Genomic DNA, 142,109 nt, shown 5'->3' with positions numbered 1-142,109 from the left:
ACATTTTTGTTAATTTTTAAAGACTTTTTTTCCCCATCTTTTAAAGGGCAGTTTTAGATTTTCAAGAAAGCTGAAAAGCACAAAATTTCCTGTATACCCCCCATCCCCACACATGCATAGCCTAATCCATTTTCAACCTCACTCACCGGAAAGACACATTTTTTTTTTTAACCGAGGATAAACCTACATTGTAATCGCTCAAAGTCCACAGTTTACGTTAGATCCCCACTCTTTTTTTTTTTTTTTTAAGATTTTATTTGTTTATTTGAGAGAGCAAGAGAGAGAGCCCGAGCAGAGGGAGAGAGGAAGAAGCGGGCTGCCTGTTGAGCAGGGAGACGGACGTGGGGCTTGATCCCAGGAGTCCAAGATCATGACTTCCGCCAAAAGCAGGCACTTTAACCGACTGAGCCGCCCAGGCGCCCAGTTCGAACCCACTCTGGGTGTTGTTGATTCCATGGGTTTGGACAAATGTGTAATGATACACATTCACCAATATCGTATCATGCAACATGGTACTATCCTGTATTTTCACAGCCTTAAAATATTTTTTATTTTTTTAAATTGTGGTAAATTACATATGTGAAATTTACCATCTTAACCATCTTTAAATGTGTAACTCAGCAGTGTTGAATCCGTTTGTTTTGGTAGGCTACCCTCACCACCATCCATCCACCCTTCATCTTGCATACACTGAAACTATCCCCATGAACAGTTAACTTACCTGCCTTCCCTGCCCCTGGCAACTACCTTGGCACTACATTTTATAATAATTACTCTGTGCATTGTGGAGGAATTAGAAAATTTAAAATAGTAAGAGCAAAACAGAGGATTGGCTAGTAACATTTTGATGTATCCCTTACCATGTATTGTTACCCTTTTGTGTATCCATACATGTAACTTTTTACTGTTCCTATTGGCTTGTAGCCAGCTGTCTCCCTTAGTATATCTTCAGTAACTTGACATGATGATATATGTCCTCATTTTTTATATTCACATGGAATTTAAGTAGTCCCCTTTGGATTTTGGTGGAAATCATTGGGGTTTTTTCCCCAGTATGTCCAACGCCAAGGAGCTGGGGACAGAAGATTAAGTAGACGTGTAGACCTCCATGAACAATGCTCTGATGATCTTTCAGTCCTTTCTCCAGGATGAGTTCCTCCATTTCAGTTACTTCGAGGAAGGTTTTCCACATTTTGAGGCTTTCAAGACATATTGCCAACTTGCCCATTTAATGATTCCAGCAGCTGGGGATGGGCATGCCTGTTTTCCATCTCCAGGAGTCCTGGGGATTGTTCCTTAAAAAAAAACAAATAATAATGGATGGATGTGGTTCTAAAAAATCAAGTTGTAGGGAAGGACTTGCAATGAAAAGGTATCAGCCCTCCCACCCTGATGCCGTTCCCAACCCCGCTCTCTGGAGGCAATTGTGTTTAATGGCTTCTGTTTTTAGTTCCTCTGGTGGTTTGCCTCCCACACCGCTCAACAAAGGCTTATATTGCTAGTTCTCACTCATACCCCCACATACACACGTTACACACCATTGACTTCCTGTTGGGGAGAGGAGGCTTCAATTCTGACACCCACATTCCCCTCGGTACCCACTTTTTAAGTCCATGTAACGCCATTTTACTTGCTACATTTAAGCCACTCTGCTGTGGATGGTCTGGATTCTCTTAACTGGCTTTGGGGAGTGTCGATTCACCTCTCTCCAATCCTGGCTTCTCTCAACTGTTTTCTTTTCCTCTTCCCCTTTCTTCCCTCCCCCCCCCTTTTTAAAGATTATTTGGGGGGGGTGGCAAGAGAGAGCAGGGGGAGGGGCAAAGGGACATGGAAAAGCAGACTCCCTGCTGAGCTCAGAGCCTGATGTGGGGCTCAACCCCAGGACCCTGAGATCATGACCTGAGCTGAAATCAAGAGTCAGACACTTAGGGGTGCCTGGGTGGTTCAGTCGTTAAGTGACTACCTTTGGCTCAGGTCATGATCCCAGGGTCCAGGGATCGAGTCCCACATCAGGCTCCCTGCTCAGTGGGAAGCCTGCTTCTCCCTCTCCTACTCCCTCTGCTTGTATTCCATTTCTCGCTGTCTCTCTCTCTCTGTCAAATAAATAAAATATTTAAAAAAAAAAAAAGTGGGACACTTAACTGACGGAACCTCCCAAGCACCTCTCTTTCCTTTCTTTACCTCCATCCCTTCCTCTTTTTCATTCTTTCTCTCCTGGGATCATCATCATTAAGTCTTCCCTACTTTGTCCTAAGTTGATTATAAAAGTTCAAAACTCAATTAAGTGCTTATATGGCTACTTTAGTGTTGTGGATTGCAGAGCCCAGTACTATGTCAATGACATTTCCCACTTTGGAGACCTGATCACATAGAGGAGAATAGTGCCAAGGCTACATGGAAATCCTTTTTTTAACGTTCTACCAAATTATTCAATCATGCATCACTTTACTTTGATTCATATTCAAATCCTATCATTTTGGGGGGTATTCCCTCCCCGCCCCGGGATTGTGTGAATTACCCCTTTTCCTTTGTTCCTAGTGAGAGAATCCTATGCTTTCATACCTTCCAACTTACTCATTCCATCTATTATTTTGATGTGTTCTTCACTTTAGAGGCTGCTGAATTTTGATGTGGATTTGCTACTTTCTAATGCTCTTGCATCCTGGGCGTCCTTCTGCTGCTCTCAGGTTTAGTTCTCTCTTTTCTTACTTAGTTCAAGTTTTACCCTGATTTTTCTGGAGTGCATCCTTAAAGAGTTTTCTCAGAAAAGGAGGTTCTCTCCTTTTCTGTCTCTACAAAGGATTTTGTTTTGCTTCTGTACTTGGCTGACAAGTTACCATAGTACAGTTGTTGTTTTGTTTTGTTTTTATGTTGAAATGGATGCTTAGTAAGAACTTTGGAATTGTCCTGTTTTATTCTAGCATCAGTTCTTGCTTATAATTTCCACATCTGGTCTGATGGCTGGAGCTTTGGTGGTATCCTCCTCGCCACCAGCTTTTGAGGATCTCTCCTTCATTTCCAGGCTGCATCTGACTGCTCAGATCCTTGCACTTGGAGGACTTGAGTGTGTCTTCAGTTCTCAGAAAATTTCTGTCTGTCTGTCTCTCTTTTAAAATAACTTTCCATTCTGGGGCATCTGGCTGACTTGGTGACTGGAACGTGTGACTCTTGATCTTGGGACTGTAGGTCCAAGCCCCATGTTGGGTGTAGAGGTTATTTAAAAATAAAACTCTTAAAAAAAAGTAATTTCTCATTTTTTTCCTCTTCCCCCACCTACCCTACCCAATCCCCAGGGGACTTGTATTATAATTTACTTTCAGAAGTTTTTCGTGTGTCCTACTTGTTCTTTCTGTTCACCCTTAATTCCCAAGAGGGAATTTTCTTCTCCCTCACCTAATCCTCTATTTTATAGCCTTTTGTTATGCTAAGGGGGGTGCCTGTGGTGGTTTCTCCACCATTTGGGACCTTCTCCCATATCTCTGCCCTACCAAGCCCTCAGTGCCTACCAGTGCCACCCCCTCATGATGGCTGCAGCCCCCCTCCCTCTGGTGTCCATCCTGGTATAGCTTGGTGTTTTGTGAGGACATTAGGGAAAAGTTAATATGATGATTTTAAAACTGGAGAACTATGGGCAATTTCAGGAATAAGAAATAATTATGCTTTTACTCAGGATAAAATCAGTTGTAGGACGAGATCCCCCATGGGCAGTATATTAAGCTAGGATTGTATTGAGCTGTTGTAACAGAGAATCCACTTAGGATGGCTTTGGACAGAGTTTATCACTCTCAGAAATAAGTCCATGTTGTAAGTGGTGGTTGGGTTGGTGGTTGGATCAATGACTCAGTGATGTCAGGTCCATCATCTCTTCATTTCTCTCTCTCCCTCTCTCTCTTTTAAGATTTTATTTATTAGAGAGAGAGCATGAGCAGGGGGAGGGGAAGAGGGACAAGCAGACTCCCTGCTTAGGGGAGCCCCATCTGGGACTCTGAGATCATGACTAGAGCCAAAGGCAGGATCTGAACCAACTGAGCCACCTAGGCGACCCCCTTCCTTTCTCTTTGCCACTCCTTCATGGTTACAGGATGGCTGCCATCACTCTTGCCATCGTGTCTGCATTCAAAACAGGAAGAAGTGACAGTGCTCCACTGCTGTGTCCTGTTCATTTTTAGTGGGGAAGCAGAGCTTTTCCAGATGACCCTGTAGCACACTTCTGCTTTTGTCTCATGGCCTGGGACTAGGTCCCATGGGTACTCCAAATTTCAGGGGACACTGGGACCATATTGGCTTTCCGCCTTCTGTAGCAAAGAAGGTAGTGGTGGAGAGTGGAAGAGAGCCAGGTAACAGAGTCCACTGTAAGAAGCGAGGCAGGGCAAGACAGTGAGCAAAAGCAGTTGGGTCCAATTGTATCAAGGTTGCACTCCATGTTTTTTTTTTTTTTTAAGATTTTATTTATTTATTTGACACACACACAGATCACAAGTATGCAGAGAGGCACACAGAGAGAGAGGGGGAAGCAGGCTCCCCGCTGAGCAGAGAGCCCAATGCGGGACTCGATCCCAGGACCCTGGGATCATGACCTGAGCCGAAGGCAGAGACCCAACACACTGAGCCACCCAGGCGCCCTGCATCCATCTTAACAGGCATTTACAGAGTGTGGGCAGCCCCCTGCCATTTGAAAGTTCTCGTTGTGCCACTTGGCTTTTACAAAAGACCCACAGTAACACCTGTTTTTGCTAACCGAAAGGAAATCCAAAGCCTATTTTTGCATTTATGAAAAAAGGTGAAAAAAAAAATAGCATTCAGCATCGGTCTTGCAGCAAGCCCTTAGGGAGGCATCGAGAGCGACCCCGCCACCCGCCTTCCCAGGAACTACACTCAGCATCTCAGCGTCCAGCTGCCATAGCCTTGAACTCCGTCTGGGGGCATCTGTGCTTTCTCTCGATTCGTTTTGTGCTTCTGTCGGCAAGATGTGTCCTCAGATACCAGAAACACTGAAGGGAGGTTATTTTTTTGGATCTGGGAATGGCACATTTTTTTCGTGTAAATTCATGCTTCTTCCCTTTACCTCATTTCAGCTTATGAAAGGCTTCTCAGGACTGCTGTGGTTTTGGATGGCAAGGGAAGCCTGTGCTCGCTTTGTCTCAGGACTGTGCTAGGGCGGGGATGTTGCTGAGTCCCAGTGGGAACAAGGGAAAGTGAGGTGTACCTGGAGCATAGAGTTTATCAGGCAGGGCAGGGTAGGAGAGGGACAGAATGAAGGGCATCGGATGGCTGGGAGTAGAGGAATGGAGATAGCTTTAAAGGACCTTGAAGAGCTAAATTGTTGAGTCAGAGTGGGATTTTCCAGAACAGGGATTTTGAGGTTTTATTCTCTGCACCAGGGTTTCTTAACAGACTTCAGATCATCTGGAGGGCTACTTAAAACACAGACTGCGGGACCTCCCTCCCAGAATTTCTGACTCAATAGGTCTGAGCTAGTACTGGAGAACGTACATTTCTAAGAAGTTTCAAAGTGACGCTGATGCTGTAAATCGGGGGACTTACCCTTTGGCGTGTTGTACTAAGGCTGTGACGATGATAGTAATCTCATTTTCTCACCCCTCCCCCCAAAATAGGTATAATAACACCTAGGTTTTTTAAAGGAATGTGTGACTCAATAAACTATATTTTCTGTATCTTTGATGCTCCTGCATCCCCAGGCTCACTAACCTGGCAGATCCCGCCCCTCCCAGGGCCAGCTAGTTTCTAAAAATAGCAAACAACTAGCCTGCAAGCACATCTTTGAAATGCAGACCAACCAATCTTAGATCCTAAATCCTACCTCCACCCATCCACCCATCCTCCCTCCACCTTGTATCAGGCTCCTGCAGTCTGGACACTGTTCTCTGCCTTAAATCACCCAGGGCCAGGTAATGGACACCTAGAGACCACCTTGATAGCCCAGAGCCCCCCCAAATTATTCAAACTACCCAGTCCTAAAGCTGCTCAGTTGGCTCCCCTTTACCTCCCTTATTCCTTCCTATAAAAACTACTATCAGGGCTGTTACTCACACTTTGCCTTTGCTGTCTTTGCCCCCTGCAAGTGCACGCCCCCTGCCCCTGCCCCCCATTGTAGGAATCCGCAAGCATACATTTCTTTAGGGCTGTCAATTTCATGTCTTACCATATTCGATTGAAACAAATCCTGGATACATTTTAACACAGTGACAAAATGCTTGTAAAGCACTTAGCAGAACACACCCTAGGCATTAGGCAAAAGGGAGTTGGGAGGCATTTGGGGAAGAAAGCCTGAGGACAGCGTGAAGCATGCATGGGAGGGTGAGGACAGGAAGATGCAGACGTCACTCAATTGGGAGGATCAGTGGTAGTTCAGGGCTGAGCCCAGTGGGGCTCACCTGGAACTGTCCAAACAGAAAGGGAGCAACGGCCTGAAAAGAAGAGGATTCCGCAGCTCTGGGGGGTGTGGCCAGTTGGTGACCTCATGACTGAAATGGTTTGTAAGGAGACTCTCTCTGCCTGAACAGCAGCTCACTCCTTCACTCAGGGACTCCTGTAATGACAGCTGGGAAGTCCTGATTGCTTTAGCTCTCGGTCCAACTAAATGTCTTTCTGTGATGAGGCCAGAAGTCCTAGGTGGCATATCAGGAGAGATTTTTCCCTTCTGCTTCTCATTTCCTAACGCATATGCGGCATGTGGTGTCCTGCAAAATATAGTTTTGTTTTGTATACAGTTGGGAAAGAACGGACTAGCTCACATTAAAACATTTTATTTACTGCAGGACTTCTCAGAACCTTTAAAATTTTAATGAGACTCCAGTAAAGGAGAACATAGTATTTGGTATTTCCTTAACTTAGCTGTTGTCCACAGGACCTTTTTCTTCAGTGCCTTAGGAGTCTTTTTTTCCATGGAGCACATTTTGGGAAGTGCCACTGGGACCGTCCAAGCTCATGACAATGCTGATGACATTCAAGATTTTTTTGTAGGTGGTGTTGATTGTTCTCCTGAAGCTCATTACTAGAACAATGCACAATTTTTAGACCAGTTTGCCAGAGCTCTGTTTTGCTTTAGTCTGTTGATGTAAAAAATAAAAAAGACATGACTTGTACCCAGATGTCACCTACACAGTGCTTGTCATCCTGTGGAATGACTCATCCCCTGAAAATGGTAGATAGTGTTCATTGTCTTGATAATGGACGATGCTCTGCCTTTCATTTACAAAGATGAGGCCAAAAATACCAGGCTTCCTAAAAACAGCATCACCTGCTAGCACCCCCCCTCCTTTCCCTGAAGATTACCTTCCATTGGTCAGTCTGTAAGGCTCTGTTGAAACACCTTGGGAGTGAAGGAAGGAAGTCTCAGAGGAGTGGAAAATTGGGCTGACTTCCTTGTTCCTTTCGAACTCAGTACTGATGAGTCTTTCCCTCAGTAAAACATGTTCTAGAATGTTCTTAAATCCTTTGGATCTTCAAATAAGTTTATGACCCCAAGTTTTTAAGAGCAGACTTGAGCAGAATTTGTCTCTAGCACAAGACGCTTCCCTTCAGAGGACCAGAGCTTGTTGCTTTCTCATCAGCTGGGTAACTATGGTGTTTTTATTGGTTATTTTAGTTTACATGTAGTTGATGTGTGAGTAATTCCTCTAGCTAACTGGATGGTCTGAAACTCAGCTTTCTTCTAAGCAAAAAGTAGGAAAATCTTCAAAGAAAATGTGTCCATATATCTATATCTATATAAAATATATCTATATATATAATATATATCTATATATATAAAATTCATATGTACTTAAACATATATATATGTAATTAATGACATTATGGGATATATTTTATGTTTATAGATATACTGTATATATGTAGTATATGATATGTGAGGGGTGTGTGTGTGTGTGTGTGTATTATTACTATTTTTTTTACCCAGAATATAGAAAATCTGATGGGCATAATTTTTTTCAAAAGATTTTTATTTAATCGAGAGAGAGAGAGACCAAGATAGTGAGAGAGCACGAGCGGGGAAGAGGGAGAAGCAGGCTCCCCGCTGAACAGGGAGCCCGACTTGGGGCTCAATCCCAGGACCCTGGGATCATGAGCCGAGCCAAAGGCAGATGCTTAACTGACTGAGCCACCCAAGCTTGATGGGCTTAATTTTTTGGTTTGTTTTTAGTCTTGTGGGATTGGGGTAATCATTCCTAAAATTTTATGCTTGATACTTAATGCTTAGCTTTTGTTATTTTGTTATATTATCTATTGTTTAATACATAGATTAGCTATTTTCTTACATGTTTGGAGACATTAAGAGAGCTGTGAACCCTCTACACAAATTTAGAAGTAACTCACTGCAGTCATGTTGAAGCCACTTGTGTATTCCTCCCAATCCAGTCTGTCTTCTTTTTTTGGAGATAAGCACTATTTGAAATTTTGTAAATATAACCTTGCTTTCTTTTCATTTTCCTACACCTATTTCATCCCTTACCAGTATGTTGTTTAGTGGTGTTTGGTTTTGAACTTTATGCACGCTGTTTCTCTTGCTTGCTTGCTCACTCTCTCTCAAATAAAATCTTTTTTTCTCAGTCTGTTTCTTGATTCGTCTCTTTAATTTTTATCCCTTTGCTCATTTGTTTCTTAAATTCCGCATATGAGTGAAATCATATGGTATTTGTTTTTCTCTGACTTATTTCACTTAGCATTATGCCCTTTAGTTCCATCCATGTCATTGCCGATGGCCAGATTTCATTCTTTTTTTTAAAAATATTATGTATTTATTTATTTGACAGAGAGAGAGATCACAAGTAGGCAGAGAGGCAGGCAGAGAGAAAAAGGAGGAAGCACGCTCCCTGCCAAGCAGAGAGCCCAATGTGGGACTTGATCCCAGGACCCCGAGATCATGACCTGAGCTGAAGGCAGAAGTTTAACCCACTGAGCCACCCAGGTGCCCCCTCATTCTTTTTTTATGGCTGAGGAATATTCTGTGTATATACCACATCTTCATTATCCATTCATCATCGGATGGACCCTTGGGGTACTGCCATGTCATGGCTGTTGTAAATAATGCTGCCGTCAACATCGGGGTGCATGTATCCCTTTGAATTCATATTCTTGTGTTCTTCAGGTAAATACCCAATCCTGTGATTACGGAACATGATGTAATTCTCTAATTTTCCAAGGAACCGCCATACTGTTTCCACAATGGCTATACCAGGTTGCATTCCCACCAACAGGGCACAAGGGTTCCTTTTTCTCTACATCTTCGCCAACACCTGTTGTTTCTTGTGTTGTTGATTTCAGCCTTTCTGACAGGTGGGAGGTGGCATCCCATCGTGATAGGCATTTCCCTGATGATAAGTGACAAGGAGCATCTTTCCTTGTGTCTCTTGGCCCCCTCTGACTGTCTTTGGAGAAACGTCTGTTCCTGCCTTCTGCCCGTGTTTTAACTGGGTTATTTGGTTTTTGGGTGTTGAGTTTTATGTGTTCTTTATATGTTTTGGATACCAGCTCATTATCAGATAATGTCATTTGCAGATACCTACTCCCATTCCATAGGTTGCCTTTTAGTTTTGTTTTTTTCCTCTGCCTTGCAGAAGCTTTTTATTTTAAGTCCCAGTAGTTTAATTTTACTTTTGTTCCCCTTGCCTCAGGAGACATATTTTGAAAGAAATCGCCACAGCCAATGTCAAGTAAGTTACCGCCCATCCTCTCTTCAAGGATTTTTATGGTTTCAGGTCCTACACACATTGAGGTCTTTAAACCATTTAGAGTTTATTTTTGGGTGTGGTGTAGGAGAGTGGTCCAGGTTCCCTCTTTTACGTGTAGCTGTGTAGTTTTCCCAGCAGGCATTGTTCAAGAGATTTTTTTTTTCCCCATTGGACATTCCTTCCTGCTTTGTCGAAGATTAATCGGCCATATAATTGTGAGTTTATTTCTGGATTCTCTTCCATTGATCTCTGTGTCTGTATTTGTGCTAGTATCATACTGGTTTGGGAGATTAAGGTTGGAAATACAACTTGAAGTCTGGAATTGTGATGCCTCCAGCTTTCCTTTTCTTTTTTGGGTCAGGGGTCTTTTGTGGTTCCATTCAAATTTTAGAATTGTTTGTTCTAGTTCTGTGAAAGGTGCTGTTGGTATTTTACTAGGGATTGCATTATACGTGTTGCTTGCTTTGGGTAGTAGAGACATTTTAACAATACTTATTCTTCCAATCCGTGAACATGGAATGTCTTTCCATTTCTTTGTTATCTTCAGTTTCTTTCCTCAGTGTTTAGAATTTGCAGAGTACAGGTCTTTAACTTCTTGGTTATTAGGTTTATTCCTCGGTTTCTTATTATTTGGGGGGGGCATCTTGTAACTCTATTGGATAGACTTTTTTCTCCCCCATTTTTTTTTTTGTTATTTTACAAAAAAACCACAGAAACAAAAAACTGCTAGGACCATTCTGTAAATGTCTCCTGGCAAATGTGTGGAAGCTTCTCTAGGATCGTGTTTTTTGAATACGGGTTCCAACCCATTAGAGATAATAGAAACAATTTGGTGAGCGTAGTAGAAAATACTAGAGTACATCAGACATAATACGAGTAAATATTCTGTATTGTTCTCTTAAAAGATGTTTCATCTGGGTATTGTGTTTCAATGTCAAATGCACCAGATAATGACGCATTGTTTTCTACAATGCTTTTTAACAATTTATAGTTAGAATAATGCTTTGTAGCGAATTCCCTTACTCCCTGTCTTTACTGTTTGGAATTGTCAGACATTTTTTCAGGCTGGTTGTTGGACAGTGGTATTTCTTTGTAATGTAATTTGTATGTTCCTGGTTACTAATGAGGTTGGCCACATTTTTATATGTTTGTTAATGATTAGAAGTTTCTCATCTCAGAAGTGCTAGTCTTCAGCCTATTTTTCTAGAATTGATTCTTTTTTTTTTTTTTTTGGTTGACTTTTGGAACGTTCTGACATGAATGTTATGATGTGATGTTACGATATGTTCTGATATGAATGTTAATACTTTGGCAGTTATATATATATATATATTTACATATATCTTCCTCCATTTTCTGACTCTCTTTTCATTTTTTTCTCAACTACTGTAACAAAAGTTAATTTTTATGTAAACATTCTTTTCTTTTATGGTTCATCTTTTTTTCCCTCAATGTGTCATTCCATGGTCTGAAATATAAGACATTGCATATATATATATATTTTTAAAGATTTTATTTATTTATTTGACAGAGACAGTGAGACAGGGGACACAAACTGGGGGAGAGGAAGAAGCAGGCCTCCTGCCAAGCAGGGAGCCCGATGCAGGGCTCGATCCCAGGATCCTGGGATCATGACCTGAGCCGAAGGCAGACGCCCAACGACTGAGCCACCCAGGCACCCCCATTGCATATATATTTTCCCACTTAAATTTAATCAGGACTTGAGTTTTATGCATGGTTTGGGGTAGAACTCTCGTTTTCTTTTTCTCTTTCTTTCTTTTTTTTTTTTTTTTTTTTTTTTTGAGAAGGGGTATTCAATTAATCCAGCCCTACATACTGGATAAACACATCTTTTCTGCAATCTGGCATAACACCTCTATCATCTATCATTTTTCGTGTGTGGATCTATTCCTGGACACGCTTCTGTTCTCATGTTCAGTGTGAACACTGATATAATACTGTCTTAATTGCTCTGACTTTAGTAAGTTTCAGTATCTGGTGGTGAAATTCCTCCAGCCTGTTCTTCTTAAGGATGACTGTGGTTTTTCTTATGTCTTTGCATTGCCATATAAGTTTTAGATTGGCCTCATTAAATTAGTTTTTTTTTAAGATTTTATTTATTTATTTATTTGAGAGAGAGCAAGAGAGACCACAGAGGGAGAGGGAGAAGCAGACTGACCGCCGAGCAGAGAGCCTGACATGGGACTCAATCCCAGGACCCCAAGATTGTGACTGGAGCCAAAGGCAGACACTTAACCAACTGAGCCACCCAGGGGCCCCTAAATTAGTTTCTAAAAGTCCTCATTTGGCAGGTGAGAATTCTACCACTGAACCACCAATGCTAAAACTCCTCATTTGGAATTTTCATTCAAGTTCCATTGGTATAAAGAGAACTGGTAACTTCATAAAGTTAATTCTTTCTATCCATAAATACAGTGTATCTATCTCTCATTTTGTCTTTGTTACTGTCTTCTACTAATTTTTTTCTCCATGAGATATTGCCCATCTTTTATTACATTTGTTCTGCCTTTTTTTTTCCTGTGTTAAGTGATTTTTGAAATTAGATCTTCTAAGTATTTGCTGGTTATACTGATTGTGTTATATTGCTCTTATATCCAGCTATCATTCTAAACTTTCATTATTTTTAATAACTTCTATAGATTATGTCAGTTTAGCTTTTTTCTCTTCAGTTTTTAAATCCATTTCACTTACTGAGCTGGCTAGAAAGTGTTAGTAGGCATTTTTTCTTGACTTTGGAGGGAATGTTTTCAACATGTTCCCATGGAAAATAATGTTTTATAGGTACATTTCAAAAAACAAAGGTAACCATTTTCCTTATTTTTCCCTATCTTTCTTGAAGAGGCATTGAGTTTTATTAAATATTTTGTCTGCATTATTTGAGACAGTCATGGTTTATCCTTTAATCTGTCAGTGTGATGAATTACACTTGCAGATATCTAAAATTAAATCACTCTTGGGGCGCCTGGCTGGCTCAGTTGGTGGCGCATGGGACACTTGATCTCGGGGTTTTGAGTTTGAGCCCCACGTTGGGTGCAGAGATTACTTAAAAATAAAGTCTTTAAAAAAAGAAAAACCACTCTTGCATTCCAGCGATTAATCTAATTTGTTCATAATATGCTAATTTTTTGAGGATATTTTTATGATTCTTAATGTATAGAACCGGTCTGTAATTTTCTTTCTGCATCCTTATCTAGTTTTGGTAACAAGTTATACTTCTCTGTTAGCATGAGCTGTGTGTGTTGCATTTTATTTTATTTTATTCTTTTGAAGAGTTTGTACAAGTTTGGAAGGAAACATTTGTTGAAAAGTTTCCTGCTACATATCTTGGTCTTCTTTTTTCCTTGTGGAAAGATATTTAATTACTGCTTCAGTGCTTTTTTTAAAGGGTTATAGGACTAGTCAGACTTCCTATTTATTTTTGAGTCAGTTTGAGCTTGCTTTATTTTTCTAGCTCTTTGGCCATTTTGTTCTGTTTTCAAATAAAGCTGTTCATAACTTTCATTTATTTTTTTAATCTCTGCAGTATTACTGGTTATATTCCACTTTTCTTTCCTATTATTATTTCCTTCTCTCTCCCTTTTTCTGGATAAATCCTATAGAGATTTGCTATTTTGTTAGTCTTTTCAAAGAATTAACTATTAACTTTGTTGATTCTATTTTTTTCTATTTTACTATTTCTTCCTTTGTTATTTTCTTCCTTCTCATTTCTTGAATTTTAAACTGTTTATACTTCTCAAGTATTTTCAGCTTCTCTTCTAAAATAAGCATTTGAGTTTCTATATTTTTTAAAGTATCACTTTGCTCACAAGTTTGATATTTTATTTTACTTAAGATTTTTATTTATTTGTTCGACAGAGAGACACAGGGAGAGAGGGAACAGGAACAGGGGGAGCCGCAGGCAGAGGGGGAAGCAGACTCCCTGCTGAGCAGAGAGCCGGATGCGGGGCTCAGTCCCAGGACCCCGGGATCATGACCTGAGCCGAAGGCAGATGCTTAACCAACTGAGCCACCCAGGCACCCCTCAAGTTTGATATTTTAACTGTTCAATTCTCAATATTTTAAATTTCTAGCCATGTCTTTTTGACCTCTGAGCTATTTAGAATTGTTTTTAAAGTTTCCAAATCTTGTATGTGTGCTTTTTAAAATTTTAACTTTTCAGCTAATTATTGCAACTTAAATTACCTCAGGGTAAGAGACATTGTCCGCTTGGCGTCTCTTCTTTGGTTTTTGTCAAGACGTGCTTGAAAGGCTACTAAGGCGTTAATTTTTGGAAATGAATACTTATGTGCACGAGAAGAATTTCTGTTCTATAGGGATTAGATTCAGTATTCCATGTGTGTCCATCAAATCTGTTAACATGTTTTTCAAATTCTCTGTATCTTTACTTCTTGTGTGTGTGCTTTACCTTTCATTATAAAAGAGAAATGATACATTTCTATTATGGTACATTTTTTAGGGCTTCCCTGAAGTTCTCTATTTTGATTTATACATTTTGTGATTTTAATCGGGTATATCCAAGTGCAGAATTCTTACAGGCTCTTTGTGAGGTAGATTTTCATTATATTGGGTTCCTTTCTCCCTTATGTCTTTTGTTGTTGTTGTTGTTGTTTTGTTTTTTGTTTTTTGTTTTTTTGTGGGTGGGTTTTTTGTGTTTTTTTTTTGCCTCAAAGTCTATTTGGGCTAACAGTAATATGATATTAATTAAAAATAGCCTGGTATACTTTTTTTTTTCTTTTTAATCTTCCTGATTTTTCTCTTGTTAATCCTTTTGCTGGACAGTTTGGGTTGCTTCCAGCTTTTCGTCATTGCAAGTAAAGCTGCTTTTGAACATTCATGAGATGTTGTAGGGGTGTGCATATGAACGTAAATTTTATTTCCTCTAAGGTAGCATTGCTAGGTCGAATGGCAAATGTGTGTTCAAGTTTGTAAGAAACTGCCAAGCTGTTTTCCATAGGGGCTTTACAGTTTTGCATTGCCCTCAGCTCCCAGCCATGTGGGAGAGTTCCAATGGCTTTACAGTCTCTCCAGAACTTAATATGGTGAGGTTTGAGGTGTGGCGGTGGTGGCATTTTTGCCATGTGAATAGCATTACTTCATTTGGATATAAATTCACATTTTCCTAATGGATAATGTTGAGAAGTTTTTTCCGTGCTTATTTGCCACCCATAGATCTTCCTCAATAAAGTTTCTGCTCAGATTTTTTGCCCGTTTTTAAATCGGATTTTTTTTCTTATTGTTCAGTTTGAAAGTTCTTTATATATTCTGGCAATAATCCTTCTCTCATGTGTCTGATCTGCAAATATTTTCTCTTTCTGTAGGATGTCTTTCCAGTTTTTAATACTGTCCTTCCTAGAGCAAAAGCTTTTAGTGTTGATGAATGTTTTTTTTTAAGATTTTGTTTATTTATTTGACAGACAGAGATCACAAGCAGGCAGAGAGGCAGGCAGAGAAGGGGGGGAAGCAGGCTCCCCGCTGAGCAGAGAGCCCAATGTGGGGCTCGATCCCAGGACCCTGAGATCATGACCTGAGCCGAAGGCAGAGGCTTTAACCCACTGAGCCACACAGGTGCCCCCAAATTTATTTTTTCTAAAAATTATTTTAGATCTTCTACTTCCTTTTCAGTTTTGTATCGATTTTATATTCAGCCTGGCTGTAGCTACAAAAAATCCTGATGAAATTTTGATTGGGACTAGATTAATTAATCCATAACTAATTTTTGAATATTGGTATCTTTATTATGTTGCATTTTCCCATCCATGCAGTTTTGTGTTTCCATTTATTTAGAGCTTCTTTGATTTGTCATAAGCATTTGGTAGTTTCCAGCATACACCTTCAGTACATATTTTGATAGATTTGTAGGTATTTTATTTTTTTGTAGCAGTTGTCAATGGCATTTGATTTTTTTTTTTTGGCATTTAATTTTTAATCTCGGGATTCATGTGTTTATTATCAGCATATAGATGTAGATTTAATTTGTGTATGTTTACCTCGTTTCCTGCAACCCTGTTGAACTCATTTGTTAGTTTGAGGTATTTTTTTCCCTGTAGATTTTTTTGGCATTTTCTACATGGACAATAATGTCATCTGTAAATAGGGACATTTAAATTTGTTCCTTTCAGATCTGTTTCCTTTTTGTTTACTTTTCTTGCTTTATTGCACTGACTCAGACTTGTGGCACCGTGTGGGATGAGTGTCAAGGTCAGACACACTTGCCTCAATCTCCGTCTTAAGGAGCAAGGTATCTAACCTTTCCCCATTAGGTAAGATGTCAACTGTAGGATTTTTTTTGGTTTGATTTTGTGTTTTATTTTGTTTTGCAGATGTTATTTAAGTTGAGGAAGTCCCCTTCTATTTCCAGCTTTCTGAGAGTTGCATTGAATTGTATTTTCAAATGCTTTTTTCTGCATCCATTGATATGATCAGGTTTTTCTTTTTCAGTCTGTATGTAATATGATGGATTTTATACTGATTGATTTTCAGATCCCTGGAATAGTATCTCTGGAACAAACCCAACTTGGTAATGGTGAATAATTATTTTTATATATTACTGAATTCTATTTGGTAATGTTATGTTAAGGATTCATATACCTATATTCATGAGGAATATTAGTCTATAGTTATTATTTTTTACTCTTCTTTGTCTGGTTTTGGTATCAAAAGAATATTCCCTTCATAAAATGAACTGGGAAGTGCTCCCTCCTCTTCTGTATTCTGGAAGAGATTGGGTAGAAGTGGTGCTAATTCTTTTTTAAACATTTGGTAGTGTTCTTTTGTGGAGCCTCTGGACCTGAAGATTTTTGGGGGTGGGAGGACTTAATAGTATGAGTTCAATTTTCTACTATTATAGGGCTATTCAGATTCCCTATTCCTGGGGTGCCTGGGTGGCTCAGTTGCTAAGAGTCTGCCTTCAGCTCAGGTCATGATCCCAGGGTTCTGGGATCAAGTCCCATGTTGGGCTCCCTGCTCAGGAAGGATCCTGCTTCTCCCTTTCCCTCTGCCACCCTTGTGCGCACGCTCTCTTTCTCTCTCTCTCTCTCTGTTAAATAAATAAATAAAATCCTTTAAAAAATTGTCTATTCCTTTTTTTTTTTTTTTTTACGTTTATTTGACACAGAGGGAGAAAGAGCACAAGTAGGCAGAGTGGTAGGCAGAGGGAGAGGGAAAAACAGGCTCCCTGCTGAGCAGAGAGCCCAATGCGGGGCTTGATCCCAGGACCCTGGGACCATGACTTGAGCCAAAGGCAGGTGCATAACCAACTGAGCCACCAAGGCACCCCTTAAATTGTCTATTCCTATTGGGTATATTATGGTAGTTTGTGTTTTTTTTAAAGAATTAATTCATTTCATGTAAATTGTTACATTTACATAAATAAGGTTGTTCAAAGACATTTAGACCTTTATAGGGTTCTGTAGTGATATCTCCTGTTTCACTACTATTATTGGTAATTTGTCTTCTCTTTTTCTCTCTTTTTAGTTGTGTTATGGTGTACTTCAGTTGTACTTATTTTTAAAGAACTAGCTCTGTCATTGATTTTTCTCTTTTATTATTTCTTTTTGTTTTAAACATTCATTTCTGCCCTTATCTTCATGCTATCCTTCCTTGTCCTTATTTCAGATTTATTTTGGTCAGCTTTTTATAGGTGTTGCAGTAGGAGCTTAGATTTTAATTTGAGAATGTTTCTTTTTCTAATGTATGGATTTGGTGCTGTCAGTTTCCCTCTTAGCATTGCTTTGGCTATATACAACATTTTGATAAATTGTATTTTCATTTTTATTCAATTCAGTATTTTTTTTATTTATTTCTTTTGAGACTTTCTCTTTGACCCATGGATTATTTAGAAATGTTTTATTTTATATCCAAATATTTGGATTTTTTGGTATTTCCTTCATATCTTTCTATTACTAATTTCTATTTTGATTCTACTGTGGTTAGAGAGTACATTATATATGATTTCAATTATTTCAGATGAATTGAAGTTTGTCTTATGGCCCCAGAGATTGTCTGTCTTGGTATATGTTCCATGAGCCCTGGAAAAGAATGTGTACTCTGTGATGTTGAAAGGAATGTCCTGTAAATGTCAATTCAGTTCTATTGGTTAATGAAATTGTGTGTTCTTACTTATTCTTCCTAATTTTTTGTATCTAGTTAGTCTGTCAGTTGTTAAAAGAGGGGGTTTTGAAGTCTCCAATTATAAATGTGGATTTGTCTCCTTTTAGTTCTGTACATTCTTGCTTCACATATTTGTAGTTTTGTTGTTTAGTTCACCCACATTTAGGATTGCTGAGTTTTCCTGGTGGATTGACCTTTTCTCATTATATTATGCTCCTTTCTGTCTCTGGTCATTTCTCTATATTGAAATCTTCTTCATATGTTCATGTAGCCACTCCTGCTTGTTTCTGACTAGTGTTTACATGGTATATTTTCTACAGTTTTACTTTCAATCTACTTATATAATTGCACTTTAAGTGAGATTCTTGTAGGCAACATATTATTTAAAGGTTTTATTTGTTTTGTTTTGTTTTGTTTTATAAATAAGAGAGAGAGAGCATAAGTGAGGGAGTGGCAGAGGGAGAGGGAGAAGCAGCCTCCCTGGTGAGCAGAGAGCCTGATGTGGGGCTCAATCCCAGGATGCAGGGATCATAACCTGAGTGGAAGGCGGATGCTTAACTGACTGAGCTACCCAGGTGCCCCTAGACAATATATTTTTAATCCACTCTGCCAATCTCTGTCTTTTAATTGACATATTTAGGCCATTTACATTTAACATAAGTCTGGCTATCTTAAGGCTTAAGTCCATCTTATTTTCTATGGTGGTTTTTTTTCCTGTTTTTCATTGTTTTGTTTTCTTTTTCTTTCCTTCTGGGTTAGATTACATTTTGATTTCTCTATGGCATTTTTTAGTGTATCTCCTTATGTAGCTGTTTCAATGGTATTACATATACATAGCTTATCATAGTCTACTGATACCATTATTTTACCAGTTTGAGTGAAATCTAGAAACTTTAATTTCCTTTATGTGCCTTTACCATCTCTCAATTATAAGTGTATTAAATATTTCCTCTACATATATTTAGAGCCACATACACAAATTTTTTAAAGATTTTATTTATTTATTTGACAGACAGATCACAAGTAGGCAGAGAGGCAGGCAGAGAGAGAGAGAGAGGGAATCAGGCTTCCTGCTGAGCAGAGAGCCCAATGCAGGGCTTGATCCGAGGACCTTGGGATCGTGACCTGAGCCAAAGGCAGAGGCTTTAACACACTGAGCCACCCAGGCACCCCCACATACACAATGTTATAAATTTTGCTTCAACCATCAATTTAAATGACTCAAGAGGAGAAAGAAGACTATTTTATTTACTGTTTTTGATCACCAGGGGTTTTTCCCCCCCTTCCTGATACTTCAAGGTTGTTTCTTTTACCATTTCTTTTTTATTGTTTTTTATTTAGAACTTCTTTAGCAATTCTTTAAGGCAAGCCTGCTGATGACACATTTTGTTAGTTTTCCTTTGTCTGAGAATATCTTGGTTTTTTTGATTCCTGTAGGATATTTTCATTGAATATAGGGTTGTAGATTAGCAGTTAGTTCTTTTCTTTCGGTACTTGAAAAATGGTGTGCCACTTCCTTCTGTATTCTCTAATTTCTCATCAGAAATCTGTAATTCAAATGGTTTCCCTTCTATTAGTAAGGTATCATTTTTGTCTTTCTGCTGTCAAATCTTTGCCTTTAGTTTCAGAAATTTGACAATGAGTCTTGGTGAGGACTTCCTTGTGTTTATCCTGTTTGGATTTGTTCAGCATCTTGAATATTATGTCCTTTGCCATATTTGGGGAGTTTTCAGCTGTTATTCTTTTGAGTATTTTTTCAGCCCTACGTTCTTTTCCCTCTTCTGGGACTCTGATGAAATAAATATTTAATCTTCTATTATAGTTCCACAGGTCCCTTATTTTTATTTGTTTGTTTGATCTATTTTTGCTCTGTTGTTTAGACTAGGAAGTGTCTCTTGTGCTTTCTTCCAGTTCACTGATTTTTCCTCTTCTCCCTCCATTCTGAAGTTGAATCTGCCCACCGGGATTTTTCAATTTAGATTATTGCATTTCTCAACTCTAAAATTTTTTTTTGCCTTTTTTAATCTTCTTGTGGTTTTGACACTTTCTGGTTTTTTGTTTGTTTGTTTCAGTCATGTTCGTAAATGCTCATGAAGGCATCTTCACAGTGAATGCTTTAAAGTCTTTGTCATATAATTCAGACATCTCTGTCATTCTGCTTTGGGCATTTATTGATTGTCTTCTTTCAATTTGAGATCTTTCTGATTCTTGATATGATAAGTCATTTTTTACTGAAACTTGAGTATTGTATTATAGCATGAAATTCTCGGTTTTATTTAAACTTTCTCTTTTAGCTGATGTTCTCTGATACCATTTGAGCAGGGGAAGGGAGAATTCTGCTTTGTTACCAGCAGGTGGAAATAGAAGTCCAGGCTCATTGCTTGGCCTTCACTGGCTCCCGCTCCCCCAAGAAGGTGGTGCTGCTCATTACTGCTGGGTGGGAGTGGAAATTCTGGCTCCCCATTGGACCTTCACTGATACCTCCCTGACTGGGAGGGGTGGGAGTGGTTTGTTATGTCTCCCCACTTGGCTTGTATCTATGCTGTGGCAAAGGATGGTTTTGTTACTACTGGATGGTGGTGAAAGTCCTGACTCCCTCCCAAGCCTCCTGTTACACCACCTCCACAGGGAGGGAGAAGGATGCCTTGTCACCACCAGGTGATGGTAGATGCGTGGACCGCTCATGTGGTTTCCACTGTTACGGCCAAACGGTGACAAATTCCCCTGCTCCATATTCAAATGTCTCTGACGCTACACTGGCCAAGAGGAGGTGGGGAGGATCGAGTGCCTTGCCTGGCAAGGGTGAAAGGCTAGGCTCCCTTCCCAGCATTTGGTGATATGGGTGGGGTAGGACAACAGGGTTTTTTGTCATTGTGTTTTTTTGTTTTGTTTTGTTTTGTTTTTTTCCTGTAGCATTTGGCTCAAGTGAGCAATTATTGTCTGTAGACATTTTCTGTCTTGCCAGGTTACCTCTTTCCTGATCCTTTGGCTACAGAGACCTGGCTTTTGTTGGGCTTGTTTTTGCCATCCTCACTGGTGTTTCGGTTCACAGCTTCTAAAGCACCACGTGTGAAATATGTGAGGTGGAAATCCCCACCACTCCACTCCATGCCATTCATCAGATCTGGTGGTTCCTAGCCAGTCTGCCTTGTGCCCACCTTGCAGAGATTTCTTGTTAGTTTTATACATAAGGTCCTAGGGTTTTGTATTTACTTACTGAGGGGGCGTAAGTGAAATGTGTTCACTCCATCCTCCCAGAAGCCGAAGTCCTCACACTCTTCCTTCAGTGTATCATTTGTTCTTCAATATTTCACGCAGATGTCACCGTCTTTGATAATCCTGGTCATTGAAGTTCCCCAGGCTCTCCTTATGTTGTTTCTTCTTTCTCTGTACCTTTAGTGTTGACAGTTTGTTTTCATGGGAATTTGCAGTTTATATGTGAGAGTGTGAGAAGGAGAGAGAGACTCCCAGAGACACAAGAGAACACACCTATGTGAGGGAAGCCATTGACTGAACCTTACCCATGAGATTCTCCAGATGAGAAATTGAGACCGCTTTGCTCCAAAGAAGATTCTCCTTCACCCCGGATGGGATGCCGATAGGGTTGCTAATAGGTTGGGGCCACTTCAGCCTGTGCCAAAGTTCTTTCTCAGAATGTGTTCATCTCCGGGTCAAGCCCCCCACTCTGGTGGGGGTGCCTAACCCTCGGTTGTCCCATCTCCATGGTGACATTTGCATTCGTCACCAGAACTCAGTGTTTTCTTCTTCTTTGCTGTTTATTGATCCCTGCTCAGATTTCTGTTACTTTGACTTGCTTGTCTGGGGGAGTCTATGGGGTGCAGGTTGGAGAACATGCCTAATTCTGTTACTTAAAAAAAGAGTGTTTGGAAAGAAAGAAACGTGTTTGCTGTCTTTCCTCCTGGTTCCAGTCTATAGCAGAAGAGTGTGCAATGGCTCTTGTTTGTTGTTTGCTGGAGGATTTACGGTTGGTTCCCAGTCAATCCCGGGATTGTTCGTATTTTCTCTTATGAGAAATCTCTGTTGTGCATGTCTGTTTCTCTCATCTTGCCATGAACAGAGAGAGTGGAGAGTAAGAAAGAGACTATGTTCCTAATTATTTTTTATTTTTATTTTATTTTTTACTGATATGTTTCTCAATTTTCTCTTTAGGGCAGAAAAGACTGAAGTTCTGAGTGAAGACCTTCTTCAGGTAAGGTCATCACCGGCCCCTCACATATGGACACCAAATATGTCTTCCCATTACGACTTGAGCCATCCCCACCATCCCCACTGTTTCAACTGCTCAGACTGCTCTTGGTGCAGTCTCTACAGACACAACCTTTTCTCCTTTATGGTCTTTAAATACCAGTTTACATAAGAGTTTTCAGGAGAGATGGCAGTCATTTGAGTGCAGGGCTCACCGAGAGCCCCTGAGTCTGCCATTGCCCGGCCCCCTCCGGTTCTCCAGCGTTGGGTGTTGTCTCCCCAGCAATGCTTGTCTCTGCAGAACACAGGCTGGACTCCCCTCCCACAATCATCCAGATCGATGGCCCTACTTCTCCTGACCTTGGCCTCGCGCGGTGACATGCCCTCCCCACCGCCCACCCCCACCACTGCTCTGTCTGCAGGTGGAGAAGCGCCTGGAGCTGGTGAAGCAAGTCTCCCACAGCACGCACAAGAAGCTCACTGCATGTCTCCAGGGTCAGCAAGGGGCCGAGGCCGACAAGCGTTCTGTAAGTGCCTTCCTACCCCCGCCCCGCCGGCAGCCTCATCCCTGCAGGACAGGGGACCCACTCTCGGGGCCTCGTTTGGCGTGGCTGTGTCATCCCTCTGGCCATTTCTGTCTGTGAGTTGACAGGTGTTTCTGTGGTGCGGCAGCCCCTTCCCCCCTCTACCCGCCCTTCAACCCGCCTGAGGCATCCCCCACCATGAGCAGGCACGACACGGTCCCTCTCTCTTTGTATTCCCTGCACTGGGGCAATGAGGCCACACCTGGGAGTCCACCGTTAGGGAAGCTTGAACCCGTGCCTTGTCATAGATTCTGTGTGCCTCCATGGTCCCGTAAGATCTCACGGGAAAAATTACACTGTGGTTTTGGAGGTGACAAGGGAACCTGTGAAGGATTTTCCCTATAACAAAATGGTTACAGAGAGCCTGCCAAGGGAAGGTGTCCTAGCGTCTTTGTGTGTAACCTACATTCATACCACAGGCATTGTGTATTGTGACTCTCTTGAGCAGTCCTTGCCGGAAACAGTCATCACCGCTGGCTCGATTTCCCTTCTGACCTCCTGCCCCGCCCCCAATTCCACCAAAGCTTAAAACGTGTTCTTAGATGTTCCTCTTGGCTTTATGACAAGGGATCTGCAATCTGAGACGTTTTGATCATCCCTGAGTTTAGAGTTGACATGTTTGGTGTCTGATTGTCTCTGACCGGGAGTTACTGTTGACTTCTGCTTCCCAGTCGTCTCTCGGAGTGTGCCTCCCACCCCCCAGCTCTGGTGGTCCCCTTTCTAGGGATGGTCGTGTGATGTGTCCTCATGCTTCACCCCAGTCCCATGCTGTAGTGCAAGACCCTGCTCTGCCTGCCTTGTCCATCATTCTGTGTTCTTCCTGGCCCTTGGTGTCGTTTTGATTTTTTGAGGTTTTTTGGTGTGGTTTTTTTTTTAGTATCCATTTTTAACTTTTTTTTTTTAATTATGTTAGTCACCATACAGTGCATCACTAGTTTTGATGTAGTGTTCCATGATTCATTGTTTGAGTGTAACACCCAGTGCTCCGTGCAATCCTTGCCCTCCTCAACACCCATCACTGGGCCAAACCCTCTTCCCACTTCCCTCCCCTCTGAAACCTTCAGTTTGTTTCCCGGACTCCATAGTCCCTCGTGGTTTGTCTCCCCCTCCGACTCTCCCCCCTTTTATTTTTCCCTTCTTTCTCCTAATGTCCTCCATACTATTCCTTATGCTCCACATATTAGTGAAACCCTATGATAATTGTCTTTCTCTGCTTGACTTCTTTTACTCAGCATAATCCCCTCCAGTTCCAACCATGTCAGAGCAAATGGCGGGCATTCATCCTTTCTGATGGCTGCGTAATATTCCATTGTATGTATGAACCACATCTTCTTTATCCATTCATCTGTTGAAAGAGCTAAGATTCCCTTCGACAGATGAATGGTGTTTTCTTTCTTAATATTCCTAGCAGGCATCTCTTGTATGTGGTAGAAGTGAAACGTTCATGGGTTTGGAAATGTCTATGGAGGTAATTCCTGCGTGTATCAGGAATTTCAGCAAGGGGAACCTGAATGGTCTAAAGGGAGAGTCTGCAAAATTGCTTTGGATGTGAGACCCATTCACTAAACAAATATCTAAGGTAGGACTCCAGGAGATAGAGTGGGGGGGGGGGGGGGAGGGGCCTGCCTCGAGGCCTGGCCGTGACTCACTTCCTTTCATTTGTTCTAAGAAGTACTGTTTTTAAAATAACTGGTCTATTATACAGGATAGTTTAGAATCAGGAGGAGCAACTGAATGTTCTTGAAGAGGGTTGAAACTGGCCTTTGGTTGATTAGTACTAGCATTATTTTTTCCAGGATTGGGTGAAGTTGCCTAGATGTGTCGGGTTTGAGTTGCATTGGGGGTCTTGCAAACTATATCAGTTAGGAGGCATTTGGCTCCCTACATGTTCTAAAAGATAGGATGTTAATAGAAAATTTAAGACCTGGTGAGGCCAACAGGTCAGGGGATCATTGGCATTGAAAACGTAAGTTTGATGGGGGTGGAGGTGCACCCTGTGTCATGCAGGGCCATAAGGGGCACTCAGGACAGAAGGAGGAAAATGTGGGCAAGAGACATGATTGTGCTTCCGCCTGGGAGGAATGGACGAGGCAGGATGAACAGGCTTAGGACTGGCTTGTTTGAATCACGTCAGCAGGCTCTCGTCCCTAGTTGTCTGGTACCTGACCCTAAGGGGGTTAGGGCGGATGGATGGTGGCCTGGAGGATGAGAGCCCCACTAAAGAGGTAGTTGAGATGTAGGCTGTGGATTGGTTGGTTTTCATTTGACAGGCATGCTCATGGGTGAATTGTTGACTGTCTCTAAGCATTAGCTGGCCCTCGAAGAGGTGGTCCCTCCAGGGTCACCAAGACACCAGATGTTAAAACCTCAGAATACAACAAATAGAAGACATAGTTAACATTAATTAATTGTGACTTGAGCAAAAAGGCCCTTACTGTATCATTTCATGAGGTGTCTGAAGTTGCGGGTCCTGAGGTGTAGACATCGGCTTTGGGTCAGTGGTTCTGTAATATTCTGGCTCCTCCCGGTGGCAGTGTGGCTGCTGCAGCTCTGGACATCACGTCTTCACGTAACCGCATCAAAGGCAGAAAGCTTGAGGGTGGGTGGTAAGAGGATGAACTATCTTTGCATGCTTTTGTTTGTTTGTTTTCATCAGGGAGGAAAAAAGTCTTTCCTAGGAGAATTTCTTTTATGTCTCCCTGCCAGGGAGGCTGAGGAAGTGGATATGTGTCAGAGAGAAATGGATTTGCCTTGGCTGGCCATGAGGCACCTTCTGGAATGCATGTGAACGAGCTTCTGTTGGCAGAGAGGCACGCAGTGGCTGTGGTCGGGCCCTGAGCATTGTAGCCACATTAATCTAGGGAACACCATGCGAGCTGGACACCCGTGGGGTTGACCTGGAGGAATTCTGTGCTGGAAGGGTGCTCACATAAGTATAGGTCAGTGATTTCCCCGCACAGACATCATATGTTTGGTTGGGTCAATGATTTCTTGAGCTGGCCAGTCTTTTCGTGTCCTCATAGGGCTGAATATAGGATCCGGCTGAAAAGAAACTCAGCTGTTTAAAATATTGAACAGCCACAGACTGGCGGGAGAAAAATGTCCAAAGCCACAACTCAAATACATTCTTCCAGGCTTTTTTCTAAAGTAACACATCAAGGGATTTAATAGGAGACATGACACTTATTAATTGCCTCGGGTACCGACATATGTACTCAGTTCTTTGAGATTATTAGGTAAGGAGATGTGTCAAGATCTAAGGAACAGGTGAAAAGAATCAGAGATTGAAAGTGAGAAACTTGCAAAAAAAAATGAAGGGGGAAGTAGGAGTGAGGGAAGTAATGAACAAACACTAAATGGGGAGGTTGGGTGTGAAGAGAGGGTCGAGAGGTAAATACACAGAAGAAACTGATGGGGGCCAGCAGGAGGGTGGTGGTGGGGTGGATGACATGGGTGGCAAGGCAGTGGGACAGGGATGAAAGGGACAGCATCGGGAATATAGTCAGTGTATTTAATGGTGCCGTATGTTGACAGATGGTAACTACACTTCTGGGGAGCATAGCGCGCGTGTGTATACAGTTGCTCAGTTACTGTGTTGTACCCCTGAAACTAGCGTGACATTGCGTGTCATCTCTACTAAAGTAAAAAAGGGGGGGGTGGTCAAGATGGTTGTTCTCCAAGGGAATGAGGCCAACTGAAGCAAGCATCTCAGAATGGGCAGCAGGGACTTTAAGAGTGTGCTGGTAGGGGGCGCCTAGGTGACTCCATTGTTAAGCATCTGCCTTCTGCTCAGGTCATGATCCTGGAGTCCAGGAATCGAGCCCCATGTCGGCATGGAGTCTGTTTCTCCCTCTGTTCCTCAGCTATTTCAGGGCGAAGAAGAGGAGCTCACTAGGAATGAAATAGTGAAGGTGTCTTTGAGGAAGTGGCCTTTGAGGGCAGCCAAAGCCAATGGCAGCCAAAGGGGTGCAGCTGCTTCTAGGACAGGGGGCAACGGGTGCAGAATTTTCCGAGATGGGAAGGAGTCCAGGGCATCTTTGAGAGACACGAAGGTGGCCAGTGACTAGAGTATGGACAGCGATAAGGAGAGGGGCCAGAGATGGGACTGTGGGGACCCCATCGTACCTTGGAGGCCATGGGAAGGATTGATACTTTAGGTAAGGTATGAGGTATGAGGTATGAGGTAGATAGATAGAAGGTAAGGTATTAGGTAGATAAGGACTAGGACCTCAGAACAACAGGAGTCAGTGTTTCAGTCAGGAGGGGCATGGTCCGATTTATTAGCAATTCTGTGATAAAGGGATATGTGGGGGCAGAGGCTATGGTGTAGGTAAGGGCCAGACAAATATGGGAGCCACCTAGGCGAGAGGCATTGGGGTCAGGAAGATGGTGAGAAACCGGCGTATGCGGTAGATCCACAATGTAGACCATGCAGGACTTGAGTTGATGCCCGGGTGTTAGGAGTGGAAAGGGTTCAAGGTCTCCGGCTTGAGCAACTCTTGACTCCATAGAATTGGATGAAATCATCTAAGGAGACGAATGGCCCTTACATCAGGATCCCCAGAACCTGCAGCATCGTATGCCCTGAGAGGAGTTGGATCTAGCAAAGAAGGCAGAGCAGTCAGTAGTATAGGAAATCTACCCCCTACTCACTTCTGACTCCCAGACGTCACCTCGTGTTTTTCTCTCTCCACACCCAGACTTTCAGAAGGTCCCACCTGCTCTTTCGCCACACAATTCCCATTGCCTCCAGTATTTGCCACCCTCATCCATGCACGCATCCTCTCCGGCCCGAGCACGGCCAACTCTGGCAGGTCCTCTGCTCCTCCTCAACCCTGTCCCCTTCATAATCCCTTCTCTACATGGAGATCAGATGGGGCACTATCCTGCTGAAATTCCACCAAAGGATTCCCATTGTAGAATCAAATCTCAGCTCCTTACTATGGCCCTTGGACCCTCATGACGCCTGCATCTCTGAGCTCGACTCTTGCTCCCACCCCCATCATCACTGTCCCCACGGCAATGACCTGCCATGGAACGTGGACATGCCCTCAATTTCTTTCTTTTCTGATTCTCAGGATGGCTCCCCTTCCCACCTCATGTTTGTCCCCTCCCTCCCCCAATCACATCACCCCATTTTATTTTCTTTGGCATGCGTATTATTATCTAAAATCCTTATGATCATTCCCCATCACCAATGAGTTCCACGGAGCAGGGATCTTGTCTCTCCATCACGGCTGTATTTTTAATGCCTAGAACAGGGCCTGCCACAGGGTAGGCAAGGCTAAAAATACATTTGTGTCATGAATGGATGGTCCATGGGTATTTTAGGCACAGAACCTGCCGAATGTGTCAGCACGCCACTTTGAATCTTTCCTGTTCTCTACAGAAGCAATTTAGCATGATGATTCTGCATTTAAACTCTGGAAGCTTGACTGCCTAAGATTGAAGCCTGGCTCCCCTGCTTCCTGATTATACCTGACCTTGGGCAAGTCTGTTAGCTCTGGAGGCCCTGGTTTCCTCATTTGGGAAACGGTAATAACAGTAATGAGTTTCTACCCAGTAAGGTTGTTTGAGGGTTCAGCCTAGCACGCTTAGCACAATGCTTAACGTAAGTAAACGTTAAAGAAGTAGAATCTGGTGCCATTATCATGGCCCCATTGTTTGGCTGAAATGACCATCAGGAACTCCTGACCCTGAGCAGCACACCTGGGCTGTGCCTTTGGGGGAGTGAACCCCAGGAGATCTACTTGCCTGGGCTTGGAATTAGAGGAAAGTGGATAGGAGTTTTCAGAATGAAAGGGTACAGGGTGTGTGTGTATGTATGTGTTGGGGAAACAGAGTAAATATTAGGATTGGACTTTTTGTCTCTGAGTCATCCTACAAACTGCTTGTGCCCAAGATATCTTAGAGAGAACAGTCATCTCAGAAAAGTCAGATTGATGACTTTCAAACTCTGGAACATTCTGTCTTCCCTAACCTTAATTCTTCAGGTTCTATCAGTGCTCTAGAATCAGGAGAAAGATTATTTTAATACCTTCTCTTTGATCTGAAAAATTGCTGGCTGGGATGAAGCTTGCTAAGTAACCTCTTGTATCTCCCTGGGCATCGGGTGGCTCTCAGCCTAGATCCTTGTTCGTAGAAGGAGACCAATTTCAGCTGCTTTTGCAGATCATTGCATAGTTTAATCCTTCCTGATACCCTTTACATAAAGAGACTCGTTGTCCTTATCCATGAAGGTGGGGGGAGAAAGCAGATAATACCTCAGTTATAGGCAGTCATGAGGTTCAGTAATGTGCTTGCCATCTACTGAACCCTCAATTTTTCCTTCGTCTCAGAGAATCTCTTTAGAAATAGAACTAATTTGTAGTCTTTCGTGGATTACAGTTCATTAACTTCTCTTCCGCCATCTTTGATTATAGACTGTCACTCTCCCCTTTCTGACATGGAGGTACTGCCTTGATTCATTTCTTCCTTCCTCTTTTTCCTTGGTGGCTTCCTTCTCACTCCTCGATTTCAAAAGCAGCTGTAGAAATAAAAACAAATCATTTATTTCCACCAAGGTTTTTGCCCTGTTAACCCCCTTCACTCCTGCCCTTGGAATACCAGCACACAAATTCACCCTCCACCTCCCTCCTACAGAGGATTCATTCTCCTGAGAGCCACCCATGCCACAAGCCCAGGCCCTGGGTTGGGACAGTTCCACCATTAGTGGAGGACTTGTTCAAATCCATTTTCGCATCTTCATTCTGTGATCTATGCAGCCATTACAAAAAAAAAAAAAAAAAAAAGAAAAGAAAAAGAATGGAACAGCTCTGTGTGTCATGATGGGAAATCACCCAAGAGGTATCTGTATACAAGAAGGAAAGCAAAGTGCAGGGTGGTGGATATAGTACGCTAACATTTGCGGAAGGAGGGGGGGGCGGTATCCGCTAAAAACAGACACATACATACGTATAATTGGCTCCACTTGGAGTCCTTATGGAAGGATATACAAAAGACTGGTCACTGTCATGGTCTCCGGTGAGGGGCACTAGGTGTCCAAGAGTCAAGGATGGGAGGGACACTTGCTGCTGTAAACATTCTAGTGACTGTACGCATGTGTTTCCTGGTCAAAAATTAAACTGTTTAGAGTGTTGGCTCAGAAACTGGCTTTTGTACACAGAGGGCAAGGAGAGACCAAACGAAGAGACAGACCACTCCAGGTTTGGTAGGTGGCAGGTTCAAGAAGCAGGGGAGCTTAGGGGCGCCTGGGTGGCTCAGTTGGTTGAGCAACTGCCTTTGGCTCGGGTCGTGATCCCAGAGTCCCGGGATCGAGTCCCGCATTGGGCTCCCAGCTCCATGGGGAGTCTGCTTCTCCCTCTGACCCTCTCCCCTCTGTTGCTCTCTCTCACTCTCTCTCTCTCTCAAACAAATAAATAAAATCTTAAAAAGAAAAAGAAACATTATATATGAGGTTTGTCTTGGGTGGTCACAAGGCTAGTAGATCCCCACACCCACCTGCCAAATCTTAAGTTTATAAAGAGACTTTACCTGGATTCGGTCACGTGTATATCCAGATGGTCTCAGCAGTACCTTACTTTCCCGGGGCTGTGTCCTCAGGGCAGCTTCTTGCTTGGCCAAGACAGGGGAGGAGGGGGCAACCTCTGCTTGCCTGGGTCCAGCTCACCAGGCAGTCACCGCTCCCATGCTCCCAGTGACCTCCCCCAGCAGGTGGCTGGCTAGCTAGACAGGACAGAGAACAAGAGGGAGAAAGGTTATTCTCCGAGTTAAAAGACCATCAGAACAGGAATACCTCTCACTTTATGATACCGTGTCACTGAATGCAGCCTCCTTGCCACCCGAAAGCCTCTCAGAGTCCTTACTGAGGGTGTTAAGTGAGGACAAGAGTGGAAAATAATACTGATGAGTGGAAAATAATAGAGCCCTGCACTTCAAGCTGCTTTTTCCAGTGGGGGTGGTGAAGAACAGACCCTTGGCTGTCCCCACCATCCTTCTCCAACCCTGGGTAGCCTCGTGGTCCTCAGCGGCTGTTTTTGTCCTCTTGGCCTTGACCCTCCTGCCTTTAGCCACACACGGCGCAGTTTCCTGATTGAGCTGATCTTTGTCTGTGTTCAGAAAAACTCGAGTCATCAACCGGTAGCTACTTTTCCCCCAAAGGTCCCCTTTAGTCTGTTCTAGGCACGGTGTTTCTTACTGTTTCCTTGTCAAATTTTAAAGAAGGATTTTGGATAGCTGAGGTCCTGCCCCAAAGACAGGAGTCATGGGACTCAGGATGCTGGGCACAAACCAAAATGGTCTTTTTGTATGAGCTGACCCGTACCGGGAGAGTTCTCCCCGACATTCGAGGCACAGCATCTTCTCTGGCCTTGTTACTGAGATATTTGAGGAATTTACCTATGGATGACTGTTTCTCTTTAAACCAGGTTTCTCAACCTCAGCACTCTTGATATTTTAGGCTGGGCAATCCTCAATTTGGGGAAACTGTCCTGTGTGTAGTAAAATGTTTACCAGCGTCCCTGGCCCCTCTCCATCAGATGCCAGTGGTGTTTCCCATGCTGTGATAAGTGAAAATATCTCCATACATTGCCGGAGTTCCCAAGAGGGCAGGAACACTCCGGATGAAGAACTAACACCAAGAACTCACGAGCATACATATTCATACCTGCCTAACTCTGTTCGTTTTTAACCACCTTAGACACGTTTTTAAAAATGCGCTGTTAATAAGGTTTCTTAAAAGGCGATGTGGGAGTACCCCCTCTCATACTGTTTACTGCACCTTTAATTAAGTCTGCAGAAACGTGTACGTGATACCTTTGTAGCACAACTAGAAAGTGATGTTTAGATTTGGATGCATTAATACTGAGTTACACAGTCTCGCTTTTACCAAGAAGAATGTCCCATTTTATTTGAAGTGACGAGTGATGAGTTTATCCCCAGAGTGAAAGGATTCTGACTTAACTGGAGGGGACACGTCTAAGCGCAGGGAGGGGATATAATTCAGACTCACTGAAGGACCTTGTCCACACGTGCGTCGTGGGCTCTGTCTACCTGAATTTACCTCAAGCACCACATGAATTTCCAGATCACTCTTGGGGGCTGACCTACCTGCCCGTCTTCCCTGGAGGTACCTCAGAGCCTGTGGATCTCCCAGAGGGGTTCAAAGCAGATTCCCAAGTTCAAGTGGATGGAGCCCCAAAACCTTGATTCCCACTTGATCGCACTGACAGACCATTCAGTCATGTCTGTCTCGGGACTGAGTTATTTTCATCTGATTGTGCTCTTAAGCCCTCCAGTGCTCACCAGATGCCCTGAGAATGAGACCCCAGTGCCTGCCTCTGCCTCTGCATTATGCTCTGCCCTCTCCCTGTCACTCACTGTGCTCCAGCTGCATTGGCTTTCTTGGACACCTCAAGCCGGCCATATTAGTTCTACCTCAGGGCCTTTGCACTTCCAGTATCTACTCCCTGGACCATTCTTCCTCAAATCTTTTTGAGATATGGCTGACTCTCTCCCACTTGGGCTGCATCTTAGATGCCACCCCCTCCGAGAGGTCTTCCCGCACGGGGACTCCAAGCTACCGCCGCAGCCCACTCCCCATTGTCCTGATGTCTGCTGTCCATATTTGAAACGACCCCGTTACCATTTGCATGTTTATCATTTGTTTCCCGGCACGTAGAATGTAAGTTCCATGAGAATAGCGGAAGATCATTGTGTGGGAACCCAAGAGGCTCTGGGCTGCATGTAGTCCGTGCTTTCCGCTGTGTTCCACTGTAGCACTGTGGTTTCGGCTCAGTGAGGAGAGGGCTTGTCGGTGCCTAGCACAGAGGGAGTGGGCCATGCTGCATACTGTGGATTTGCCTATTTGGGTATTTCCTGTAAGTGGAATCATATGACCGGTGCCCTATGTCTGGCTTATTTCGCTTATTTCGCTCAGCGTGATGCTCTCAGGGTTCATCCAGGTCCCACTGTGTGTCAACCCTTCATTCCTTTTATGACCAAATAATACTCCGCCACATGCACATACCCCTCGTAATTGATCCATTCATCAGTCGATGGACACTGGAGCCCTTTGCACCCTTAGGCGGTTGTGAGTAGTGCTGACGGTCTCGGGCATGCACATGTTTTTCTTTGATGATCTCTTTTCAGTTATTTTGGGTGGTATTGAGTAGTCTTACCGGGCCTTATGGTAATTTGGTTTAATTTATTGAAATACTGCCGCACTTCAGCACAGAGCCGCCCCATTTTATGTTTCCACCAGCACGGCACGAAGTTTCCCATTTCGGCATGGGCTCACCATGCTTCCCGGCTCACCGATACTTCTTTTCTTTTCTTTCTTTCTTTCTTTTTTTTTTTTTTTAAGATTTTGTTTATTGAGAGACAGAATGAGAGAGGGAGAGAGGGAGCATGGGAGGAGGTCAGAGGGAGAAGCAGACTCCCCACTGAGCAGGGAGCCCGATGTGGGACTCGATCCTGGGACTCCAGGATCATGACCTGAGCTGAAGGCAGACGCTCAACCGACTGAGCCACCCAGGCACCCCAAGCTGCCTTGTTTATAAAATGGGGCTAAGACACTTCTTCAAAGAGACTGACTTTTGGAAATTAAAGCATTGTTCAAATCTTTAACCTAAGTCTGAAATCATATCTTTTTTTTCTCCTTGCCACTGTCCCACTTTAATTTTTTTTAAAGATTTTATTTATTTATTTGACAGACAGAGATCACAAGTAGGCAGAGAGAGAGAGAGAGAGAGAGGAGGAAGCAGGCTCTCCGCCGAGCAGAGAGCCCGATGTGGGGCTCAATCCCAGGATCCCAGGATCATGACCCGAGCTGAAGGCAGAGGCCTTAACCCATTGAGCCACCCAGTGCCCCCACTTTAAGTGAGTTCCACGCCCAGTGTGCAGCCCAACACGGGGCTTGAACTCATGACCCTGAGATCAAGATCTGAGCTGAGATGAAGTGTCAGACACTTCTACCAACTGAGCCACCCAGGCACCCCTATCCTACTTTATTTTAAAATGCAGCTTGTAGGGGCACCAGGGTGGCTCAGTTTATTAAGCGTCTGCCTTCGGCTCAGGTCATGATCCTGGAGTCCTGGGATGGAGCCCCGCATCAGGCTCCCTGCTCAGCGGGGAGTGGGCTTCTCCCTCTCCATCTGCCCCTGCTTGTGTTCCCTCTCTCACTGTCTCTCTCTCTCTCTCTCTCTCTCTCTCTCTCTCTGTCAAATAAATAAATAAATAAATAAAATGCAACCCATAAACCTTAGGTTGATTTTCCAAATTGGCACATTTAATTCAGTTTTGATTTTCTGAATTTTTACCTCTCTGAGTCTAATGTGTCCTTGTATGCCCTGAATGTTCAGGTTCTAAACTTACCTTAAGGTCCGTTTGTGTCTTAGCTAATACAATATCTAGGCAGGTATTTGACTTTCTGATGTTTTAGTGTTGGCAGGTGGCTGTTGAAATAGTTTTCATTACAACATTGTTTTTTCTTTTTTTCCTTTTCAGAAAAAGTTGCCTTTGACAACGCTGGCTCAGTGTTTGATGGAGGGGTCAGCTATCCTGGGAGATGACACACTTCTCGGGTAGGTGACATCATGCGTGTTTTTACGCCGAATCCAGGTAAGCCCCCGTCCCTGAGAGGGGGGCCAGAACTTCTCGGGGATGCATTGAGGACACCCGAAGACTGGATAGGGCTTGGGTGGGAAGACAAAAAGGTTTGCTGGTGAGAAAAAATCAAAACCCCAGGCTCCAAAGTCATATTGGCTGTGCAGGGAGGCAGCTCTCCTCGGGAGGGGAAGTTAGCATAATAAACACAAAAAACGGGTTGAAGGACAAATGAAATCCCCAGGGCTGCAGCAGAAGCAAATGGGAAACCTCTCCATGTCAGATGTCAAAAATTATAGGATTCCCAGAACAACCCAGGCTGCGTCTGAGCTCACAATAAAAACACACTAAAAATAGAATGGTCGTGAGGGAGGATCAGCGAGACACGATCGGCAGGAGAGGTGGCGAGAACTAAAAATAATGCAGAAATAGGAAAGAACATATGAAGTAATAGATATCAATATGCATGAAAGAGCTATGCTTAAAATGAAGTTTAAAAATTAAGTGAGGACAGCGCCTGGCTTAGCAGCACATGCACTAAAATTGGAACAGTAGACATTAGCATGGCCCCTGAGCGTGGGTGACAGGCCAGTGTGTGAAACGCTCCATATTTTTAAGGAAAAAAAAATTCCTGTTGTAACTGTGTAAGGTGACACGTTAATTAGATGTATCATGGTGCTCATTTCACAGTATGTGCAGATATTGAATCCTCCATTGTACACCTGAAACAAATGCAATGTTATAGCCAGTTACAGACCTCCATTGAAGAGTAAAGACAGGGGCGCCTGGGTGGCTCAGTGGGTTAAGCCTCTGCCTTCCGCTCAGGTCATGATCTCAGGGTCCTGGGATCGAGCCCCGCATCGGGCTCTCTGCTCAGCAGGGAGCCTGCTTCTCCCCCTCTCTCTCTGCCTGGCTCTCTGCCTACTTGTGATCTCTCTGTCAAATAAATAAATAAATAAAATTAAAAAAAATAAAAAATTAAAAAATAAAATAAAATAAAATTTAAAAAAAGAAAAAAAAAAAAAAGAAAAGTAAAGACAAGGGATCCCTGGGTGGCTCAGTCCTTGAAGCGTCTGCCTTCGACTCAGGTCATGATCCCAGGGTCCTGGGATCGAGCCCCACATCAGGCTCTCTGCTCAGTGGGGAGCCTGCTTCCCTTCCTCTCTCTCTGCCTGCCTCTCTGCCTACTTGTCATCTCTGTCAAATACATAAACAAAAATATTTTTAAAAAAAAAGGGGCGCCTGGGTGGCTCAGTGGGTTAAGCCTCTGCCTTCGGCTCAGGTCATGCTCTCAGGGTCCTGGGATCAAGTCCTGCATCGGGCTCTCTGTTCAGCGGGGAGCCTGCTTCTCCCCCTCTCTCTCTGCCTGCCTCTCTGCCTACTTGTGATCTCTCTGTCAAATAAATAAATAAGAAAAATTAAAAAAATAAAAAATTAAAAATTAAAAATAAAAAAAAATTAAAAAATAAAATAAAAAAAAAGAAAAGAAAAGTAAAGACAAGGGATCCCTGGGTGGCTCAGTCCGTGAAGCGTCTGCCTTCAGCTCAGGTCATGATCCCAGGATCTTGGGATGGAGCCCTGCATGGGGCTTTCTGCTCGGCAGTGAGCCTGCTTTGCCCCCTCTCTCTGCCTGCTGCTCCCCCTGCTTGTGCATCCTCTTTCTCTCTCTGACAAAAAAATAAATAAAATCTTTAAAAAAAATTTAAAAAAAAACAAAATAGTTCTTGACCAAAGAATCTAATGATATGGGGGAGAAAAAAAGAATAGAATCAGAAAAAAGCCAAATAGAACTTTTTGAAATGCAAATCATACTTACTGTCATTTAAAGCCATGAGATAAGCTCTTGGCCAGGGTGTGGAGAAAAAGGAGCCTCGTGCCCTGTTGGTGGGAACGCAAGCAGGTGCAGCCACTGTGGGAAACAGTGTGGGGGATTCCTCAGAAAGTTTAAAAATAGAATTAGCCATATGATCCAGCAATTGCATTACTGGGTATTTACTCAAAGAAGACAAAAACAAACAAACAAAAAAGATAAAAAAAAATTCAAAAGTGTGTATGCACTCTTGTGTTTACTGCAGCATTGTTTATTATAGCAAAGATAACGGAAGTCGCCCCAGTGTCCATTTATGGATAAGTGAATGCATAAATAAGGTGTGTGGTGCACTTATGTGTCTGTGTATGTATAAGAGTAATTTATATATAATGGAATAGTATTCAGCCATAAAAAAAGAATGAGATCTTGCCAGTAGTGATGATGGAGGGACCCAGAGGGTATTATGCTAAATGAAATCAATCAGACAGAGAGAGACGAATACCGTATGATTTCACCTAACTGTGGACTCTGAAAAACAAATGAACAAACGAACAAAAAAAGCAGAAACAGGCATGTGAATACAGAGAACAAACTGATGGTGGTCAGAGAGGAGGGGGCAGGGGTGGATTGGGAAAATGAGGGGAAGAGGAGTAGGAGGTTTAGGATTCCAGTTATGAAACAATTCATGGGGATGGAAGGTGCAACATAGGGAATTAAAAAAAAACAAAAACAACTTGAGATGAACTGAAATTATGCACCAATAAAATAAATAATAATAAATAGATAATAAATAAAATAATAAAATAAATAATAATAAAGAATTGGTGAGCTTGCAAACAGATAGGAGGTTGCCACCAAGAATGAGTTGAGTGTTTACAAGAGGTGGGGAGGTGGCATTCGGAAATGGACAGGCATGGATGATAAAACACAGACCTGTGTCTGGGAGCTGTTCCCCAAGAAGAAAATGAGGACAAAGGGAGATTATGGTGGAACATTTCTTTTCTAGATTTGGAAAAAACAAACCAACAAACAAACATAAATCTTTAGATTAAAGAAGCACAAAAGCATTGATTGAGGTCAACAGAAAGAAATCTATTGCACGATAGTAAGACTACAGATTATTAAGAAAAAAAGATAGAGAAATTTAAAATCAAGCAGAAGAAAAGCTCATTGTGTATAAAAGAACAATTCCAGGGGCACTGGGGTGGCTCGGTTGGTTGAGCATACAACTCTTAGTTTTGGCTCAGGTCGTGATCTCAGGATCAGGAGATCGAGCCTTGCACTAGGCTCCGTGCTTAACAGGGAGTCTGCTTGGAATTCTCTCTTCCTCTCCATCTGCCCCTCCTGCTTGCTCGGTCTCTCAAATAAGTCTTTAAAAAGAAAAAGAGCAGTTTAATTGATAGCAGGCTATTTATTCAACTCAAAGAAATGCCAGGCAGTAATGGAGGAGTCCCTTCAAGCATTCAGTGAAAATATAAGAAACCTAGATTCTGTGATGAACTAAACCATTATTCAAGAATAAAGGGAAGAGTGCCTGGGTGGTTCAGTCCATTAAGCATCTGCCTTCAGCTCAGGTCATGAGCTCAGGGTCCAGGGACCGAGCCCCACATTAGATCCCCATACTCTGTAGGGAGACTACTTCTCTCTCTCTCTCTCTGCCTGCCACTTCCCCTGCTTATGCTCTCACTCTCTGTCAAATAAATAATAAATAATCTTTTTAAAAAAAAGTAAAGTAAAAAAAATGATAATAAAGGGAAAATAAAAATACTGCTGGAAAAGATTTAGGAAAAATTACTATGCTCATATTCTCACTAAAAGAACTAGTTAAGGTGTGTGAAACAGCTTACATCCAGAAGGAAGGAATGAAATGCAAGTCACCAGATAGCATAAAAAATTTTGAGTGCCGTGTAGGGGATGAAAATTCTTTCTCTCTACCTTTTTTGAGGTTCCTTGAGTGGGGCCCTTCAAATTAAATTGATGGAAGTAGGTTAGCAGAGGAAAGCATGCACATTTTATTAAGACATGCAGTGCACACACGTGGCGGAACTTGGTGATGAGTAACTCAAAGGCAGGTTGGAACTCAGGCTTAGGTAGCCCTTTTTACAAAAGAACAACAATTTCGAGGGAAGCGATAGGGCAAAGGAGAAGAAATTTGAGTTCCTAGGGTGGCAGATTCTTGGGAGGCAGATATTTGGGGGAGCAAATGGAAGATGAGGCTCATTAGTTAGGTTTATATGTTGGTTCCCGTGATACCTTCTGGCTGATAAGACTCTAGAGTTGTGTCTGGGTGATTGACTTCTGTCCTTCCTGGTAGAGAGGGGAGGAGGACAGCTTTACAACCTGTGTCCTGCTTTTAGGCAAACAGGTGGAGGGCAGAGAGCTCTTCTGTACCTGCTTCTTCTTGATTGCCTGCAGCTCAAAATAATCCTTATGCTTAAGTGGCATTTTGGAGATGGCCTGTTCTGCTATTCTTTGGTGTAAAGAAATATAAATAAGCATTGAATTAAAACATTACCTTGGGGGAGCTTAAAGCAAAGTGAAACAGAATACCGGGAAGTAATAGCATGGACCACCAGGAAGGTGATCAGTGTACCAAAGTCTTTGACTGTTTGAAAGAAGGATAAATAAAGGTGTTGCATTTTTGTGTAAAGTGTGCATGTTAGAAAAGCAAGAGAATAGGAATAGAATGTAGCACTTCGAAATTAGTAGAAGGATGAAAAGGGAAGTAAATAAAATAGAAAAAAGAAATACCCCAGAAGGGACTAAAAGAGCAAAAAGCAAGCAAAGAGAACTCAACGTAAAGGTACAAGGTAAGGGGTCTAGATCTGCAGTCGTGAAAGATGGAATAAAGTCAACGGCTCATAACATAGAGGATCACAGGGGGAGAAACATGCATGCCGTTTCTGAGATTTGCCTACAGCATAGGGATGCAGGAAGGTTGGAGGTGAAGGGCTGAAGGAACCCCAGGTAAAAATTGACACACTGAGCACAAACATCTAATTTTGTTCCCTTCCCAAATCTACTACGATGAAGGGATTTATTTTTTTCTTAAAAGACATGAACCCAGAAAGGCATGAAAAACAGGAGAGAAAACAAGATTTTGTGAGCTCTGAAAGCTGATGGTGGCCTGGTGACTGACTGGACAGGTTTCAGAAAGGGCACTCTGGAGCCAGAAGTAGGATATGCAGACAACCAACGTCGTTTACCTCCTGAAAGGCTTGTAGGCTCAGGCGTGGTGGCCGCAGGGATCTCTAGAGTGGTGAGTGGGTCTTTGAGGGCTGGGAGGTGATCCAAGTTATGAGTGTGTGTGTTGAGAGCTAGCTTAGTACCACTTGGGAGGCTCAAACCCAGCCCTTATCCACAGCTCTGAAAGACCCTCATTTCTTCACCCCCAGCCCCAGCAGAAAAGTCTGGAGCTTTATCCTCTGAAGGGTGTAAAGCAGAGAGTCCAGATGGCGGACACCATGGAAGGGTATCACACATTAAAGTGACTAATGCCTGCTGGATGCTGAGATCTGCATCTCTCTCCCCCCATCCCTGTGGCCCCCAGGTCTTTCCTCTCTAAGCCAGAAGAGCCTTCTCTGGCATATGTGACCAGCCCAACGTGGATGAACCAAAGACATTGGGGGGGACAGTACTTGAGCAAATGGCCCAGCTCAACCATCCTACAGACAAGCTCACAGCCAAAGAGCTTTACTCACATACTCCAAGCTCTTAAATATAGACAGACATCTAAGCTCACCAAACATTTGAAGGAAGTCTAACTTAAAGCCTACATACCAAAACAGTTGGAGAGGAGAAAAATTTAACTCAGGGGGAAATAGATATTGCATGGGAAAGAGAAGAGTTCTGGAAAATGCATCACTTACGTTGTCAATGCTAAGAGAAAATAACATGTCTGTGAACGAAAGCCAGGATGTTTGTCCATTATATCTCAATGAAAAAAGAAAGAACTAAAAAACCAAGGATGTCAATAAAAAAATGCTACGGGAAAGAAATACTCTGAGGTCGAGGACAAGCTCATGGAACTAAAAGGTACATTTTCAGTGGCAGGTTTGGAAGATAAAGTCAAATTCAGAGAAGACAACCATGACATCAAAAATAGAAAAGTTGGAAGATTAAAGAACCAATCCAGGAAGCTGTAAGCCTGAATAACTTATATTATTAAAATATAGTAGTAATAATGGTAATAAAGTCATGCAGAAGAGTTTTCCAGAACTGAAGGACATGAGTTCCTATATTGAAAGGGTCTGTTGAGCTCCTGATACAACTGAGAAAAACTTGAACCTGTGCCCGGGCTCACCACTAGTGAAGACTAGTGAAAAGTACAGAGATTCTACAGCCTTCTGGAGGAAAAAAATGGCCACAATAGAAAGGCTCAGAAATCTGAATGCTTCCAGATTGCCAAACATAACACTGGAAATGAGGAGATTACTGTGGAATGCCTTCAAATTCCGAAGAAATATCATGCTTAGCTTAGAATTCTACATCCTGCCTAGCTGTCAACCGATGTGAGGGTGAGAGGAATGTCAGGACACGCGAGGTCTCAAAAATTGGTGTCCTGCCCACTCGCAGGCAGCTAAACCAAGGTGTGCTCTACAATGAAGTAACCAAGAAAGAGGTAGACACAGGATATGGGAAATAAGATCTATCTGGCACAGGACAGAGGGAGAGAAAAATCCCAGGAAATGGGGAAGGAAGTGTGCAGGAAGACAGCTGTGCCAAGGGATCGAAGGGAAAGTCAATTCAGGTTGACATGGGACCCAGAGAGATGAATTCAAGATGGAACTCAGTCACATCAAGTGTGGTTCAGCATCTTAGACAAAATCGTGGTGGGCAATTTGGGGTTCAGTCAGGTCTATAGAAAAACTTAACAAGCAAACCAAAGCAAGGCCATTATTAACTCTACAGAGAGGACGAATGTTTGGGAAAGACCAGTGATCACAATATCCGACCCGCCGAACTCTGAATGGCACACGGGGTCAAAATGTAGTGCAAATACCAAAGATCTACCAATACACATAAGTATGGGGAGGACAGATACAAGGATTGCCAAATTCTCATTTTCCAGAGTTGACAGTCCATAGCCAATGCCTAAAAAAAAAAAAAAAAAAAAAAAAAAAAAAAAAAAAATTGACAAGTAGCATCAGGAGCATGGAGGTAAGTAATAGACAAATCAGATAAAAGACACCATTTAATAAAGAGCAAAGAGAAGCAAGCCCATGACCTGGAAGCCGAAATTTGCAGCAGATGGGAAAAAGAATTTGAATCCCCTCTACATCCACACCCATATTTTTAGGTGTATATATGTGTATATAAATGTAAATATATTTTAAGTATAGATAGATACATGGATGGAACTCCTACAAATAAATTCCAATAAAAAGATCCTGGTACCAAAACAATCAATGAATGTGAATAGCACATCCTACAAGAGGGATCGTGAAATGACCCGAAACACGAAAAGGCACTCAGTCTCACCAGTAGCCAAGAAATGCAGATTAAAACCAGGATGAGGTCATAATTGGCATCCACCAGTTTGGCAGAACTCAAATGCCTTACCAGTACCAAGACTTGGCAGAGTGTAGAGCGTTGGGAACTCTTATTTGCACTGGTGAGGGCAAAGTTATCATTATTCCTTCGGAGAGCAAGTAGCTAGTGAGGTTAAGGGGGTGCGTATCTCCTCTCCTTTGCACAGAAAAATTTTTATCTACAAACGGACCATACACACCTATACAATAGCCCTGGACGTGATGGGTCTGTTGATTAAGGGAAAGCTTAATAAGTGGCGGGATGGGATTCCATGCACCAGAATGATTTAATTCTGCATGTATAAGACATGTAAGACATATGTACAAGACACATAAGCCCCAAAGATGATGCATGAACAAAGCAAGCCTGGGGCACCTGGGTGGCTCAGTGGGTTAAAGCCTCTGCCTTCAGCTGAGGTCATGATCCCAGGGTCCTGGGATCGAGCCCCGCATCGGGCTGTCTGCTCAGCAGGGAGCCTGCTTCCCTTCCTCTCTCTCTGCCTGCCTTTCCTCCTACTTATGATCTCTCTCTCTGTCAAATAAATAAATAAAATCTTAAAAAAAAAAAAAAAAGGCAAGCCAGAGGATAGGTTAAGTGTAAAACGATTGATAGGAACTTGTTTGGGTCAGGCTTCAGTATTCTGTATTGTATGTGAATGCTTGTATATTTCATAGAAGCATAAACATAAGAACAGGAAAGATACATACTAACTTTAGAATCAGTGACCTCTTCTACTTTTATTGATTTGCAAAAACTTTCTCATGCATTTCAGTTAGCCTGGTACCACGCAGAAGGACTGCCTGCGTACCCGTACACCCACTTGGGGAGTTAACATCTTTGAGATAATGTATCTTCTCACCTAGGAATATGACATAGCTTTCTACTCATCCAGGTCTTCCATTATTTGCTTATTACAAATCCACTTTTGTAATGGTTTTTCCATTCCAATTTTCCAACAGGGTACTTGTTCGTTCTGTACAAGGTCAGTTGTCAGGCTTAGAAGAAGGAGTTCTCTTTGTAGAAGAGCCTCCTGAAATTGAGTTTTTGAGGATAAGTTGAAAGATGTTGGTCTACACAAAGATGAACTTGAAATGGATAAAAGACCTCAACGTGAGGCAGGAATCCATCAGAATCCTAGAGGAGAACATAGGCAGTAACCTCTTTAACCTGAGCCACAGCAACTTCTTTCAAGGTATGTCTCCAAAGGCAAAGGAAACAAAAGCGAAAATGAACTTCTGGGACTTCAGCAAGATCAAAAGCTTCTGCACCGCAAAGGAAACAGTCAACAAAACAAAGAGGCACCCCACGGAATGGGAGAAGATATTCACAAATGACACTACAGACAAAGGGCTGATATCCAGGATCTATAAAGAACTCCTCAAACTCAACACACACAAAACAGATAATCATGTCAAAAAATGGGCAGAAGACATGAGCAGACACTTCTCCAATGAAGACATACAAATGGCTATCAAACACATGAAAAAATGTTCATCATCACTAGCCATCAGGGAGATTCAAATCAAAATCACATTGAGATGCCACCTTACACCAGTTAGAATGGCCAAAATTAACAAGACAATAAACAACGTGTGTTGGAGAGGATGTGGAGAAAGGGGAACCCTCTTACACTGTTGGTGGGAATGTAAGTTGGTGCAGACACTTTGGAAAACAGTGTGGAGGTTCCTTAAGAAATTAAAAATAGAACTTCCCTATGACCCTGCAATTGCACTATTTGGGTATTTACCCCAAAGATACAGATGTAGGGAAAAGAAGGGCCATCTGTACCCCAATGTTCATAGCAGCAGTGGCCACAATCACCAAACTGTGGAAAGAACCAGGATACCCCTCAATGGGCGAATGGATAACGAAGATATGGTCCATATATACTATGGAGTATTATGCCTCCATCAGAAAGGACGAATACCCAACTTTTGTATCAACATGGATGGGACTGGAGATTATGCTGAGTGAAATAAGTCAAGCAGAGAGAGTCAATTATCATATGATTTCACTTATTTGTGGAGCATAAGGAATAACACGGAGGACATGGGGAGATGGAGAAGAGAAGGGAGTTGGGGGAAATTGGAGGAGGGAGACGAACCATGAGAGACTGTGGACTCTGAGAAACAATCTGAGGGTTTTGGAGGGGAGAGGGGGTGGAAGATTGGGTGAGCCTGGTGGTGGGTATTAAGGAGAGCACGTATTGCATGGAGCACTGGGTGTGGGGCATAAACAGTGAATTCCGGAACACTGAAAAGAAACTTAAAAAATAAAAATTTAAAAAAATGAAAAATTTTTAAAAATTAGGGAGAAAAAAAGAAAGATGTTGGTCTGTTTGTGTATCAGTTGTAGCTCGTTTTCCAGGGCTCAGGGGGCATAGAAGCATCTGGGGCTTACGGCCGTATACATTCAGCACGTAGGAGTCTGTTCTCCCCACGCCTCTCTTGTATTTCCCTACGTGTTTCCTTTACAGCAGGCACACAGTGGGTTCTTCGCATCCTTTAAAAAATGCATAATTTCAGAAGTCAAACTGAGCGGAACAGGTAGGGCCGCTCGATATGCAGGTGACCTCCTGCTTTGCGCGGTACCGAGCACGGCTTTCCCCTCCCGTTGCAGGAAGATGCTGAAACTCTGCGGAGAGACGGAGGACAAGCTAGCTCAGGAGCTGATCCACTTCGAGCTGCAGGTGGAGAGAGACGTGATCGAGCCCCTGTTTTTGCTGGCCGAGGTAAGCCGCCCTAACGAGGCCGCCCTACCCGGGGACACCGTTCTTCATCAGGAATTATCACTGCCCATCTGCCTGGTCAGGATTCCCCCATATAGCAGCCCCTCCCGCTGCCTGCCAGCTCCCTCTGCCCCCCGACACTCCTCTCTGCTGGCGTCCCGGTGGGGACGGGAGCTTGGCTGGCACCAGATCTCCTTCCCCACGGGGGTCTGCACGCTTTCCCTACCCTGCCCCCCACCCGTCTCCTGTCTTCCGGGAAACGAACAGCAGCCCCTCCTCGGTAGGGCTCCCTGCACCTTATGTGTACGTGGATCCCTTCTCTTTCATTTCATCCGATTTTATTATTTTTTACTTTAGTTCCAGTGTAGTTCACATCCCGCGTCCTGCACGTTGCAGGAGCACAGTACAGTGATTCAGAAGTTCTGTTCCTTACTCCGTGCTCGTCACGATAAGTATGCCCTTTAGCCCTTATGTCTCTGGGCTCTGAAGGGTGCTGGGTAACACTGTGAGGACAAAGACGCCTTGATGTCCGTGTGACGATCTGGCTAGCTTCAGCCAAGTGAAATTGTGCCGAGTAAGAATGGACACGGTTGGGGATTTTATTTGCCTCGAGCCCCTGACTTCTTGTCAGTTGCCTTGGATTGGGCCTCCAAGACCGCCCCAGCCCCGTCCCGTCGAACTACAGGTGCTCTGCGTCTACACGGTTTGCTGGCCACTAGCCGCCTGGGGCTAGCAAGCTCTTGAAATGTGCTTCGTGTCACCGAGGAACTACATTTCACATTTTAATTTTTGTTCATTCGAATTTAAAACGCCGTACCCACAGGGAGCTAGGGGCTAGCATATTGGACGGCATTGCCCTAGACCAGGACTGGTTTTCTTCCTGGACTCCCCCCAGCACCTCCCCATCCCCTCGTGCAATTTCTATGACAGAATGGACGGGCAAATCGTTAACCAAAGTCCTGAAAGTTTTCAAGGAGAAAATCCTGCCTGTGGTGGCTTGACAGAGATCAGCTCTAGACTTCTCAGGTGCCGTCCTGTGCTAGGCCATCGCCCAGCCAAACGCATGCGTGAGAGGCCCTTTGCACCTCGGAAAGGTGGTCTGGGGTCTCGGGCGAAGCCTGAAGCACACCCGGCCTGGGTGCCGAGACTCGCTTGTACCAGCCAGATGTCCAGCTCTGCTTCTGGCCTGTCAGAAACGGTTCCCCTCCCTACGTTACTCTCCCCTGCTCCGAAGACCGTCCTCACGGTGTTCCCTCCTCTAGAAGCCACAGCCTGAGATGGTTTCGGGTTTGCGATGTGTAGCCAGTTTTCCCCTTTAAATTTGCACTTCCTGCCCTTCTTTGGTGGAGCCCCGGCCCCAAATCCCACACGGGGATGTTCCGTGAAGTCATTTTTGGAAATAAAAATATAAAAAGAGCATCCACGCACAGCTAACCCACCGTGGAAGAACTTGTCATAGCCGAGCAGAGCCGTGGCAAGGTTTGATTTGGTATTTATTTTGGAAAAAAAAAAAAGTATTTATTTCTATAAAAATGCATCCTGATTGCATTCCCCCATCGGATCTCGGACCTCCTGAGACTAGTGCCCGTCAGCCTGCTGCTGTCTGTTGTGAATTCGGTCTGTGTGTCAGCTCCTCCTGCTTTTCTCCCCGCATGTGGCCCTTGGGTCGTGGACAGAGCCGGGATGGAGCCCATGTTTGCTGGCCGAGGTGGGAGGCAAGAACAAGGCCAGGCATAAGTGAGCAGGGGAGTGCAGAGCCCCCCAGTGTCAGGACAATGGGAGGCCTGGCAGGGGTCCTGTGAAGAAAGAGCGGCAGTTAGGTCGGGCAAAGGAATTGAGGGTTTCTTCTGGAAATCAGGACTAGGGGGCCGCCAGCCCATGCATGAACTCATGGGGAGCTTCCGTCTGACTCTGTCCTATAACCACAGGTGGAAATCCCGAACATTCAGAAGCAGAGGAAACACTTAGCAAAGCTGGTGCTAGACATGGATTCTTCTCGAACGAGGTACGGAAGGGCTTCTTTGCTTTCCTTTTTTGCCGCTTGGAAGGGACAGCAATTGCATCTGGGGAGTGGGGAAGGGTTTGTGGGGAGAGGCATTTGTCGAGTGTGTTTCCATCCTCCAGGTTTTTCTTTATACCCCTGACATGGCAGGCACTGGAGGGGAGGGTCCTGAGTCAGAGATATGGGGTCTCCACCCTCTTGGGGGGCTGTGGCTCAGTGTGGGAGACAGAGACCCTAGACAAGCCAGAGAACACGTGGTGACTTCAGGCGCCCATAAGTCCTGTAAAGAAAGTAGCACAGTGCAGTTTTGGAAGAGAGTGATGGAGAAAGGGAGGCTACAACATTAGGTGGGCTGAAACAGAGAAGGCTTCTTAGAGATGACGCTTGATCTGCGACCTAAATGACGAGAAGGAGGCAGCCACCCAGAGATCGGGCACAGGACTGTCCATGGCAGCAGGAGCAGCATGTGCAAAGGCCCTGAGGCAGGGTGGGGAGAGATCAGGCTGCCACAGTCCGGGTATAACACCAGGGCAGCATGGCTGGGGTATGAGCCAAGGTGGGGCATGGTAGGAACTGAGATCAAAGAGGCAAGGTGGGTGAGGTTTTGTGTCTAAAGAAGGGGGAAATTTCTGATTCTGGGACCTGCCCACTGTTTCCTGAAGCCAGTGGTGTAGCGCTCTCCTTTCTGTAGACACTCTGAACCTGAGACCGTTTTGAGGGAAGCAGCATTCCAGCTGTGCTGCTCTCCTCCAGCACCGTCTCCCAGAAGCCTCCAGAAAGTACCGTCTCCCAGAAGCCTCCAGAAAGTGCCTCTTCCAGCAGGCGGGTCACCAGAGGCCCTGAGATGCCATTGACTCTGACTGCCATGTGTCCTGATGGTACATATGCAACTTCCTAATTCTCGTAGTGACGTGGGTGCCTACTTGAAGGAAGGCAGATTCCTGAAGGTAGAATACGGAAGGAAGCTTTCGGTTCTACCACAGGCCCTTTGCAGGTCAATTTTAATCCTCTCCTTACCTCTTTTTAATTTTCTTGAGGAAAAGAAACAAAACCAGAAAACAGCGATCTATTCGGACTGAGAGATGTCATATAGACTCCCGAAGCAGGAGTCTGAGGTGAGGTGGTGAGATCCAGGTCACCTGTTTGCAAGACCTGTGAGTTTGATCAAGTCAGTCAGCCTCCCAGAGTCGCAGTTGCCTCACCTGCGCACAGGTAGTGACGCCATCCGTGGGCTGACGTGAGGAGGTTGTTTGGAGTGTCAGTTGAGATCACATTTGTCACAGCGCTTCCCAGGTGCTTTGCCAAAGGAAACTGCTACAATTAACTAGTTGGGATCCGGGAATTCGACATCTGGACCGATACAGAGTGTAAGGCGGTCGTCCAAGACCAGAAATAGAACAGGTTAGAGCAGCAGAGAAACAGAGAATGTCTTTCGTTAATTTAATGTTTCCCAAACTGCAGTCCACACGAACGGTGTTGGACATCTGGACCCACACATCTCGCAAAAAGTCGATTCGCTTCTTCAAAATGAATCTGTCCAAAACGCGTTAGAGCCCTACCATACATTAAAAGGCGCCACCCTTTGCTGTGAATACCAGGTAGACACAGAAGCAAAAAGGACGAAAGCAAACAAAGCCTGTTGCCCACGGAAGGCTGTGACCCTGAAGCTCGTCTCCTTCCATTAAGAAGGAAAAGGAGGAAAAACGTTGTCAAGGTTTTCCCAACCCAGTCTGAGGTTCTCTCCTCAGCGCTCGTGGAGGAAGACGGAGCAGGTTGCGTGGGGAGTATGGATGTGGCATCCCCAGCCACTGTATCCTCCGACCACGTCCAGCGCCTCCCATGACATCAGCGTTCAAGGCCCACATCGGGGGAGTCACACAAGGATTGAAGACATGCTGATTGTCCCACTGTTAAGAGGATGGTGGAGTCCTTGCTCCTGGGTTTGAAGAGCGATTTCCTTCACCGTGGAGACCTGGCTCTTCACTCTGAGGTCTTCCCCCACCTCTGTAAGGGAAACCTAAATTTCCATCTAAGAGCTTCTGGTCAGAAGGCCAGATGCTAGGGTCAGCGCTTGTCATCGTCACCTCTACTTACGTGTTTTTGTTCAGTCTCCTTATGGGAGGTTGAGTGGGCAGCAGTCGCAGTCCATCCAGTCACGTGGTGTGTTTTTAATCATGACACCAAGTGGCGTGTGGATTCTGAAAACCATAGAGAAGCATCGTTAGGAACGCGTCTTCCGTGATTTGAGGAACTGTTCCACATTCTCAGCTTATCATCTCTTGTATGCTGGGGTTTGGTCAGGACATCTCTACCTCCCCCATCCAAATTCTTACGCTTCTAAACTTCAGCCAAGACCCTTGACAACCTTTGTCTTTTCGGAAGCCAACCAACCCAACTTTCTGCCTTTTCCCTAAACCCTCACTCTTCGGCCAACACGAGGACCGCATCCCAAGAGACAGCAGTGAGAGTAAGACCAGATGCTATGCCGTTGGATAGCAAGGATCACCAGCTGCTCTTCTAGAGCAGAGGGTCCTTCCTGTCCTCCCCTCCACCCCACTCTGCTTCCCACCGTGGTCAGTGCATAGGTTCTGTTCTTTGCAGGATCGCCAAAACTTTCATTAGTCCCTTTTTTGTTGTTCCCGAGTTATACTCTCCGGACCTGCACGGTGTATCCCAGATGGAGACACGCTGTTGATCATTGTGCCTGGATCCTTGAGTTCTACAAGAACTTGGGTGGATACTGTCAAACCCAACTCCTTTATCCAGTGTGGAATTGGGTCTGAATCCAAGGTGCGCATTTGCCTCAATTCCAGTAGATCTGGCTTGTCTGTTTGGAAAGCCAATCGTACAAGCCTTACCATCCCCAGAGAAGACCAAAGCTTAGAAGTTGAGTAGAAGGAGGTAGATAAGGAGGCTGGAGGGAGAACTCAAGGAAGCTTTAAAGCTTTATGCTGAGTTAAAGATTGTGAATTGAATTGAATTGAATTGAATGATACACAAATGTCTTTTCTGGGATAGATTTGGTTTAGCAGTGGTTGCAGAAGAAGCTCTGTTCCCTCCCAAAGTCTGCCTCGATTTTTCTGAGTGTGTATCTCAAGATCAGCCCTTCTGGATCTAGGACACTTTATGCTCCTGCTGAGTAGCTGTGGACTAAATTTTGTCCTCCCTCCCCAAATTCACGTGCTGAAGCACTAACCCCCTCGTGTGACTCTATTCGGAGATAGAGCCTTTCAGAGGTAATTAAGGTTCAGTCCCGTCCTAAGGGTAGGGCCTTAATCCAGGTGGGTTGGTGGACCTCTAAGAAGAGGAAGGGAGAGATTTCTTTCTCTTTGCACACTCACTCAGGGGAAAGGCCACGTGAGCACAAGTGAGGAGGCAGCACGAGAGCCTCCACCAGACCCAAACCCTGCCAGAAGCTCAATCTGGGGCTTCCAGCCTCCAGAAGTGCCAGAAAACTTATTTCTGTTGCTTAAGCTGCCCAGTCTGTGGTATATTGTCACGGCAGCCTGCACAGATTAAGACACCTGCCTTCGGGACACCCGGGTGGCTCAGTGGATAAGTGTCTGCCTTCAGCTCAGGTCATGATCCCAGGGTCCTGGGATTGAGCCCCGCATCGGGCTCCTTGCTTGGCGGGAAGCCTGCTTCTCCCTCTCCCACTCCCTCTGCTTGTGTTCCCTCTCTCGCTGTGTCTCTCTCTGTCAAATAAATAAATACAATCCTAAAAAAAAAGACACCTGGCTTCTTTGGAAGCAGGTGGACTAAGATAAATAGGAGAGTTGGGGGACGGATACCAGGCAGCTCACGGAATTAAAGAAGTAGCTCATTAGGAGAGATTTAAGTGCGTGGTGTCACTGGCTTCGAAGCTGTTCCTCACCTCCTACCTCTCCTACATACAGGCATCTTAGAGCCAGTCTTTGTGGTCCCTTGGGCTTCTGTCTCCCCAGCATGAGACCTGTTCCCTTTGTTCCAGTTCTGAAAGTAATGAGGAGAGAGGCCATTTGTCTAGACTTTGCTTAGAAGCCACTTCCTTGGCCCATCAGTTGGTCACGGTGATGAAGGATGGGCGTGGGCTTGGCTTGCATCAGCGACCCTCGCCTGGGCCACTCGCGGTGAGGGTCATGAAACTGGCAGCTTCTCGGGGCGCCTGGATGGCTCAGTCAGTTAAGCGTCCGACTCTTGGTTTCAGCTCAGGTCCTGATCTCATGGGTCGTGAGATCAAGCCCTGCATCAGGCTCTGCGCTCGGTGGGAGTCTCTTTTGCTTGGGTAGTCTTCTAGTCTCTCCCTCTGCTCCTTCCCCTGTTCTCTCTCTCTCTCTCTCTCTCTCTCTCCCAAATAAATAAATAGATCTTTAAAAATTAAAATTTTAAAAAGCCACTCTGGCAGCTCCCTTGGGCCCATATATCAGAGCAGGAGTAGGGCAGGGCCTCACTAACCGGAGGATGCCAATGACGGAGGGAAGCAGACAGGACAGATGAAATAATAAATGTCCCTCTAAAAGAACGTTCCTGTTTGCCTTCCAAAAATTCTTCTTCTCAACTTCCCATTGCCCTGAACTCCTCTTGCCTTTGCCCTCCTGATCAGTTTCCTGATCCCTAAAATTCCATACCTTTATTTCTGGCCCTTTTCTCTCCTCTAGGCTTCATTAAAGCTGGTTTTCTGTCTCCACCTCCTCCCCCTGCCCCACCGACCCTATAGCAGAGGCATCTTTCCCAGCGAATAATGGTGTCACACCAGAGCAGAAGTTTCTTCTTTTTATTTTATTTAAATTCAATTAATTAACATCTAGTGTATTATTAGTTTCAGGGGTAGAGTTCAGTGATTCACCAGATGCATGTAACACCCAGTGCTCATTACATCACGTGCCCCCCTTAATGCCCAGAACTTTCTGCTCTGCAAATTTGAAAGCTCAGACTTCTTGGTCAAGAATCCTTGTTTCTTCTCTTGCTGGAGCAGGAAAGTGCTTGAGTTGATTAACAGAATGGATGTTTGATGAGGCACCGTACCTTGAAATTCATGATGAGGGTCTCTTTTTCCAGCAGATCACTATCCATATACATTTTCCCGTGTTTTCCTTGCTGTTTTATTTTTTTATCTCCACAGTCTGATTATGCACCTTATCACTATTTTGTAATCTCAAAATTGGTTACTTCTCTCTTGCGAATAAATTTATCCGTAAAGGGAGGGGAAGGATCTGTCTTTTTAAGCTACCAAGGTATTATCTAAGGGGTAGAATTTAGGGGAAAAGACAGAGGGAAATAGGAAAGAAAGGTAACTTGGGAAAATGTCTTCATTTTAATAGATACATATTAAAGATATTTGGGTTTAAAGGATTAAGGATAATTAGGATTAAAGGGATTAAGGACAATTGGGTTTAAAAAAAATCAAATCCAGATCTTCAAAGCCATAAAAAAAAAATCAGTGTCTGTGGTCACTGTATTTTTTTTCCACACGTATATTGGTTAGTTGTTTTTTCTTCAGATAGCATGAGCCACATGGTAGTTTAAGCTTTTTTATTTTTATTTTTACTTTTTTTTAGTAGGCTCCACACCCAACAAGGGGCTTGAACTCACGACCCTGAGATTCTGAGATCAGGAGCTGTGTGCTGCACCCGCTGAGCCAGCCCGGCGCCCCTGAGCTTAATCTCATAATCTACCGTATTCATGATCAGCAGTCTCCGTTATAGCCATGGCGTCTCCTACTTTATTTGACCAGAAATCCCCACAACACCTTAATACTTTGAAGTGACTAAGTCCTGGGAGGTTTATTAAATAGATCATGTCTGTTGGGCAAACCAAAAGAACCACCCGGGAAGTTTTACCAGTCCGTTTCTGTTAGTTCAGATTTTCCAACATCTTTGAGTAGAATATTTCCTTTGCGCTGAGGAATGGTTCCCAAGATGTGCACGTCCCTCTCTGGACCTTCCAGCCAGCTTGATATCCCAAAGCCTTTTTTTTTTTTTAAAGATTTTATTTATTTGACAGAGCGAGATCACAAGTAGGCAGAGAGGCAGGCAGAGAGAGGGGGAAGCAGGCTCCCCGCTGAGCAGAGAGCCTGATGCGGGGCTTGAACCCAGGACGCTGAGATCATGACCTGAGCCAAAGGCAGAGGCTTAACCCACTGAGCCACCCAGGCGCCCCCCAAAGCCCTTTTAAGTCATTTTCCCGTGAATGCATTTTTTAAACAAGATTTTATTTATTTATTTCTTTGTTTAAAGCGAGTGCAAACAGGGGTTAGCGGGAGAGGGAGAATCTCAAACAGACTCCCGGCGGAGTGCAGAGCCAGACCTGGGGCTCCATCTCAGGACCCTGAGATCATGACCTGAGCCAAGATCAAGAATCGGCCGCTTAACCAACTGAACCACCCGGGCACCTGCCCCACGCCCACCCCCGTGAATGCATTTCTTAAGTAACACAGACACCTTTATTTTGTTCTTTTATGTTAATAGCAAAGAGGACTGTCATTTCCCTTTCCTGTGTCGGAGTCTTATGCTCTTCTGTTTGTCCCCCAGATAACAAACTCAGAGAAAGAAGAAATCATGTAGAGAAACCACCTAGGGATTCTTGACTCTCAAAATGAGGGTCGCGTTGCACATCGTGCCTCTGGGATGGACGGTCTAAGAGCCGTCTGGCCTGTGGCCTGCGGGGCTGCCGGGTTCGGTCTGTACCCCACCGGCCTGCATGGTCTGTTGCCCAGTTTCATCAGGAGGGTTCATGTGATGGTTTCCAGCCTCTCTTGTCAACGGAGGCGGGCCAGGCCCCCCCCACCAGCGCCCCCTTCCCCTCACTCTCCCTCCCGCCTTCCCCGAGAGTCCGTGTGGCCTGCCCTTTGTCATCCCGCTGTTTTCCTTAGGGCCGTGGAATGGTTGTACCTCTCGTGGCCCAGTTACAAGTAGGCCAATAAAGGGTGGACTAGTTTTTAAGATCCTGACCCACTTGACTTCATGCTCTTACTCCCTGGCCCCTATAAGCCGTTGAGTTCACAGACTCCCGGGCAGCAGGAACCCACAGCTCATCCCTGCGGCAGCTCCCGCGGCCTTGCGTCATCGGAACCGTCGTCCTTCGGGGCCTGCTCTTGGTCATTCCCTGATAATGCCAGGCCCAACAGAAACATCTGTATTTCGCCACGAACCCTTTCCAAGCCACGTCCTCCAACGGCTGCCGCTCTCCACGCCAAGGACAGACGTCGAAGGAGATATAAACGCGGTATCCGAAAGTCGACTGGAAGCTCTTTTGTGCTGACCCGTGGAGATTTTGGCTTTCAGATTCGTTTCGATTCTTCTTGGCTTCTCCTCTCCCCTGGCACGCGTGACTGGCTTCAGCCAAGTCGGCGAGTGTTTCCAGACTCAGAGCCCACGGTGCAGGCTGGGAGCTTCTGGTCTATGTCTTATAGACCGGGCCTTGAACAGAGCACCAGTGATGGTCACTGGGCCTCCGTGTTCGGGAGAAACACTTCAGGGGACGTGGTGCCGGACTGGCCCATGCCTCCCCGCTCGGTGTCTGGCCACAGCTGCCCCCTTCCTCCTGGGCAGTGTTTGCAACCCGCTCTCTTCTCTGCGCCCCCACGGACTTCCCAGGGCTCTCCACCTGTCTCACCCCTCTCCTCTTTTTCTCCTGTTTTCCATCAGGTGGCAGCAGACTTCCAAGTCTTCAGGTCTGTCCAGCGGCTTACAGCCTGCGGGTGCCAAAGCTGATGCCCTCAGGGAAGAAATGGAGGAAGCTGCCAACAGAGTGGAGATTTGCAGGGTACCCCCCCTCCTCCCCCCCAGCTGTCTTTGCACCTCTTTACCGGGACAGACGGGGAACCCTAAGGGAGTCCCTTTTTCCTCACTGGCATTGTATTAAAACCTGAGCGTGAGCTCTGGTTGAGCTGAATGTCTCCAAGCTCACCTGCTGGCATCCCGGGGTGAGCCCTAAGAGTTGAGGCTTCGAGGCAGCCTTGGGTGGGGGAGGGGGGTGGGCAGCAGTGGGTTAGCAACAGCATTCCCGCACGTGGGGCACAGAGGATGTGGCCGTGGTGTCTCTGTGAAGCTTCTGTGAGGCACCTTCGTCCCACAGAATGGGCTCTCGGTTGGATGGAACAGCTGAGAATTTAGACAGTAGACCAGCCTTGACTCGCTATTGATACCAAAGTGTTTCTCTTTACGTTCACCTTGTAATATTTCCTGAGTCACTTGACCCATCTCCTGCCTCCTGGGACATTGTCAGCTGTGAAGCTGAAATGCTGACCAAGGAGATAGTCAGGGAAAAGAGGAGTTCCCTCTTGTTCAGGGAGGAATGCTCGTTCTAAGATACCCATACCCCTGCCCTTGGGAATGTCAGAAGCCCTTTGTTACGTCTGCTCAGACGTTTCCCGTCTTCGCCACAAACACTGTGTGGGGCATAACTCGCAGGGCACACCGCTCATGATACTCTGTGTAGGAACATCTGTGCATCTGTATTACATGCAGGTGTGTCTGTTGTGGTTCAATCCACAGAGCAAGAGTATCTCATGTTTCTGGAAGCGTGCTGTGTACCCACCTGTTGTCTTCATCTCATACGTTCTTGTTTTTTTGTTTTTTAAATATTTTATTTATTTGAGAGAGAGACCATGCGAGCAGGGGGAGAGGCAGAGGGAGACCCAGACCCCCTGCTGAGCAAGGAGCCCAGTGTGGGACTCGATCCCAGGACTCCGGGATCACGACCCAAGCCAAACGCAGATGCTTAACCAACTGAGCCCCCCAGGTGCCCCTAATCTGATAATGGTTTTATAACAAGCGTTGCCACTTTGCATGAAGACGTCTCTGTTCTTTGTGGCTTTTTCTAGTCTCGTCCACTTGCCTTGTATAGCCACGCTGCACAGGGGGCTTCAACCTTGTGTTCGGGTCATGTTCAGGGTCAGATAGGATTGCTCTCTGGAATTAGGAACCCTGACAGGTCGGTAAAGAATTCACGATCTCTCCGCTGACAGTACCACAAACTCAAGCAAAGACTCCGAAATACTCCCCTGGGTCCCAAGAGTCATCGGGAGCTCAGCCGATTTGTCATTTGAACACCCGTGTGAAGGGCAAACAGCCAGCTAGTGGGGTTCGTGAAGTCTAATTCTCGTGCTGCTCTCACTTTGACTCTGTGCTGTGTCTACGCATCTTACCTCGGACTCACGTTCTTGAGTGGAGAGTCCCGTTTCTTACACAATGATGCCGTGAAACAGACAAGAGACAGTGGCGTCAGGGGGATGCTGGACATGAGTCTCCAAGTTCAATACCTTCACTGTCCTGTAGCTCTTTCCGTGTGCTGTCCTTACCAAAAAATACGTTCAGTTCCCTTTCAGAGATTGGAAAATAATACATTTTCCATCACCTGTGAAAAAGCACGAAAATATATCAAGAAGACACACCAATAATTGCCCCCCGCCCCATTCCTGCCCAGCAACCCATCTGTTTCCAGAGGATGGCCAATTTCCCCTTTTCACCACTGTTTATTCAGAATTGTCAGGAACACTGGCTCTCTGATATGTGCTGTCTTATATCTATGTTTCTGTAATTTTAATTTCCCTATTAGTAATAGTCAGTGGATCTTTGTGTCTATCGGATTTCCTGCAGATACGCATAGACATCCCCAGGTTGGCAAATTGCCCGTTTGTATGTGCAATTGGACCAACATTTCTGTTTTTCTTAAATATCAATTTGTATAAGTTCTCTGTGTGTCAGGAGTGGTGAACTTTCTTCTGTCTATTGTGTTGCAGATCATTTTTCCAGTCTGCTATTTGCCCCTTGGCTGTGTTGCTGTCTGTTATTAAAAAGTTGTTTATATGCGTGTATTCCTTGGCACGGGAAAATATCCCAGGCATCTTCTATTTCAAGGTTAAAGCGTTTGGTGTGGTCTGTGTTTTGAGTATTGGACATTTCAGGAGAGGTGCAGTGGTATCTCGTTCTAAATTGCCCTTCGCAAATGACGTAAGATGATGAACATCTTTTCATACGCTTGTGTGCTGTCTGTGTATGTACTTGGTGATATGTCTGTTCAAGCCTTTTGCCCATTTTCAAATCGGGTTGTTATTTGGCATTGCGTCATCGCATCTCTAAGTACTTGGCGGGGTGGTTCCACCTCTATTTCTGTAATTTTATTTCCAGCTTAATCCCACTGTGGTCAGGGAGCCAGCACTGTGTGATTTCAATTCTTTTAGATCTGTCAAAATGTGTCTTATGGCCCATGATGTGATCTTAGTGGACATTCCTCGTGAGCTCGGGAAGAATGTGTATCCTGTTGTTGTTGGATGAAGGAGCCCGTGGATGTCAGCTCTGTCTAGTTAATGGATGGCTGAGTTGAGCTCTGTCCATACTGCTGTTCTGCCTGCTGGATCCGTCCATTTCTGATCGATTGCTGTTGAAGTCTCCAGCTATAATAGTAGATTCCTGTCTTTCTCTTTGTAGTCCTGTCACTTTTGCCTCATGTACTTTGATGCTCTGTTGTTCGGGGCACACACATGAAGGATTGTTCCATCTTGTAGAATGACCCGTTTAGCTTTAATGGTGTCCCTCTTTATCCCTTGATAACTTCTCTCGCTCAGAATGCCGGTCTGGGGGACATGTAGCCACTCCCCCGTTCTTTTGATTCGTGGTAACAGGGTATGTCTTTCTCCATCTTATTTTACTTTTTATCTATACGTATCTTTATATTTAAAGTGGGTTTCTTGGGGCACCTGGGTGGCTCAATGGGTTAAAGCCTCTGCTTTCAGCTCAGGTCATGGTCCCAGGGTCCTGGGATAGAGCCCCGCATCAGGCTCTCTGCTCGGCGGGGAGCCTGCTTCCCTCTCTCTCTGCCTGCCTCTCTGCCTACTCGTGATCTCTGACTGTCAAATAAATAAAATCTTTAAAAATAAATAAATAAAGTGGGTTTCTTGTGATCCACTCTGACAACCTTTGCCTTTTCTTTGTTTTTTATCATTGTTTAAGTGATTATTGAATATAGTTAGATTCATATCTACCCTAATTGTTCCTGTTTTCTGCTGGTTGCCCCTGTTGTTTAGTACTATTTCTGCCTTCAGGTTTTCTGCCTTTGAGGTTTTACTTGAGCGTTTTATATGGTTTTATTTTCACTCCTTTCTCAGCCTATCAATTATACTTTTGTTTAAAACGGTTTTTTAGTGGTTGCCTTAGAGTTTGCAATGTACATTCACAACTAATCCAGATCGGCCTGGAAATAGCTAGATGCTGTTTTGTTTATGGTGCGAGTATGTCTTCGTGACAAAATGTCCCTAGTTCCATCCACCGACTTGTACGGAAGCAGACATAACCACAGGTGTGTTTACATGAATGTATCCATGCATTCCTGTGTGTTTATCTGGATGCATGCATACATGCACATAGATATGAATACAACGTTGCTACCATTCTGAAAAAACTTACCAGTTCAGTTAAGAATAAGAGAAATAAAAGTTTTATCGTAGCTTCACTACCGATTCTCTGATGCTCTTCCTTTCTTTGTGTAGGTCTGAGTTTCTGACCTATATCTTTTTCGTTCTCTCTTAAAGAACTTCTTTTTTTTCCCCCTTAACATTTCTTATAAGATAGTCTACGGGCAACAAATCCTGTAAGTTTCTTCAAGTCCCTTTACAGGGTAATTTTGTAGGGAACAGAATTCTGGGTTGGTGGGGTTTGTTTTTGTTTTTCTTTTGTTGTTCTTCTCAACACTTTTAAATATTTCACTCCACCTTCTGCTGACTTGCACGGTTTCTGAGGCAAGGCTGGAAGTCATTCTTATCTTTGGTCTTCTCCTGGCCAATGCATTTTCATCTCTGGCTTCTTTGACTGTTTCATTATTTTTGCTTTTCTGAAGTTTGAATGTGATATGCCCAGGCGTCATGTTTTTTCCTTCTTTAGCCAAAAGCCCTAATATCCCAAGTCATGATTATCTTGCTAACATTTTTTTCACTTTAACTATAAGGAAATACATCACCAGAATTCATTTTAAACTGCAGAATTTATCCTAAGGGAACAAGCAAGAGATGTATACACACCTGTATAAACAAAGGCTTTTCAAGTGTTGTCATAATGAAAAATTAGAAACACAATATCCAGCAATAGACACACAGTCCATTCATGTATTAAAAATCACTAGAAAGAATAGATGTCTGGGGGGTAATGAGCCACAAAATCATCTGGTCCCACTTTTGTAAACCAAGCAATCGTACAAAACATATGACTGATAAAAATAGATACAGAGTGACCAGCCATCGTGGTTTTTAGAGCTCGTCTCTGTGTGGTGGGATGCGGGTGAAGCTGGTGATTTACGCTGTCTCTTTCTGAGTGTGGATTGGCTACCAAATCAGAAAACAAATGATTGTTGCAGCACATTAAACTCTGGTGATTATTGATTTTTTTTTCTTTATAAAGAAAATTCACCAGTGATTTAGATACATGGAAATTGGAGTTAGTTTCCACTTTTATTTCTGACTTGGAGTGCAGCTTACTTGGGACCCAGATTTTTAACTCAGTAAGACCGTAATCTAATTATACCTTTCAAAAACCCTTTGGTGTTCCTGAGGGCACTCCCAGACAGTCTGTCTGCCTTTTCTAGGATCATCTTTTGGCAAAGCTCAAATGCTGAGTCACTGACGTCGTATTCAGTGTGACATTTAGTCCTTCAGGGCGTCCCTCCCTTTCCTCTGCCTGTCGAGCCATTTTGATCCTCTGGCTCTCTGTGTTTTCCCTGACTTGACACACCTCCCTCACGACTGCTGGTGATGGATGTCCCCTGACCAAAGGTGCTGGGGGGGGGGGGGGCAGATGAAGTTGATTCCTCTAGAACCTTTGCTAGATTCAGCAGCCCCAGAGAGGCTTTCCTTTGCCAGGATGCTCTGGAGGGGGGAGCTGAGGCTTGGAACCCATTTTATTTCACAGGAAAGTTACTGTTGCTAAGTCTGTGTTTCTCCTTCTGTTATATCAGCAGATGGTTACAAAGATCCTACTAGTATGTGAAACATGTTTCAGAGGGTGGAAGACAGACAGGAGATAAGATCCTTGAACTCTCAGTAGCTACTTAACCAAAACTGGAAATTGAGCACTTCACCTAAGAAAGTCAGAGGAGAACTCCAAGTGACACTGTGCCTAGCGCCTAGACTGTTCCCAACGAATGTTAACTCATTTGCCCCCCCCTTCTTCATTCTTTGAAACTGGACCAAGTGTAGCATTGACTAATCTGTGCTTGAAGCTCTCTAGAGAACAGATTTCCCGTTTAACTCTATTCCTTGGGTGCAGAAACTTCCACATGGTCTGCCTGTCAAGGATACCGGAAGAGGAAACAGACAGCTGCTCACATCCCAGTGCTCTCACTGGAGATAGTGTAATTGGCAGCTGGACGGGCTGAGGGTTGGTGGGATTGGTGCAGAATGCTTGAGGTTTCCACGCATCAGGCTGTTGGTGAAGCACGAAGTTGCTTGCTTGAATTCCTTCAGCATCTGGATCAGCTTTCTTGGGCTGTTCTCCTATTTTCCTCAACGCACCCAACACAGAGTCTTCTCTCGGCTAAGCATCGCTTGTAAAGATCTCTCCTACCTAAGGCTCCCAGACAGGAAGGACCTTGAGAGCTCACCTGAGTCGTGCAGACAAGGTCACACACATGGCATGCTAAAAATCGTGGTTAGTGACCGAGTCTGCACCCTTCATATCATACGTCGCTATGGGTGTCTCTATGGAACTGAAACCCTTCTCGGAGGAGGAGGACACATCCCAGATTCAGGTGCCGCATAAGGTCGTTGCCCGCTGATCCCAGAGAGCCGGATGGCGAAGGACAGTTAATACCATGAGATTTGCCTGGGGCATTGACTAAATCCCGGTTTTTCCAAATTTCGAATGAGCTGCCCTCCTTTGAACCCGCCTATCTGTCTTCGCCAACTTCCCCCAAATTGGTGCGTTTCCACCTCTTTCCCATATGCTTGTGATCGACCAGTCAGTCTTGGGGGGTGAGGAGAGCAAACCAGGAGAAGAGAGGGCGGGCCATTTTCAGGAGCGGTGACACGGGCTACAGAGATGTATGGAAGTAATTTGCACGTCACTCCCCCACACCAGCTTTCCTGACTCTGGATGTGGTTCATGTGTTACAATCCCTGGGGAGACGCCTGGCAGAGGTGCTCCTTCCACACTTACTCACTCTTTGGAGTCAGGGTTGGGAAACGCAGGAATGCCCATGAGAAAAGTCTTTGCCATGGCAGGAATCCTTAAAAATGAGATTAAACAGTGGCGAAGGCTCTTGCTTCCACAATGTCTACACTCACGCGTTAGCCGGTCAAGTGGTCTCTGTCTTACCTTGGTTGTGCATTTTACCTTCCGCAGGACCAGCTCTCGGCGGACATGTACAGTTTCGTGGCCAAAGAAATCGACTATGCAAACTACTTTCAAACGGTAAGGGTCTAGAAGGATAAGAGTACGTCAGGTTCGGTCACAAGAGTCAGGGTGTGGACAGGAAGGAACGTGCCATGGAACCTAGAGACCCTTGGAGCACGTCGTGCGAAAGAATATGGGTTTTAGCTCTTCTGTCTGTGGTTAAGTCTGGTCTTCTATTTCTCCTTGTACCGATTTCTCTAAAAACCTAAGAATAAAACCGAACCCATCCATGAAGATGATAGCAGCCCCCGTGGTCTGCGGCGGTGGTTCTCAATGAGAGGTGATTTTGTCCCCTACGCCAGTGGCTGCCTGGCCATGTCAGCAGGCACTTGTGGCTGTCACCCCTGGCTGGGGGCGGGGAGGAGGTGAATCTGCGGAGGAGAGGTCCAGAGTGAGGCCAAGCATCCTTCAGCATGGGACAGTCCCCCACAGCAAAGAATGACTCAGTCCCAAATGTCACTCGGGCCAAGGTTACGAAAGCTGGGTCTGTCATAAACAAGGAAACTGGGGAGAAGAAGATAACCCCGCCCCCAGCTCAAAATTGTTTCTCATTTCGATTTTGGCCAAAGACAATGACAAGTAGGTAAACGATGATTAATGTGGCCTGTTCGCCTGTCTCTCATCGACGAAAGCAGATTTAGACCCGAGAGAAACAGGATGAGTCATCCGTACTCGAATGATCTGGTCCAAATAATTAAGACCCTGGCTCTCTACCAGGGTAAGTGCAAGGCAAGTCGAAAACAAAATAAAACAAAATCAGCGATAATTAAAAAAAAAAATTGAGGGGAAAAAATATCAATGAAAAATCCAGTTAAGTTCATGTGCCTTTAAAGCTGGAGGCAAAAATTCAAACTTTAAATGATTGGAGAAGTGATGGGATGATAAGGAAGGGGAGGAGGAGAAATCCTGAAAGTTTTTCAATTGCAAGCACCCTGGGCCGGTAGCAGTCCCCGAACGCTGTGACCAGTGAGTGGTCCAGACTTTCAGAGGCGTTCCTTCGACCCCCCAAAAAGAACCGATAAGCACTCCTTCCAGCCTGGAAAGTTTATTTTAAAATAATAGCACTTTCTCAAGTATATTCCATGGGGTATATTTACAGAGATAATATTTTAGAATTTCTGGAACTTAATGACATTTTTGGCATTCCAAAACTTTCTTGGACTGCCTCCTTGCCATTTATGTACCATTTTTTTTTCAATGTTCTGATTTTTTAAAAAAATCTAATTCTTAACTAGGGTTTAGTTTTTACTTGGAGACAATAGTATCTGCTCTCTGTGCCAACCATTTCTTTTTTTTTAACAATTTTCAATTTTAATTTTTAATTTAATTTTTTTATTACCATATTATTTATTACCATATAATGGTATAATTAGCCCCAGGGTACAGGTCTGTGAATCGCCAGGTTACACACTTCACAGCACTCACCATAGCACATACCCTCCCCAATGTCCATAACCCCACCCGCCTCTCCCTCCCCCCTCCCCCCGGCAACCCTCAGTTTTTGTGAAATGAAGAGTCTCTTTTGGTTTGTCTCCCTCCCGATCCCATCTTGTTTCATTTATTCCTTTCCTACCCTTTTCTACCCCCAAACCCCCCACGTTGCCTCTCAACTTCCTCATATCAGGAAGATCATATGTTAATTATCTTTCTCTCATTGACTTATTTTGCTAAGCTTAATACCCTCTAGTTCCATCCGCATCGTCGCAAACGTGCCAACCATTTCAGTGGAGAGATTCACTCCGCTTTCCCTCAGGTGCACCCAGTTGCAGGGTGAGGGGGGGTCTTAGAACAGAAATGGCAGGACTGTTGCTTACCCGGGTCCATCTGTTCTTGTTAACATTTCAGCAGCTGTGTCATTAGCGGAATGGTCAAAATAGGTAAATTTGAAAGAATTAGGGTTTTGGGGCTACATCACGGAGCCGGAGCCATTGTACATGAGCCCAGGGTCCTTAGGGATTTTGGACCAAGCCACACGGTTTCCAATCAGTCATATACTGAACTCACTTCGCAGAAACCAAGATATATACAGCCTAGCATTCAGCTCTGTCATCTAGGCAAATGGATTTTTTTTTTTAAATATTTATTTATTAGAGAGAGTGTGCATGCTCGGTGGGGGGGGGGGGCAGGGAGGAGGGAAGAGAGACTCCCAAGCAGTATCTGCGCGGAACCCAACATGGAGCTCGATCCCTCGGCCCTGAGATCATAGCCTGAGCCGAGACCAAGAGTCGGATGCTTCACCGACACATTTCTAAATGTGTCCCCATTTATATATCCCTGTTGCCCTCCTCTCGGTTGCCTTTGCTTTGAGGATGGGGTGTGAGGCAAGGTGGGGTCCCGGTGAAGGCAAGCTGTCCGTGTCAAGCACCAGGGCCCTGGGGTGCTCCCCCTCGTCCTCGGTGGCTCTCCTGCCTCCCAAATGTCCCCTTGAGGGGACTCTTTTGCTCCAGAGACTGAGGAGGAGGCAAGCTCGAGCCCTCATTTGGGGTGGCCTGAGAGAGAGCAGGGTGAGGTGAGGAAGAGGGGACACCTTCACGCAGAGCCCTCCACGGGGCATGGCAGCCGCGCTCCCCACCCTCCCACACCGGGTAATGCTTCCCCCATGTCTCCTCAGCTCATCGAAGTGCAGGCCGAGTACCACAGGAAGTCCCTGGCGCTCTTGCAGGCCGTATTGCCTCAGATAAAAGCACAACAGGGTAAGTGCAGACCTATCCCGGAGCCGGGAGGTGGGTGAGGCCGCTTGCCGGCTGGGATGAGTATCCCCGCCATACCCCGGGTCTCCTCCAGCCCCACCGATGAGCCTCTAGAACTTTCCACACTGGTTCTTTGAGCCAGGACACCCACATACACACTGCCCAGCCCCCCAGGGGTAAGTTGGGGGGCGTACGTAGAGGTGTGTGGTTGGTGCGTATCTGTATGAAGCCCTGCAGGTTTGGGCGTGGCTCACTCCCCAGTCGTCTGCCCCGCCCGGGCTCTTCCCTCCTCCCCAGATCACAAGAACGGAGACTCAGCTGGGCCTCTATGTCTTTGGGAGTCCAGCACAAGTGCCCTTCACTGACCGCTGACGGGCCCCTCTCTTGCTTCCCCGCTCAGAAGCCTGGGTGGAGAAGCCCTCCTTCGGGAAGCCTCTAGAGGAGCACCTCACCATCAGCGGCCGGGAGATCGCCTTCCCCATCGAGGCCTGCGTGACAATGCTGCTTGAGTGTGGGATGCAGGAGGAGGTAGGTCTGGGGACAGCTTCACCCATCCCTGAGCGGGTGCCCAGCTCCGGGCCACAGAGCCTGTGGGAATCTCCTTCCGTCCCCTGCCCTCGGCCAACCCAGACACGTCGTGATACAGGACAGCTCCCCGTCCTGCAGCACACACATCGGTCCCGCTCTCTTCCGAGAGCCTTCACTTGTCCGGGGAGGGAGGAGGATTGTGCGAGGCCGATACCACTGGCCCCCGAGAAACTTCCGGCCCCGCTCCAGCCATCCTGCCTTCATATTTAACAGGTTGAGGCCAGGCCGCTGCTCCTCCCTCCCTCTCCCCTCCTGTTCCTCTTTTCTTCTTCTGCCCCATCCTCCTCCTCTTCCTCCTCTTCTTTCTTTGCTCCATGAATTCCCTCATTTTAAAAATAGACCTTTTCACCCTTCTGATCGTGACTCTTCGGGAGATCCTGAAAACAGGATTGATATGGACGTGGGCAAGCCCTTCTTAAGAGCCACACGTAAAGGAGTCTATGGGAAATGGGTGACTTGTTTTATTGGCGTGTAAACCATTTCCTGGGAGATGGAGCTCGCGCTTGGTTTCATCTGTAGGCGCTTTTGAAATCTCTGGTCCATCTTCCTTTGATCCGATCAGCCAATCGAAATTCACTTAGGGTGCGCCATGCATCTACCGCTGAGCAAAGTGTACGAGTGGCTTATGAACTTGCTGGGGGGACACGTGTCTAGCATCTATCCAACACAACCGATTAATTCAGAACAGCTGTAAGTCTTTACATGGGCCCTGGGTCACATGTGACAAACTGAGGTCTGCACCAGAGAGGGAAGCCAGTGATCGTCCAAATGCATGTCGGCCGCCGCCTCTGTGCCAGGCGTGTCCACATGCGGGCTCTTCTCAAGGAATGGGGATAAATGTGTGTTTTTTGGACCACGTTTTAAGCACCGGGCATTCTCATGTCTGTTGCCGGTTACTAGGTAAGGAGATCTTTACAGTCCCTGAGCCAGAGCCTTATGGAGCGAGGTGAACTGGCCCTCCCCTCACCCCATCGCTTTTTAAAATTATGGAAAAACTGCAACACATAAAGATGAAATAATGAGCCTCATCACCTAGATTCTGGACCGTCCTGCTTCCCCTCTGCCTCTGTTCCTGCCCCACAACGCCTGCCTTAGATAATTAGAAGCCAGTCCCAGACACTGGGTCATTTCATCTGTAATACTTCAGTATGTTTCTCTAAAAGATAGGGAATAAATTGTAATTATATATACTATGGAACATAAAAGCATTATGTACAAAACGGAAACATAATGTATTCGTGTCTTCAAATATCTAATCAGCATCAACGGGCTCTTTCTCCCTCTCCCTACACACTCCCCCCACTTTTTGTTTTTCCCTACTTTGTACTAGCTTTTCTCCTTGTAGTAACAGAAATGCTCAGGTTGTCCCTAGCCTGGAAAAAAATAGCTTTTTTCTAACCCAACTACAAACTCATACTTCTTCCCCAGCTCTTGGCTCCCTGGTTCCCCTCTCGCCCCTGCCAGCAGCTCGGGGATCATCAGCACCATCACCCCATCCCTGCCCTCAGGGAGCTTTTGGGGTCCTCCCCCCTCCTCTGGACTCCACTCCCACGTGTGCCACCATTTCTTCAATATGCACCCACAGATTTTCCTCAGACACCCCCAAACTGCACTCCCTAGCTGTTCTAAGAAGCCCCTCCTCTTCCTCTTGGTTTTTATCTGTCACTCAGTGAAATGGCCTTCTCAGTGACACGGTCAAAAATCTACAGGCTATTTGACAGCCCCACTCACTTCTCTTTGGCAGTATCCGTCACCAGGTTGCCACTGCATTTGGTTTCCTCCACGGCAGTGGAGTGGTTCTATGAGAATCCAGCCCACCGCTTTGGTACCTGCTGTCACTTGCTCTCGGTCACAGCAGCTATAGTCATGCACTCGTCCAAACATATTTATGGAGCTTCCTCCCATATACGGACATAGAGAGCTCTGGACATCTACTCAGAATGGAGCTAACCATCTTAGCAGGCCAAACACTCCGTATTCCAGACCAGGAACATTTTCTTCGGAAGAAACGTGGAGATCCGCATGGTGGCCACAAAAGGCCGAAAGCACAAGGACTGTTTTGCAGAATGCCGGGAGCTGAGAAGGCGAAACCAATCAGTAGCTCTTGGGTCATGCCTAACTCACCTGCGGCTTGGGGGGTTCCCTTCTGACTCTGACCTGCATTTGTCTCGTCAGCATACCCCTGTCGTCTTCTCTCTCTCTTCGGAGCTCACTTTTGTGCAAGGGACAGTGGTTCGCTTGGAAGCCGTGACAGGGATTCAGAAGTAACTTTAAGAATGAAACAGGGAAGGGCACCGGGGTGGCTCAGTCATTAAGCGTCTGCCTTCCACTCAGGGCATGATCCGGGGTCCTGGGATCAAGCCCTGCATGGGGCTCCCTGCTTGAGGGGGAGCCTGCTTCTCCCTTTCCCACTCCCCCTGCTTCTGTTCCCTCTCTCGCTGTGTCTCTCTCTCTGCCAAATAAATAAATAAATAATCTTAAAAAAAAAAAAAAAAAAACAAGAATGAAGAATGATGGAGGCATCACTCCCTGACAAACCACCCCTAGTCTGCCCGTCCCCTGAGGACATAGACTTGGTCTCTAAAAGTAGAGCCCCGCGTCTCCCAGGACACACACACGCTCTCACCCTGTAGACCTTTTCACATCCAGCTTCCTACACCTCCATGTCTGACCAGGTGTTGGCCGACTTCTCCAACATCTCTCTGGAACACACCACAAGTTGCAGTGCCCGAGGTTCATTCATCCCACAGATGCTTAGCGAACCAGAATGAGGAGTCACCCCGCCCCAGGCACGGGGGACACCGCAGTGGGTGAAGCCCGGTTCCCGCTCAAAAGTTGCTTCCGTGTAGAGGAGGGGACGTTTAGAGAGCGGGCAGCTGCCGTACTGCGAGGCGGTGATGGGGAAAACGGATCAAGGGGATTTGGGGGGGAGGGAGCGGGGAGGCTGTGTGGGGGTCGGTTTTGCTCGTGTGCCTGCGCGCTGCAGGGCCGGGCACTGACCCTCTGTGCCGTTGCAGGGGCTCTTCCGTGTGGCGCCGTCGGCCTCCAAGCTGAAGAAGCTGAAAGCTGCCCTGGACTGCTGTGTGGTGGACGTGCAGGAGTACTCAGCGGACCCCCACGCGATCGCAGGTGGGCGCCTCGGCCCCTTAGCGACGCCTCGGCCCCTTAGCGACGGGCTCTCCCGTGCTGGAGCAGCTCTTGAGGAAGGGAGCGTGGTCACGTGACCCGCGAGCCAGTGGCTTCCCAGCATGCATCATCTGGGGAGGGCGTGTGGTCACATGACTCTCAAGCCCGTGCATGCGTCAGATGTATGTGGGGAAAGGGGTATGATCGCGTAACGCTAGGGCCAGCAGCTTCCCAGCATGTGTCAGATATATGCCGGGAGGGCGTGTGGTCACATGATCCTCACAAGCCAGCGTACGTGTCAGATGTACCCGGGGCAGGGCACGCAGTCACGTGACCCTCGAGCCAGCAGCTTCCTAACATGTGTCAGATGTATCCGCAGAAGGGCGCATGGTCATGTGACCCTCGAGCCAGCCGTTTCCCGGCATGCGTCCCATGTGTCCAGGGAAGGGTGTGTGGTCATGTGACCCTCGAGCCAGCGGCTTCCCAGCATGCATCAGATGTATCCAGGGAAGGGCGCGTGGTCTCACGACCCTCGAGCCAGCCAGCCAGCGCACGTGTCAGATGTATGCGGGGAAGGGTGCATGGTCACGTGATCCTCGGGCCACCGGCTTCCCAGCTTGCATCAGATGTAATGGGGGGGGGGCAGGGAGGGTGCATGGTCATGCGACCTTCGAGCCAGCACATGTGTCAGATGTATCGAGGGAAGGGTGCATAGTCATGTGATCCTCGAGCCAGCAGCTTCCCGGCATGCATTCCGCATATCGGGGAAGGGCACGCGGTCACGTGACCCTCAAGCCAGCGGCTTCCTAACGTGTCAGGTGCGTTCGCAGAAGGGCGCATGGTCATGTGACCCTTGAGCAGTGCGTTCCCAGCATGCGTCCCGCATATACCGGGAAGGGTGTGCAGTCACGTGACCCTCGAGCCAGCCATTTCCTGGCTTGGATCAGAGGTATCCAGGGAAGGGCGCGTGGTCACGTGACCCTCAAGCCAGCGGCTTCCCAGCATGTATCAGCTGTGTCCGCCTGAGGCTCAGTTTTACGCCTGATTGCTGGGGCCCGGTGAGGAGACATCTTCCCAGTGTGCCGGGAGAAAGTGAGGTGATGGTGGGAAATAGCGGGAAACCAACAGGACTGGCCGTCCAGGCCCCCCTGCCGTGCCAGAGCCTCCAAGCCGTTCACGTGGGAAACCACCATTCGTGGTGTGGGAATCAGGGGAGCCCGTCCCCAGATGGACCCCCCCATGGGTGACGCCGGCGGGTAGGACCCGTCTATGCCAGCGTCAAGTGGCTCAGAGCCCTTATTGTGTCCGTGTGCAGGAGCTTTGAAATCTTACCTCCGAGAGTTGCCGGAACCTCTGATGACCTTTGAACTCTATGATGAGTGGATTCAGGCTTCCAAGTGAGTATGCCTCGTCTTGAAGTGTGTGGTTGGGTGGGGTTTTTTGCAAGGATTTATTGAAATGAGGAAAGTGTGTGACCTCTGATCTTACGGCTCCGCTTCTTGGCATATATGGTGGAGAAATGCTCGTGCTTGTACCCGGAGAAGCGGGTACAAGGATGCCAATGCCAATGTTATTTGGAATAGGAAAAGTCTGGATGTTATTAAAGCTGTATTGGTGGGGGGCCAGGGGCATGAGTAAATAAATCATGGCGTATCTACACTGTGACATACTCTGGAATGCTGGAAAACCCCAGTCAAGCTATTCCTGCTAACACGAAAAGATGGGGAGACTTATTTTTTAGTTAAATAAAACAAGTTAACAAGGACGAATATAATATTCTGGTTTTGTTTTGTTTTTTTAAACACAACACACTGAAAACCACGTGATTGCAGGAGTGCCTCTGTATATGCGTAAGTGCGTAGAAGGTTCTGAAAGGGCTCACACAAGCAGATCATCATGATTCCTTCTGGAGAGAAGCACAGAACACGGGGAGGGTCACAGGGTCTTGACTCTTACTTGTACTCGTTACAAAGATGTTAATCGTGGCCCGTTAATAGCTAATATAAAAACTTGACATCTGGCCCGTGGGCTGCCCTCAGCTGGGTGCCTAAGAAGGGACATGATTTCTAGAGCTCTCTCATTGCAGGTTTTGTCTCAAGGTACAGCCAGCTAAGCCTGTCAGTAGGAATGCTCAAGTACGTATGTGCTTCTGTGGGCCCTGCAACTTACCTCTGGGAAGCTAGGCTCTGTGTGATGTTAGAGAAAGGAAGCTAGCTCCCATCGTGTGGTGGGCGCTGGGTTTTTTTCCCCCAAGGTGGAGTAGAGGCTACGCATCAGGGAAGTCTGGCTGTTTACCTGGCATGATTGATTCTCCTGGTGGAGCGTGGGTGTCAGCTCTGTGACGATATTGACCATGAGCGATGCCTCTGTCCAGTGTTTATTAGAGACTTGTCACTGTTCTAATCTCATTAGGTGCTTTTAACTCATTTAATTGTCACAGGAACGAACGCTTTGAAAGCGGGTTGTGCTGTGTTCCCTAGCTTACAGGTGAGGAAGACAGGTCCTAGAGCAGGTGTGTCACCAGGTTACCTGTCATCTAATAAATGGCAGAATGAGGAGTCGAGTCCAGGGGATCCGGCCTGGAACCCACGTGCCTACCTATGGCACTTCGTGTCTCTCTAGAGCCCCTCAGTGGTCCTAGGGATGAAGAGAAATGAGAGCGTATCTGCTGATGGAAACCGTCCCTTTTATTTCTGGACTGTATACTCGATCTTGATGCTAGAGGAGCCAGAGAAGGGAGAACAGCCCGGGCATCGGGATCTAGCCAAGTCCTGGCAGCATCTGCCCTTTCCCCTCAGATGCCGATTTTAAAGCTTGAGATCAACCAGACCCTCTGCTGAGCCCTTCATACAGAGGCTCCTTTGTACTGCTCATGCTGACTCCATGGGAGGTCGTCCTGTGAGCCCATTTTACAGATGAGGAGAGCGAGGTTGTGGAGAGAGTCGGTAGTTGGCACACGATCATGGGCAGGATGGAGCTGGGTCTTTAATGGCTTCCCTGCACCGAACCCTCCTCATCCAGCCTTTGGTCAGATTGAAGCCACTTCACGAATACAATCTGTTAACCTCTCTGTTTCTAAATGGCTTGTTTGGTTTGCACTTCAGAGTCCTAGGAAAAGTGTATTTTGGAGGATGGTTATCTCTTCTCAAGGCCGAACTGAGGGAAAAGAGAGATTTTTCTCCCCTTGGCCAGGATCTGTGTACGGACCTGTGGGTACACAACGATGACGTGTGTGGGTGCTGGTCACCACCCTGCCTCGGGCCCCAGGTTAAGGGGTCACAGCTGAGCCCTCACCCTACCAGTGTTTTCCTTTTAGTTTTTCTGGAGAAGATTCTTTGAACAGAAAGGCCTTCCTGACCATGTATGCCTTGTCGATTTTCACGAAAAGCATATATAAAACGTAGTCCTATAAGTAATCTCTTTTAATTCCTAGTGGCCTTATTAAAAAATAGATCAAAGTAAAAACGCTTGGAGCAGACCTTTTGTAGAGGGGACAGTCTTTGGTTCATGGAAATCATCCATCTCCGAGTTAGATCTTGAAGGTCAGATTTTCTTATGTGTATATCGAGCTCATGTACTGTACTGATTCAAGGGTATTTTTTGAGCACCTGTGATGTGTCAGATGCCAAGGAACTTTAAATACCATTTATTGAATAGACAACAGGCTGTCCCCCGGTGTGAAAGTGGGTTGAGCTCTCTTGACTGGTATGTCGTATCCTGGTTTCTGTGCTGGAATCTTCTTCCTGACAACACCACGGCCCTGCATTGACCTGAGACCTGTGACACGTACCACGGCAGTTTGCAGGACAAGACAGGGGCCACAGAAAGGGAAATAGGCGTCACTCAGCGCTTGGCTCATAATGGCTCGCTGGTATGGTCATTCGCAACGTTGGCTTCTCATTCTCCGGGTGGTTAGTACGATTGCCAGTGAGATTTCATCGATCCCTGCCCAACCGGCGGCTTTCCTCTTTATTCCCCAGTATTCAGGAGCAAGACAAGAGGCTTCAGGCTCTGTGGAATGCTTGTGAAAAATTGCCCAAGGCCAACCACAACAACATCCGGTAAGTGGACGGATCCTGGAGATCCGGGGTCAGGGTTATTTAAGCCACACACACACGGTTTCCTGGCGAAAGGTCATGGTAACTGCCATGCATGGCATTTTATGGGGCACCGAGCTTGGTTAACGCACATGGTCTCCTTTGAGCCTCAGACGACCCTGCAAGGTTGTTAATTACCATATTGCCAAGGACGGAATGGAAAGTGCTGTGTGACTCTGGAAAGCCATTGGCTAATTCAGTTCAGTTCTCAGATGTGCAAGAAGCAAAGATAAGTGCAAGATATTTTTAAGATATTGTGGGTTTATCTTTTTAAAGTTTTTTTATTTATTCATTTGAGAACGAGCACAGGAGTCGGGGGGAGGCTCAAAGGGAGAGGGAGAAGGAGACTCCCCCCCTGAGCAGGGAGCCCAATGCGGGGCTCGATCCCAGGACCCCGGCAGGCAGATGCCCAACCAACAGAGCCAGCCCGGCTCCCCAATATTGTAGGTTTATTGTAAAGATAAGTGTTCAGGCACAGCTGGGAGAGGCCGAGCAAGCCTGGAGCTGCTTGGCGGAAGTGTCCTTGAGTTCGTCTACAGGGAGGAGGAGCCAGAAGAGAGTACCCTCCCGTTCTCCACTGTTCACCGCCTCTGCCCCACACCTCTCTCTCTCTCTCCCTCACTTTTCTTCCTTCCCCCGCCCCTGGATTTTACTTCCCGCTCCTCTACAGATCTTTTCTGCACCTTCACACTCTCTGCTTCCTCCTCCCTTCGGCTTGCCAGCACCGCTCCTGGCCCTGCCGCCCCCCCTCCGTGCTTCCCTACACGCAGACTCCCAGCTTCAGCCCCTGTTGCCATCTGCCCGAGTATTTCGGCTTCCCCGTTCAAAATTCTAGCAGCCGATGGTATGGCGGGCCCTTGAAAAATTAAACATAGAATTACCATCCGATCCGGCCACGCCACTTCTGGGTATATATAGACCCAGGAGATGGGAAAGCAGGGACTTGATACTTGTACGCTCCTGTGCGTGACAAAGTCATCTGTAATAGCCGAGAGGTGAAAACAGCCCAAATGGCCATCACTGGGCGAGTAAACAAAATATACATATGACGCAATATTCGGCGGGTGAATCTCAAGGACATGGTGCTAAATGAAAGAAGCCAGACCCAGAAGGACAGATACTGTATGATTCCACGTCCGTGTGGTACCTGGAGTTGGCACATTCATGGAGACAGAAGGGGTGGGGGGGTGGACTGGGGGAGGGGAGCACAGGATGGGAGGGGAGTGTTTGATGGGCATAGAGAGTCTGTTCTGGGATCTGAAAAGGCGGTGATGGTTCTTTACAGTGCAAAAGTACTTCGTGCTACTGACTTTAATGCTGCCGCCCCTTAAAAATGATTAAAGTAGTAGTTTTTATGTATATTTTAGAATTTAAAAAAATTCCAAAGAGCGATTTAACATATGGCTTCCTCATTAGTTTCTTGAGCTGTAATTCAGATAGCATTGTGTCCTTTTAAAGTCCGCGATGTGGTGGTCCTATGTGTGTAGGGTTGCACGACTGTCATCACTGACTTTAGATCACTTTCATCACCCCACAAAGGAACGCTGTTCCCGTTAGCAGTCACTCCCCCATCCCGGCCCCTGGCAGACACGAATCTACCTTTTCCATCTCTACAAATTTGTCCCTGCTGAACATTTCACCGGGGTGGACTCCTGCAACATGTGGTCTTTTATGTCTGGCTTATTTCACTTAGGATGATGTCTTCAAGTTTCATCCGTGTGGGAGCATGTGTCAATATCTTGTTTTCTTCCGTGGGTGAATAGTATTCCATTGTATGGCTGGACCACGTTTTATTTATCCTTTCCTCCCTTGTGGACATTTTTGGATGGTCTGCACTTTCTGGCTGGCTTGCATAACACTGCTGTGATGAACATTTGTGTGCAAGTTTGTGTGGGGGCAAATTCCTCTTGGGTAGGTCTCTGGGAGTGAATTGTTGGCTCGTGTGCTGAATCTATGTTTAGCTTTTTTTTCCATTAGCTCTCAGAGCCCCACGGAGGTTACTCCCGGGGGACACCACCCCTAGCATGTAGAGGTCCCTGCTGATGACACCTGGACACTTCATTCCTCATGTCTGCCCCCAGGGAGGGTAGCAGGTGACTGAGGTTTGAAAAGAAGGAGGGACTTCAGTCACTAGACACTGAGTCAGAAGGAAAGATGGGGAATTTCTCTGGTCAGGGTTCACTGATGCAGATGTTGACATGTAGTAGAGTGAGATCGGAGTCTGTCTGTTTTTTAAGCATTCTCACGGCTTGGCACATTACACATCTTAGTTGTAATGCAGGATGTATGCGTCTCGCTGTCAGCAAGATGGGCTGCGTGAGAGAAACTTCTGCCCTCTGCTGGTGAAACGTCGCTGGGGTTGAGCCCGAGTCAAACCTGGCGCTTCTGTCTTCCTTTCAGATACTTGATCAAATTTTTATCCAAGCTATCAGAATATCAAGATGTAAACAAGATGACTCCCAGTAACATGGCAATTGTGTTAGGCCCCAACCTCCTGTGGCCGCAAGCGGAAGGGTGAGTGCACGGGGAGGAACGTGCGTGGGGTAGCGTATGGGCAGGACAGCCAGGGCCCCAGATTAAGGGTCAGCCTCCTTTATTTGTCAAGTCCTATTTCTCTCTTGGCCTGCTCATGTTTTAGGTGCAGGAGAAGACCCAGAATTCTGCAGATCTTTCTCACTGATAGAGCTGCAGGCCTGCAGCGAGGGTCTTCTCTGAGCTAATCTGAGTCCACCGTGGGCCAGGCAAGTTCTTCCCGGGCCTTCTTGACGGTCTGTGAAGAGCACACATCCCAGCAGCTGGCTGCCGGGGACGGAGGGCTGTCTCGAAAGGGAGAACAGAGTTGGAAAGCAGATGAGTCTGGCAGTTGTGAGAATCACACCTCACAATGAAAGCTGCCTGATACTTGGTGATTTTGGTGATTCCGTGTATATTACTCATTTACATATCTCCTTAAGGAGGACTTCTGTGGCGACCCCATTCTGTAGAAGAGAGAGAGAGGTTCAGAAAGGTGAAGTGTCCTTCTGAAGACAAAGCCTACTGTCAGCCCTAGGTCGGCAGGCTTCCGGTCAGGGGCCGTTCCTGGGCTGTGGGGCCAGGCGTGCCTCTCCTCTGCCTCAACTGGTAACCCGGTCCTGCCCCCTCTCTGCTCTGTGCTTGCAGGAACATCACGGAGATGATGACGACAGTTTCACTGCAGATTGTTGGGATCATCGAGCCCATCATCCAGCATGCAGACTGGTTCTTCCCTGGGGGTACGTGGCGGCATCGAGATCCGGGGGTCAGGGAGCCGGGGGAAGAATAAGAGTAGTGCTGGGAGGTGTTTATAATCAAAGGTGTTTATAATTAATCCTCCTGCACACCTGTATGGGTCATGGTGGCTTCTTACCATCTAATTCCTGGCTGAGCAACATTCTGGCCACAGGATGGACACTGCTTGCACTAACCATGTCTGTGGATTTTACTGGTCTAATATCCATACCATGGTGTCTTCAAATCTACGGATCATGAAATGCTGGAGCAGAAAGGAAAGAGAGCTCACCTGCTCTTGTAGATGCCACATAAACCTGAGATGGGTGTGGTGGGAAGGTGAAATGTTAACAGTTCTGGGCCGTGTCCATCAGAGGGAATCAGTGCTGATCTATCATGGAGGAAGATGGATAGTCTTTACTTGGTTTCAGGTGTTTGACCACGAACACTCTTAACTTTTAATGTCCTTAGAGTTCTGTTGATGACACAGCTGGGTGAGGGTGGGAGATCAGGATAAAGAAATAAAGGAGGTAGGAGTGTAAGGCGTAAATCTGTAACTTTGCACATGAGCGGACTCATTTACCATTGCAGGTGCGTAGGTTGTGGCCAGGAGAGAAAGGGATACTTTCGTGTGTCACTTGACAGCCAACAGTCATAGTGACTTTAGTGAAATCTCTAGTTTCCAATTCTTGTTAATGTTTTCTCTTTGGTTTTCCAGGAAGATAATGTCATCACCTATAAATAATATTGCCCCTTATTTAATTTTCTTGTCTTACTGCATTGGCCAGCACTTCTCCGATAGCATTAAATAACAGCTGCGGGAGTGGACCTTGCCCTTTTCCCTGATTTGATTAAGACGGCTCTGCCTTTTTCAGAAAGTGTCCACCTGTTCCTCTTTAACTAAATTGTTTTTTTAATCATAAATAGAAATTGTTTTATTTAATGTTCATCCTATTAATGTGATAGGTGAGCAGTGGTGTTCACCTGCTAATATGATGAATTATATTAGGATGAATTCGTATTAACAGGTGACCTAATCTTGAACCACGGGACACCGTTTTCTATGGGTAAAGTGTAGAGGACAGGCCACGCGTGGTCATCTCTCTCCTGGCTGGGAAGGGCATGACCAATAGATCGCGTACACCCATTCTCTCTTCCCTGCAGAGATAGAGTTCAACATCACGGGGAATTACGGGAGTCCCGTACACGTGAACCACAACGCCAACTACAGCTCAATGCCCTCCCCAGACATGGACCCCGCGGACCGGCGCCAGCCCGAGCAGGCCCGCCGGCCCCTCAGCGTCGCCACGGATAATATGATGCTGGAGTTTTACAAAAAGGATGGGTATGAACCAGTGTCCCTTTGTCAGCGTTGGGGGGCCAGAGGGGGGATTGGTGGGGGGTTAACACCAGCCCGGTGTTAACCAGCCGGGATTAGACTGCACTCTTGAGCAGTGGTATAGGCGATTTGTTGCAATTAAGCTATTGCCTCCTCCTCTGTGTTTGCTCCGGGCTGTTGTGACTGAGTCCCTTGGTTTGCTTCCGTGGCTCTAAGGGCAGAGGTAAGTGCAGCCTTCTGAGCCGATGGCTGTGATCCGTACTGATTACTTTTCATCAGAAGGAAAAAAAAAAAGTTGACCAACAAAGGGTATTTAAAGAAATACATGAACAATTTATTTTCACTCAAAATGTATGAACATGTGTCAGTTGTCAAATCCCACATGGTTTTCACCGACGACGGCTCTGCTCCTTCTTGTTCTTGAGCAACGCTCGGGCGTAAGCTTGTCCTTGAACCATAGCTGAACGTTTGACCTTCAGAACGTGTCAGGTTCAGTCTCTGTGAAACAGAGAGCAGACCTAACCTTGAAGCGACCTGAATGTAAAATTCCTGTAAGTGTTTAAGATTTCTGCTCATCTCCTATGACTGATACCTGCAGTTCCTATGATGTAGTCGCCACAAGACTCATGAAGGCGTTCAACTTAATTTGCGTGGGAACGACCCTCTCGACACTCGTGTTCACGTCCGCTTACATGACGTGTAACTGCGTACCGTGAGTCCCGAAACAAACAAAACGGGCATCATCAGGTTTCGTAACAAGCACAGCTGATTGGTGGGGAGCACCAGCCAGGGCAGCCAAAGTGTGTGCATCGAGAGCACCCCATAAGCTCAGGGAGTCAGCGGCTGCGTCTTGCAGAAGGAACTGGCATTGCACTGTTTGCTCCGGCAAGTCCGTTGTGTAAAGAATTAAAAATCGCTGTTGGGACACAGAATTCAGCAGCTGCTCTTTCAAAACGGACCAGGACCAGAAAGCCCTGAATGGGAATAACAGAGATTCGGACAGCTGCCTTCTGCCTCCCTGACCCGTCTCGAGGCAGCCAGAAAGATCGGCTTGCTTGTAAGGTGTATGGCCTTTGGGCCTCAGAGGGGAGGTTGAAAACCAGGAACTATAGGGGTGCATCTTAACTGTTCACCCCTCTTGGTTTCTGAGTGGAGGTTGGCACTGGAAACCTGGACCTGTGTCCTGGGATGATGGATCCCTGCTTGTCTCCTTAACCTGCGGAGACCCTTGCTGTGTGTGGGTGGGGAGAGGGGCAGGGAGGTGCTCTATGCTGTTGGTTATGCTCCAGCTAATGAGGAAAGAAAAACTAGAAATGCCTAGATGTCGGAGAGAGTAAGGGGGAAATTCCTTCAATCTTTTTTTGAAGATTGATTTATTAGAGACTGGGGGCAGGAGCAGAGGGAGAGAGAATCCTGAAGCAGACTCCCCACGGAGTGCAGAGTCCAAGGGCGGCGGGGCTCGATCCCAGGACCCTCCCTGAGATCATGACCTGAGCTGAAATCAAGAATCAGACGCTTAACCGACTGAGCCACCCCAGCGCTCCCTCCTTAAGTTTTTTAAAAAGCGCATGCTTCGAGTCCGATCTTTGCATGGTGAGAGAGAGAGATCCAGAGAGAGGAGCGTGTATTAGCAAGTCCCTCAGACTGTTTTCAACCTCGGTTTAAGCAACGCTGTTCCTTTGAGAAATATGTCTAGCCGAGAAGATACCCCGGAGGATGAATTCTGATCCCAGCTGGGTTTTGGAGAACTGCTTTGGTCCTAGTGTTTCTGCACCCGAGGTGTGCTGCTCTGTCCTTTTCCTGCCAGACCCTGGATAGAAAAGCAATCTGGATGCCACCTACGGGAGAGTTACCGCTGCGGAATCTTGGGGCCGTCGAGTCTGCTGGCCCCCAGAGTACGCAGGCAGAGGCAAAAAACTTGAATGATGATTTTTTTTAAAAGTGGGCCCCATGCTGGCCATGGAGACCAATGCGGGGCTTGAACTCACAATCCTGAGATCAAGACCTGGGCTGAGATCAAGAGTTGGACGCTTAATGGAGCGCCTGGGTGGCTCAGCTGTTGAGGATTTGCCTTCTGCTCAGGTCATGATCCCAGGGTCCTGGGATCAAGCCCCACATTGGGCTCCTTGCTCAAAGGGAAGCCTGCTTCTCCCTCTGCCACTCCCCCTGCTTGTATTACCTCTCTTGTATCTCTCTCTGCCAAATAAATAAAATCTAAAAAAAAAAAAAAAAGAGTTGGACGCTTAAAAGACTGAGCCACCCAGGTGCCCCTTGAATGATGATTTGTTAAGCAATTGCCTCCTCTCTCCATCACTCAAGAACTTTGTAAATGATTTGCCCATTCCGCACACTGTTCTGATTTAAAGCCAGAACGGCCGCCATCTGCTTGAAGGGCATAGGGGCTGCGCTGTATGAATTACTCTTGTAAGCTAAGTGGATGTAGTTTATGTATATTAAAACTTGCATTGAACGTTAAATGATGTGGAGGGCTTACTAGTACAGGGGCACCCTTGCTCCGTTGTCTGGCGCACTGGCCCAGGTGCTTTAAGGTACAGTGAGTTTGCAGATGATCAGTTCCTAACCAGCTTTCCCAGAAACAGAAACCTACAGTTGGAAGTGTTCTCGGGGGAGAAGACTGGCCATTTGCACCAGCGGAAGGCCCTTGTGCTATTTTAGCAATAGTAAGGGAATTCTCCGCATTTATCTCATTTCGGAGCTCTTAAGATCTGGGAGACACATTGTAAAGTCTTCAGACTACCCTCTTGAAACACTGACAAATTAAAGCCCACTTTACGAAAGCATTTTGGTCAAGTTAAAAAAAAAAAAAAAAGCACATCGTTTTCCTGGCTGATGGCTTTTATACCCTAGATCTCATACAAAGTGGATCACTCCCTGCCCCAGCTCCAGGCTTTGGTCCTGCTGCCTTTGATTAAGGATGACTCAGGAAATGGAGTTTCTTCAGTAAGACCTGGAGGCAGATTTTAGAGCTCACATCCACCTTTCTCATTACTGTGATTGGCAGAATAATGCCTCCCTCCCAAAGCTAGCAGCAGGTCCTAAACCCTGGAACTTATAATTATTACCTTATTTGGGAAAAGAGTCTTTCCAGATGTGATTAAAAGAAGGACCAGGAAGTAAGGGCTCCACTCTGGATTACTGGGGTGGCCCCTAATTGCAATCCCATATATTATAAAATTTAGACGGAGATTTGATATATGCGTGCAGAGAAGGAAAAATGTGAAGATGGAGCGGAGAGATTTAAGGATGTGGATGTGACTGTGTGCCAAGGAACGGAAGCCACCAGAGGCCGGAAGAGGCAAGAAACAGCTTCTCTCCTGGAGCCCCTGGAGCACAGCTCTCCTGCCATCTTGATTTCAGCCCATGGCTACTGATTTTGGCCTTCTGGCCTCCAGAATGGGAAGGGAATAGATTTCCGTCATTTACCAACTTTGTGATGCTTGTTACAGCAGCCGCGGGACCTGATACCTCCCTCCATATGACAGGAGCTTCGTGGTGAAAGCGGCAGCAGGTGCTTGGTCCTTCCCGCCATTGAGGGTCAGAATCTAGCTGCACTCCCTTGGACTACGAGCTGGCCTCAGCAACTGACTGATCTACTGGAATGTGACAGAAGTGACGTGCTAGGACTTTGGAAGCTGGGTCAGACAGAGACTTGTCGATTATGCCTGCGTCTCTTAAACACTCACTCTTAGAACACAGTAACCTCGCTGCGTGGGAGCCCAGGCAGCCCCTCGGAGCAAAGTTAAAGCCCCCAGCCTTCACCCCCAGCTGAGCACCGAGCTGACGGCCAGCGCCCACTGACCAGCTTTGGGAGGGAATGGTCTCAGAGCCTTCCTCGCCAAGCCGAACCTTCTCAGCTAATGCTGTGTTTGGTACACAGCTGTGCTTGCCAGACTCTGCCAAGAGTGTGGACTTGTGACCCAGATAAATAATCTGCTTCGTTTCAAGGGTGGCTCGTTATGCAACAAAAGATAGAGCAAGCTTTTTTAAAAAAAAGGCTGGTGTCCGGTGGCCCCAACCCCATTTGTCGAGGCTGCCTTAATTTGCCTGGCCTGGGATTCAGACACTGGTACTTTTTAAGTGTCCTGGCTGATTCTCATGCATCTCTAGGGTCGGGAAGCACTGAATCACAGAAACATTTTGCCGATCTGAATTTGGCAGTGATACAATTTTTTTTAAAAATTTCAGAACTTTCCTTCTGTGGCCCTCGGGTGTTGTTGTGAGGTACGGGCTGTCCTGACTGTGCCAACACTCTGAACCACAAAGTATTGATTAGGTCACCCCATGCGCCCTTACACTCTGTGTAAGCTCTGACTTGGAAATTTGAGGGTACAGGTTACTATGTATTTTTCGTGCTTGTTAGTATGGGCTTTTTGTTTTGTTTTATAAAATAGCAACATCTATCTCACGGATCCTTTGTCCCAAATAATACATGAAAATAATCTCGCAGATCCTTTCTATTTTTCTGACAACGGCAGAATGCCATCCCTGATCCCATCAAATATTTTTGTGTGTGAGCCCTATTGCCTCCTGAAGGGTTGGACAAGATGTCTGCACTCTCTTGCCCATCGCCCAGGAAGGACCCATAGTCCCTAAGCATTTGTCTGATGCCTCCCATTGCCCGAGTCCCTGGCCGAGTCTCAACAAACTCAGCTGAGATCGTTGAGAGGGCTGCACCTAGAGGGGAGAAGAGAAATGATGTCACTGAGGGACCATCCTTCCTCGTTCACATCTTCCCGATGGCTCTGATCCTCCCTCTTTCTACTCCTCTCTGCCTCCACTCCCTGCCCGCTGCCAGCCGTAGACCGCAGAGACCCTACCGGGACCACCGCTGCCCATCCCATACACACCAGTCTCCCTGCTGCCTGTTTGCCGCCTTCTGGCTCCGGCGCATGCTCTCCACTCTCACCCTGCTGGCTAACATCCGTGCCACCGCGCCAGCTCATCCTAGCCTCTGGAGTCCCAGCAGGATGGCATCTGCCCAAAGAAATCCCAGTGGCCTTGGCTCTTTATAATCAGAAGACCAACGCTCAGTCCTCTTTCAAGTCTCCAAACCTGCCGTGCCTGCCGCCATTTTGTTTGTTGCGCAGCTGTCTGGTCCTCAGAGGAGCCCTACCAGACCCACTTGACTGCAACCCCAAGATCTCTGGGGATGTTTACACCAGAGCCACCAGTCTCCCCTAGAACTCAGTTTGCTGTGTGACGCGTCTTTTGCCTGTGCTGGACACCTGGTCTGCGATGAGTCTTGTCCCACCCATCTGGACCTTCATCTCGATGTCCAGCACTTTGGAACAGGCCCTTTAATTGAGAAGGTTCAGAAGTGATGTGAAAGGTGCTCTGTGCACAACTGGTTGCACTGTTGGTCATGCTGGGTTGGGAGGGGACGGAAACCTGGGGTCTGATGGGCTCGGAAAACTCATGATTCAACACGCAGAAACCAGTGCACATAGTGTATGACTTCTTAGTCTTTAACATGTCGTCACGGTCATAAATCCTCATAAGGTGGCTGTGGCATGCTTCCTTTCCCAGATCTATTAAATCAGAAAGCCCGTGGTCACCTGACAACCAGAACTAGAGGTTCAAAGGCCTGTAATTGCAGATATTAGGGTGCTCTGCAGAGCCTGAAGGGGAGGATGGACAGCACACAGAGACCGTGACCCCGAAAGGCATGTCGCCATGGATAGCTGGTGCAATAATTTTATTTCAGATAGAGCCTGAGGCTGTCCAAAGACGAGCTTACCTAGAAAGTCATCCCGGTTGCTAGTGGGAAATTTGACTCCTCTTGGGTTTGCATTGACCAAATGGACCTTGTTAGAGGTATATTCTCAGCCCAGGGCCCCAGCTCAGCTTCTGTGTCACCAGGATTTATGCGTTTGTGGGTGTTGAGATCAGGTCTGCGAAATGTAGCCAGCCTTTATTCATACTGGGGAGGTGAAGAAGCTTTGTTGTTACGTATTTAAGAAAGGAATTATCTATCCCCAGAGGAACTGGAAATTACTTGATTCTGCCCTCCGGGTGAGTGTAGCCAACGCTAAGTCTTAGGATTTTTAGGTTTCCTGTCCCTCACCATCTGGGGACCCCGCAGACCCCAGCCACTGCTTCCTGGATCCCAAGTTTATTTTAAACATTCCCTGAACTTCTAAGTCTTCAGTGGATGCTTGGGGACCTTCCCAAATTCCCCAGGCTCCTGCTGTCTGATGGCAGATGCATTTCTTTTCTCCTGTCTCCTGGCTGGCCTTTGCCAAATGTAACTGCTTTTTGGAACAGCCATCATAACGTTCCAGATCTCTCTAGACTTGAGTACTTCAAAACACTATATTAGTTAATATCTCTGGCTAGGATTATTCCTGACCAGGATTCAAAGGCAGCATGGCAGATGTCTGTCCTACAGAGGGGAGAAAAGGAAAAATCGCCTGCCTAATGCCTGACGATCCATTCCCTAGAACGGTTCACAGCAAACTTCTGCTCTGGGGTAAATACATTCTTTATGTAGATGCCTGATCTTCCATCTTTCAGATTTGGGCTTCTGTCTTCCCTCCCTCCCTTCTTCCACTAGCGCAGTCCTTTGTCTCTTAATTTGTAAGGTTCTGGATCTTAATGCTTTCCCCATGTGGCCTACCAGGTTACAGACTTTGTAATAAGAGTACGGCTTCATTTCCTGCATCAGGGGAGACGTTTCTAGGTCTGACCTTTCTAGTTCCTTGTCTATGCACCTTGTGGGAGAAAAATCCCTCCCCCCTTATGTGAAAGAGCCCTGTTATGAACATGCAAAGGATGAACTTTGAGATCGGGCTCTCTTCCGAGTTCAATTCTGGCCACTGGACCTTGGGAAGTGACCCTCTGAATGCCTCCATTTCTTTAACTGCAAAACGAGGAACTGATAGCGTTGTTCTGTCTGTTACATAAAATCCTACTTAGGAAGCATTCAGAACAATGCCGTGGGATACCTCAGCTGTTTCGAGTACACGGACTAGGTTTTTGAGTGACATTATCTCATTTTTAAGATCGCGACATGGCTGGGCATGCTTCTCCATGAGGCACTCTGCCCGACCCCTTCCTTTGCCGTCATGCTAAGAACACCACGAATGTCTGTCTGTCCGCCTCCACCCCCTCATGGGCAGTCAGGCTAATTCTGCAAGCACAAAATTCAGCGAAGCCAGCACGGACTGGCCGAGGACGTGGACGGTTTCAGGAGGCTCCTTGGGTTGTGGAAGGCCTTCCGTAGGGCAGAGGGTGGCCGCTGTTTCCGCCTGAACTCCTGCTCCCCGCCGCAAGTTTCATTTCCCAAAGAACCTTTCCGCCAAGATGAGACCCTTCTAGTTTTTCCGTTCTTTCTTGCCCAGATGCCCTGGGCCGGGCGGTGAGACTTAAGGAAAGAAGACGATCTCCTCTTTATTTTTCTGTTTTTTAACACCTAGAGTTCTCCAAGTATGCTTTCTCCTCCTCTGAAACCCACACTGGCCCATCTCTCCAGATTCCTGCAAGACCCAGGAAGCTCTGTTCCTTGTTTGTTCCCCTTACTTGTACCAGAGAACTGTCCCTCTCCCCAGATCTTTGGAGTTTTGTTAGGAAGGGATGTCAGTCTCACGGCAGATCCTGTAAAGCTGGGTGGCGTGACCCAGATGGGGTCTCCCCCAGTGTCTCCATCTCCTGCTGGCCTGATTGGACTGCGCGCTTCTGTCCCCCTCCTGTCAGCTTGTTTTAGGCTTAGGTTCACTGTCTGTCTTCGTCTGTGAGGATTAAAAAAAAAAAAAAAAAAATCTACCCTTGGTGCCTACAAGGACAGAGCATCATTGTCAAGGCTGCCACTTGTTGGCTTCCTAGCAGGTGCTCAGTAATTTTTACGTACTGTTTTACTCGTTCTTTACAACCCTGAGGTTGTACAGAGAACCATCAGAAGAAACCAGGTTTTTGGTAACAATCATCGCTATCACACAGTAATGAGAAAATCTGGGATTCAAACCCCCAAATCCCTCCTTCCAGAGGGCGGCGTGGCTCCCCGGAAGCATTGGGGTGAGCAGAACGGAGGACCAACTCCTCACCATCCAGCTTACCAAGCCTTTATCTTCCGTCCACGAGGGTGCCCTGTGATTCTCTGTTCTCCAGCTTGTCAACCCTGTAAAATGCCATTGGCAAATCTAGACAGACTTCTTACGGGGCACACCCTGTGTTTTCCCCCCTCACCCATCACCATGGACCCTTGAGTGGCCACTTGGCTTCCTCCCCCAGGTGAGGGTCCGAGGGCGTGCTAAATGTACCTTGCCACTCAGTCACTGTAAATTACCTTCACGGCAGTGCTGGAGGTGGGATAGGAGGTATAAGCCTCATTCTGTAGATGGACAGAGAGCTCTGCCGAGTCGGTGGCTTAACTGGGTCTAGAGGCTTGGATGGTTCCAGAACCTGTTCCCCGATACAGTCTGTAAGGAAAGGTACAGAGTGTGTCCTATGATGAGTTCCATACAAATACGAGGTCCCAGCAGACTAGGAGGAGTTCAGCAGGGTGGATTGTGCATCAGTAGGAATTGTCATTGGGTCCAACCCCCCCTCCCCCCGCCCCCGTGCACCTCAGTGATGAGCAGCTCAGAGCTCTGAGTTCCCTGCCCCCCTTGGCTCTTTGACCCTAAAAGACAGGAGTGGGAGACAGGCATCCCAGGACCAAATGCAGGCACTCCTGTCCTGCCTCCCTGCTCCCACCTCCCACAGGACCCAGAAAAAGCCGTAAGAGAGGCTTGCCCTGAGGTCCCCTGTGGGATTCTGGAACATACTCCTGCCTCCTTATTAATTTCCAAACCGTTTGCTCCTTAGAGCTTCTTCCTGGCCTCTGGCTTCTTCCTCTGCCCTGGATTCATCTCTAAAGGGGTCTGAAAACCGATTCCTTTAAATTTTCTTCAGGAGGCAGTGAGCCATGGGAAATCTTTTCCATCCACACTGGCCTCAGTGACTTCTCATGGAGTCCATCGTGTTTGATTAATTGCTCTTCCATTTCATCCCTCTCTTGGTAAATACCGTCAGTTTCTTGATTCTGGCTACTGTTGCTTCTTCCCAGGGAATCTTAGTATAACCTTTGGGTTGTGTTCTCCTGTCTTTGAATAGCTTCTGCTCTGTGGCAGTGTGCCAAGCCGTTTTATAATTTTTGTCTTCGGGTTGGGTTTTATGTAGACATCCAGACCTTTCAATATTCCATTTATTTATACCAACTTTGTTTTCTGAAAGCGAATATGCATTGAGTGTCCCCCCCCCACCCCACCCCGGAGCACTGCCTTTGTGACTGATGCACTCTGTAAAGATTTGCATTGCTTTTCCAAAGGTCTGCGAATGATGCATGTGCACTAGGAAGGGGAGGTGCTGCCTCCCCTCAGAAAGGAATTTCAGGGGGGAGAGTGGAGATTGCATATGGCACAGCAGTCCCTGTGTCAGAGCAGGAGCCTGTGCTCAGCTCTTAGTTCTTGGTAGCTGAGTTTTGCTGCAGATACTTCCCGGGTCTTGCTCAGTCCGTCCCCCATGCCCTAGCTGGTGCCTTCTCTTGGGAAGCCAGATCAGCAGGGAGTCTGGTGTCTGAGCCTGCTGATGCTTGAAGATGCCGTTGGAAGTAGAAGGCACCCCCCAGGAACCCTGATCCTGGAGCCCGTGCCTCCCTGGTGCTTCCCTCCCCACCCCCAAATGGAAAGGTCTTCCTAAGTGAAGGAACATAGGATAAGGAAAATGGGGTGAGATTGACCTTGGCACTTTTCATCCTGATAAATTCAGAAGCTCATAGTTGTGTCCCTTGCAGTCCCTTTTAAATGCAACCGACTTCCCCCCCCTCAACTTTCCCCCCAAGTTTGGCCTGACCCCCAAGAGTGATTCTGGATGTCCTGTAGAAGGTGCTTATTTTTTGGTGGCGAGTCCTCAGATCCACGACAACTTGAGAACGAGTGGGTCTTGGAAAGAGACCCAGCCCCTGGAACTGCCCCCCCCCCCCAATCCCCCAGGTGCCTCTTCAGAGCCATACAAGGGAGGTGAGGAATAGTAACAATGGCAGGACATAAAAAGCGTCAGGAGGCTGTCCCCATCCTAGTGCCTGCTCAGGGTTACTGCCATCTCTCTGCAGGCTGGACCCCATGGCTCGCTTCCTTAAAGGACCCAAATCCTACCCGCTACAGCCAGTCTCCAAATTTGAGCCTTTTTTCTCGGTTTGTTGAATCCCACTGCTGGTCTCTAAGGTAAATGCCCTTCTAGGTGGGCAGAGTTCACAGTGTACAAGCCCTTTGCCTCTGATGGGTGTGGGTCGGAGTAAGCACCCCATCACCCCCATATCCACACCCCACTGTGCCTGTCTGTATGCGGCAGACACAGGTGCTGGGAGGTTTCCCTCCTGCACGAATGTGTCTCCCTTAGTACTAGAAACGCCCAGTCTTGGTTTAGTCAGTGAGGATCTTGACTTCATACCATAGTACCAGTTAGCTTCTAGACCAGAGGAAGGAATGAATAGCCTTTTAAACCACGTAACTGGGAAGCCAGCAGATAGCTAGTTCTACCAACTTTTACTCTCCCTTAGGGCACCGGCTCCCCCCACACCCCTACCCCTACACACACCAGTATCTGCTCTCGGCTTCTCTCTCCGTTCACGTTGGAACAAAGGATAGGATCTTCGCCCCTTCAAACAGAAGAGCCCCTTCAGAGAGGCCAACCGAACTGAATCCGTTTCATGGCACAGCAAAAGCCTCACTCTCAGCCCCTGACCTTGACAAGACAACCTGTGTGTCCAGAGGAAGGCATAGTTTTTTTGACACTAATATCTGTATGTTTCTGTCCCTGCAGCCTTAGGAAAATCCAAAGGTACGGTATCCTCGGGTAGCTACGAGGCCACGTTCAATCTCTGAGAACAAGCCATGCCTTTAGTGAGCTCTGCGAGAGGGTGAATGTGCCGTGTTTGGTTGCTTGGCCGACTTAGTGGAAGTGGGGTCTCCGTGGTTGAAACTGAATCACAGCCCGGAGGGACCGTAGGCACGGTCGGCCCCTCACCTGCCGCATAGACCTGCGGGTGTGGCCTGCGGAGACTGTAGCTCGGCCAGGGTCCTGGGGCTAGTGCAGGAGCCCTGACTCGGGCCTGTGCCCTAGACCCCAAGTGACAAACAGGAGGACGGATGTCTAGATGTTTCCTGCTGGTCAGTGCCACCTTCTAGTGCGATGCTGCCCCTGCCGCTCCCCCCACCCCCATCCCCGCCATGCCCACCTCCATCTCCCACTTGGGGGAGGGAGTGAGTGCCCCAGAGAGGCTGCATTCTGCTCTAGGGCAAGCTTGGATTCCACGCGCAGATCCCGAGGCCAGCTGGCTTTGGCAGAGGGTAGAAGCGCAGCCGCCAGGCGCGCCGGGGCCACCGGTGTGCAGCCGGCCTCCGAGCAGCCTCGGGCGGGGCAGCGCCCCAGCCCGGCCTCGCTTCCCCGGCCCAGGAGGGTGCTAAGGCTGTGCTGCTGTTCTCCTGGCGGACGTGCTTGAATGTGTCCGCTGTGCGGGGGAGGGCGCCTGCTCCGGGGCACGCGTGGGTAAGCGGGTGTCTTTGTGTCCCTCGCCAGCATGGGCGTGAGGGTCATGGACACGTCCTGGGTGGCTCGAAGAGGCTCCTCGGCCGGCAGGAAGGCGTCCTGCGCCCCACCCACCATGCAGCCCCCCGCGCCGCCCGCCGAGCTTGCTGCGCCTCTGCCGTCGCCCCTCCCGGAGCAGCCCCCGGACGGCCCCGCAGCGCCCTCACTGTCGCCATCAGGCTTGGGCCTCCAGCCCGGGGCGGAGCGGACCAGGTAAGCGGGGCCAGGCCAGCCAAGGCGCGCGCGGGGCGGGGGCGGGTTGGCTGCGCCCTCTCCGGGCCTCGTGGATGCTGTCACCTCCCTGTTCCCGAGCCTTTGTGTTTGGCTTTCTGCATCCTGCTGGCACGCAGCGAGTGATTCCCAGCTCTCCCCCACCCCGGTTCGTCAGCTGGAGCCCCGGCTTCCCGAGAATAGCATCCTGCAGCGAGCGTGCGAGGTGGCAGCTCGCAAAAGCCGTGAGAGCGCTAAGTTGCCAACTCCGGTCTCCCCTTCCTTTTCTGCCGTAATGACTTCCCGATTCTGAAACCTGGGGCTGTAGTTATCCTCCCTTTCTCTCCTCTCTACCTTTAGATGCAGAGGAGCTGTTTCCCCATCTGCTTACCCGGGTGCAAATCAGGGAAGGAGTGGAGGTCATGTGGTCACTCGGGCGGGGCCTGGGCACCTGTGCGGTGTGATGCCCGCTTGTGTTTCCATTTGTTCCAGGGCAGAAGTGAGGGAGCTCCTGGCGCTCCTAGTTCAGTGAATGTTTATGGGGGACTGAGTCCTTCCAGAGAGAAAATTCGGGACCTGTGCCCTTAAGGCAGTTCCCGTCCCCGTGTGCAGACTCAGGGCACATGGCCATTCGGGTCCCAGCAGAGAAGGTGTCGTCTGGCCCTTCCTTGACGGGCATCCTGGAAGGGGGAAAGGCGCAGGACTACTTCGCTGGTTGCTTCTGTCTGTTCTGAAACAGCTCTGAGAAGCTGGAAAGCTCTTTCAAATCAAAGGCCACTGTGTGTCTGTAGTGGGGATACAGCATTTCCCCCGGGGCTCCTGCTGAAGACATTTTGGAGGCTTTGGGAAGCTGAACTTTTCGTCCAATCTTTTCTCTTAAGATTGATTTATTTTAGAGAGAGAAAGCACGAGAGGGAGAGAGAGTCTTCAGCAGACTCCGCACTGAGTGTGGAGCCTGAAACAGGGCTCCGGCTCACGACCCTGAGATCACGACCTGAGTCCAAACCAAGAGTCGGACGCTTAATAGCGCCCCATCACCCGATCTTTATCATACACGTCCACACAAATACCAGCTTCCTCCATAAAATGGGGAAATGACAAGAGAAAAATGGGACAGTCAGCGTTGGGGAGTGGGCAGCTGGCAGCGGGTGTGCTTGGGTCGTTGTTGATGGCCCCAGCTCAGGGCTCGAGGACAAGGGCCCTGGCTCTGCACTCGCTGGGCTTCAGGTCCCCTCGAGAGAGGCAGGTGCGGGCGGGCAAGTTCAGCAGACATGTAGAGGACGATCGCTGTGGACCAGGGAGGCTGACGAGGAGGAAGTGAGCAAGTAGGAGAAGTGCCGCAAGGCTTCCCTTCTTGCGCTCTTCTCGGCTTCGTCCTGATTTCCCATCTGAGGGCCGACTCTCAGTGCTCAATGCTGTTTGACCTATAAAAGCTATTTTTAGAAAACGCCCCTCCAAGGTGGATTTCCCCGGTATTTCCAGAATCTCAAAGATGCGTGGTGACCCTGAGAGTCGCTCCTGGGCCGGGAGCACCACCCACGGGTTCCGAGTATTTGAGAGCTCATTGCCTTTGCTCGTACTGTCCTTTTTTGGGGGGGGCACCCAGCTCTGAGATGTTCCCTTGGGTGCCCGTGTTCTTCTACCATTCTTTTTCTCCGCCCACATGGATTCTTCCCAGTACAAATGTGTGTTCCATTGTTTTTGGGTTTTTTGTGGGTTTTTTTTTTTCTGTTTTCTGGACATTCGCAGCCCAGCTGATGTTTCCCTCCAGTTGCTGGATTCCTGTCTGCCCCCCTCCCCAGGGTGGCAGGCCCTCCCCTCCCTCTGGCTTGCTTCCCAGGCCCGCCCCCTCCAGACCTGGCGGCTCTCTCCAGCCAGGCTCAGCCTCTGCCTCCTGCTCCCCTGCGTGGCATTGACTCCGCCCCCGAGCGCCGCTTCCTGCCCCTTTGCACCCCAGCTCGCTGTGTCACGTGTCCCCAGAACTAACCTGTCCTTGAATGTGTCCTTACCACCTCCATCTAGTGCTCCTTAGTAACTGCCCCCCCCACTGGGTCAGCTGCACCCATGCTGGGGGGGTGGGTCAGCGAGGTCAAGTAGGTAAATAGCGGTTTCTGTGGTGGGGGGAGTGCATCAGGTGGGCGGGGAGAGAAGGGCCAGCTGCTTGGTCCCTAGATTCCCCCGGGGCAGAAGACGCTGGTAACCCATGAGAAGCCAGTTTTGTTGCTTGCTTGTTGTGGGTTTTCTTTTTAAGATTTTAACTACCTGTTGCTGGTGGCCGAGGTGGAGGCAAGAGTAGATCGATATTTGGCTGTAATACCTGGTGCCTGGTGACTTTGAGCCTGAAGAAGAAGAAAAGGGCCCCCTCCCCCAGATTGTTTTTCATTAAACAGAGAAAGATGTCGTTCTTCTAGCGCCCTCGGGATGAAATGGCTTCTGTGGCCGGGGGTGGGGCGGTGGATTACCCAGGTGTGGTTTGAAGCTCACCCTGAGAAGGAGAGAGTTTACCTCAGCCTTGAACTTGACGTTGCCTTAACGCCTTCACACGGGGGAAAGCTAGCCACACTTTGGATTTTGCTGTTCGAGCCCTGGTTCCCGCCTCCCGGTCCTGCTGGCCGTAACCCGCTGGGACGGGGTGGCAGATGTCCAGCTCTCTCATATTTGGGGCCTCTAGCTAAATTTAGGGAACAAAGATGCTCTGCCTGTTTCCGTGGGAAAGAGGTAGCTCTTGCGAAGGATTTAGGTCCCGAGCCCCGTGCCTGATCCCCGAGGGCAAGAGGGTCCAGGCGGCTGCTGACAAGGGTGACGGGTGGCTTTCATTCTGCTTCACTAGGGGCTGCCTGGAGCATAAGTAAGTGGGAGAAAGAGCCCTTGGAGGGGCTCAGGGCGGAGGGACCTCCGGAGCTCGATTAGAAACATCTGCCGTGGAAGGGGCATCTCGGGATGGTGGGGAGTGACGAGCTGGCCATTTCTTTGCTGTCCCAGTTCTCTGGCGTGGAGGAGACTCTCTGTGACTATGTGCTCTATCTTTAGGACAATGCCTGGCAGAGAAGGAGCTGTGGAGGGTGAATCCCCTTTGGGACATGGTGACCTGGGGTGTCCCTTTCTCAATTCAGGGGACTCCAGAGACCCTCCTTGCCATGGGCTCTGACTCCCCTAAGCCTGGGGCGGGGGGGGGCTTGGGGGGAGCTGGGACTTGAACTGGCCATATGTGGGAGCACAGTGAGGCGGGGCTGTGTTCACCGTCCCACTTGCTGGGACTGATACCCAGGCTGGGCCCGCTGCTTGGGCTGTGGTATGGAGGTCAGGGAAGTCTGCCCAGAGCCGTGGCCCCACAACACAGAGTAGGGGCGCTCGTGGGCTCCTGGCAGGAGGTAGGAGGTAGGAGCAGAACGCAGGTGCCCAGAGCCCAAGAAGGGACAGTCCCCTCTCCTGGAGCATCCCTGCAGGGCACGGGGCAGACGGAGGGTTGGCCCGGCAGAGCTCGTGGGATTGCGACCCACAGGCTGGCGCTGTGCCTGCCTGAGTCTAGGGGTTTTCTTGTCTCGTGTGTTTCTGTCCCAGCACTGCGAAGACCAAGGAGCTTTCTCCGGGATCCGGGCAGAAAGGAAGTCCAGGCTCCAGCCAGGGGACACCCGGTGCAGGGACACAGCCAGGGCCACAAGCAGGCCCCAGCCCCAGCCAGCCGCCCCCAGACCAGAGCCCGCACACTCTCCGGAAAGGTACGTCACCGCGACCCTTCGCGCAGGTCTCCAGTTGGGGACAGTTGTCATGATGCCTGGTCACTCCTTTCCCTCGCTTAGCATGGACGTTGAGAGACCGTGTGGCTTCGTGAAGAATCCTTGGGCTGGGCATTAGGCCTCTGGGGAGTTAACCGACTCCGAGGGGGCCCACTTTGTCTTTAGTCCTCATGTCACTCGTTTGAACCGCGGGCTCAGTCGGCTCTGCGGGGGATTGTGTCCCAGAGCCTGAGACGTCTCTGTACGCAGCATTGTCCACAACGACACGTCTTTCACAGATCTTGACGGGCCCTACCACCGCCTCTTAAGATGCTCTCTGGGGTCTTGTGTAGGGGCCCCACGCCCCGAGCTGGGGCCTGGCACGGCTGCCTACCCCTGGGATTGTTTCTAGAAGGTGACTCAGAGCAGGGAATTGGGATTGTCACTACAGGAGTCCCGGCCTTCAGGGTTTCTGGAAGCCTGAGAATCTCTGCCCTGACCTGGGAGCCCCCCAACCCAGAATCTGCCACGGAACCCACCCTGAGGCCCAGTCACTCTCTCTGAAATGACCCTCCCAGAGCTAGAAACATGCTCTGTGGTGACATTTCATCAACGGGGGGCTGCACAGACCGTGCGCTTAAACTTCCTTGTTTTCTCCTTACATTCTTCCTCAGCAAAGTCTCCCAACTTAAAGTGGCACCTTGTTAAACTTGTTCTCGGGTCAGGCCTTTCCAGCTTCCCGGTGTGGCTTTGGCTCCAGGCTTCACGGAATAGGGTGGCCCGCCTTGTGCCCCCAAGCCTCCGCAACAGGTCCCTGCTGGGCTCCCTGGCTCTGGGCTGCGGTGGCGGGTGCCAACCCCTTCCCTATGGTCTTAGTTCCCCGGTCATGCCCTGCACAGCCTATGGGTATGTTGTGAGCCCCTCCCATGTGCAGAGCCCCCTGCTGGGCCCCGAGAGTGCAGAGCAACAGGCAGAAAGGCAGACATGGGTGCGTGGTTCAAGGGAACCGTGGGGAGATGTAGGGACTCCCTCCAGACCCAGGAGCTGGGGCACCACGGTGGCAGTGGGACTTCAGCATCCCAGCGCCCTCGTCCAGCAGCCGCGGGTCACCCTTGTGGTCCAGACACACTTGCCTGTCCATCTTTGTGTGCAAAAGCCTTTACACCTCCCTCCGACCCCGAGAGGTAGGGTGACGCCTAAGCCACCGTGTCCGATGGGGTCAGGCCTCTGGTTCCAGGCCCGTCAACCTGATGCTGCCGGTGGCAGGTCAGAAGGTAAGTAGGGAGTGTGGCCTGGAATGACCCCGGTCCCTCCCCCTGGGGGTGGTCGGCAGCTCCAGGTCCTCGTGTGAGAGGCAAACCTCTCCCACCAGCCGCCCCCTGTGCCTGCTCAGCTGTTTTGTGTTTTTAAGGTCTCTCGGTCTTTTCACACCGTGTTTCCAGTTTTATGTCCTGGCCTAGTCCTGCCGCCACCAAGGAGGGCTAAATGTCCTCTCGAACACGGTGCCGTCCCCTGTTCCTTCCTTCCCTCCTCGGGCTCGTGCAGGAGGCGGCCCGTTGGAGCCTCTGCGCCTGGGGCCCCACTGGCTGCCCTCCCAGTGAGTGAGCGGCCCCCTCCGGGAGCTCCAGGAGCAGGGGCCGGGAGAGGCTGCCCCGTCCTCGGGTTAGATTGCTGAGAAGGGCTGGGAGAACGGGTCATGGTTCTGGAATGCTCTTCCATGCCGATGCTGTGTAAGTGCCACAACGGCGTGGAGAATTGGCGGTCCTTCCTCTCGTGGAGCGGGGGTCTAGACGGGCTGTCAGGGCAGAGGCGGGGTGGTTAAGGTGAGGGAGGGAGCTGAAGCCACGCTGGAGAGACCGTGTCCTTGTCTTGTCCGTGCTGTCCACTGACAGAGCCTGGGGAGCTCGAGCCATCATTAGAATAGACTTTGTTCCACGGGCGGGGGAGCGGAGCTGGGAGAGGAGAGTGCCCGAGGCTTCCTTGAGCACCTAGAAGACAGATTCTTCTGCACTTGGCGCCGTGCATGGCAGCCCTTGCTTAGTCGTCCCATGTTAGCAATCGCTGTCTCTAAACATTGGCCCGTGGATAGGATCATTCTTACCAGTTCATCGTCAGTGAAAGGTGTAAAGTGTTTGCCGTGGTGTAGCACGATCCAGTAAACAGAAGCGGGGAGGGGAAGGCAGAACAAAGAGGGGGAGCGCGCAGTACATCTCTCTGCACAGTCCATGCCCCGCGGGCATGAGTCTCAAAGGAAAACTCGGGGCACGCAGGTACCCAAAATTCAGAGGAAGGACAGGGCAGGTTGGGGGGAACGGAGAAGTCGCTGGGGAACTCGGTTGTCTGTGGCTCTCGCGGGATCCTGGAGCCAGCATGGGCATGGTCAGCCAAAAGTCAGTTTCCTGTCCTGCCACGCTCCAGTGTCGCCAAGTGAGCTCTAGTCGTCCCCCTTGGACCCTGTGTCACCGGCTCCCCCTTCCTCCGTGTACCCTGATACCATGGGGAAGTGAAGAGAGGACACTGGGCAGTCAGCCGCGGCCTGTGCACGGGAAATTTGTTCTCCACCCTGGCGAGGGCTGTGTGGATCATGGCAGCAGTCCAGGGAGGAGGAGGAGAGATTAGTGAACAGATGGGGAGACATGAAAGCTTGGAGTTTGAGGTGAATTTTTAAAAACCGCATCGGTTGCTCGGGTGGCTAGCGCAGGGAGCCTGGGGCGAGGGGGCAGCAGGTGGTGGGAAGGGGCGGTGGCCGCGCTCATAGGCCTTGGGGACAGCCAGCTTCCTTTCATGACCTAGTGTGTATGCCTGTGTTTTCTCTTTCAGTTTCCAAGAAGCTGGCTCCAATTCCACCCAAGGTCCCCTTCGGCCAGCCCGGGGCTGTGACCGAGCAGTCCGCCGGCCAGCCGTCCCCACTCAGCCTGTCCCCTACCCCACCGAGCACCCCTTCACCCTACGGACTGAGTTACCCCCAGGGGTACTCCCTGGCCTCCGGCCAGCTCTCCCCAGCGGCCGCGGCCCCTCCCCTGGCCTCCCCTGCCGGCTTCACGAGCACTGCAGCCAAATCCCGGCCCACCCCCAAGCCCCGACAGAGACCCACCCTGCCGCCCCCTCAGCCTCCCACAGTCAGCCTGCCGGCCCCGAGTCCGCAGTCCACGGAGCACCCCGTGCTGGACGGCATGGCCCCCGGGGAGAGCATGTCGACAGGTAACCAAGCCGCAATACCGCCACAGTTTTCCACGAACCTCGGCGGGGTGTGCCCAGTGGTGGGATCCCTGGTGCCACTGCCCATTAGCACGTCTGTGTGCCCCGAGGTGGCCGTGCTGGTGCCACGTGTGGCTTCTCTGACCGTCTTGGGAGCTCCCCCCACCGCACATGAGGCTGGTGGAGAGCAGCCCTGGGATCCAGACTGTCCTGCAGAAGGGCTTCTAATGGGGGTTTCTCCCAGTGAAATGCCCGCCAGCGCGGGGCTCTGCTTGTGTTCTCCGCCTGGGGGTTGAGCACTGAGTACTTGGAGGTGGTGCTCGGTGCTTCGGGAGAGGCTGGGGGGCTGGGTTATGACCGCAGACCAGCTGGCATCCAAGCAGGGTGAGACATTTGTGCCTCTCCTGGGGTAGAGTTCCGGCGTCTTCAAAGGTACAGACCCTTATCTTGAGAACAGAGGCTAAGAACCAAAGACATTTTCTCCCGTGAATGGAGTAAGCCTTATTAGAAACGTGCGTTTCCAGCAATATTTAGAGAAGGGTCAGTTCCAGGAAAGACACCGGTCCCCCTGGTTCTTTGAGGAGCTTATTAGACAAGCCCACCACTAAATTTAGTCTTAAGTTTAAAAATGAGAGATAGAGCTATTTCCCCCCCCCATCTCCCCAAAAATATAGAAGTGTGAAGCCGCACACACCACACTGAGCGAAAACCGTTCACTGGTGGGAGAAAAAGGACGTTTTTTGCAACTTCTCCCCAGATACTCTGACCACGCGACGGGAGAGAGTTGGGGCTTGCGGGTGGTGACCGCTAAAGCCCGGCTAGCATTTTCCTCATTCAGGGAGGCAGGCAAGGCGTTGGCCTGTGTCCTGGCATGGGAGGGGGCCGCGTGTCCCCAGGCGGCAGAGCCTGGCCATGTCTGTTCAGGGCTGTCCTGAGTAGCAGGTGAGGCAGCACACACGCCCCAGATACGTGCATATAACACATAGATGCTCCCCTACACATACACACACCCACCCTGCACACACATTACATGATTACCGGATTCATACACATGCATACAATCCACACACACACACCAGATCCATGCACGTAATGCGCAGGTGCCCCTACACTTACACACACCTTCCCTGCACACACACAAATACTGGATTCATACACATGCATACAAACCACACACAAACAGGCACCCACAGGTACACATCACTACACACATACCACATCCCTACGCCGCACACGTGCACACACCCACACACACCCATCCACATGCTTCGAAGGGCCGGCCGTGTAGTCCTAGGTCGTCAGTTCCCTGGGATTTCTGACGGGTATCGTACTTCCCCTGTGTTTTTGTCCAAGAGTGAGGATTCCCCCCTCAATCAGATGGAAGGTGAGTGAGCGTGTGGAGTTCGGCTCCTGGCACCCACAACGGGTCTCGTCCGACTGCCGTGCTTAGGATGGGTCCGGAGATCTTCGTATCGTGGGGAGCGGGCAGCCTCTGGTGGTTGGGCTGCTCTGCTTTTGGATGGGACTCATGTTGCACATACAGCTGATGACATCCGCCCTGAGACTTATCAAATATTAAGGAAATTCCTCCTCAGAAGTCCACAACACCTCTCCCTGCTGGTAGTCGGTGGTGGCGAGGCGTGTTTCCCACGTGAGCCCCCGCGGGAGGGGGCACAGGTGACAGCAGGAGCTCACGGTCGCCCCGAGTCACCCCGAGGGGCTGCTCCTGCCCACACACCAGCCCCCCCACTTGTCCAGCCACCCCAGGGAAGGGCTGCCGGGGAGCGTGGATGCGGGAAGCATCGGACACAGGGTGTCACCGGAGAGAAACAGGTGGGAACACCACGGGAGTTGAAACTGGGGGGGCCCGAAGTGAGTGCCCCGCCTTCCTCTGGGCTCTTCCGAAACGGCTGACCTTGAGTGCTAACAGCACTCTGGCCCCCACACCGTGGTGCGTCTGTCGTGTTCTCTGGCAGCAGGCTGTCATTCTGTCCGTCCGCACGGGTCTTGGCCGGTGCAGCATCTGTGACGCTTTGGTGCCCCCCCGACTGTGATACTCAGTGTAGTTGATTGTCATGTTCTTGTTTCATCGTGTTTATTCCTTTCTCCGAATCCTGTCGTTGTGTTCCTGCAGCTGTGTGACATGAGGGCCGCGGTTGTGGATACGTGTGAGGGGGATTTCAGGGTAAGCGGCCCCAGCTCGCCGGGCCCCGGCGCTCGCTCGGCTCTGCATGTGGCTCGGACCTCCCCACCGCATGGCAGCTCCGCTCCGTGCCTCGCCCCGGCCTCGGGGGAGCACTCCGGTCCATGAACTCCTCTGGCTTTTGGGGGATCACTGGCCGCCTTGGCTCCGGCTGGCTTCGCGCTAGGAGATGGGGAGGAAGGCCGCAAGCAGGCTTCGCAGGCTCTCCCCTCCTCTGGCTCTCGGGCACCCGGGTCAGCCCCGCCATCCCTCTCCCTTCGGCCTAGTACCACAGGGCTCCCAGGGCTGTTCTTCCTGTGGCGTGTCTGTCCTCGGATTGCCCGCCACAGGCTTTGGAGCTAGGTGCCTCACTCGCTGCATACGCCTTGGCTTAGAGAAGTGTCCCCAGGAGGGTCCCGCCTGGCCCAGAGGACACGGCCTCCACTGCGGGGTCGGGAGCGGGCTCCCTGCGGCCGTGAGGTCGTCCTGGCCGACCCCCACTTTCCGAAGTGGGCTCGAACTTGTCTTCCTCGGGTCTGACACAGCGGGCAAGTCCTGAAGAATCCACAGTGGCAGGATTCAGGCCTCTGAGTTTATGTCCCCCAGGGCCTGGCGCCGGCTGCCTCTTTTCTCAGTATCGGGGGAGCGTTTATACTGGGTTATGCCTGCCTCTGGCCACAGGGAGCCGATGTGCAAAATTAAAACCAAGGGACAAGCAGGAGAGAAGCCGGAGGGAATCAGGTGTTCTTGTCACAGTCTGGGGCGGCCAGAGTAAACCAGGGGAGGACCCCCCTCCCCCAGTTCCTGCCCTCCAGAGCCTCCACAAAAGCTGCTAAACCTTTGGTCCTGTGGAGACGGGGCAGGCACAACACGAGGCGTCCCTTGCCCCTCCACCCACAGCTCTCATTCCAGACGCTTCTGATCCGACAGTGGGGGCTTCTCTCCCTCCATCCCGCTCCTTGGCCACTGAATTGCCTTCCCCGAGGGGTCTGAGGGAACGGCCAGGTTTGCACCTAGTAGGTCCAGGTCAAACCTGTCATCTGCTCTGGGATTCCCGTTTGGGCCACAGGGAAGGTAAACCCGCCCGAGGCCACACTGGCTGCGTGACAGAGATGGGATTTGAAATCTAACAGCAGGAACTAACGCTGCAGGGCAGGTGGCCCCAGCAGAAAGGGCAGGACACAGGCTGCCGTTGCTGTACCCCGAGGCAGGAGGAGCGAATGTCACTGGCAGAGCCGAGCCTGGGAGCGCCAACTCTGTGCTGAAGCAGTGAGATGAAGACAGGAATGACATTTTGGGGGCTGAGGGTTGAGGGGGGGTTGGTGACGGAAGGACCTCTGTCCCACAGCTTCCATGTTTGTATGTCTTCTAGCGCAGTGTCCAAATGTTTGTCCACCTGGTACGGTATGTTTAGGCTTGAACGTTGACTTTACAAAAAAAAGCTTAAGACTGAGAAACCAGCCCACCCACCCCAGGCTGACCCAGGGCTGCCCCTGTTCTAGGAACTCCACCCCCCCCCCATTGTCTGGGTCTCCAGGAGGACAGCAAGGCTAAGTAGGGCCAGAAAGGAGGTAGGCCAAGGAGGGGTGACACCGTCAGGGTCCTTGGTTCTGGGGCCCACCACGCCCCCCCCGGGGGTCCACAGGCTCAGCGCTGCCCCTCCCGCCCCCTCCTCTGTGGCCTTGCCTTAGATCAGCCGGCTGTAAGGAATGGCCTGGTCTTTGCCAACTTGCAGAGGTCTGGAGTCCCAGATGCGGAGCTCTGTTGCCTCGGGCAGTCTCCCTGACCATCTCCGGAATGACCTTTCAGTGCCCGCAATGAGGACATTCTGGGAGGGGAGCAGCTGCCCCGGTGCCGACATGTGTTGTTTATCCCCACGGCCTCCCCCAGTGGTTCAAGGACTTGGAGAACGGGGTGCTTTTCACCGCCTCCTACCCTCCCTCCCTGCGGCCGCCCTGAAAGCAGCCTCCCGACCGGGAATGGAGCCGGAGGGTGTGCGGAGAACGTGGCGCGGGAGCTGTTGCAGCGCTCGTCCTTGAATGTCCCCGGGCGGGATGGAATTGGGGTGCTCTGGTCCTGCGCGCTCACGGGGTGAGCGGGAGCAGAGCAGCCCAACCCCAAGCCGACCCTGCGCCAGGCTGCCTCCGTTAGCCCCAGGACGCGCCGGCCGGTGACCCCGCCACCCCCCTCTCCTGCCGCTCTCAGCCGCCTCTCTCTCTGCTGCCTTGCAGATCTCGTCCACTTTGACATCCCCTCCATCCACGTAGAGCTCGGGCCGCCGCTCCGCCTGAGCCCCCTGGAGCACGCTCGGCGACACTCGGTGACAGAGAAGAGGGACTCGGAGGAGGAGTCTGAGAGCACCGCCCTCTGACCCGCCCCGCCCCGCGCGTACATACCCGGGCCCCGCCCACCACACTCCGCCCCGCCCCGGAGCGTCCCGGGCTCGCGGGGCTGCAGCTGTGCGGCTCGCGGTCCCCTCCGGCTTGCGTGGCCCGTGCGGGTGCAGACCTCCTTCGTTCCCTCGGGGTGGTGACTCTGGCCTTTTGTTTGATCTTTGCCTTTTGACTTTGTGCCTCTTTTGATCCACTTTAGCCTCCACGCCCAGCGGCGCCCCCTCCGCCCAAGGGCTTCGGTGTCAGAAAGGCCCTTTGCGAGTGTGGGCGGGGGGTGGGGGGGGTGGGGGGGTGCGGTGCGCAGGAGGGTCGGCCTGCCGGGCTCCACCCGCGGCTTCCGCCCGGGCTCTGACACTCTGACACCTCGTGCCTCCAGTGAGGGAGGGGGGTTCCCCTCCCCTACAGCGCACGAGGTCTGGATCCTAGAAGGCCCGCTGCCCAAGCTGGGGTGGGGGCGCAGGGGAGGGGGCCAGCCCGTGTAAAAATCTTTCAGGCCGCCCTTACTGCGTGGGCTCTAAAGTCAATGGCTAAAGACAAAACCTGTTTCAATTCCTAACAGTTTGACTTTTTCCGACCCCGGGACTGAGCGCTCCCGTCAGGACCTTCTCCTTTTGTACTAATGAGTTTAAAAAGATCTGGAGGGGGTCTAGACGGTGCACAGTCCCTCCCGCGCCCCACAGCAACCTCTGCTGACAGTAATTCCAGCCCCCAGGCTCCCAGAGGCTGGGGGCCAGAGCCTGCCTCTCCCTCCTGGCGGTCACAGGGACTAGCAATAAATTTGTTTCCCAGAGCACGTGGAGGACAGTAAGGCAGCCTGAGGGGACACGAGGCTGGTGCCACTGGCCCTGCCTTGTGGCGGCCTCGCTCAGCTGTGGGTCATCACGCTCCCCCTCAGGGAGTTTCATCGCGTCTCTGGGAGTCCAGTCACACTTTGGGATTGAGGGAGTGAGAGACAGATTCGGGTCATGCATGCCAAGTCAAACTTTCCAATTTTATCCTTTTAAAATAGATGATATACCTATACAGGATATAATATTTGTATATATGAAATCTATATTTGTTTAATTTGAGCCAAACTAAAGCAATGTATAGGTGTACAATGAGAAATTTAAAGGCTTAGTTATTTTTCCCGACACAGTGTAAGATAACTCTGCCCCGATGGGGGGATTCGCCAACTTTGGATGTTAACAGCTTTGCTCACTTCCTGGCAAGGACGGGTATGTCCCCAATTTGTAACGGAGCCCAGGGGTCGAAAGTTACCTTTAAATACATGTACAAATAGTTGTTGAAAGTAATGTTATTAAAATAGGTTTATTATCCCTGAGCGTGGCCTATCTTCGTGTGTTGATAAGAAGCTTGTTGGGGACACGCGTCCATGCAGGTGCCCCTCAGGAGGACATCGGAGGTCACGGCTGGGCCAGGCTAACTCCTCAGTCTGTCTTCCACATCGCCTGAGCTTTTAAAGCTCCGTGTTCTCACAAATATGTGCCAAATTAATCAGATGATTTCATTTCCATACACTAACCTCAGTGTTGTCAAATCCCAAAAGGAGAGCAAGAGTTGGCCAGCCTGACGTCCAATTAATTCTCCCCACGGAAGGCGGTGACGGGGGCTTATTCTCGCCGTGGGGCAAAGTACATAGGTGGCCTCCACCTCCCCCTGGGACTGCGGGAAGACGTGGCTGTTCCTGAGCTGCTGCCGGGGCACAGCTGACATGGCTTGACTCGGTCAGAAACTAGGCTCCAGCAGGATGGCAGCTCCCCGGGTCGTTGCTGCGATCAGAGCTGGCTTGCAGCTCACACTGGGTACCCGGCAGCGCAACCCTGCAGGGCAGGGACACACCTGCTCAGAGGGGGCACTGGGACGAAGCAGAGCATTCAGATGCCAGGCGGCCCGTCCCTGTGTTCCGTCTTTGGAAAGGCTATTCCTGGAGTCCTGTCCACGACCCAGCGTTCCCGGACTTGGCTTGCCTCGGGCGTGCAGAGCGAGTAACTTGGCCGGAGCAGGCGTGGGCACGCCGTCTTCCCGTGTGACTGCTTTAAAAAGCGGTTTGTACCAAGGTCTGGTTGTCCCCGTTCTTCCATCCAGCAGCCTCACGGCCCGAGGTCGTGTCAGGTGCCGGCCGGAGCAGGCACCCAGCAGGGCCATCCCCGTGCAGGGGTCTCAGCCGAGACCTGCGTGCACACCGCCCTGCCCCGGTGCCTCCCCATCGAGCCCAGCCCTCCAGCTCCCACCAGGCCAGGAGCCCACGCCGTGCCACGCAAAGGATGCTGGCGTCCGGGGTCCCTCCTGGGCCCTCACTGTGCCCTGACTTTCTTGCTCTGTGGGCTCTGCGGCTGCTCTGCAAGGGCCCGCTTGTGTGGGGACATCCCGTCCTCAGGGCTGGCCACCTGCTCCCGGGACAGCAGGGCCGCCCGTGCCAGCCGCACCTCCCGCTTCTCCCTTCGCTCCTCCATCTCCTCAATGTCACCGGCAAACAGGGCTTTCAGCGGCGCGGTCAGCTTGGGCACTGTCGGGAGGTCCCCGAAGCAGACCTGGAAGGCAAGTCCGGATTCAGGACGTGCGTCCGGGGACCGGGCAGCAGTGAGACGGGGGGAGCCCTCTGTGCACAGGGCAGGCGCCAGCTCCCTCCTCGCCCACCTTCGTGGCAGCTGATCATCCTGGAAGACGGGTGAGGCCAGGGGAGAGGGAGGAAGGCCTCTCGAGAAAAGGGCACTGACGCCCGACTCCTGGCTAAGGGGGCAAAACAGAACGGGCCTCCGGAAAGGAGAGGCAGTCCAGACTCTGAAAACCAGCGTCCTCAGAGGCAAACCCCGGCCCCTGCCCTCATTCAGGGGGGCCAGAGGGGCAAGGCTGGCTCCCCCATCGGGAGAGCGGAGCACACGGTCTCCCCAGCAAGTGCTGGGGCACAAGTCACCTGGCTGGGGGAATGGCCGGCCCGAGTCCCCCAGTCACTTCCAGCAGGCCCTGCCAGCCCAGCTGGTGCTGGCCCCGACCAGCGGCAGGGAGGGGGATGGTGGTGGTGGTGCAGACCCCTCTGACCCTTGGCCCCGAGTACCCCGCGGAGGGAGCACAGTCTCTACCCCAGCCCCCCCCCGGCCCGCGCAGCACAGACCTTCATGTGGTCAAAGGCAATCCCCACTTTCTCGTTGAAGTCGGGGCTGAAGAGGGGCACCTTGGCATAGCGCTGGCTGAAGTGGTTCAGCATGGTGAACCCCGCGTTCATCCGCACCCCCACGCCAATCGCCTGGGACGTGGTGCTGCCAACAGAGGGGCCGCGTGAGGCTGACGTCCGAGCACAGGGAAGGCCCCGGCCCCTAGACTGCCCCGTGCACCCTGGGAAGGCCATGTCTCTGGCCGACACAAACTCGTATGGACCAGAGCCTTCACTCACACCCCCTGGTGGAGCCTGGACCCAGCGCTGGCGGACCCCCGCCCGTTGGTGAGGGCAGCGGGGAACAGGCAGGCGGCTCCTCACAGCGGCCGGGGCTGGGGGTATGACACACACTCGTCACAGCAAAGCCCAGATCCACCCGGGCGGTTCCCTGACATGGCTGACTGCTGACGCCCGCGCACCGAGAGTACTCTCAGAAACCCCCATGGCCTCAGCAGGAAGCAGGCCAGCTGGCCTCTTGTCACTGTCACCAGAGATCAGTGTCCCCCAGGGCTGACGCAAGGCTGGTCTGTGCGTCACCCGGGAGGGAACAGAGCAGGTCACTGCGGCTCAGGGCTCTCCCCTACCTGTGTGTCTTTTCCACGGCCTCCTCCTCCAGGCCGTCTTCCAGCGTGGCCTCATGTATCAGGAGGGTGGCGTCCTTCCCTAGGGAGTAACAGGTGTGACCAGTGGAGCAGAGCCCATGCCTGAGACACGCTGCACGAGCTGCCCCGACCCCATGTGCTCGCTGGGACGGCCTCGCAGTCTACTGCCTCTACTTACCCATCTGGACCAGGGCCTCGCAGGGCATGGTGTCCCCGGAGTAGACCACTTTCCAGCCGGACGTGTGGACCAGCGCGCAGCCAAAAGCATGCTTGCAGTGCCGCACCAGGCAGGTCTGAAACTGTAGTAGTGGGCGAGCGGCTGTGCAGCCGAGCCCCCGTCACCACCGCCCCTCCCTGCCCCCGCCGCAGGTGCCCCCTTACTTCAGCCAGCTCGCACGCTTCCAGCAATGAACCCATGAGCCTTTCAACGGCGGGGCTGGAGACCTCCGCTCCTTTCTGAAGGCACTTGGCAGGAATCAGGCTGGGTGGACACAACGGTTCAACAGTGAACATGAAAGAGTTTTTTTAATGTGATTCCAAGTTCAAGCATCTGGCTGCAGAGCTCCAAACTCCTTATCATAAAGAAACACAAACCTGTCACTTAGAGGAAAGAGGAGTCAATTAAAAAGAGCCAAACCAAGCCCTCCAGGCTGTGGCAAGGGACCTGGTGGGTGGGCACTGCCCACTGGGGAGGCAGGGGGAGGCCCGCCCCACAGGCCGGGATAGACCCCGGGCAGGCAGACACACCACCCCGGGATGGGAGGGGCCAGCCCTGTGCCAGGCACTGCTCGGGGACTCGGCCCCAGAGTGTTTCGTGGACAATCTCAGGACCAGAACAGAAGCGCAAAGAGGGCGGAGAAGACCCCCGTATGAAAGCAGGCACCGGCCGCTTGTCCCCCCACCCCCCAGAAAGGTGCCGGCGGGGGTGGGGGCACCGTCGCTCACCTCACGTGCTGCAGCAGCTGCTGGCACTGGTTGTGGTACAGCTGGAGCCAGGCCTTGAGCTGGGTCGGGGCCACCACCAGCAGCGGGGGACAAGGCTTCCCCAGGGACGCCTGAGACAAGGACACCGGAGCCGCTGAGTCCACAGCAAGAACGGCTCCGGGTGACAGGAGGTGTGGCTGCAGACGTGCAAGCCACCAAACTCAAGTGTCAGGAAGATCGAGGGCCACACTCACCAGAGCCCGTTCTCTCTGCAGCAGGATATTGAGCAAGCCCTGCGCGGGGAGGCGGGGGGGGCAAGGGGACACGGCGTGAGCCACGGTCAAAGTCAGCTTTCCGCCCAGCGTCCGGGTTCTGGAGTCGTCCTCCCTCCCTATCGGCCACCATCCCCCAGCGCTGCCATGGGCAATGTGACCAGGGCAGGGACCGGGGACCCAGCTAGCCCGGGGACAGCAGGCCTCCTGTCTCCGGCTGAGGTCCCCTCGGAGCAGGCCAGCCAAGGCCTCGCTGCTGCGGGACAGCGGGGCGCCTGGAGGGACAAGGAGGCTCCCCCAGCTGAGTGACAGCACTAGCGAGAGGAAAAGCTGGTGCCCGGAGCAGCCCCTGCCGTCCGCTGGGGCCCCGTCATCCGCTGTCACTCACCGTGTGGTGATCCGCGTGCAGGTGAGACACGAACACGGCGGCGAGGGTGCCCAGGACCCTGTCCACCTCATCTCCATAGTGACGGCACAGCTGCCCAAACGTGCCCTCACCACAGTCCAGGAGCAGCGACCTGTTAGGGCTGCGGACAAGAGCGACAGTCACGCCGCCAGGCAAGGCTTCGAGGTCTGGAGGGTTTGCATTTCAGCAAGAAGAGCAGGAAGCGGCTCTGCGCTTCCGACGTCTTCCAGAACCCCTCGTGCTCATTCCGAGAAGCTTCCCTAAACTCGAAGTCCTTTTTCCAGCATCCAGACTCATTATACAAAAGCACTGATGAGCCTTGGAACCCTGAAACCCCTGAACGTATGCAGAGTCCCCAGAGCCACACAGACGGTGGCGGCAAAAACCACAGCCCCAAGGATGCACCTCGGATTGTTTAAACGGAACGTGGCGACGCCCCTGTGGGTGCTCCGGGCATTGGGCACTGGGCGTGGACACAGGCTGCTGTGCACCTGCTGCCCTCGTCAAACCCCCAGGGAGGACAGGCTGGGCCTGCCGAGCCGCTTCACCGCATCTCCTCAGCGGCGAGAGAAGTGTGTCCCAGAGCGGGTGTCTCTGCTAGCGGGGCGCACTTCTAAGCGCTGTGTGCGACGAGCGCGTTAGCTGCTCGGTCGCCCTCCACCGCCAGCATCCAAGATGACAAAGCAAAATTTCAGAGCCAGCCTGCACTTCCTGCAGACGTGAACATGGCTGGGGACCCGGGCTGACCTCTCTGGGGGCAAGGACACCAGGAAACCCAAGAGAATCCCTCAAAACCCACCGGCAGTCCAGGGGCTGATCACGAGACCAACGCACACACCCCGCAGCTGTCCCCCCGGCACCGGCAGTCACCAGTTAGGGCACGGCCCAGCCAGTGGTGTAGACACCAACTCATGCTCCGGGTCCGCCCCTGACCAGCTGTGGGAACCAGTAACCTCTTGGGACGTTAGTCTAGCTGTCAAGGAAATGGGTTGATCATGATTTCCTAGGCTTACTGTGAAAATTCAGTGACATCATTTCTTAGCAAGGTGCACGGCCCACGGCAGAGCTGGCTGTTTTTGTCAACAGACAGAACAGGCAATGAAGTCGGGATTCCCAGGAACTATCAAAGGCATTAACACCCACTACTCCCCTTGTGGGCGCTCTGGCCAAGGTGACAAGCGTACACGCTGTCACACGGCTGCATCTTCAAACTGGCCCCGGGCTGGGGGTGTCGGGGGGGGGGGGGGGACGCGTGCGCCCCCCGTGCATGGAGGGCTTCTGGGACAGCAGCAGTACCTTATGTTGACAAGCGTGGCACTGACGTTTCGGATCTTCATCGGGATGGCGGAGCCCGTTCCGAGGAAGACAATTTCTGGATACTGGGTTCTCTTCTCTGTGGAAAACACACGGTAGAAGGGTCCATTACCCAAAGGGACAGCATTCATGAGAGGGGTAGGGCCTACCTCCCAGGAGGGGCCAGAGGTCCCACCTGACAGGGGTCCCTCTGTAGGGACCTCCTTGGAGGCAGGGCCCCGGGCTATTTGGGGGTAAGTGGCCGTCTGCAAGGCACAGCAAATAAACCCCACAGCCTTTCTTCCCAGAGACCTTCTCTAGATCTCTCACAGCACAAAGGGCACTTCTTCAGGCTACAAATCATTTACCTCAAGGGGCTGATGTCTGCCTGGCGTCCAGCCCTTACCAACAGACCTGTTCCTCCTGCAGGTGCCATAACCACCTTGCTGGGAGGAACCCCGGGCTTACAGGGGAGCAAACAGGCTCAGAGGGTCAGCCCTCCAGAGGGGAAGAGGCAGAGCCAGGACCGGAGTCCAGGGAGACCTGATGTGCCCCTTCCACGAGAGGGGAGACTCTATACCAGCCCAGGCTGACTTCCCCGGAGAACATGCCAGGGAGGGAAAGACCATCCAGCTGCATTCACGCTCCCCGCTTTCTAGTCCAGCGTTCTCGGCTTCTAGCACTAGCTGCAAAACCAGCTAATGGACCAGCAGTCCCCAAGCTCCCCCCAACAGCCTTTCCTGATGCGGTGACGAAGGCCCAGCATGGTGAGGGACGTAGCCAGGTCTGCCGCGGCTCCCCATTAGCCAGGCCAGGACCAGATCCCGTGTTGGCGGAGGCCCCGATCCAAAGTTCTTTGCAGGGTCTTGCAGGAGCGCCCAGAACCACAGCCCACGGCGCGTACTTGCCACACAAGGGCGGGGCGCCGTTGCCGAACGCTCGGGTTGAACTGGTCTTGGTGGGGAGGGCAGGCGAGCAGGCGCGGGCACGGGTGTGTTTAGAGAATAAAGCCGCACTGGGTCATGGAACTAGACCTGGTTAGATGGTGCCAGGCTGTGGTTCTCCCGAGTGCTCTGAAAACACCCGCAGGAGGGCAGCGGCCCACAGAGGAAGGCGGCTCCGGGGTCTTCCGCTCGCTCACCTGCTGGGTCTGGGCCGGCCTGCGCGGCCTGGCGGTACTCCTGCACGCTTTCCTGGAAGTTGGGGAGCTCCAGGGCCTCAGCGATGAATTCATCGGGATTGCAGACAATAACAGCATCCCTGCAGGGAGGACAGCATCTCAGTGACCAAAGCAGGCATGTGGCCTCAAGCAGACACCCATGTGGATATCCGGAACCAACTTATGGACACAATCTGCAGAAAGTTCTCCAAATCAAGACGGAAGACGAAGCAAGCCCAGGCCAGTCCTATTCTACCATGCGGAACCCTTCCCAGCAAAGCGGGGGTCTCGGAGCACGTTCTGAACAGCTTTGGCCCCTCAGGACATCTCAGCTCAGAATGTGACGATCCCGGCAATACTGCCATCCAGCGGGGTCCTGACCTCTGCCCGCCAGATGCCACCAGTACCCGCACCCCCTGCCGGACTGTAACAACGACAAATGTCTCCAGACGTGGCCTGATGTCCCCTGGGAGCCCGAGGAAGGGATGGGAGGAGGGTCAAACGGTCCTAGCTGACCAGCCTGGCGAGCAGCGGCTCCCACACGAGCGTGGGCACAGCTCGTCCCAAGAACCATGTGGAATGCAGGCCCTGATCCGGCACCACGGGCTGCAGCCTGGGGCGGTCTCTAGCAAGGCCCTGATGCTCCCAGGGTCCGGGCACACGGAGAGGCCGGCCGCGGATCAGCGGCTCTCCACCCTGACTGGGCACTACGCTCCCCCTCGAGCTCATGCAGCAAGGCCCGACCGGCTCCCCAGAGTAGCACATGAGGCCTGGGACGCGCGCTCCCAGGTAAAGGAGGATCTGGGCACCGTGCCAGGCTTGTCAGTCAAGGTCTGCGAACCACCTGTGCAGACGCGGACAGCAGGCTCCGAAGTCCCAAGCCCGCACCTGGGGGCCCCCATCATGCAACCAGGCGGTCTCTCAGAAACCCCAACTATTCAGCACCCGCCCCTTCTCATCCGGACACAGCACAGTGGGCAGGAAGCTTTGACCTGTTCTAGATGCACACTGGACACATGACCCACAAGGGGATTACTGGCCGGACGGGGGGGGGGCAGGGGCCTCAGGAACGGGTCACACCACGACCCAGCAGTCCCACACCTGAGAATCGCTCTAGGGGACAGAGTTCCACTGAGACACACACGAAGCATTTCCCACTTCGTTAAGACAACAACCGAGAAACGTCTGAAATGAGCAAACATCCCCGCGTGGGGCACCCAGAAAAGCCTCGTTCCTGAAGGCTACGTAACGTGTCATGACTCAGGAAAAGACAGGCCTGTCAGGCCACAGACCCACACGCACGCTTTCCAAAAGATTATTCCCCACATGGTCCGATTCAAAAAACAAAATGTTAACAATCATTATCTCCTGTCTTGGAGAACGGGATCACGGGATCACAGCTGCCTAATCTTCTTCATCAAATGCTTTGTTCTTTGTTGTCAAACAATGGATCCCCCGCACAGTTTTCATTTAGGAAAGAGATTCATCACTGGCCTCCTCTTCCCAACCTCAACCCCAACCAGAGCGGCCTCCGGCAGAGACAACCCTGCTGGGGAACTCCCCCGTCCGCCGTGGCAGGGGCAGAGCTCAACACCTGGGACACACACCGCCGGGCCCTTCCGGAGAAGAGCTGGGCACCCCCGATCTAGACCCTTCCATCGGCTCGGAGTCGCACAGACCTCTGCCACTCCCTCCGCGGACGGAGCTGATACTTGAGGAGACATTCGCCCCGGACTGTGGGCACAGGGAGGGCGGCGTGTTCCTCCTGGAAGACACAGATGTGCTCGGTGGAGAGAAGGAGAAGGCGAGACACCGGGCCAGGGGACCGCGGGGGATACTACCTGGCGCTGGGGGGTGGCGAGCAGGGGGAAGATGGTGGGGTGGATGAGGCTGAGCTGCGTCTGGATCTTGTGGCTGCGGAGATTGTGGACGGAGGGGCAGCTCTCGTTCAGGACCAGGTGCTGGGTGGCGGGCCCAAACCTACGGCAAAGACAGCGTGTTCGCAGCGCCCTTTCCGGGGGACGCCCACCAAAGGGGTGGCAGGGACACCAGGGGCAAAGAAGGTGGAGGGAAGGGGTTGGAGAGTAAGTGCGGGTTCAGAATCACCCGCCGCCCCGCCCCTCTGCTTCCAAGTCTAGGGCCCGGATTCACACGCCCGGGCGTGTGCTGCCAGGAACCCCAGACGAACCCGGAGGCTGAGAGGTCAGGGGCCTCCAGCCAGGCACTGGGAACAAAGTGGAGTAGCAGTACGCAGAGGCGTCCTAAGGCTGCTTAAGACTCGTGCCCTCCAGGGAGGGAGCAAGAGAGGGAGGCGGGCCAGGAGGGGTGAAGAGCCTGGGAGGAGCAGGCGGGAGGCGGAACTCGAACACTCCCACCTGGCGCTGAGCTTGGCCCGATGGGCCCCAAGGGAAAGGCAGGGTGACCTCTTCTCCACTGAACACTGGTACACCTCTGCCTCGCAGGGTCGGGGGGAAGAGGGGAGGAAACGGAATGAGCTGCCGAGTCGTCGACACCCTGCCTTCACCCTGGAAACTGAGGGCGTCACTCTGTACTTTAGGACCCGGCTGCGGAGCGCGAGCGGGCGGACACTGGGCGGGGAGGGCGGAGGCTGGACACCAGCAGCAAGTGCGCGCGCACGGCGCCCCCTAGCGGCGGCTCAGAGCTACTGGCGGCTGCTCCCCAAGCCCGGGGAGGGCAGGGAGCCCTGGCAGGAAGGGGACGGAGGGGAGGACAGGGGGAAATGCGTCCTACCTCTCCATCCACTGCTGGTATCTGGGGTCCTCAAGCACACACTGTGGGGCCATGTGAACCACCAGCGCCACGGGGGCATCGGCATGGCCTTGGTACCTGGGCAGAAGGGAGGACGAGCGCAGTTGGGCTCTGCACAGAGACGCACACTCAGAACCTTCCCAAACTCGGACCATGCGGCCAGGGCAGGCACCGCGTGGCCTGCTCCCAGGGCCTGCAGTGACCCTGGCCTCCACGCTCAGGCCAGGCTGTGCCCGGGCTGCTCCCAGAGTGTCTGAGCCCGCCAGGGTGCCACATTGGGGCTTCTCTAGTCCTCAGGCTCTGGGGCTGCTCCCTGGGCCTTCCCAGCACGAGCTCTGCTTTCGCTTTCACAGGACCTTCCCCCGTGAATTTTGGGCACCCGCAGTCGCACCTGGCCATCTGCCTTCCAGCAGACCCGAGCCACGGGCACAGAGAATTAAAATCGTCTGTAATTCCCCCGTCTAGAGTCGTCACTTACTAACACTGAGCTGTTTCCTTCCAGTTCCCATAAAAAAAAAAAAGCACACGTAGTACTTCCTACCTACCCCTCCTCACATGCACCCGCACAGACCCAGGTGTCTACGGGTCGTGCAGGTAAACCTGGCAGCGTCGCGTCAGCGCACACGCCCCTCAGCTCACAGCCACTCCACGCGGCTTTGCTGCCTGTAACCTGATGGCAACACGAAGCCTGTGCCACCACAGGACCCGGATTCACCCAGCAAGAAAAAAGTCCGTCTCAGGAAGAGCTTCCAACGTGAATTTAAAACATCACGGCTGCCCAAAAAAGATCTGTTGTGATAAGCGGAATAAAGCACTACATGCAAATCATAAATACGAATTAGGAACCGGAGAAACCCAGGGAGAATAAACCCCTGAGAATGGGAGAGAAATGGAGACACCGTCGTGGGGGGCAAAGCTACCCAGGATGGATGCTGAGCCGCCAAGGGGTCCGCCGCCTTGGGCGACAGGAGAGCAAGGCAGAAGAGCAGACCGAGGCTGTGCCCGGACAGAGAGTCCGTCCCTTAACGGGGACCTTTGACCAAGACGGTCTCACAACCTTCAGACCCACCCACACAGGCTCAATACAGGCAAGTGAAGAAAACGTACTTAGGTAAAAATAACCCCAATAACAACTAGGGTATTAATTAGAACTGAAAGTGCTAGAGTGTGTCCTAGACTTAGCACTCTAACTGGCCACTGGTTTTCTAGTCTGCACGTTGTCTCGGGCTTTCGATCTTTTCTAATTTCACTACCAAGGCTGTGCGCACAGAGCCCACCAGGCAGGAGTCTGGAACCCAACTCGTGGGCTTCCGCGTCCGCGGCTCGGTGCCAGGAGCAGCCGTGGGTCAGGCAGACCCCCCGACACCCTGTCGATGCCGGCCGGGCTCCCCCCACCCCCAGAGCCCTCATTACCTCTTGAACGTGGCGTTCTCACAGATGGGTTGGATGAATCCTTTATCCGGACATTCCACCACAACAAAAGCAAGACCAGGATCCGGAGGAGTACAGATCTCTTCGGGCAGAATCTGTGAAATCACCAGGGTCACGGTTCTCTCCCGGGGCAGAGTCGCAGCTCAGCAAACACACCGAATGGCCTTCAAGTCAACGCCTCCCCCCTTACATACTCCCTCCCCGGTCCCCGAACAAGGGCAAAACCAACTCGAGGATCACCACCCATGCCCTCCCCGTGCCCCGCTTCTGTATGCCAGGCAGTGGCTCGCAGAGGGCGTCTCAAACCCTGGGTGGCCACGAAACCAGGCGGGACATCCAAGGTGCCCTCAGGTCCGTGGCCATTGGTCTGGACATCCTTAGACGCCGGAGAAAACATCCTGGCTAAGAACACGGTGGCATTCCCTGGGGCCGGGGCCTAAAGTCCATCCTCAATGGACAATGCCTGGACCTCCAGGACAGGGGACAGCCCCCATCCGTTGGGAGGAGGACCCTCAAATCCTAAGTAGACACTCTGTAGACATGCCCAAATGTAGCCAGCATGGACAAGCAGGACAAGTCCAGGTAAGAGACCCTGTCGTACCTCGCAGCCCAGTGAGAAAATCCGAGCTGCTCTGTTTCCCTCAAATGTGAGGTCTGGACCCGTGTTCCAGGCCCCAGCCGTCACTGCCGAAACATTATGAAAACGGGGCGTCTCACCTCTCTGCCCTCGTAAGTGATGCTCTTCCCGTCCTTGACGGCAGCAATGATGGGAGCGATGGCAGCTGTCCCGCTGAAACAAGGGGCCAGCCGCCCGTGAGACGGGGTGCGGCAGGGACACGGGTGACCCCCCAACCCCCGGCCCCCAGGCCCAACAGCACGCGTCCCCCAACACTCACACTGGCAGGCCCAGCTCCTTGGCTTTGAGCACCAGGAAGTTTCCCTTCTTCACGTGAAGCTGTGACAAAGAAAATATAAATACCATCTCAGCGAGGGGGGCGGGGGGGGGAGGAAGCCCGGCTTCCATCAGCCTCCGTCCAAGCGCACCTCTCTGGTTTCACTCTCAGGCCACCGCACCGTTCCCCAAAATGCAGCCCGGGTACTGCTCCGAGAGGAAGCACGCTACCTTCCATGCTACCTTCCCAAGAAGTCAGCTATTCTGAAATACTTTAGGACTAGAGGCTCAGTGATTTAAAACATGGCGCGTTAGGGCCCCACGTGAACTTGTTAGGGACGTAACAGAATGCGATCCATTTCCAAATCAAACGAAAAGGCTCCTTCGTGTCCCTGGGGACCAATACCTCTGTCCCACCATCCTGCACGCAGTGTGTAGGAGGTAACGGAACACGACCAGCACTCGGTCTGACAGCCCCGACCATGCAATGACGGGGACAGGGTAACAAAAGCACGGGTGGTCTTTCACTGGTGGTTTTCACAACCTGCCACGTGGCGCTGCTTTTACCCTGGAGGAAAGCTGTCATGAAAGATCCCGGATACGCTCTTATTATGTGAGAACCGCAGACAACAATCCTGCCACAAACCTCAGGACCGTCATTCCGTCTTTGAAAATGTGTATTTTTGGGATCTACTTATTTCATATGTAATAACAAAAAAAAAAATCAGAAAGCACATAAAATATCAGTAAGTCTTTGAGTACTAAATTATATTTGATTTTCATTTTCTTCCTTAGATCTTTAAAAGGAAATTACTCTTAAGGCAAAGTCTCCGATTTGGATCCTCAGGCCTTACTAGGGTTCTAGAATTTTCTGGCTTGGCAAACACTATCCTAGAGGAGGGATTGTAGCTCAAGTGTTTGCATATAAGGCACAGATGATGAGCTCCAATGACACCTTTAGATGATGATGTTGGCCGGGCCTGTTGTGACCAAACGTTCCCTCCACGGACCCAAATGGGTTTCAGGATGGAAACCAAGTGCTCTAACGTTTCACAGGGACCTGCAGACCTAAGGCGGGCAAAACCCCTCCCTCCCCGATAAGCTGAGCTCAACCCATGAGAAACTGTTCCCACCCAAGGGTGCGGGGCATGTGGAACACAGAGGAGAAGCAGAACGCAGCCCCCGAGGCCCCGAGCTGGCAGGCAGCCAACTGAGGCTCACGCTCTCCTAATGGGACAGTCTGCGTCTCAGGCCCTCGCGCGCTAGGTCTCTTTTCGCTGACCCCCCAGAGCTCGGACCAGGTCAGCTTTACTGCCTCCAAACCCTCCGCTGAGCAGCAGCACATTGACTAGAAGAGGGACGAGGGCCCACAGGCCGACCCATGAGAGCAGCGCTCAGAAGGCACGGCGAATGACCAAGGAGGGACGAAAGGGTCTTGGGAACAGTGGCCGGGGACAGCCAGGGCTTACAGGGGCACGTGGCCCGGCACCCAGAGCACATGCCAGCCCACCTCTACTGAGGAAGGCGGGAGGGACCTAATACAATTACCGATGACCAGAGAAACCTACTTGGAAAATCATTTTGCTGCCTAAAAACTCAGAAACATACATGGAACAAGCCTATAGACAACTGCCCTTCACTTTCATAAAAACTACCACTGAAATACGGAGACAGACGAGATACTGATCTTGTAGCTAATAGCGATTATTGCTAACCTTCCAGAAGGGTTTTCCCCAGTGGGTGTGATCATCTGGATAAGAACTACAAGTAGATTTGAAAGTCAACATTACTCCTCAAAAAATCATCACTGCCCACAAAATGACAACGTAGAGCCTCGCCGCAGATAATCCTATTTTAGTGCAAAGCCCTGTTAAAACCAGGCCATTGGTCCAATTTTTCAAACACCCTACAGTAACAGAATTTCCATAGAATTGGACCGACTTCAGATCTGCAGACCCAGGGAATGCTAGCCAACACGAAAACGAGTCTGACGCTACTGGTTGAACAGCTATGGTAAAAGGACCGAAAGTAGAACGGAGTTAGAGGAGTGTGAATGAAAGCCCGATGCACCTGAAGGCAAACGAGGCCGCCTCCATTTCTCAAGTGCAAGGCGGCCCACTGTGGGCAAATGTAAACCAGGGGTCTTTGGAGCCGCCGGCTCTGAAATTGCTGGACGGGAGCTAACTGAGGGTCCCCGTCACACGCTCGCTGAAAGCCCACCGGACGGGCACCTGCTTACCTTACAGACGAAAGCTACAACCAAGGAGGGGTCCCTGCCGCTCTTTTTCTGGCCAATACCTGAGGAAAAACAAGTCGGACTGTAACAAGGTAAACAGGAAGATTGACGGGCTTCACAGACCGACGATTGTCTAAAGTCTAATTCGGTGCCAAATTAAAGGGACATGACAGTTCCGTATAAAGGTCAGAGGAAACACTGGTGTTCTTTCCCCAGCAGACCTGTTCTTTTTCCTACTCACACCTGAGGTCGGAGTGAATAGAAAACACAAATCGCCAGTGGGAAAAGCTTTAGCACAGGCTAGTGAAATGCTTTAAAACATGACACACTTTACCCACATAGTCAGGACAGAGAAAAAATAAGTTGTAACGTGCTTTCCAAACAAGCGTACATGAAACACCAGGAGAGCCAACGGGCCTGCAGAGAAAACACGGGTGTGGGCCTTGAGCTGGGCCATCCCAGGGAGGACGGCTCCCGGGGTCAGCCCCTTCCTGGCCAGACAGACAGACACGATCCAGGCAGGAGCAGGAACGAACCAGCCCTGCCTGACATGGGACCGCAGCCCCGCTGAAGGGGTCCCAGTCCTCCCACACATCTAAGCTTGGCATTAAACTCCGTTTCTCAGCAGGCTGTCCTTCTGGAAGAAGAGGGGCTGATGTGCTCACCGACCTGAGTGGTCGGCTCAGCGGTTTTTTGCATTCGTGAACAAGTCTTTTGCATTAAAGAAAAAACACGAAAGCCTCTGTATGAACCGATCTGCCAGGCCCTGCTCTCCTCTGGGGAAACCGAATACGAATTCTGGGGCCCAGCCAGCACTGGGGGTCGGCCCCAGGGCTCCGTACTGCCGCCCTCAAGGCAATCCTCCTCACTGTCCCCACGGGCCAAGTCCCACAGCACGCCGAGGCGGCGGACGTGTCCGATACAGGCCTCATGGGATAACGATGCCAACGAGGGGCATGAAGGGCAGCGATGAAGAAAACCATGCTCTGGACAGGGGCACTGTTCTGTGGAAACAGCGTTACCATCTGGAAGGTGCTGCTCGTTTTCAGCGGATCCGGAATCCGAAGACCGTCCTGGACTGAGTCGCTCTGGGCTCGGGGATGCCTGGCGCCCTCCACACTTCTGCTCACCTGGTAGGCAGGGGAGACAGTCAAACCCCACGCCCCGGGGGTGAGCTCCTGGCCAGAGCCCCACTGTTCCCCCATCAAGGCAGCCTCTGCCCGAGCCACACCTCCCCTCCCTCCCCTCCCCCTTCAACCCCGCCACCACAGGCACCCTGCAGCCTTTGTCTCCTGGCCAGCCCGACTCCCCTGCCCCTGCCCCTCGTTGGGGGGCTCTCATCTGTGTCCCCTCAGCACTTGGCAGGGATCAGACTAGTGTCAAGGAAATGTCCCCAGGGTCCTCTGTTCTCCTCACAACTGGTAAAACCTGGCGTGCCGTGTGACTGGCCAGACTCCCGGATAACACGGACGTGGCAGGGTCTGTGTGTCCCTAAGTCAAAACCACACCATCCGCCCTGGGGCCTGCAAAGGTTCCAGGGACCCTGTGACCCGCTCACAACACTTCTATCAGCATTAGTATTCACAGAAAAGGTTACCAGTGCAAGCCTCTTCAGCATCCCCTCCCCAGAGGAGTACTTACATCTGCAGCAAGTAAGCCCCAAGCAATAAATGTGCACTTCTGGGAACCACTCACTTTCTGACACTGTCTGATTAGGTGACATCCCAAAGTGTAACCACGACCATTACCTAGGAGCTAAACGTGTCTGTCTGTAAGATCCTAAGCTCCCTGAAGGCAGGAACCATGTCTTAATTCCTCAGCTAAATTTCCGAATCCTATTCAGAAACACAAAACTGGGTACACAGAGCCAATCAATATTCCAGCAGTTTCTAGCTTTACCCCATGTTTTCCTGGCCTGGGACCTACATCCCTCCCTCCTGCTGGGAAATGGGACTCACGCACTCACTGTATATGGGAACCTGGAAGACGGTCATGGTCTCATCCTTATATTCCGGTGCCGAGTGGGGCCGCACAGCTGCGCAAGAAAGACCATGGACAGTGACTGCACTGGGGGGAAACGGGCTTTCCAGATCACCGGCCACAAGCAACCGATTGACCCCGGAATACTGCTGGGAATCTACACTGAACCCGGAATCTCTGAATAAACGACCATTTTTTAGGCAAGAAGCACCCATATATTTTCACTCCCAACGCAGCCGCAACAGTCTCACTGAGAACCATCTCTAACCTATATTTGGGGGCATGATGTTGGGGCACAGAGATTACAACAGGCATTATTTTCAAAATTCATCTCACTGATGAAACACTTGGTTTTAAGGTTTAATTTGGTCCAAGCTTTACGGATTCTAGTTTGGGAGATGGGGGTGTACAGAAGAAAGAAATGGCAGATGAGGAGTCACACTCAGGAACATACCCAGGTCTATTCCTTTCAACGGACCAGAAAATATCTTGATAGCTTCTAGGTATTTTTCCTACAAAAGACAAGGGAAGAAGCAGTGACGGTTGTATAAAGGCAGAACAATGTTCAGAAGCTAGTCTGAAAGGTATAAAGAGGTCTAAAATTTAATAAAAGTAAATGCTAACATTCCGTGTGGGCCTCCCATGTAGTGCCCAACATGTAGTAAGTTGACTTGGGGTTTCGTATGTGTGTTTCATGTAATCCTTAGCAACCTTGTGGAACTCACAGCCATCTCACAGATGAGTAGCCTTAGGTAGCTCTAAGAAACTTGTGCAAGGTCGCACACTTAATCCTGCTTTGGACTCTGGTGTCTAACTTGAAAGGCCCCCCCACCAGCTAACTCTGGAGGGCCAAAGACAAATTTGCAGAAACAAATGCCTGTCACTAACATGAAAAAAGGAGGGGCCGGCTCTGAACGCTGAGTCAGGAGGGACTCACCAGTTGTGGAGGTCCAGAAAGCACACACTTGGGGAGGCCGGTTTCCTTTAAGGTAAGAATCATTCCTGGAAGGGGAAAGAGCATCAGCTGTGTCATCACGGTGCCCTGCAGCTGCCACCAGGAGGCCCACTCCTTACTTAACCAGCTCCGTATCTACTTGTCCTCATCACGGGCCCTGGGGAGAAGGGACTCCTGCTGGAGGTGTAGGGGACATCAGATATTCCTCAGAAGCCTCCAGAATGGGCAGGGCTACGACTGGGGCGAGGCAGTGAGGCACCCAGGACGCCCTTAGGTTCTGCAGCCTAGAGCCCTCACTGCCTCGCCCTGCGGGGTCTCAGGTCTGAGAACGGGATGGGCTCAGCAGTGCACTCTTTCCTATCCACGTCACAAAGTTTACGGACTTTGGCAGTGGCACAACCTTGACCTCTCTCGCTGGTGGGCATGAATAATGGAGCAACCCAGAGAGCGGGTATCTGTGTGGGGCTGCTGAGTCTCAGTGGTAAATACGCGTCCTTTAACCATGACCCACTACACCCTCCAGTTCACTGGCCCGTATCTCCAGTCCAGCAACTCAATAAACTGAACAGATGACAATGCTTGGAAGTAGCACTCGCGTTCAAATCTGTCCTTCTGAGTCACAGCTTTCCAAGCGGCGGCTGACAGGGCTAGTAGAGAAAAAAATTCCAGCTCCCCTGAACTTGGAAGATGGAGGGGGGAAAAAAAAGAGCAACAAGAAAGCAGGCTAAGATGCCAGAGACTTCCCTCTGGCCTCTGACCTCAGAAAGAATACACTTACCACACAACCCCCCCACGTTAGACCAGTGCATCCGGGTCAGGAATATATTATCCAAACGAGCCACCTTCAACCTAAGAATGACATGAACGTTTGAACAGGTCAGACCAGGTCGATCAGGGACCCTCTCTTCTGCTTTAAAAACACTCCTGTCTCTCACCCGGGCTTTGAAGGCCCATGAGCATCTCCGCCCCAAAAGAAAATGGTTGACTCACTTGTGCTCCTGCATGAGCCTCTGCACGCCTTCTCCACAGTTGAAGAGGTACCTGCAAGACGAACATCACGCAAGACACTCAGATGGGACTCTGTACGGTTTTTGCCACGGGTTGGGATGTTTTACTGAACACCACAGAAAACGAAAAAAAAAAAAAAAAAAAAAAGCCCCCAAGCCCCATGTGGTGCTACTACTGGACTGCATTTCTGGCGTGAGGACACTGGTGGGGAACCCTCCCGGGCGGAGGCCAGCAGGGGACTGGGTCCTTTCCCCCGTCACCTGACCTGCTCCCCATACGCCAGCCGTGAGGTCCCGGTGTTGGGGCGCACGGCTCAACGTGTGCCAAGTGGGCCTCGGCGCCCCAAGCTGGAGAGAGGGCGCTGGGGCTCCCGGGAACCGCACGGGCGTGGGATGTAAGACCCCGGGGAGCTCCCAGCCCCTCCCCGAGGGTCCACCGTCGGCTGCAGCAGCGGAATCCCGCACGGGTGACGCGTGGGGGACCCCGGCGCGCAGCACGCGGGGCGGGCGCAGCGCACTGACCGGTTGTACTCGGAAAACACGTAGAGCGCCGCGCCCACGTCCCGGCCGCCGGCCGCCACCACCTGCAGGTACACGGTGTTCGGCCCCCCGGGCTCCCACGACGCGCCGCGCTTCTCCCGCGTGCGCAGGTGCCGCAGCGGGTCCTTGGGCGGCCGCTGGCGGCGGGCGGGTCCCTGCGACATGGCGCGCCCGGCCACGGAACGCAGCAGCAGCACCGAGCGGAGAGCCCACATGCACCAGCCTCCTTCCTAACGCTGCCGGTCACCGGGCTCCTCGTGCCCCACGCCCCGCCCCTCCGCCCCGCGTGGCGGGCCCAGCCAATCAGCGCGCCGCGAGCCCAGCTGCCCGCCTACGCGAGGCCGCGCGCCCAATAGCGAGGAGCCTTGCCCCTCGCGGCCTGTCAATTGGCGACGACCATAGAAGAGGCGCTGGCTAGAGTGCCCCGGACGGCCGCGCCCCTTGCTTCCTTCCGGCTTCCAAACGGCGATTCTTTCCGGAAATTCCTCGTCGCCTGGGGCGGGACTTCCGGGAGGGTCGCTTGTAGAGATTTCGAGGTGCGCGGGGGTGCGAGGGTCCGCGCTGGAGCCCTGTCTCCGCCGATCCTGTCCCGCTGGCCGAGTCAGCCCTTGGAGGGCTGGTTTGTTCTTATAGTAGCAAAAATGAAAGGGAAGTAACAGGCTTCAAGCAAAGTAAAATAGATTGAAACGACCTACCGCGGCCCAAGAGATGCTGGCGCGGGGGGAGGGGGGGGCGTCGCTGGGCTGATGTCCCAGGACAAGCCCTTTGCAGAGAAGAGGACTTCGTGTCCCCTCACACAGCTGGTGAGGATCTCTCCCTGAGCCGGAGCTCAGTTAAAGCCTCTCGAGCTCCGAGGAGCAGCCGGAAACGGGGAGGGTGGTTCACCTGCAGGCTCCCCCCGCACGCGGAACTGGCCGTCGGAGGCCCGCGCACAGCGGCAGCCGTGCGTTCTGTGTTCGGAGTCGCCCGCCGGCGAGGGTCAGGAAAATACTGTCGCCTGTAAAGGGCTTAAGCCGAGAAAGGACTGTGGCATTGCCACCCCCACAAGTATTCAAAACAGAAACAACAGGGGTGGCTTCGTTGGTGAAGGGTCTGCCTTGGGCTCGGATCCTGAGCCTGGGGTCCCTGGGATGGAGCCCAACGCAGGCTCCCTGCTCAGAGGGAAGCCGGCTTCTCCCTCTCCTGCTGCTGCTTCCCCCACCCCCCACCCCCGCTCGTGCTCCCTCGCTCGCTCTGTGTCAACTAAATAAAATCTCTAAATAAAGGCAGTACCTGTTCTGCCAAATGGAAAGGCAACCTACAGAATGAGAGAAAAGATTTTCAAACCATGGGTCTGATAAAGGGTTAATATACAAACTCTGTAAGGAACTATGGCTCAGTAGCCCCCCCCCCAAAAAAAATTCCAATTTAAAGATGGGCAAAGGGATGCACATTTTTCTTCTGAGGAAGACCTGCAAATAGCCAACAAGAGCGTGAAAAGGTGAACATCACTAATCAGGAAAATGCAGGTGGAACCCACAAGATACCAGCTCACACCTGTTAGAATGGTTTTCCCAAAAGGATGAAACAAACAAACAAAAAAAAGGTGAAACAAGTGTTGGTGAGGATGTGGAGAAAAGGGAACCTTGTGCATGGTTGGTGGGACTGTAAACTTCTGCAGCCTCTGGGGAAAACTATAGGGAGGTGCCCATAAAAGAATTTAAAAATAGAACCATAGAATCCAGCAATCCCCACTCTGGGTGTATCTCCAAAGGACGTGAATTCACGGTCTCAAAGAGATAGATGCAGTCCATGTTCACTGCAATAAGCAGGACCTGGAAATAACCTGAGTGTCCACTGATGGGGGAATGGATAAACAAAATGTGATATGTGTATATCTCTGTAAATATAAAGACTTGTAACTGTGTATAATATACATAGTTTGTATGTATTTATACAATAGTATGCATCAAGTATAATTATTGCATATATAGGTATATATATGCAGTATTAGTCAGCAAACAAGGATTTGCAACATCATGGATGGAACTTGAGGGTTTATGCTAAGAGCAAGAAGTCAGAGAGAGACATACTGCATGATCTCAGTTACAGATGGAAATTTAAATAAAGAACTGAACTCCTAGTGATGGAGCAGCAGGCAAGCTGAGGACAAAGGCTGAGCTGACGCCCTGAAACCCACCCCCCAACTCTGGGTGGGACCTGTATGACATTTTTCCAGGTACCTCCCAGTCGTCTTAAGGTCAGTACCTTGCCGGACAGGAAAACGAGTTTAACTGGACAATGGCAAGACTTCCGTGTGGTCTAAGTATCTTGCAGGTGGGTCCTCTTTAGCATATGAAAGTTCTCTTAAAATCTTCCTTTTCCTTACCTCTCCCAGCTCCCAGGTATATCATCACCACTCCTCAGGATCCTAGGGCAGCAGCTCGTCCTGCCCACAGGCCCTGTCCCCACGCCTTAATAAACTTACCATTTTTGCACCAAAGAGGTCCCAAGAATTCTTCTTTGGTCATCAACTCCCCACCACACCCCACTGAAACTCACCTACATTCCAAAACTACATCACTAGAAACAGAGTAAGCTGGTGGTTACCCCGGGGCTGGGGGGTGAAGGTGTTCAAAGGATTCAAACTCCATTATAAGTTCTGGGGATCTAACGTGCAGCGAAGTGACTATAATTAACAATACTATATACTTGAAAGTCACTAAGTAGATTTTTTAAAAATATTTTGTTTATTTATTTGACACACACATAGAGATCACAAGTGGGCAGAGGGGGGGAAGCAGGCTCCCCACTGAGCAGAGAGCCGGATGTGGGGCTCAATCGCAGGACCCTGGGATCATGACCTGAGCCGAAGGCAGAGGCTTTAACCCACTGAGCCACCCAGGCTCCCCAAAAGTCACTAAGAGTAGATCTTAAAAGTTCTGACCACCACACACACAAATAATTGTGAGGTGATGGATGTTAGTTACATGATAGTAATCATTTTTGCAATATAGACTTCAATCGTCCTCTACTGCAGCTTAAACTTACGTGATATTATGTGTCAATTACATTGCAATAAAGCTGGTGGGAGCGGATGGGGAACAAAACAAACTACTAAACTTTTTTTTAAGTTGACACAATAAAATACTGATTTTTTCCTTTGATGATTTTTTTTTTTTTAGTAAGAATTGATTTTAGGGTACCTGGGTGTCTCAGTTGGTTAAGCAACTGCCTTCAGCTCAGGTCATGATCCTGGAGTCCCCAGATCGAGTCCCGCATCAGACTCTCTGCTCAGCAGGGAGTCTGCTTCTCCCTCTGACCCTCCCCTTCTTGTACTGTCTCTCTCTCTCTCTCTCTGTCTCTCATTCTCTCTCTCTCAAATAAAATCTTTGAAGAAAAAAAAGAAATGATTGTAGAGAGAGCATGCATGTGTGGGGGAGGGACAAAGCGAGAGGGAGAATCTCCCAGGGACTTTTCGCCTCCATCTCAGGACCCCGAAATCATGACCCACGACCTGAGCAGGAATCAAGAGTGGATGCTTAGCCAACCATAATACCCAGGCACCCCTTGAGAAATACTTTGATCCTTCTTAAAAAAATAATTGCACACACAAAAACAAATTGTGGTTCTGTTTTCCTGGTTCCCTAAGCTCGTGTCAGAATAATCCTAAACTGCATAAAAAGGAAAGAATCACTGTGGGTCATCTGTTTGTATAAAATGCCAAGAGATGGGTAAAGAAGGTAGGGCAAGTTAGTGGTTATCGGGTTGTCTTCAGGGCCTGGTATGCCTTTCTGCAATGATGCTCTGGGTCCCATTTTTATGCCTAAAACAAGAAGACAACAGCCCGGACTTCCCCAATCTTAGTTTATCCCGGAATGCAAATCCCATGATTTGTCCATCTGGTTGCATTTGTCAGTCTGGTTCTCTGCTGTATCATCAGCTCCTGGGATAGGGCCTGGATTATGGAAGGCAAGTAACACTAGGAAATTAGGAAGAACACAGTAGCTTCAGTGAATCCACGCCCCTGCAATGGAACAGGGGCCAACCACTGACTGGATCCAGACAGCAATAGACGGTTCTTAGATGGGATGGTCTGACCGGTGCTTCCAGAAGGAGGAGTCAGAGAGTCAGAGACAGAAGTTGGAGTAGTGGGAGCCTAACACTAGGGCAGCAGGAATAGGACACGGAGGCCCTGGGCTTTCCAGCAATACCAGCATTTTCTACAACCCAACTACTTACTCTAGCATCGAGTCTCTTAATGTTGTCCATTGCTGTGTATAGACCCCCAAAGTCAAGAGACATGAAGACCACCGCCAATCATTTCAACGTTCACAGTTTTGCTCACTGAGGATGGCTTATCCTCTCTGTCCCTCGAGGTGGCCTCTGGGGTACCCTGGTGGCTAGAGGCTCCCACCTGGCCTCACTCCCCTGTCTGGTGCCTTGGTGCTCGCTAGGGTTTGGGGGACACCTCCAAGTGGACTCACCCTCCACCAAATCCTTCTCATCCTGTAGTCAGGCTGAGCTTCCCAAGAAGGCAAATGTAAAACACCAGTCGGTGCTCAGGTCAAAGCAAGTCACGATCAGATCCACCCAGATTCAAGGGGAAAGGCACTAGATCCCACCCCAAGGACCTTCTCCATACATTCATTCCCATATTTATCCAATCAACACGTGGAGCTTATACAGGTTCTAGATCTTGTGCTAAGACCTTGGCGTACACATACAAAAAGGACCGAGACAGTCTTACCACCCAGGAGCTCCAAGATGCTGTCTTGGGGTCTGGGCTGGGGATGTGGCCCCAGAGCAGAGGAAAATGTTCTACGGGAACATAGACAATGTTGTCTTCACTGGGTCTAACTCAGGTGTTCCTGCTTTAGGACCCCCCCCCCCCGCCCCGCCCCGCCCCGCCCCGGAACCTGATGACTCATTCTTTTTTTTTTTTTTTAAAGATTTTATTTATTTATTTGTCAGAGAGAAAGAGAGCACGCACGAGCGAGCACTGGCAGACGGAGGCAGAGGGAGAAGCAGGCTCCCTGCCGAGCAAGGAGCCCGATGTGGGACTCGATCCCAGGACGCGGGGATCATGACCTGAGCCAAAGGCAGCTGCTTAACCAACTGAGCCACCCAGGCGTTCCGACTCAAGATCCTTCTTAAGCAAAAGTTACTTTGAAACAAATCAGTCTTCCGAAGACAAATGATACTGCCCTCGAGTTCCTCAGCCGGTTCTCAAAAACTACCTATTCCTTGTCACTACAAACTTTGACACAACTCAAGTAGGAATTTCTTAGCTTAGCATCCCCAGCTACATTCCCCAGGGGGCTGTCCCATTGCTCCCCTCCCCTTGCAGGCAGGATGAGCCTTCTGCAGGCTTTGCTTACTGGTCTAACCGTCTGCATGCATTACTTCATTTAATACTCCTCACAAGTCTGCTACGGTGCCATCCTTACCCCCTTTCACAGAAGGGAAAGCAGGCTCACAAGCTCAATAAGTTGCTTATTGTCTACACACCTGCCTGACTTCAAAGCCCGCAGACCTCACCGACAGGCCGGCTTATTGGCGCCTAGGGATGGGAGTCAGATGTTTTGGCCTACACTCCCTCCCGGTTCAGGGAGGGACTCAGATTTGTTAGTATTTCTACCTGAGGTTACACAGTCAATACACAAGCAGGATTGAATGGAAGTACTTTTCATACAACTTTAAACCTGGGTGTTCTTCCTGGGTGGCGGAGTCCATACCCCAGGTCAGCAAGAAAAGGCCTGGGGGCAAATCCGGCCCACCATCTGTGTTTGTAAATAAAGCTTTATTGGCACATACCCATGCCCTTTACTTACATGTCCCTGGTGGCTGCGAAGCCGAACTCTGACTCTGTGGTCCTTTACGGAAGCTGTTTGCAGATCCTCGTCTATCCTGTAGACTAATCTTTTAAATAAATCTCATTGTTTTCTCAGGCATAACAACATCCTGTTGCATCGCTGAGTGTGTGAAAGGTACCTTTGTGTTTTCAAGAATACCACTGTTTCGCCAGAAGGGAGGAAGGTGGGGAGAGCAGGGGAGGCCCTGGGTGAGATCAAAGGCATTGAGAGCACTCAGGGTGTGAGGAGCACTGAGAAATGTATAGAATTGTTGAATCACGATATCGTACACCTGGAATTAATACAACGTAATATGATAATTGCACTTCGATTTCAAATGAAAGAATACTACTTTTTAAAGACTGGTGCATATTTTAATATACTAGGAGTCTCAGAAGGAAGGAAGGAAGAAAGAAAAGAAAAATGGGCTCAACCTGTCCCAGGCTCGGGGTGGTGGTGGAGGGACTCAGTCGGTGTCCGCTGATGGCACAGAGGGCCTGCCTGGTGTCCCTTTGCTCCAGCGGCCATAGCAATGATACCACAGACTGGGGGGCTTAGACAACAGAAGTTAATTCTCTCACCTCTCAGAGGCTGGACGTCCAAAGTCGAGGTCGTCAGGGTCGGTGTCTTCTGGGCCTCCTCTTTCTGTGTCTTCACACAGCTTTTCCTCTGTGCTCCTCAGTTCAGTCCCTAACAGCTCACTCTACCCTCTCCTCCCGCAGCCCTCTTGTACCTGGGACGCCCCCCAGCTCCCCCTTTATCTGCTCCCAGAGCGTTACAAGGGAGAACTCGGGGGTACCCTCGTTCCCTAGGATTCCAGCTGTAAAATCTGAACCAGAGTCTGAAATGAGGGGATTCAAACTCTCACCTAGAAGCAGAGTGAGAAGCCACGAGGCACCTCTCTCTCCGCTTTATAGGACTATTCTCAGGTGGAGGGAGGCTAGCCCTTCCCCCAACCTAGCAGGTGCGCTCCCACGGCTGGAGGCTGGAGAAATTAAGTGTTACGATTATCGGCACACCTCCAAGATCCATCTTACAGCCTCAACGAGACGTTGTCTGGGTGGCTTCTACAATCTGCCCGCCCTGTCGCTCTGCCTGCAGGTGTCAGGGTCAGCGTGGGGGACCTGGTCACCGAGAAAGGGTCCCCAGGGCTGCGACGCCCGCTCTGGACACTAGAGGGCGCACCAGGGCCGCAGCTCACAACTGTTTTAAGGGCTTGTTTTCAGTGCGACAGAATGCTAAGAGCCATTTCCAATAAGGAGAAACTTATTACTTACTGCATGGAGCACTGGGTGTGGTGCATAAACAGTGAATTTTGGAACACTGAAAAAATAAAATTAAATTTAAAAAAGAAGAAGAAGAAGAAGAGTCACTATCCACCCAGAGGCTTCTAAACTGTGGGGAGGCTGGCAAACGTGAACCATAGTATTTTGCCCTCACCAATTTATACTGAAATTTCCAACCTACCTTGAACACCCATCCACCCAGGACTCAGAGCCCACTGTTAATATTTGCTACACATGCTTCGTGACCCACCCATCATCCAACAATATATGTCATTTTTGTACACTTGGAACACAGCAAGGCACATTATTTTGAGATTTTCTTCTTCCTTTGGGTCTCTCCTCTCTCACTTCAAGCAGCCAGTGAGGTATCTTTAAAGTCCCCTGACTGGGTCTCCTGGGTGGCGCAGTCCTGATCCCAGGTCATGATCCCAGGGTCCTGGGATCTGGGATCGAGGCCTGCGTCGGGTTCTCTGCTCAGTGGGAAGCCTGCTGCTCCCTCTCCCGCTCCCCCTGCTTGTGTTCCAGCTCTTGTTGCCTCTGTCTCTGTCAAATAAATGAAATATTTAATAAATAAATAAAGTTTCATGATTGTAAGACTCAGGGAGGACTGGCTGCCGGGGGCATCTGGGCAGAGGGGACCCAGGGTCTTTCTGACCAAAATGGTGAGCATCTTAGATCCCTGTGTCCTGATGACTGAGAACATAAATGTGTCGGCTTCCTCTGTACCCCACGTGATGGACTGAACTGTGCTCCCCCCAAATTCTAGGGCCAAAGCCATGACCTGGAGGAACCTCGGGACGTGACTGTATTTGGAGATAGGACTCTGCATTAGGCCAGTAAGTAAATGGGGGTCAATTAATTGAAATGAGGCCATGAGGGTGTGCCCTGATCCATTCCAACTGGTGTCCTCGTAAGCCGAGGAGATGAGGACACAAGAGAGACACCAGGAATGATCTCACACTGTCCAAGTCCAGGACACAGTCCAAGAGAGGACACAGTGGGGTGACAGGTGTTTGCAAGCCTCCAAAGGAAAAAAAAACAAAAAACGAAAAAAACACCTGGATCACCGACTTCCAGCCTCCAGAAACTGTCAAAATTATATGCCTGTTGTTGAATTCCGCCCCCCCTCCCAAACTTTGGTATTTTGTTACATCAGCCTGAGCAGACTCCCATGAACCAGACTTGGCCCCTGGGAAACCCGGGGATTCTGAAACGAGCAGCTCTGAATTTTCCGCCAACCCAGCATAGTGCCTCAAAGGCCAGTGGGAGAAATAAAATGATTTTTGCAGGCCTGACTTTTTTCTTTCTTTTTTTGGTTGGGAGTCCTATCCAGTCCCCCACGAAACCCCTGAAGAGGATGGGTGTTCATGAAGGAATGCTCTGGGGGCAGAAGAATGGGGTCAGGGACGGCTTCTCACGGAACACGGGGCATGCTTGCGATCGTGAAAAATTAGTGGGAGCCTTCTAGAACGGCAAGGTGGGGAAAGCTATTCTAGCCAAGGGGACAGGTCGGAGACATGGTGTACAGGAGCATATCAGGAAAACGACCCATAGTGGTTCACTGAGTGCCAACTCCGTGATGGGCATGCTTCTGTGAATTTAAATATATAAATCACGTAGCCCTCACACCCATCCTGTGGGGGTGTGTGTGCTATTATGATCCCCATTTTGCTGAGGAGAAACTGAGGCACAAAGGGATCTACCTGCCCGGGGTTACAAAGCTTGTAAGTAACAGAGTTCAAATGCCAACCTGGGTCCCCTGCTTCCCCGTTTCCATCCCTCCCCCCCACCTCACTATTTAGCCCCCCCCCCCCACAGCTGTCATCATTGAAACATGAATTCAGGAGGAAGTAGGGTCGGGGACAAGGCCAGGAGATGTGCCTGGGAGCCAGCAGACGTCAGAAGGTGGAGGACCCGCACGCAGCTGCATTTCTGGTCTTGGTTCTGCTGGTGCCACGTGAACTCGCAAGGGACCCAGGTTTACTCTTTAATTCTTAGTTCACACTGGGGTTGTTGGATACATTCTCAGGGACGTCGACAGAATTTTTACGTGCATCGGGGTTCCTCACGTCCCTCGAATTTGAGAAACACCGTAGCAGGGATCCTCAGGTTGGGGGGTGGGGTGGGGTAGACACAAGAGACTGGATGCTGGGAATCCAGCTGTGTCCCATGTGGGGGCTGCTAATGGCCCAGGGTGTCAGGAGGGGCCCAGGGAGGAGGGGGCCACGGCACACCTGGCATCTGGGGAGACAGCATGGTGCTATCGGGGGTGCATGGACTCCAGGGGTCTTGGGCATGAACTAGACCAGCCGGGTCACCTGGGACAAGTTTTGCAGCTCCCCAGGATGGGGCGAGGATTACAGGAAGCAGTAGAGGTGAAGGCTTGCTAAGCGATCAAGTATGAATTCACAGTGGTCTCCCCGCAATCCTTCTCTCTGTTCTTTCCTCCCTCCCTTCTTTTTTTTTTTAAAAAGATTTTATTTATTTATTTGACAGACAGAGATCGCAAGTAGGCAGAGAGGCAGGCAGAGAGAGAGAGAGAGGAGGAAGCAGGCTCTCTGCTGAGCAGAGAGCCCGATGTGGGGCTCGATCCCAGGACCCTGGGATCATGACCTGAGCCGAAGGCAGAGGCTTTAACCCACTGAGCCACCCAGGCGCCCCATCCTCCCTCCCTTCTTCCATGCTCTCCCTCCCTTCCTCTCTCACACCGGATTGTCAACCTGTACGCGTCCTCCCCTCTGGACTGTGCTGCCCTCAGGGAGAGGACATGGGTGGGGAGGCAGTGGGCCTGGCGCCGACGGAGAGAACGCCCACACCAGGCCTGCGGGAGAAGTGGAGTCAGTCCTCAGAGTCCGCTGCCGGATGCAGGGTGCGTGGGGAATAAAGGAAACTTGGAAATCAAGGGGAACTCCAAGGATTTGGCCCGGCAAAGCAGGCAGATGACGTTGCCTTTTGCAGGATGGTGGGAGGCAGAGAGGAGAACAGGGTTAGGGGGTCTAGCAAGGCTCCCATGTCCGTCATGTTATGTTTGAGTGGCCGATCGTGGATGGATGTAGCACGTAGTGAGTGGCACGTGTGACTGGTGTTCGAGACGAGTTCAAGGGTGTCAGCGTATATTTGACCTTTGTGGACATTCAGATGTTACTTAAAACCCGGGAGCTCATTGAGATCTCCTGGGGAGACAAGGGCCGTAGGGAAAACGTGCACGGGCCCAACTCAGGGACCGCAGCATTCCCGACACCAAAAACCAGAGCAGAGGAGGTCGAGCCAGAAACAAAGCCCGAGCAGGAGCCGCTGATGAGTCGGATTGAAACCAGTCGAGGAGAAGAAAGAGAAGAAGGTACTAAAGCAAAGGGGGCAAATTCAAACCACCAAATGCCAAGAGGTCAGGCTCCACAAGAACACAGGAGGGGCCACGAGTGGTCACATTAGCCCCACTCTGCACACTCCATGGGGTGATCCTAGCGCCCCTTCCCACTCGCGACAGACACTACCTCAGAATCCTTCTTAACACTGTTTTCGGATGCCACCGCTCAGAGATTCTAGGTGGCACATGAGCTAAATCTGTTTGCCTTTCCTGCTATCATCCAGTCCCCTAGTTCTGCAGACGAAGAAACTGAGCTCTAGAGAGACTTAGTCTCCCAGCATTTCGCCAGCAGACACCCCGTATTCTGCCTTCCAGTCTAGCACAGTGGTGTGGCCCCGAGGAAAACCATTTATGTGGATTCCATTGTGTTTTTGTGGAATCCTTGTGTACTAGTCAGGCTCCTCCAAATATACCAGTAAAGAGAGAGTATGTGTGTGGGAGGGGGTAGGGAGAGAGCAATTTATTTGAAGGAATTGGCTTATGTGGTCATGGAAGCTGGCAAGTTTGAAATCTGCCGGGTGAGCCAGCCGGCCAGAGACCCAGAAGAGCTGTGGATGAAGCCACCTGCCTTCAACTGATTGGACAAGGCCCACCCACATTGTGAAAGGTCATCTGTTCTGCTTTATTCAAAGTCTACTTATCTAAATGTTTCCCTTACCTAAAAAATACCTCGACAGAAATATCTAGTACAACGTTTGACTCAACATCCGGGTACTGTGGCCTAGCCTAGTGGACACATTCCCACTCACCATCCCATATTGGTTTAGATTGGCTTTTTTAAGACACTGAGTTAAAAGTCATCTTGTCTGATGTTAGGAGGAAAGGTAGAAATGGGGAGAAGTGACCTCGGCTGACTGTCCCTTGCTGAGGGAGCATCTACAGGGAACCTGACTTTGGCGATGATCATGTCATCTGAGATGTAAGGACCCCCCAAATTTTTCAAGCTACAGTTTTTTCGAGCACTTGCTATATATCCGACACCATGTTGAACACTTGCTCTTTTTCAGGATTAGCTCCTCTGGGATCACCCAAGCCCCTGGGCAAGCTCTGTTGCCTCCCCCAGGACTCTGACCCAGGAAGCCAGCCATCGAACCTCTTTCTCGGGGACCCAGCAGTAATTCTGGTCCCCTCCCCACGGATTGGAGGGCAGTTCTCAAGAGGGGTGGTGGGAAAGGAATTCCTCCTCTCCTTCGGGGTCCTGAAACCATAGCCCAGAAGGCTTCTTTGTTTTCTGCTCCCTATTCTGCCTAATCTCCACCCCTACAACTGGGTCCACAGCTTGGATGGGGGAAGTACAAACAGGCAGTCTCTGGGAAGAAAACTCAGTTAAAAATCCAAAGTCATGATTCCCCCCCCTGGTTCCGTGGGAGTCACGAGTCACCTTCTCTTGGCCACGGATTTTTCTTTCTTCTCCCTTCCATACACTCCCCCATCCCAGCGTCCTAATGCTAGAAAGGGGAGGAGGGTAGGTTCAGAGGACTGCAAATAACTATTATTTACTTAAGACAACGCTACAAGCTCCTGTTTTATAAGAGAGAGAGAGAGAGAGAGGAAACCTCATCAAGATCTTGGATGCAGCTTTCTGTGCCAATTCCGGTTCCTTCTTTTGCCCCACCCCCGCCCCACCCCCACCCCACCCCCACCCCCACCATACCTAAAGCAGCCGGTGGCAACCACTCTGCTTCACAGCTCAGCTGGCAAAATGCCGGGAGAGCAGCCAGTGGCCTGGGTTCAATCTACTGATAAGTCATCAATGTCTTTCTCACCCAAAACATCTGGTTTAGGATCCTGAGTTATGAGCTAATATTAAATATAAAACTTTATAGCATCACATATATAATACTGTTGATTAGAAACATCAAGAAAAGTAATTGACTGGAGGGGACTCTGTGTGACCAGCTGGTTGAACATCTGGACGGGCTCCAAAGGGGCCTGAATTGAATTCCCAGTCCATCCATTCTTTCTGGTCAGGGGTATTATTCCAACTCTCTTTCTTGGATACTTGCGTTTTATGTCCAAAAAAAAAAAACCAAAAAAAAAACCAACGGGAATGCGGGTTCCAGCTTGCTGGAAAAGACTAAAATAAAATAATGACCGTTTTTCTCCTCTCTTACGTCCATTCGTGAGACGTTTACTGGTTTTTGGTTACGTCCTTTGCCGCGTCGTGTTATGATGACCACTTGGTGGCAGCGTACGCTCATTTTTTTTTTCCCTCCACAGGCTGAGGTTTGCACGGAAGAATGTAGCATTCCATTCCATTCCATCTGCTTTGCAGCCGAGCAGAGCAGGAGCGGGAAGAGCTCCTACCAGTCTGGGGCCCTGTTCTCAGGGGGCCCCACTTGACAGGCATTACTCCGTTGTCCACAGAATTCCTTTGCCAACTGCATTCTTGTGACCAAGAACCTGAAGGTAGACCAAACCTTCGGCTGATGCTCTCTATGTTCTGTTTGCTGAATACTTGCTTCCTGCCAGGACACAGTGGGTTTGTTCATCTTCTCTGCTCTGTTTGGGGGGTCCAGGATGTAAGCAAGGCGGTAATTTCTTTCCTGGAATCTCCTTTCCTGGGCATCAGGTGCATCTTTCCTGGGCATCAGGTGCAACCTGCTTTGCATTTCGTGCACCGACTCAAATTGGTTCTGAGTCACTGCTCTGAGTGTAGTGTTAAGAACTCTGAGGACTTACCATCCAAGCTCGGAAGGCGGGAGTACGATGCTTGACTGGCAATGCTGGCTCCATATTTGCGACTCTCTGACTTTACCCTGTGACTTGGGGAGAGCTGTGCGAGGTCTCTTGCTACATGACATCATCTTGATCTGATCTGTATCATTTTATATCCCCCATCCCACCCCAATTTTCCCTACATTTTGCATCCTGAGAGTTGTCACTCGGGGAAGGGCAGTGAGCCTTCCTCGTTATACACAGCGTCTCTCTGCCCTGCTGGGCTGGAGCTTCCGAGGCTAGCAAATCACCGTAGCAGCCCCCTTCCTCCAGCGAAGGACCAGCCGGGGCAGCAAAAGCCACACGTGGCCGCGTCACTGAACCACTATTCGCTGAGCGCCCGCGAGATTCCAAAATAAAAAGGCAGAGACGGGAGCATTATTACAAATCTGTCGACTACTTGTAGAAGCTGGTCTTCTGGAAAAGACGTGCCGAGAGCACAGATTCTCAAAATGTGGATCCTGCTCCGACAGCGTCAGCTTCATCCAAGAACTTGTTACAAGGACAGATTCTCAGGCCCCACCCAGACCCACTGAATCAGACATGCCCCGTGTGTAACCCAGCGGCCTTGGGTTTTAGCAAATCTTCTTGGAAATCCTGATGCCTACTCAGGTTTGAGAACCAGTGGGTTTGCATAAAGCCTTCCCTCGCTCCCTCCCTTCTTTCTTTCCGTCCGTTTATTGAATTCCTTCCAGGAGCCAGGTAGGAGATTAGCTTGGTTCCTGGGCTCATGGAATTTACATATTAATGGAAGGGACAGGGACAGGCAGGACCTTTGATGATTGGGTGGTGAGCCTGATGGTAGTGCCCTTGGGGTTGTTTTGCAGGGGAAAACCTAGATTTTTCTGTGAAACCTAGATTTTTCTGTGAAATTTCCCGGAAATATGTACAAACACTCCGGAGGCCAAAAGAGAGAGGCCTGGAAGCCAAAATTGGGCCGCTGGGAATGTCCCGCTGGTGGGCGCATTGGGCTCTCTCCCGCCACCTAGTGGCGGCGATGGGTTGGTGCATCCTCTGTATTTCCACGGAGCGGAGGTGAGGGGGACACACTTCTTTCTTCCTCCCTCGTTAAATCTGCGTTTTGATTTCCAAAACTATTGTTAGGACCAGGTTTTGTCCAATGGCCCTCCTTCTCCTCCCCCTTCTGGAAAGCCGTTCAGCTGAGGGGGTTGCGTAGGAGGGGAAGCGCTGCAAGGTTTCCTAGAGCCCCAAGGTGGGGTGTGTGATGACAACCAGGCTTGAGGACCTACCTGCTCCGCTGCAGGGGAGGGGGTGGGGGGGGGACGGAGGGGAGCGGGGGTTGTTAGAGCGGTTCCAGCAGCCCGAATGAAATATGGTCAACACTTGAACCTGTCTAGGTCCAGATCCAAAGAGCTGGAATGAATGGTATGGACATTCTGGGCCCCATCCCTGGATGCTTAAGGCTTTTTGTGAATGAGCTTCATGGTGGTCTTTGACCATGTCCCCCACCCCCACCCCCGCCCCAGCCCCCGCCTTTCCCAAAATTATATGCAAAAGTCTTTGCTTGCATATCTTTCTTGGGGAGAGCTGCTGGCCTGAGTCCGATTCTCGAAGGGAGCCTATAACTTGGGGGGGGGGGGATAATCTGCAGCATCCGAGTTTCAAACCTCAGTGGCCTTGAGTCCTCTCTCCCGCCGTTTCCCAGAGCCTCCATCATAGAAACTGTTGGAGTCTTGCTTTCACAGACAAACTCCAGCAAAACCAACCAACAGCCCTGCTTCGTGATGTCAACGTTCCTGAACTCTATCCTCTGCTGTGTTAAAGATGCTGGGCAAGAACTCATTTTGGATGCTTGACTCAAAGATTTTCTGCTGAGCAGCCAAAGGACAAGGAGCTGGCCTTCGAAGGCCAGGGACCAGGGGCTCTGACAGCATCCTAACACCCACAGATCGTATCCGGGGCAACGAAGTGTGCTTACTCCCTGTCCGTCCCCACCTTTCTGCCATGGTACTCGAGGTTGCTCAGAAGAGCCGCATGGCTCGCTGCTAAGGGACATTGTCTCCATCCTCCTTTGTGCTCTTTCACACGGATAGCACCTACAGTTTGACTAAGGGATAGCTAAGACCCCTAAGAATTTCTGAAACCTCCAATTCGATGTCCACCTGCCATTTCTGGTTCAGGAGAGAGTCTACGGCTTTCTGCCGAGCGGCTCACTTGACCCAGCAAAGCACCATCCTGCAAAGTGATGACCCCATCCTCGCACATGTCGGATCCCGGGCTGAGGGCTTCATACGTGCTGTCAGGGGTCAGAGTGTTCCAGAGTGTTCTGGGAAGTCTCAGCAGCCCCTTGGGTGGTCCCGGCATGATGCAAAGGCAGCCCCCCACCCCCAACCCTTCTCCTCATGGAAGCTTCTGGCACAGTCCTCTGGGGTGGCTAGGGTTCCTGTGAACCTGACCAGGGTAGCGATTGGCTTTCAGAGGCCGTCCCCGGGGTCATCTTCTGTCTTCCATCTTCTGGGGCTCCCTCTTTTTCTGTCTTCTGTTTTGACCTTTCCCTGTCCACCTGCAAAATTAAAAGACCGATTTTTGCCATTCTCTGCCTTTTGGGGGATGTTGTTGGGAAAACTGGGAAAGTAAATGAAAAGGGCTTCGAGTTCTCAACAAAGCAGTAGTGGGGTGGAATTTTCCGGAGGACAGAAGGACAGAGGTCAGAGGACAGAAAATTGTCCGAAGGCTTGGGGCAGGCATCGCTTTCCTCTTCAAGAGGTCAGGACTTTCCAGCTAGGGGGTGGCCAAATTCACATCACAGTGGGGGCCCTTTGCAGCCAGGTACTGGCTCGGTGGGGAAAAGGGTGAGACATACGGATGGGGTAAGGTAGGAAGCTGGGCGCCTCCCTGACTTGGGAAAATGGGATTTTGGGATTTCAGTTTCGTCTTTGTAACTTCTCTGCCCTGAGCCCCGTGTTCGGCAGTGGGGAACAAAGGAAGAGGCTGGCTTGAGCCTTGTCCCCCTGGGGTATAGGCGAGTGGGAGGTCTCAGCACTCTGGGGAGAGAGCACTGTGCACCAGGAAGGTTCTGGGTTTGCTGAGAAGTGAGCAGCACACGCTGCAGGGACATCGCTGATCCCCCTCCCTGCCCTTCCCTGCCCTTCCCAGCTGTCCCAGCCTCAGGCAGGATGGGCAGGGGCTCGTGGTGGGTGAAAGAGCCCCGGGGGGGAGGGGAACAGAACGTTCACCCCGCTCTTGCCCAGCTCGGGCAGAACGAGGTGCGACCTGAGGCCCATCTCTTCCTCTCTCTGAGCCTCTGTCTCCACGCCTGAGGAGTGTGGACGTTGGACCCGACTCCCTGGTAGAGATCTGGATCCGGGGCTCCTGCCTTTCTGCTTAGTGGGAAGAAGGAGCTCATTGGATAGATGGAAGGCGCTGTTCTTTTTGCAAACATTGACTCCCAAGTTTATTGAACTATAATTTTCAGACAGAGATGTGCCCGCTCTATCACTTAGAGTGCAGTTTGATGAGTTTCCACAAAGCCATGCCCTTGAGCTAGCACTGCGATCAGCATTCACATGGCCCCCGATGGTCCCCAGGGCCCCTTCATAGGCACATCTCCTCTTGGCCCCTGCCGGCTTCTGGCACAGGCGTCTTAAACCACATTTCTCCATGCTACGGCCTTAGTGGCTTAAAACCACACAGATTTGTTCTCTTAAGGCTCTGGAGCTTAGAAGTCTAAGATGGGTTGGCAGGGCTGGGTTCCTTCCGGAGGCTCTGGGGGTGAATCCATTTCCTTGTCTCTTCCAGCTTCTAGAGGTGCCCACGTGCCTCAGCTCATGCCCTTGCTCACTCCACTCTCGGCTTCCCCCCTCCTACGGTCTTCTCTGGCTCTCCTGCCTTCCTCATAAGGATCCTGGTCCCACGTGGATAATCCAGGCCAATCTCCCCATCTCACGGTCTTCACCCTAACCCCATCTGCAAAGACACATTTGCCACGGAAGGTCCCATATTCACAGGTTCTGGGGAGCAGCACGGGAACATTTCGGGGGGCTGTTAAGCAGCCCGCCACCCTCACACCACACAGGAGGGACCTTCACGCCTGCACCCAAGCTTCCCAGGTCGGCCCTCCAACATGGAGCCCACACCCACCTGCTCTGTCCTACCTGCCTTTACACCCTCGCAAGCACTTCCACACCCTTAACTCCCTTTAACCCTCCTGGCAATCATGTGAGGTAAATGCCATTTTTATGCCTGTTGGATAGCCAAGAAAATCGAGACATGTAGAGGATCAGGAGCCGTCCCGGTCACACAGCTAACATGGCGTCCCTCCCGCCAGCCACTGCGCAGACACTTCCTGTCCCTCTAGAACCCGCCTCCATGTGTGGTCAGCCCGGCCCTTGGGACCAGTTTCCTCGCTGTGTGTGAAGGGCACCAGAGCATGGTGTCCCAACACACGCCATGTTGCTGAAGGCAGTTGAGAATCAGCAGATGCAGACAGGGCTCGCTGACCTCCCCATTCCTCCCTTCAAGCAGGTCATAAATTTCCCACGAGGAAGTATGATTCTCACACCAATTCCGAAGTGCAGTTTTTCCAAGCAATTCTCGGAGACCGACTGGGCGCCCTGTGATTCACATCAATTCTGACACCTTCTACCTGGAGATTGCCGAGGTGTATGAGGCTGCCCTTTCCCAGCCCCCCTCCCGATGTCAGATGCCAAAGGCAAGTCTAAGGTGTCTCCTGTGTCTCTGACCTACCAGGGATAGATGGGAGGCTCCAGCAATGCTCTCCTTGAGTTCGATTAATTTGCTAGAATGGCTCACAGAACTCAGGAAACCGGTTCACTTACTAGATTATTTTGTTACAAAGGGCATTAAAAGATCTGAACGAACGGCGGAGTGAAGAGATGCGTAAGGTGAGGTCCCGAGATCAGAAGTTTCTGACCGTGTGGAGTTTGAGTCCCAGCACATGGATGCATTCTGGTCTACCAACCTGAGTACCCTCTGAACCCTCTCCATCTGGGTTTGTGTAGAGAATCCATTACAGACGCATGGTTGATGAAACTATGGGCCATTAGGGATTGACTCAACCTCTAGCCCACTCCCCTCCCTGGAAGTCAGGTTGGGCCTGAAATCTCCAACCCTCTAACCATGGTTGGTTCCCCTGGCAAAGTATCTCCCAGCTTTGGGGGATTTCCAAGAGTCACCTTGTGATCTAGACTCAGGTGTGGTTGCAAGGGGCTGGTAATGATTAACAAGACACCTCTATCACTTTGATGGCTGTGACACGATTTCAGGAACTGAGGGCAAGGGACCAAATATGGCCAAAGATGTTCCCATTCCTCTCACCTCCTAGGAGACCCCATTTATGAGCCAAGAGCAGAAACAAAGACCAAACTGTGTGTTTATTATAAACCACAATATCACAGAGAGCTCCCTTCCCTGTCTCTGTACCAGGAAAAGGAGAACCCTACCTACCCCAGAATGGGGGATTCCACTCTGAGAAGAATCTGTACAAATGAACCCACTAAAATTATCCCTATCTTCCTTTCGTCTCCTCCATATTTTTCCTAGTCACTTTCACAAGATTCACTGCCGCTTTCCTTTTGTCCTGTCCCAGTCGACTTACTAGGTTACCTGTATATTACAAAAGATATTCAAGGATACAAATGATGTTCATTCACGTCTCCAAGATGAATCACTCCTGGTCAAAATGGCAGAGAAGCTCTCAGAACCTCTCCACTTCTTTGGGTCTCCATTTCTAATACAGGAAAACGTCTGTGTACATGAAAAATATTACCATCCAATACAGCGATGTTTCCTCTTAGTAATTTTTCATCTGCTGACTCCCACCGGACTCCTTGGCTATCGATTCCCACTTTTCCTTGTTGTGTTCCAAAGTGAGCCCAACCTCTCAACCAGACCGCAGAGGTCCCTACATTTATCTAGATGGCTCCCCTTAAATAAAGTCTTCTTTATAATTTTTAAAAAGGGTCATGAATAATGTTCTCATTAACACTGGTGGGGAGCCTGCTCGGCTTTCAAGACCATGGTCTGTTACTGCTTGTAAGGAGCCTTTCCTGCCTGTTCACATCACTCCTTGTCTACATTTCTTCATCTGTTTTACAAGTTTCAGTGGAACCCCTAGACTTGGACACAAATCATCATAAATACTCTATAATGTTTCCTCTAGCAAAGTGTTTTCAAACTTTAACAACACATTATGGAATGCGGGATTCATTATGGGAACCAGACCCTACACGATGTAGGAGGAACGGGACAAGGGAAGGTCCAGAAAGGGGAGCTTAAGATCCAGAGAAACATCAACTATCAGGTCCCTCTCCCCCGGAAGCCCCAGCATAGAGGATGAGTTGGGGTCCACAGGGCACTGGGGGAGGCCTGAACTTTCAAACTCTTCACAACAATCCATAGTAAGAAATACCCCTATATCAAGATCCAGTAGAAAGACACACATATATGAACAATGGAGAGAACAAAACTGCCACAAAATAAGACTAATCCCTACAACATGCAACTGTGATACAATGAAAAGTAGATCTGGTCTTCGTAGCTCAAGTCCTTGAAATGTCCTCAGGGAGAGGAGTGTCTTTTGTTATTCACAAGGAACCCCTTTCAACCACTGCATTTTGCTAATGAGGTGACTCTCATCAGCTTGGCGCCTAGACAGCTTCAGGATGGGAGCTGGTCCAACCTTGTAACCAAGTTTACAACCAGAAGCCCCACCCTATGACCTCCCAGGAAGGGAGAGGGGCTAGAGATTGAGTTAATCACCGAAGGAAAATGATTGAATCAATCATGCCTCCAGAATGGAATCTTGTAAAAGATTCAGAATGATGAAGTTTGGGGAGCTGCTGGGTTGGTGAACACACTTCAGCACTGGGAGAACGGTTCACACCAACACCATGAGGACCTAGGCTCCCCTTGCACTCGGGACCCTCCTCAACCCCACCCTGTACGGACCTCTCTCCTGGCTTTTCATTTACATCCTTGATATAGTCTATCAAGGCTGTTCTTGGTTCTGTGAGTCATTCTAGCAAATCATCAAAGGTGAGGGGTGTCGTGGGAACCCCCAATTTGTGGTCAGCTAGGCACAAGTGCAGATGCCTGGGAGCCCCTTTGCAGCGGGCATTGGAAGTCGGACTGAGCCCTTCGCCTATGGGGGTCTGCACTCATTCTAGGTAGCGTCAGAGTTGAACTGAGTTGTTGGACACCAGTCATTGTCAGCGAGTTGGAGAATTGGTGGTTTGGGGGACGTAAAAATGACAAACAGCAAATATATGCGAATGGTTTCTACACTGTTCTATCAATTTTCTTTCTATTCAAGTCATTTTTTAAAAAAAAAAGTACTGTTTGTAACAGCTAAATTGATTTCATAACTCTCTACTTGAGCACAAACCATGGTTAAAAAACCACTGTAATATACTGGAGGCTTCTTAAGAGCAGGAACACTGAGATTTGCTGGACTTCTCCAATGCCCAAGACGATATCCAGGATGGAAATTTCACTCTTACAAGTTCATGGCCTAGGTGATTGAATGAAGGAACGGATGCTTTTTGGTATGGTCCCCACTGGTTCAGTTTTCACTTTTATAAATCTCCCCAGGGACATTCAGACGTAATCCGTGTGAATGTGTTCCTCAAGTTCAAGTCGAGTTTTGCCTGCTGGAATTTTAATTTGTTAGTTCGCTGTGGGAACCATCTCGAGTAGGGGTAACTGGTGTGGTCAGTAGGGAGAGCTGGCTTGCCGAGTACAAAAATCGTCAAAGGGCACTGGTTGCTCCTAGGTGTTATTTTCCTCAAGGTGGGGTAACTAGATAAATTGACCTTTTCGATTTTGAGGTGCTCCTCTACCAGGAGCATAGCTAGGCAGAGCATCTCCTTCCCCAATTCCGAGCATTTCACAATAACAGCTCCCTTATAGTCCTTCAAGTTTGCTCTTTGAACAGCTGTGAAGACCTCCAAGGTCTCCATTCCATGTGGAGACTTAGGAAACAACCCAATCTCACCTGTAAAGGAAGGCTAAAAGTCTGCTTACCCCTGCAGATGGCGAATAGCTCTAATCTCATGCTACTTCTCACTACCTTCAGTTTGAGAAGGTGACATCTTCTGGCCTTGTCCTTTTTAAAATTCTGGGGCTGAACCCTGTCTGAAGTCCATTGACCCTTCTACACTGAGTAGACACAGCAAATGGTAGCTGAGTGATTAAACCGATAGTATCAAGCAAAGTTCTGACTGGCGACAGACCCAGTCTGACCTGTAACATCCAGGTCCCAGGGGCTGCTGGGATGGCCAGTGGGGTCGTCTCTACCCGAGAATGGTGAAGACCTCTTTCCCAATAGATCTGAACCTCCAGCCAACTCCATGTAATGCTCAATACAGATTTCCTGAAACCGATGACCGATGCATGAAACATACCCTTATTCATTTCCCATGTGGAGCCTATAAAGGTGCATTTTCCTCCCTCTTGCAAAGACTCTCCCCCATCTGGTTTAAATTTGTGTGCAGCGCTGCCTGCCGAGAAAAGGGTTAATGATGACCGGGAGGGAGAATTCTGTTTACTCGGCTGGGCTTTGCAGGAATCCAGTTTCTCCCAGAAGTTGAGCCCGATCAGAAACAATCCAGAGGTCTAACCAGGGCTTCCTGTGAGCCCCAGCAGGATCCTGTATTCCTAGGACAAAGGTGGCATGGGGATCTGGAAATTCTGGTGATGATAATGGCATTGATGGCCCCCAAAACCGTGCTGTTGGAAGAACATCTGCAGAGAGTATGACTCCACGGCCAACTTAATAACAACTAGCACTTTAGTAACATAATGAAACTCACATTGCTGTAATTGCATAATATACAAGCCCAGGACCGTAACATCGTAACACCGCTTGTCTCAATGAGATACAAATTGGATGCAGAAGCTTGGGCCGATTGGCAAGCACTCGTCCAGGAATGATTATTTTTATAGAAACCTCATTTATGACCAGACTTCAGCCTCATAAAGATAGGCTTCTTTTTTTTTTTTTGAGATAGTCATTTCCAAAAATTAACTCCTTCAAAAATTAACTTCTTTTGTGGTCCTCCTGAAACAGGTCCAAGAATGTGACATCCTCCCGCAAGCAAAGAGGAACACTTGGATGTATTGGCTGGGACACTTTCAATAATGATTTCCTTAAGGGCTTGACATTAGAAAGGAATTCACATGGGGCCCAAGTGAGCCATTTTTCAGAAGGGCCACTCTATGGAGACAGTTCATTTGCAAAGCTGGCCAAGCCTGAATTAAGCAGACTTGTGTAAATCTCGCTGTTACGATATTAAGAAAATGAGCCGGGATGTTTGATCACTTTATGTTTTCTGTGAATGCTGTAATGATAATACAGCATCTTCTTTGGCTGCAAGCACCGTTATTATCCTATAAGAAGGATAATAAAATGGGGGTAGCGTATTAAAATGCAATTTAGGATAAGGCGTTGCTACGTGTGACGGTGAAAACGTTTGCCACCTTCTTTGTTAAGAGGGTTACTTTCCATCCCAGGCTTGCTAATACTCTGCTGAGGCCAACGGGGTGGTCAATACTGTATAATTTGAAATTGCATTGAAATGTCCCATAGTTTTTCAAGCTCCACCTCCAAAGCTGCCCTCTTAGGTTAAGTAGGGCAGTTATGATTTCTTCCCGTTTTTCAAATGGCTCAGCCACATGTGAAACTCCCACTGGCAACGGGAACAGGTTGACTCTGATGACAAGTCTTCTGATTCCAAGGGAAGCTCAGGTTTCTACCCCACCGCACCGGGTGGTGTCATTTCCTGTAATTCCCTTCTCCCGTCACTATACTCAAGAAGGACAACCAAGTAGCATCCAGAACCCCTAAGTTGAAGGTGAAAATAGGCAGTTGCCACGCAAATAAAATCTGTTGGCATCCGTCCATCACTGAGGTGAGATTCATACATCTAACTCCACCACCTCCCACCCCCACGTCCCAGTGGGTGATCCAGAATCATAGGGCACTTCTGCTCTGGTTTTGACCAGATGATTAAACTACGCTCTTCTATAACTGTGCCGTTCAAATTCTGGTCTGCGGACCAGAGGCATCAGCAAAACCTGAGAGCTTGTCCAAAATGCAGAAGCTCTGGCCCCCTCCCGAACCCACTGGATCTGAATTGGGATTTTCACAAAAGCCCCAAGTGTGTCCCCTGCATGTCAGGGTTGGGGACTCGAACTTCTGCTTAGTGCCATCTATATTATGGAGTGGGCTATGTGGTTCACAGGCAAGGAGAGCAGATGAGGACAGACCAGCCAGAGTATTTCTA

The 142,109-nt window shown here is 49.8% G+C and overlaps 2 protein-coding genes across 3 annotated transcripts; one reads left to right on the top strand and one right to left on the bottom strand.

Annotated features, from left to right (window-relative positions):
* Positions 1–53,935: 53,935 nt before the first annotated feature.
* ARHGAP44 (Rho GTPase activating protein 44) lies at positions 53,936–100,339 on the top strand. Of its 2 annotated transcripts, XM_080825812.1 has the most exons (15): positions 53,940–54,031; positions 60,598–60,666; positions 63,260–63,341; positions 63,739–63,866; positions 66,944–67,055; positions 68,368–68,449; positions 71,033–71,113; positions 73,550–73,663; positions 74,309–74,400; positions 75,560–75,740; positions 87,309–87,530; positions 91,089–91,246; positions 94,064–94,444; positions 96,576–96,626; positions 98,855–100,339. In XM_080825812.1, the coding sequence occupies exons 1-14, from the start codon at positions 53,996–53,998 to the stop codon at positions 96,581–96,583; spliced, it is 1,746 nt and encodes a 581-aa protein (XP_080681938.1). In that variant the 5' UTR covers positions 53,940–53,995; the 3' UTR covers positions 96,584–96,626; positions 98,855–100,339. The 2 variants fall into 2 exon arrangements, with proteins under 2 accessions (XP_080681939.1, XP_080681938.1); XM_080825813.1 differs by lacking the exon at positions 96,576–96,626 and having other exon boundaries at positions 53,936–54,031.
* Positions 99,989–118,903, bottom strand: ELAC2 (elaC ribonuclease Z 2). Its single transcript, XM_080825811.1, has 24 exons — positions 118,622–118,903; positions 118,083–118,133; positions 117,871–117,941; positions 117,075–117,139; positions 116,592–116,649; positions 116,124–116,192; positions 115,180–115,287; positions 114,161–114,219; positions 111,926–111,984; positions 111,747–111,819; positions 111,012–111,124; positions 109,581–109,676; positions 108,671–108,809; positions 108,509–108,594; positions 106,812–106,930; positions 105,674–105,770; positions 104,360–104,498; positions 103,954–103,992; positions 103,721–103,830; positions 103,157–103,256; positions 102,954–103,074; positions 102,758–102,836; positions 102,132–102,276; positions 99,989–101,550 (listed from the first exon to the last, which is right to left on the bottom strand). Exons 1-24 carry the CDS (start codon positions 118,852–118,854, stop codon positions 101,314–101,316), a joined length of 2,466 nt encoding a protein of 821 aa, XP_080681937.1. The 5' UTR covers positions 118,855–118,903; the 3' UTR covers positions 99,989–101,313.
* Positions 118,904–142,109: the final 23,206 nt, after the last annotated feature.

The sequence above is a fragment of the Martes martes genome, assembly GCF_963455335.1.
Source record: "Martes martes genome assembly, chromosome: 16".
NCBI classification, from domain to species: Eukaryota; Metazoa; Chordata; class Mammalia; order Carnivora; family Mustelidae; genus Martes; species Martes martes.
The sequence above is the reverse complement of the archived record's forward strand: the minus strand, read 5'-3'. Positions and strand labels throughout refer to the sequence as shown.

What these genes read in the sequence shown, in the direction of transcription:
- ARHGAP44 (XM_080825813.1), top strand. Translation starts at nt 53,996, where the DNA reads ATGGAGGAAGCTGCCAACAGAGTGGAGATTTGCAGG. An exon ending in GGACCCCCACGCGATCGCAG is followed by an intron (nt 67,056 to 68,367) that starts GTGGGCGCCTCG and finishes GTCCGTGTGCAG; the next exon opens with GAGCTTTGAAATCTTACCTC. An exon ending in CGGGGAGAGCATGTCGACAG is followed by an intron (nt 94,445 to 98,854) that starts GTAACCAAGCCG and finishes GCTGCCTTGCAG; the next exon opens with ATCTCGTCCACTTTGACATC.
- ELAC2 (XM_080825811.1), bottom strand. Translation starts at nt 118,854, where the DNA reads ATGTGGGCTCTCCGCTCGGTGCTGCTGCTGCGTTCCGTGGCCGGGCGC. An exon ending in GTGTTTTCCGAGTACAACCG is followed by an intron (nt 118,134 to 118,621) that starts GTCAGTGCGCTG and finishes TTCGTCTTGCAG; the next exon opens with GTACCTCTTCAACTGTGGAG. An exon ending in TTGCCTTTGACCACATGAAG is followed by an intron (nt 101,551 to 102,131) that starts GTCTGTGCTGCG and finishes CTTGCCTTCCAG; the next exon opens with GTCTGCTTCGGGGACCTCCC.